Genomic DNA, 135,322 nt, shown 5'->3' on the forward strand with positions numbered 1-135,322 from the left:
GCTGTTATTAAATTTCAAATAATGAGAGATATTTAAACCCAGGCCTTTCTGACTCCAGTGTCCCTGCTCTTTCCTTTACAGTGAACTACTTCACACACCCAAAAGCGTGCAAATGAAATAAATTCCAAAATTATTCCTTCCAACTTATGTATAAGGTTGTGCTTATTCTGATATAATCAGGGATGTATTCTATGAACAGAAACTTTAGAAAAAAATGATACTACAAAAGAGTGCATGGTAACTCCAAGAACTTTGAAACCTAATGGAAAAAACGTTATGAATTACCTGAACATATATCTCACAATAATAGGAGTTTATGTGATTTGCCTGTCAAGAAAGCATGCTTCAGATGTTGTAAAGAAAATAACACTCAGTGGGGGTACATGAGACACCCCTGAAGAACCTTAGTAAGCCCCCTTTGTTCTTGGATATGAACAATTGGTTTTCCCCCAGTCTTAAATGCAATGAAATGCAACCGTGAGCTCCTCAGATCAGATTGCTGCCTGGCCCTATTACACACCAGTTGGCTGAAATGCAAGGAGGAGTTTTAAAAGCCACATATATTATACTATGCCATGGCCCTAGAAATAATCAATAAAGTACTATAACTTCATATAGGAATATTTAACTTTATAGTAGCATATTTCTTATCACCATAGCTTCAGATTCAATCTCACTAATCTAAGCTTCCTGGAGGGCAAAGAGGAAAGTTTTGAATCAGCTCCCCTTCATGAGGCTGTTTAGCAATAACAATGGTCCAGTCCACATGTCCAGGATGAAGGGAGCTCAGTAGGATGGGGCACACACTAATGACCTGGGGTCAGAAGGTCATTACTCATTCTAAGGGGCCTTTAGCCACACTCTGCTCTTGGCAACAGATGGGGCCCTTACCTCAGTCACTTTTCATCTCACACCTGGGGGTACTTGGCCACAGAAGGATCAATTCAAAATAATCTTCAGTGACTTGGTGAATATACTCTTCCATTGGAGATAATATTGCGTTGCTAGACATATTTTGAACTGCGAATCTTCCTTGGAGAGGTTTGTATAAATTGAGGATCATTTGACTGATTCTCATTAAAGTCCTATATGCCTCCTATAAACATCCAGGGGAACTTTAAGAATCCTAAATCAGTCCCTCACCTATTTCTATTGATATTGAACTCTATCAAGACATTAGAATTTACTTTCTTATGCAAATAACCTTACAGAGCATCTACCCTGTTTCCCCGAAAATAAGACATTGTCTTATATTAATTTTTGCTCCCAAAGATGCACTAGGTCTTATTTTCAGGGGATGTCTTATTTTTCCATGAAGAAGAATACGGTACACATTTATTGTTAAATGAAAATAAAGGAAATTTATTACCTGTATACGGTATGGTAGTACGGTAGTTGTCAACACAAACCAGACAAACTATGAATCCTACAGTATCAAGAATTTATTCATTTATTCAATGACAATCATGTCATCATCTTCTGGAACATCATCATAACAATCCAGTTCCTGAATTTCCTGGTGAATTTCTTGTGACTCCATTTCTTTCAGAATCAGTGGACCAAATCTCTCATGTTTAGCCTAAGGGGGGCCTTATTTTCAGGGGGATGCCTTATATTTCACTCAGAAGAAAACCTGTAAGTAGGTCTTATTTTCAGAGGATGTCTTATTTTCGGGGAAACACGGTAGTTGTTAAACATCTATGATTTAATATGTCAGTGTATCAGAAAACTTTATTCCTGGGTGCAGTTTGATGGAGTATGGATTTCATGCTGGGCTAACTCAGAGAAGAAATTGATAAATGCCCACTTGGAAGTATTTTGTCCTTTTAAATGTATATATACTAGAGGCCTGGTACACAAAATTTGTTCACAGGGTGGTGTGTCTCTCAGCCCAGCTTGCACCCTCTTCAATCTGGGACCCCTGGAGGGGTGTCCAACTGTCTGTAGGATCAGGCCTACACAGGCAGTCGGACATCCCTCTCACAATCCAGGACTGCTGGCTCCCAATTGCTCACCTGACTGCCTTCCTGATCATCCCCTAATCACTCCCCTGCCAGCCTGAGTGATGCCTAACTGCTTCCCTGTCAGCTTGTTTGCCCCTAACTGCCCTCCCCTGAAGGCCTGGTCACCCATAACTGCCCTCTCCTGCTGGCCATCTTGTGGTGGCCATCTTGTGTCCACATGGGGGCAGCCATCTTGTGTGTTGGAATGATGGTCAATTTGCATATTATTCTTTTATTAGATAGGATAATGTTTTTGTATTAAAAGAAAATGTTATATGTGGGCTGGGTATCACAGGAGCTTTCCTAGTCTACTTTCAGGAAGTCATGGAGAACCAACCACACCTGCATTTCAAGTACTATCTAGGCTCTGGGCATCTTTGAGAAATGACATATGAGGTAGAAAAATTATAAAAGAAATCTTGAAAAATTAACATGACTAAATGTTATACTGAACTCAATAACTTTTTTTAAAAAAATATATTTTATTGATTTTTTACATAGAGGAAGGGAGAGAGATAGAGAGCCAGAAACCTTGATGAGAGAGAAACATCAACCAGTCGCCTCCTGCACACCCCCCACCGGGGATGTGCCCGCAACCAACATACATGCCCTTGACTGGAATCGAACCCAGGACCTTTCAGTCCGCAAACCGACGCTCTATCACTGAGCCAAACCAGTTTCGGCTGAACTCAGTAACTTTAAAGCAAATATTTTGCTATTAAAATTTGTTCAGGAATCATAGAAATCTGGAAATAAATACATCATGAACTACATTTTCAAATATCAAATCAGAAAAAAATTGGGCAAGGCCAATGAGAGAGGGGGGATACAGATTCTTTTTTATATAAAAATGATTAAATTCTACTGTCTTTTGTTTTGGAAAAAAATTTTTGTTTGACCTTCTAAAAGTTGGCAAGTTTCTATGACAAAACAGAAAGTTTTCCTTTATTCCATGAAAGTGGTCTGGAATTCAGAAATGCACTGTATCCTGGGTTGTAATGAAGATGAAATTTCTTATCATCTTCTATTTTGGTAAATACTAAAAATAATTCTATTTTATTGAACTGCCATTGTTAACAAACAGTAATAAAAATGCTAAATAATGTGTAATAGGTTTAATTTTAAATTATGAAGAATTAGCTCATGGTGATGATTTTTAGGGAGTTAGGAGTTAGGAGAATTAGCTGTAAAAAGGAAGGGACACAGCTCTGGAGTAAACACAGGGGTGGTACCTTTCCTGTGTTTAAATAATGCTTTTCTTTTGTAAACTTTAAAATGCTCACAGGTGTTAATGAAGTATACCCACCTAAGAACTACATGTTTTAAAATCTAATTTTCAGAATCCCAAACTAAAACCTAGACTAAGATTAAGTCTCTGCCCAAGGGCTTATGTGAGAAAGTGGCAGATATCAGTCACTGATTAATTGTTTGTTACCTGTCCATTAATTACTTTAATTAAAACATTGCTGTTTAATTGGCAGTTGATTCTAATAATTTAAGTTTCAAAGAAAAGACAGTTTATTTAAAAACCTTAAAAACTTGTCACATTGAAAACAAAAACACATTTTTAAAAATATCTTTTCCAATTGACAGTGCCGCTTGGTTTTTTTCTGGAATGATCTTAGAGTGATATTTAATTATTCTAAATATTTGACAGTCTTTGTAAAAAAAAAAAAAAAAGTGATTTTTATCTCAATTAAATTAAATGCTGCCATTTGGAACCTTGGATGGATCAGGGATCTTATCATTCTGGGATCATCCAGCAGCAATTGACTTTCCAACTAGGAAGCAGATAACAGAAATTGTCCTGCCAGAGGCACAATAGTCTAAAATCAGGCAAACTCTGACTTCTCTTGAGCTGTACTCCCCCACAGGCTGAATTATAACTCTCCTACCAGTCCCACGGCGCTGAATGATGTCATGGGATCTGCAGTTCAGCGAGATGAAAGGGATAAAGCAGAACCCGCTGGCACTAGGCAGCTTCCAGCACACAATCCACAACACAGCTTGGGAACCGAAAAGGCTATGGTAAGGATCCAGCCACTCAGCCCGAGCTTGGGAGAGCCGCGGTATTGCCTTCTTGGGGAAAAAAAAAAAAAAAAAAAAAAAAGATGGGGGGTGGGGATGGGTGGGTGGGGGGAGAAAACGACGTGATCTGTGTTAAACAAAAGAGTTTGTGGACTAAGAGGCGGGAGGGTGACTACCTGCTGAAAGTGAACTTTCTTGATATCCTTGCTTCTATATAAATTTAGCTCTGCCTTTGATGTTCTGCAACTGATCACAGATCAGATTACGGGCATTTCATCTCCCTGCTCCCTGCCTTTGATCTGCATGGTTAATTTTATTTTCCTGGATTTGAAGTTTCGTCTGGGCTTGTGCTGACACACAGCTTTGGGAAGGTAGAAGCATTTGGCACAGCAGCGCTGCCAAGGAGAAGTGAAGTTGCCGGAAGGGTGAGTACTGGAAAGAGTTCAGCACGTTGCAGGTACAGCATTTTATATTTTCTAGTAGCTTTCACTTCATCTTTTCTTTGTGTTCTAAGAAAAAAGATGGTTTTATTCAATTAAGAACAAGCGTTTCTATGTTTGACTACTACATTACGCTCTATATCTGTGTCAGAGTAAATAAGATACTGGATGCCATGTTACTAGATTATACAAAAGAATTTGCAATCTTCCATGCAAATTTACTTGGGAATGAGTTGTTCAAACCAGACAAAAAAGGAAGAGAGCTAACTTTAGCACGCAGCCCATGCTCCGGAGCCGGAGGTCTGTGAGCTGTACTTGCTCTAGGTATTTACAGGTTACTTTTCTTAGTAAACAGGCAGTGGGACATTGCTTGATGCCAATGCTTTCTTATATTAAAGAGGACAGCACATCTCTGGCAATATTGTTTCCGTAGTTTACTTATTCTCTCACCTCCAAGATGTAAACCTATCAAATACATTTCTCTATGCAGTTTGAATCCTCAAGGGAATTTGAAAAGGCATTCAAACATGATTACAGTTTTTAATGTGTAAAACTAAAGAATTTTAAAACAGTGAAGGTACATTGGGGCTAAGTTTGGTTTAAAACTCCTGTAGTGCTATTCTGTAACCTTTGAAAACAGCACATGCTGTATTTACCAGAACATTTACAAGTTTAATATTTTTAAATTAGCATTTATGTTAAGTGTATAGTGACAGCTATTATAAGTTACAATTGGCCAACTGTTTATGAAAACTATCTGAGTAATCCACAGTTATTATATTACATTGTTTTTACTTAGTTTATATTCAACATGGCAAAACCAAAATATATTGGTGTGCTAAATTTGAAAGTTAACTGTGTAAATTGGTTTTTTGGTGTTTTTTTGTTTTGTTTTGTTTTGTTTTTTTTGTCAATTCAGTAACCCACCGCCCTCCCCTCTCCTTACCCGCCCCCTCCATACACACTCTTGCACATACACACCAAGTAAAATCTTTACATTGGGATGCAAGAAATTAATACAATAAAAACATAAGAGTTCGATGTTCAGGTCAGTTTATTTTAATGTTCTAGTCCTAAATTTACTAGGGTAAAATATTTAATGATCATCACAACCAACAGTCTATTTTATGCTCTGTGAACCACAAAGAAATTATAAGTGAAAAGACCAGTCATCCTTTCATCTGAAATTCTGATGAAACAGGAAGTCTATTCTTTCTTTTTTATTTATTTATAGATTTTAGAGAGAGAGAAGAAGAAGGGAGGGAGGGAGAAAGGAAGATGGAGACACCGATTTTTGTTGTTCCACTTGTTTATGCATTCATTGGTTGTTTCCTATATGTGCCCTGACCAGATTTGAACTTTCAACCTTGGCATATTGGGATGTTCTAATCAGTTTAGCTACCGGACAGAGCAGGAAAGGTCTAATGAGGCTCATTACATATGTAATTAATTTTCAGAACCAATTAATTAAATTACTTTCTAAACTTTCCTTCTGAAATTAGGAGGTCGATTAGCACTGTTTGCCTAATTTTAAAACATTGATAGCTGTTAAGTGGAGATTATTTTAAACCATACTAAACTGACTATATTTTTTCAATGTGTCAGTAGCAATTGAATCTAAAAGACTAAACTGCTGTTTATATAGTCATGCCAAGAGAGGTATTTACGTTTTTGTTTTACTGACAGTGTAACGAAACATGTTAACAATATCCTGGATTATCATTTAGGTTGAATTTTTTTTCCATTTGTTTGCTTCAAAAGTTCTCTTTATATCACAAGAACAGTATTAATGCTCACATTCAGATAAAGAAAATTAAACTTTTAAAGTAATTAATGACTGGAGAAGATGCCTAAAGAAAGACTGTGCTTAGGAACTTGAAGATTTAATTCAGATTTGGGATCTTAATAACTTTTAAATGACTATTTATTCTTGTTATTAGGTTCATGTCAACAAATGCAGACTATACAGAGCACAAAACAAAAGCCAGAATTAGCAATTATCTGATTAATTTAGACTTTGTAGAAAGCTAACTTGGGTCAGTCAAGTCCCTGAATTAATTCAGTTAATTGTTTATTTCTTGTATCTTCTTTAAGAAATGAAACAAAATCTATTTGATTTTAAAGGAAAGATGGCTATTGCTGAATGTAAGGTACAATCTCAAAGGCATTTCTTAATTGCCACATGATGCTCTTGGTTGTAGTTTAAGTATATATACTCCATAGTATTTCTACTGAAGGAAACCCTTATGTTAAATTTTTCAAAGCACTTTCCTATCTATTGTTTCAATGACAGCTTTGTTACTGCAGAAAGTCCAACTCTTCAAAAGAATTTTATTTCTAGTCATGATTCTGTCACTGATTAGCTATGTAACCTTAAAAGAATCACTTTACCACTCAATTTTCTCATAAGTGAAATGGCATTGATCAGATCATCCTCATAAAATAAGCAGGGTGCAATATTTAAAAATATGCTTTTATTGATTTAGGAGGGGAAGGGAAAGGGAGTGAGAAATAGAAACATCAATGATGAGAGAGAATCCTTGATCAGCTGCCTCCTGCAGGCCCCCTACTGGGAATCAAGCCTGAAACCCTAACAAGTGCTTTTAAATAATAACAATAATAATAATAATAATAATAATCTTTATTGTTCAGATTATTACAGTTGTTCATCTTTTGTGCCCCCCATCTGGTTCCCACCCCACTCCATACCCTTACCTACCCCCCACTGTCCTCATCCATAGATGTATGATTTTTGTCCAATCTCTCCTGCACCCCCACACCTTTTTCCCTCCAAGAATTGTCAGTCCACTCCCTTTCTATGCCTTTGATTCTATTATATTTACCAGTTTATTCTGTTCATCAGATTTTTTATTCACTTGATTTTTAGATTTACTTGTTGATAGATATGTATTTGTTGTTACTTTGTTGTTCATAATTTTTATCTTTACCTTTTTCTTCTTCTTCCTCTTCTTAAAAAATACACTTCAGCATTTCATATAATACTGGTTTGGTGGTGATGAGCTCCTTTAGCTTTTTCTTACCTGTGAAACTTTTTTTTTTTTTAAATATATTTTATTTATTTTGTACAGAGAGGAAGAGAGAGGGATAGAGAGTTAGAAACATCAATGAGAGAGAATCATCGACCAGCTGCTTCTTGCACACCCCCTACTGGGGATGTGCCTGCAACCAAGATACATGCCCTTGACCAGAATCGAACCTGGGACCTTTCAGGCCTATCTACTGAGCCAAACTGGTTTTGGCTTATCTGTGAAGCTTTTTATCTGACCTTCAATTCTAAATGATAGCTTTGCTGAACCTACCTTGGTTGTAGGTTCTTTCTGTTCATCACTTTGAATATTTCTTGCCACTCCCTCTGGCCTGCATAGTTTCTGTTGAGAAATCAGCTGACAGTGGTATGGGTACTCCCTTGTAGTTAACTAATTGTTTTTCTCTTGCTGCTTTTAAGATTCTCTTCTTGTCTTTTGCCCTTGGCATTTTAATTATGGTGTGTCTTGGTGTGGTCCTCTTTGGATTCCTCTTGTTTGGGGTTCTCTGCATTTCCTGGACTTGTAAGTCTATTTCTTTCACCAGGTAGGGGAAGTTTTCTGTCATTATTTCTTCAAATAGGTTTTCAATATCTTGCTCTCTCTCTTCTTCTGGCACCTCCATAATTCTGATACTGGTATGCTTGAAGTTGTCCCAGAGGCTCTTTACACTATCATCATATTTTTGGATTCTTTTTTCTTTTCTGGTTGGGTGTTTTATGCTTTTTCATATTCAAATATTTGACTTGATTCTTGGGGTCCTCTTGTCTGTTGTTGGATCTCTGTATATTATTCTTAATTTCAGTCAGTGTATGCTTAATTTATGATTGGTCCTTTTTCATATCTTTGAGGGTCTCACTAAATTTCTTGGAGATTTCTAGATGATTATTGAGTAACCTTATAACCATGGTTTTGAACTCTATAGCCAATAGTTTGCTTTCCTCCATTTCTTTCAGTTGTGACATGTTTCTTTGTCTCTGCATTTTGGCCGCTTCCCTGTGTTGATAGAGTGGTCTTGTATGCTAGATGTCCTATAGAGCCCAATGGCTCAGTTTCCCCAATCACCTGAGGTGGACACTCTAGGTGCACCCCTTTGTGGTCTGGGTTCACAGTCTTGTTGTGCACCCAGGGGTTTGGAAGTGCCCAGATGAGGCCCAGCTGTGAAGCAAGGCCTCAGAAGTGCTCACAGTGATCATTATTCCTTGGGAAGTTTTAGAGCTCTCTGACCCTGCTGCAGTTTGTAAGGTTTTTAGGCTACAAAAGGACAGGCCATTCATATGCAAAATCTGCTGTGCACAGCTTGGGTGGGATTTAAATTGGGTGGGGTGGGGTCTCAGGGAATCACTAGGTCAGAGCAAACAGCAATGGCTGACAGTCAGCACTGCACTGGAGAGGTCCCTGGATCTTTGTGTCATGTGGCCCCATGCAGGAACAATGATTGCTTTGAGCACCTCTGAGAGAAAGCCACCCTCATGTTCTGGCCCAATGCCAGATAGTCCAGTTTCTCCCTGTATGAGTCTGGGTCCCCAGAGTCTAGCCTGGAACTGGAGTTCAGAGCAATCTGGAGCTTGTATCTCCCTCCCAATAGAAAAAAACAACAGCGCACCCAGTTGTCGCCGTATCGTGCTTGCTTCCACACCTCCGCACCTCTGCACCTCCTATCAGTCTCAATGAACTTTTTTTCTTTCCTTCTAGTTGTAGAACTTGCACTCAACCAGCTTTCCTATGTTTCTGGATGATATTTGTTTTGTCTTTTAGTTGTAGTTTCCATGTGGTTGTGAGAGGCAGCAAGTACAGGTGTTTACCTATGCCACCATCTTGGTTGTTCCCAACAAGTGCCCTTGACCAGAATTAAACCCAGGATCATTTAGTCTGCAGGTCAGTGCTCTATGCACTGAGCCAAACCGACTAGGGCCAGGGTGAAATATTTATAGCCATTTTACAGATGAGGAAACTGGACTAGAGAAAAGTAACTTGACTATCTTAACTAAGGTCATATGCTAGTTTTGCATAGTCCAGTGTTCTTTCTTGTTCACCATCCATAGTCCATTTTTCAACAACTGCTAAAACAAATACACTGGGTAGCTTATCAGAGAATAGTATTAGTTTGAAGCATAGAGCTAGCTACTTCCTATTACAATATTCTTTTTAGTCTATTTTTTCCATAATAGACATGTCAATCAACTGGGTTAGTCTGGTTATTTCCCAACTGCTCTTTTTGCTTATATATTTCTAAGCAGTCTAAACACAATTATTGCTGCACATAATTTACTATAATTTTTAAAATAATTTCCCCCAAAATTTAATATATCAATACAATATGGAATTATTTGTGTTAGGTTTTAGGCTACAAAAGGACAGGCCATTCATATGCAAAAGCCACTGTGCACAGCTTGGGTGGGATTTAAATTGGGTGGGGTGGGGTCTCAGGGAATCACTAGGTCAGAGCAAACAGTATACAAGTTTGGCATTATATAAGCACATTTTTTTCATGTTTCCAAGGAATTGAAGATGTCATGAAAAGTTAAATTGTGAATTAGAGGTTGTTATTCCTCAAGAGAGATCTCCAGTGGAATTTGTGAGATTTTTGGTTTGCAAATTCAACATGGGTTTGTACACGATATGTGCTCCCTGTTACTTTTGTGGTCCAGACATGAAGTTATATATGAATTTGTGATTACATTAAGAATCCTTGAATATGTTTTCATTAACTTTCTGTGTGTTTTTTTTTTTTCCTTGGGAAAAATTAATATATTTCTTGTGAATAAACTTATGTATTGGCTGTAAATTGTATATATATATATATACACTGCTTTTGAGGCCAAATATATGTCTGCCAGTCATGTTTTATCACTGTCATAAAGGTTTCATATAAAGCTTTATAGTTGATTCTTTAGTAAGGTTCATTAATATTAATTAATTCATCAGTTTTAATTAATTCAGTAATATTTATTGATTACTTGTGTGCTAGGAACTCTAACAGTATTTTTTAAAACACTATCTCATTTAAATATACAACTAGGTTTGTCATGTCCATTAGACAAATGAGGAAAGTGAATCTCAGAAGGGTCAAATAACATGTGCAAGATCACAGAGCTAATTAAATGGTAGCACTAGAATATATCTGGGTTCTTTTGTTCTAGGGCTAAGCAGTTAATTCTTTCTGTTATAAGAATTAAATAGAGCTGAATTTAATTGTTAGCAAACATTGTAGCCAAAATTTTGGCTAAAAATGGGTTCTGTGTTTTTTTCTTTCTTTTGATATATTTTAAGAGAACTATTAGAAGCTTTTGATAGAGTTTTACATCAGTTGGCCTAGGATTTTCAGCTATAAATAACTTCAAGATATAATCTATTCTTTCTCTGCCTCACAACTGGACCAAAACTCAAGCATCCACATTTGGTTTGGTCAGACACTCCTTTGATTGCTGGGCCAGTCCAAGGCACCCTGGAAAAATTAATAATTTGATGCCCCTTTAAAGAATAATTCTTAAAAATTTGTCAGCCCAATTTAGAAGAATGGGCAATGAAAGGAGAGCAAAAAGAGCCTCCCTGGTGGCTGTGCTTACTTTATCTTCTTTTGTCAAAAGTCACTCAGCTTTGACTCCAGATCTACCCGCTTGCCGAAATCACCACTCAGCAGTTACCAAGTTTCACATCCTTAGATTGAGAAGTTCTTTAACACCATTCACTTTGATTTTACTTTGCTCTTAGGTGGGGGTGTTGAACAAATTATCAAACATTATTCCAACATAAACTACCCTCTCTCTGAGATGAGTTATGATAAGTACAGCTTTCTTCATCTTGTTAAATGTCTCTAATACTTTGGTAGGTCCATGACCTCGCCTCATGGGCTGCTGCCCAGTGAGCCTGGTTTTTAATTCAGCCATATGCAGAGGAGTTAACCATATTTATCCAAAGGAGAAGCGGACAGTCAGTGGACCATTTTTTCTCTCATTAAACATATGAAAAGAGTCTGGCCAACAGAGGTGTCATAAACTTACAAAGTCAGTGCAATTGCTACAACTTACAACAACTTTGTTCTGTAAATGTCATGAGTTTAACATTAGAAAAACGAAATAAATTGCCTCCCTGGCCTCTTTATGTGTATTGTTTTATGCAATAAGAGCATAGTGAAGATTACATTAGGATTCAGGGATCCTGGATTTTTATTTTAGCTTTATTATTAACTTGGTGTATGATCTTGAGCAAGTCACTCAACATTTGGTCCCAACCCTGCACTGATAGTCTATAATTGGCAGCAAGGGAGGTATTGGAAATTATTTAAATCCTGGGTCTTGGTTAATTTTTTTCTTATTTTCTTAACTATATTTGATTTTTAAAAATTTATTGATTGAGTTTAGAGAAAAAGAGTGTGGGGAAGGCTGAGGGAAATATCAATTTGTTGTTCCACTTAATTATCATTCATTGGTTGATTCTTATATGTGCCCTGACCAGTGATTGAACCAAAATTTTGGCATGTTGGGACAAAGTTCTAATTAACTGCCAGTGTATCTCTGTGCCTGCAGGACTCACTGTGGAGCGTGGTGGGTGGAGCCTCTTAGGTGACAGGGAAGGTAGGTGTCCTGATTACCAGGGCCTTTAACTATATTTGGCAAATTTTGTTATACTTTGAGATTCCGACCCCATTCATTAATTCATTCAACAAATTGTTGAATACCTACTAGGTACAGTCACTGTGACCTAAGATACAAAATTCAGAATTTAAAAAAAGTATATTTTATTGATTTTTTTATAGAGAGGAAAGAAGAAAAAAGCAAGTTAGAAACATCTATGAGAGAGAAACATCTATCAGCTGCCTCCTGCACACTCCCTACTGGGTATGTGCCCACAACCAAGGTACATGCCCTTGATTGGAATCGAACCTGGAACCCTTGAGTCCACAGGCTGACGCTCTATCCACTGAGCGAAACCAGTTAGGGCCAAAACTCAGAATTTTTATGTAGCTTTCATTGTACTCCATTTCCCCCAGGAATAATAATTTACACCAGGAATTACTAGGAAGTCAAATTGTTTTCCATTAACTTTACTTCCAGTGAGCTAGCTTATCACTGAACTATTTTTCAAGAAGTTTTCTAGCCCTTTCTGGTTTGGCTTAGTGGCTAGAGCATCAGCCTGCAGACTTAAGAGTTCCAGGTTTGATTCTGTTCAAGGGCATGTACCTTGGTTGTGGGCAAATCCCCATTAGAAGGTGTGCAGGAGGCAGCTGATCAATGTTTCTCTCTCATCAATGTTTCTAATTCTCTATCCCTCTCCCTTCCTCTCTGTAAAAAATCAATAAAATATACTTTTTTAAAAAGGAGAAGTTTTCTACTTCATTAGTTCAACTTTTGTGGGTAAAATATTCTAAACTATAGGCCCAGTGCACAAATTTGGGCCCTTTGCCTGGCCTGCGGGATCGGTTGAAACTGGCTTTCCAACATCCTCCAGGGAGTCCCGGACTTTGAGAGAGATCAGGCCAGGCCGAGGGCCCCCATCAGTGTACGATTAGGTCCAGGAAGGGACACAGGAAGTTGGCCAGCCAGGGAGAGACTGCAGGAGGGCTCCAGGGCATATCTGGCCCTTCTCAATAGTCCAGATCTGCTGGACCCCAGCAGCAAGCTAACCTACCAGTCGGAGCACCTGCCACCTTGTGGTCAGTGCACTTTTCTCCCTTTAAAAGGAGAAAAGTGCTTGCACCCCAATTCCAACTATCAGGTTCATTCTGAATGAGCCCAGGGATCATACAGTTTTGTACCACTGCTGGTGCTTAATTGTGGGCCTGGATTCTCCTTCAGATACTATCTCCAGATCATATATACTTTCAAAATGAGGTAAAGTGGGGAGTATATATTAACTTTCTTTAGAGAATATGAACAATTTAATAGCTAGATCACAGAAGTTCAATCATCTTTGTCCCCACTGTCAAATATCATTTTTATTATCATTCATATACTCATGCTAGGCACTGTCTGCCCTACAAAAGGAATGCTGCTGCTAATATTGACTGGCAGGCATTGAGTGAGCACTTACTATGTGACAGGATCTCAATATCTTATCTTATTTAATAACCACCAATGAAACCAATCATTTTACAGTTGAAGAAATGGAAATTTAGGGAGGTTAAGTAACTTTTCCAAGGGCATGCAACTAGTGAATGGCAAATTAAGATCTAAGGCTAGATAATCTGATGCCAAAGACTGTGTATGTTCGCAATAGGGTCTCTCTCCACTGTGAACTAATAAGCTTACTGGGAAAATCAATCACATACCCAGGAAATGATGCAAGAACTACATCATGTGTTCCTGGCTCTAAGGACAAAAGGTGACCATAGAAGAAAGGACATTTGGCTAAAGTCAAAGAGGTAGTTCCTGAGCTGGCAAAATAACATTTGTTGAATATTTATGGGAATGTTTGATACTATCAGAGATACAAGTTTGAACAAATATAGCCCTTCTCTGAAAGTAGAACTCCTATTAATTCCTTGAGGAAGAAATCTCAGTCACATATGAGAGAATGCGGCAAGTACTATCATCCTAATAAAATGGCCACAAACCTTGGATACTGGTGGGAGTTGTGACTTTTAAGTTGGTTGTGAGAGTCAGATAAGTCAGGCATCAGAGAGGTGAGGGAAATAGGTGGCTATGAAGAGGAAGCTTAGAGAGCAAAGAGAAGCTCAAGTTTAGGGTACTTTGAGTCAAGGCACGCAGACCAGCTTGGCCAGAATCCTAATATATATAAAAACCCAGGTGCCGCCATGACCAGAGGGACGACTGAACACCAGGCTAGGGAACTGAGGGAGCAGGAGCTGATCAATTGGTGGCAGTGGTGACTGACAAGCGGTGACTGGCGAGCTGCTGGAAGGCAGACCTCTTGGTCCCTCTTCCAGGCCCTCAGACGCCAGTCAATCGGTGGTGGAGGTAGGATGGAAGTGGGGACTGACTCCCTTAGTAGTCCTGCAGGTTCAATCTCAAGAGGACAGGCTGGGCACCAATGGACCGGTGCTACTGGCACAATCCCAACAGTGCTGCTGGCCTCCTGGAACTCGGCCTCAGGCACTGAGGCCGCTTCACCTCCCTAGACACTCCACAAAGAAGAAAGGCCATCGCCAGCAGTGCCAGGGGTGGCCAGCAACAACTGCTCTCCCCATGCTTCCTCCGGTCACTCGAGCCTGCCCTACTCCAGATGAAGTGTGATCACTGCACAGGGAAGAAATGTAGTAAAAAAACAAAAACTGATGACCAAGGGCCTGCCTCCCCGAGCTCTCAAGAGCCTCTGAGCGCTGGGCACCCTGACTATTTCAGGGGCTTCAGGTGATCAGGAGATGCAGAGGGGTCAGGAAACCTCCCTGGAGGTGGGGCCATCAGTCTGATTGTGAATCCATCCGTCCTGCCATCTGCCAACAGCTGCCTCTGTGGAGAAGGGGAGAAAAAAGGAGGGGGCAGTTCTGCAAACTCCAGAGGGAATCCAGGGTTCCAGGTAGCCTGCCCTGCCTGCTGACACTTTTGGTTTCTCCCTGAGTCGGAGGCACTACTTGAGAGCCTCTGGGTGGGTGCCTGGCGCAGCCACCTCTCCACATATGCCTGTTTGTCTTTGTGTCTGTCTCTGTGTCTGTCAGGCTGTCCCCAACCTTGCCTCCACTTCTAGAACTAAGCTTTGGTATAGCAACAACCCGCGAGCCCTCATTCCTTTCCTATGGCAGGATACTTGCCCCCCACAAGCTGCACCCCTTCGCCCCCTCCTCCCTACCCTGTGACCGCTGGGTACCTGGGCCTGGATCAGTGGCAGTGCCTGCCCACGTGCCTGCCCCTGCGCCCAGCTTCGCTCTCTTTCCCTTCGTGGGGCCTGCTGCCTCCCTCTTCCCATTGTCCAGCGGGCCTTCTGGCCTCGAATTCTTGGTGCTGATTGATCAGATTCTGATTCGCCAGAGGGCTGCGTGAGTGGAAATGCTCCTAGTCTGGGAGACAAGTAACCGGCATGAACTGCACTCAGGGGCTGGACAGCCCTGGTCAGGCGGCTGAAGAGAACAACTGCTGTGCACGTCCGTGCTGCAGGATGGCCGGCCCCTTCGTGTCCACCTGGTGGACTCTGGGGACCGAGAGATGACAGTGCAGTTGCCACCAGCACCACCATTGACCATGTGCTGCAGACCTGGCATCCCTTCCTCCCCAAGTCCTCTATTCAAGATGCCAATCGCCATAGGATCCTGCGAGTGGTGGGGCCCTGCTGGACCTGTGCTGTGGCACAGACACCAACTTTGAGGTGAAGACTCTGGATGAGTCTCATAGTGTGGGCCACATCAGCAAGCAGTGGGCGGGGTGGGCCCGCGGGAGGCTGCTTCCAAGAAGCCCTCCCGGATGCAGATGACTTTGGCTTGCAGTTCCCGCTGGATCTGGACGCGAGAGTGAAGGCTGTACTGCTGGGAGCCACATTCCTCATTGACTACAAGTTCTTTGAGAAGCGAGGAGGCACTGGGTCCTCTGTCCTCACCAGTTAGACAGCAGCTCAGGGTGAGGACCATCACCTCAGCTATTGTAGAATTCAAGATGTTCACCTGGTCTGGCCTGGCCCCTCCTCAGAGGCAGCCCCTTTCATCCATGTACACCGCAGACGACAGACAGGGATGCCTAGGAGGCTGGGGCCATGGTGCCCATCCCTACCCTACTCCCCTGGCCTCCTTCACTTGTGGCCCCCACAGAAGGGTATGTATGAGAGCCCTTCCCCTGCTACCTCTCACACTGTCTCCACCATCCCTCAGCACACAGTCATATCAGCTTTCAAACTGGCCCTACCCACTTCCTCTCACCCCCTTCCAGGGCCTCTGCTCTGGATGGGCCTTTGGAATCCAGGGCTCCGGGGTTTTACAGCAGGGCTGGGGTAGGAAAGGGTAAATAGCAAAAGATGGTTGATATGGCCACCCACCTCTGCCTCAGCTTGACCATTTAGTTCAGCCTCAGAACGTGGCACTCAGAGGGGTTTCCTACTTCCCTAGCAATGGCTCCAGGGCCTCGGTCCCTGTGCCAACCTCCTCTCCCCCTTGGCCCTCACCACAGCTGGTGCTTGCTGCAGTTCTGTGTGCCTTCTTAACCACCCGGTCCTTCCCTGTTCCCACAAAAGAGGCTGCATCTTTGTATGTTATAGTCACATAAACTTTGTAACATTTTGAAAAAACAAAAGAAAACAAAAACAATGACCAAGAGAATGCCATAGTCAATGTCCAGAGTCTGACTCAGAAGAATGGAGAGAAGGGAGAATTCCGTAAGTTGGCCAATGCCAAGATATTTCCGAGTGACTGCCTGGCATGTGCCAGTTGTGTGACCGCAGAGGAAGGAGTTTAAGTTCTCAGCAGTGGTAAAGAGCAGCGAGCAGGTTGGCAGTAAGGAGTGGGGGGTTCCAGACTGTGAGAGGGATTTCTAACTGTTGGCTAAGCCCACAGGCGGACATCCCCTGAGGGGTCCCGGACTGAAAGACGGTGCAGGTGGAGCTGAGAGACCCCCCCCCCCCCCGCCAAGTGCATGAATTTCATGCACCAGGCCTCTAGTATTTATAATAATAATAAAGCATAATATGCTAATTAGACCAGACAGATGAACGATCTTCCAGATGAAGCTGGGGCTGTGAGGGCCCAGCCCCTTGCACAAATTTTGTGCATCAGGCCTCTAGTAAAGAATATAAAGTCTAGAAAAGAAAAGTAAGGCTGAAAATATGGGTGGAAAAATATGAAAACCTGGAAATCTCTGAATCCTAATTCAAGGATTACTCTTTATAATAAGGAATGTTAATAATTTTACTGGATAGTGACAGTAATGGCAGGGAGGTTGAAATAAGTCCACTGGACAAAACAGCAAGGAGAAAGGTCTAACAATATTCAAACCCTGTAGTGAAAGGTGGGGAGGGCCTGTACCTTGGTGGAAGTGGTAAGACCAAGAGAAAAAGAGGAAGAAGGGGTGAATGCTGGAGTCCTTATGAAGGAAGATGTGGTAATTCAGCCTAACAAATTACTGAGTATCCTACATGCTAGCTAGGCTCTGAGATATTAAGAAAAGATTTGTCCTCAGGAGACTGAAGTCTAGTTGGAGAAAGGAACCAAGACAAACAGATAACTTCAGTATAATAAGGAGCATGTTAGTGCAAGACACTGAATCTTTAGTAGTACTAGGTAACAGCTATGAGGGCAGGGAAATGTGTACTTGCTTTGAGGTTCAAATAAGCTAGTGTATATCATTTGTAAATCATTTACAAATAAGTCATTATTTGATTTCTATTCTGACCAAGTTAAAGTTTGAAGAAGACAATCTTGATGTGTATTACTTGGGATGATAATATTTTAATGTATTTTTCACAAGTAACTGGTACAGCACTACAGTGTTCTCAGTATGGATCAAGAATTGTGGTTATCAGTAATTAAGTCTAATAACATTCATTCATTCAACAAATATTTATTGAGAGACCTGTATGGGCCTTGTGGCATATAAAACATAGACTTGGCTTCATCCAAAAAGACTTGCGGTTGTATGGAAAAAACAAAACCAACACATATGTCATCCCCAGTATCTTGGGTTTGAAAGTATTGGTCTATTTATTCACTCACTGGACAGGTAAAACAATAATTACTTATATATCTATAGCTTTCTACTGCTGCAAAAGTACTTTTATTACATACATAAGTTTTTCACTCCTTCCAACAAATCTGCAAAGTGTTATCTGCTTCATATGTTATCAAATTGAAGTTCAGAAGTGTCAAAACCTTATACAAAGCACTAATGCAGACACGGAGGCCAGGCTCTGTGCTTCCCTACTTCCCCAATGGCTCTGAGTGTATTTGGTGATCCTGAGAGTTGGACTGAGCTGGCCTTGGCATGGACACAGTTAACTGGCACAAAAACCCTGAGAGGGTGTTGAGTGAACATCTGCTGGAAAAATCCATCAATGAATGAATGAGGCGGCTGTGGTGAGCTAGGCCATCGTGATCTTGATAGACCAGAGCAAATGTATCACACCGTTTTCCAGGGGCCTTTGCTCCTTGGGCCGAAGCGAAGCGGGCTTGGGTAGAATGTGACCCGCAAGGAAAAGCACAAAGGTCCTGGGAAACACGTGCAGGCTCCTTCCCTTCGCCAGGGCAGTTCGTCTAACAGTGAAGCTCTCGGTGGTCTTGGCGTCTCTCTCAGCCCCTACCCCGCTCCATCCGCGCCCCGGGTCGCACTCACCGGCTCCCCCAGCCCAGGACCGCGGGCCCGGCCAGCGAGCTGGGCTGGAAGGGAGGCTGCGAGGGGCGCGGGGCGAGCCCGGGGCGGGCCGGGGGCGGTGCGGGGCGCCGGGGGCGGGCCGTGGCGGCGGTTGCCGGGCTACAAGGGCGGTCCCTGGACGCGGTCCGCTTGCGCGGGGAGGGGACCCGGGGCCGGCCCGGACCTCGCCCCTGTGCGGCGGCCCCAGCGCGCTCCTGTGCCCCCCGGGCCGGGCCCGCGGGCTCCTGGGCGGCGGCGGAGGGCCCAGGTGGCGGTGGCGGGGAGGTAGGTGTCCCTCCCGCCGGCCCGGCTGGCAGCCCTCGCCCCGCGGACCCCTGCGAGATGGCGGCCCTCAGAGGGGCCAGCGGCCCGATGGGGGAGAGGGGCAGGGGCGGGGGCTCTGGTGCAGGGTAGGGGCCGCGGGAAGGAGTGACAGCCGGGGGCGCGGGGAAGGCGCTCCCAGACGCCGGAGCTTCGGTCGCAGTTGCTGGAGGGGCCGGAGGGGGTGCACGCACCCCGGTTTCTGTGGGCGTGCGGAATGACAGGACTGAATCTTTCTCTCCAGGGACCTTGTAAATGTGAGTCTGCTTCTAAGGCAGACGAGTGTAAGCACAGAAATCCATCTGCGTGCGCTTCACTCTGGCCTTGAATCCCCCGCGCTCGGCCCCTGCCCGAGACCCCTCCAGCCCGCGCCCCGAGCGCACTTCTCAGGAGGAAGCCGGTGCAGGCCAGACGACCCATTACCGCTGAGGAGGTAGAAAGAGAACGTTTACACCATTTGTAAGTGGTTCATAAACATGTTCATTGTGCGTGTGGGGGGGAAGTTTTGCAAATGTAAGCCTATTAGTACTGTGACGATGGGTAGAGCATAGAATAGTGAGAGAGGTCGGTCAGCATTCACAGCCTCTGATGCCATTTCATTGAATAGAAATTTAGCGACTACTCTTCAGTGGTCTGTTTTGATGGTAGAGAACTATGCATCAAACCTACATTTACCATTGTAAGAAATCCATGTCACCTTTTTTTTTGCATTTAGTAAAAGGACTCAATTTTCAAACAAAACTATAAGCATTGTTTGGTATTTCTTTAATTGAAACAATTTAACTCAAAATATTTATGAAGTTGTGGTTTTGACTCCAGTGACAATTTTTCTTTACTAGAAGTTGATTTTTTTATGTAAACAAGAAACAGTTTTCTTATGCAAACAGACAAATTTATTTTAATGTCTTTTTTTTTTTCATGATAAGACACTTTATGCAAAAGGGAGGATTATATTGCATTAGTTTGAGATTTACTCAATATGTTTTCTGTTGTGCAGCTTCCTTAGGCATTTTTGCCAATGCTACTTTCAATGTAATTTAAAAATTATTTTATTTCAAACACTGTTTATTATCTGGTTTAAAGATATAAAACTAGAGGAGGTGAGAATTGAATCCTACTGTAGAAAACAGTTTTTAACATTATTATGCACAGAGATGTGGGTACTTAAAAAGAAATTTTCTTTGCATAATATTTATCAAGTTGTTCTGGAATAATACAAAATAGAGATGCCATTTCATTTTTAAAATATTGCCTTAACATTAATGCATGGTGTGTTATCATGAGCTCTGTAAGTTCTTTACTTTTAGAGATATTTATGATATTTACTTTATTACTGAGGCCATGTTAGATTCCCCCCCCCCCCCCCCCCCCCCCCCCCCCCCATAGTTAGTGCTAATTTTGGGATGTTGTGTTAATATTTTCTGGGACATAATGGCAGTTATTTGTTTCTTTGATTGAGAGTGTCATTTTTTTTAAGTTCTTTGAAGTTCTCAATTTTTAAATTTTTAAAAAATGTATTGATTTTAGAAAGAGGAAGGGAGGGGGGAGAGAGAAAACAAACATACATTGATTTGTTGTTCCACTGATTTATGCACTTATTGGTTGATTCTTATGTGCCCTGACTGGGTATCAACCCTGCAACTTTGGCACATTGGGAGGACACTTTACTGAGCTACCAGGCCAATCGGAGTGTCTAGATCTTGAATGTGAAGTTAAGGACACAGGAAGGCTTTTTATTCACTTGAAAATGCAATGTAATGTGCTTTTCCTACCCAGAAAACTTGCTGGGAAAAGAATTGAGAGATGTAGTAGTCACATATTGTGCTTAAAGTATTATTTTAATTTACTAGTTTAATATATGAATCAAATGAAGTATTCTGATACATAAATGAGGAATTCTATTAACATTCACTGGATTCTCCTTTGTTGTTGTTGTTGTTTTATTAATTTTAGAGAGGAAGGGAGACGGGGAGAGAGAGAAAAATAGAAACATCAGTGATGAGAATCACCAATTGGCTGGCGCTTGCACGCTCCACACTGGGGATCAGATTGAGCTCGCAACCCAGGATTGTGCCTCAGTCTTGACCTAGACTGGAAATTAAACAGTTACCTCCTGATTCATAAGTCACTGCTCAACCACTGAGCCACACTGGCTGGGCTGATTCTCCTTTTTAACCTATTTCAACTTCTGAACTCACCCATAACCCAATCCCCTATGACTAATCAGTCATACCATTCAAAAATTAACACAACATGGGCCCTAACTGATTTGGCTCAGTGGATAGAGCGTCGGCCTGGCCTGCAGACCCAAGGGTCCCGGGTTCGATTCCGGTCAATGGCATGTACCTTGGTTGTGGGCACATCCCCAGTAGGAGGTGTACAGGAGGCAGCTGATTGATGTTTCTCTCTCATCGATGTTTCTGACTCTCTATCCTTCTCTCTTCCTCTCTGTAAAAAAATCAATAAAATATATTTTAAAAATCAACACAACATGGGAAGACTCAGGCATTTTAATACAGGAAAAAGGCAAATTCATTTCAATTTGATGAATCAATATGTAAAATCAAGCATTTAAAATTCTGGAGAAGGCCAACAATCTCTGTGTTGACTTCAGGTTGAGTAAGAATACTTACTTTGAGTATATGTACACCAGGAGCAGTTAAACAGTTAAATACGTTGGTCACATAGCAGCTAATTAGTAAAGATCATAGCCTTTTAAAAATAACTTTCTAGCTGAAGAAAAAGAATAATAAAGCAATATGCACACAACTTCTTTTCATGATTTACTGGTTGGGCAATGAGTCCATTCATCGTATTTTCGTATTTTATCTGTCTAAAATGTTTATATTTAAAGTAAGATGTTTAAACAGTATTGGGTTATCTTCTTGTCCACACATTACAGAGTATGTAGCCTTTAAACCAAAGTTTTAAAACCTGGGTTTTAAAAAGAGAACAACCACCTATCAGCAATTATAGAGACAAGGGAACTTGTATATCTGAAAATGAAATGTTATTTGGCCGCTCTTGAGTTGCCTTAGCTGGGTCTAATATGAGGAAATTTTAAAAAGAATGGGGGCTACTTATACTGGAGAAGAACACTACACATGTTGCAGAGAGTGGTTTTGGAATCTATCCAGACTCACTTCTAAAATAAAAATTTAAACAGCTGTGTTTCAGAAATGCTTGTGCACAATTCTCTTAGAATAGATTGGGCTGATGCTTGAGGTGCCTTTAGTCCTTAATACTTCAATTGTTCTATTTATATTTTGAGATAAACATTTATGAATTTGGGGAAAAGTACCTTAGTTACAATATGCTTTTTATTGAACATTTCAAGAACACTGTATTATGGTTATTTTACTAAGACAAAGATGATAGAGTCTGCAACTCAGAGAAATAAAAGGAATTAGTTTCAAAACTCTATCATAGTTTAAGTTTTGTTAAGAAAAAATTATCGGAGCCTGACACTGAGCAGTCCTTAATGTTTTTAAACTTTGGAGGAATTGAAGGTATTGTATTTGGCAAAAGAACATTTTAGAGCATGTAGAGATTTAGTAAAAAAATATTTCATGATTTGAAAATAAGGAAAATCATTCTCATTTCTCATCAAACAACAATATGTCTATTTTATTACAGCACACCTTTGTGAGTTTTCTAGGCTACAGAAAGGACAGCCAATAATGTAGGAAGAACAATTTTCAGAATACAGTGAAATTGCAGGCTAAGGTACAGAATAAGTAGAAGTTAGAAGGGTTATTATTCTCTTTTTTCATTCTCTTAGTATATGGTACTGACATTATTTCTTAGCCATTTATTATTATACTCCACATTAAAATATAAAATTCTGTATGTATATCACAGGCTTTATTTCAATGATGATTTTATAAATTGTAAGCCTGCTGATTTACTTTAATGTTGACTTAAAAAATATATTTTAGCTTATTGCATATTGGAAAAATGTCTGAGTTAGATATATTGTATTACATAATGTTAATATAGTTTTACTAGAAAAAACTGTTACCTATTGCATACACTACATGTTTGATAATAAATCCAATGGCTTTCAAAGAATGGAAAAATAAAGAAAATTAATTTATTCTGAAAAATTATCCAGGTTATTGGAATTATTCTGAGTCATATATTTGGGTCAATTATAAGATCAAAAATAAAAAATCTTTCTCAGAAAGGTTACTGATTTGTTTAAATTAGGAAGATAAATATCAGATTTCCCTCCTTAGTGCAATGAAAATCATTGTGATTATTATTGCACTATTTACAAGAAATGGGGTCCTGACCAAAGTTGTATTCTATCACAGTAACATATTTCAATCTCAAGTTATAGGTGCACATATTTTTCACATATATTGTTTTAGTCATTACAACGACCCTGAGGTACAATAGTAGCCCTAATTAAATACTTTTTTTTATTCATTTAACATGTATAGGGAACATTTTTGGGGTGAATTACAGTTCTAGAGCAAAATCACATTTCTTGTCATTAAGTCCTCAAACCCCAATAGTTGGCTGTAAATTCCAATGTCTTGGTTGGTGAAAAATGAAGGGAGTCCAATGCAACAATAGGAAATGGTGGAAACTGAGCCTTACAAAGTATATGTTTCTCTTTGTAAGGAATACCTGATGCTCAGCTCTAGCTCATGTTGCTTAGTCGAGGGACTCATGGTGGCCAACTTTTCTAATTTTTCAAAAACATTATTCGTTTTAATATTGAAAACTTATTCTAAAAATTAAGTGTTGCCCTCGCTGGATTTGGTTAGAGGGCAGCCTGCGGACTGAGGGTGGTGGTCGCGTTTGATTCCAGGCAAGGGCGCATGCCTCCAGTGCAGGCTAGATCCCTGCCCAGGCTGTGGCAGGCGCGGGAGGCGACCAATCGATTTGTCTCTCTCACATCAGTGTTTCTCTCTGTCTGCATCTACCCTTCCCTTCCACCGTCTCTAAAAAGTCAATGGGGAAAAAATATCCCTGGATGAGGATTAACAAACAACAACAATAATAAAAGTGTGGTGACTGCAGAAAATAATGCTGCTGCTGGCAACACAAGGGCTACAAGAGAAAGAAATAACCAGATAATTATGCTGTGAGATACGTAAGTCCAGGGTGCTATGGAAGAACAAAGGAGAAGTGCTCATTCGGGAAGGTTCCAGGAGAACTTTGATAAATTGAGAGGCAGACCTGGAGGATGAGGGTAGGTGTATAGGAAGGCACAGAGCCAAAGAGGGAGCAACAGTTGGGGGAAGTGCAAGCTGAAATAACCACAGTGGTATGAGATCCAGTGATCTGCCAGCCAATAGATGTGGCCTAGGACTGCTCCTCCTCAATGGGGTTCCCGTGAACTGCGGCTTCTGAGGCCCTGCTGCTTGCTTGGTGACATACCAGCACAGGTTTTCATGATTTGGACAAGGAAGTAGAAAAAGTGTGCATTTCAGCATCTGTTTGATTTATCTTCTTTACAGGCTGGCCAATTAGGACACAATCATGTTAGTTAACATTCATTCAAATGAGCAAGATGAGCTGTTTGATTTGATAAGCAGCTATTTTCTGTGCAGCTTATCAGAATGTTTGCCAGCTCCGGGCTTTAGGCTCTAATCTCTTCTTTTTTGCTTGCCTGGTTCTTCTGGTACTGCCACCCTGGCGGATATTGTTGAATAGCAGATAGCGAGGCAGAAAGCCCATACTCCTAGAATACAGTAAATCAAGAATTATTAGTATTCTTATTGCTTAGCTAGGGCAAGTTTCTCTGCACACATTTTGCCAAAATGGTTGCCAAGTATTTAGTAGATGTTGTCTAGTCTATGTATTTTGGCAAACTGTTGACAACTCCAGTGAACCCATTGTGCATAATATCAATAATTTGTATTTCATGTTTGATAAGTATTCCCAAATAAATAGAATATTGAAGTATATAAAAGCATTTTTCTTTTTCAGCCAAACCTTGAATTCCCAGAAATTAAAACCAATTTTAATAAATACCTTTTTATTGCCTTATTTTAATTTTAAATACTGGTACTTAAGCACTTGTTATTTCATAAAAGTTTTTTTTTTTTTTTTTTTTTTTTTTTTTTTTTTTTTTTTTTTTTTTTATGAATGCCAAAGCATTCCTTAAAGTAGTTCATTTTATTCTAAAAAATTCAAGGTCACACTCATAACACCCCACTAGATTTCACCACCTCTGCTAAGCTAGGAGTGCCCTCAAAAGTGCATCTTAGTTGCTCTAAGTTAGTTACAACTAAGGTATGTTTAGTTGCTTGGGCATCATCTCATGTATCAAAGGGTTGCTTGTTCCATTCTGATCAGGGAACATGTCCAGGCTGCAGGCTTGATCCCCAGTGGAGCATGTAGGAGGTAGCCAATCTATGTTGTGCTCTCATATCGATACTTTTCTTCCTTTCTGTCTCTCTAAAAATCAATAAACTATTCTATAAAAAAAAAAAAATCGCCGAAACCGGTTTGCCTCAGCGGTAGAGCGTCCGTCTGTGGACTGAAGGGTCCCGGGTTTGATTCTGGTCAAGGGCATGTACATTGGTTGCGGGCACATCCCCTGTGGGGGGTGTGCAGGAGGCAGCTGATCAATGTTTCTCTCTCATCGACGTTTCTAGCTCTCTATCTCTGTCCCTTCCTCTCTGTAAAAAATCAATAAAATATATATTTTTTAAAAAGTGCACATTTGTAGGTGTCCTCCCAATCTGATGCTGCCTCCTTTCAAGCACTTAATAGCTCTTTAATCGGGGTGTATTGAACAAATGGATAATTATGAAATATATTATTTTGTTAAATTGTTTTTATTGATTAGTTTTGTTGATATAGTTCTACTATGCCAAATGGAAGGAGCCATTGAATGCTGTGACACAGGATACAACAGAAAGTCAACCTGGCTCTGCCAACCCCAATCACCCCTGAGGCTTCTCCACCTCCCTCTGCTCCTGTGGTGAGATCGGCACAGCAGCTGCCACTCACACCCACTACTGGTGCTGGCCCCACTCACACCCACTGCTGGTGCTGGCCCCAATTTTTCCTCACCATCAGCGGGTGCAAACAGCACTGGTGCCATTAGCCTGTGGGAGTGGTAGAGGGAGCAAGGCAGATAGGGGACCAGGGACTGCAGCAGGAAGGGCTGGGCTGGGGCACAGGGGGCACAGAGGATGGGCCAAGATCCTCCCGTGTGCCCACCACAGCCTCGCGGCTCACAGTTCCTTTCCAGGTGCACAAGTTCGTGAACTAGGCCCCTAGTTGATAATATTTTTTTATATAAAATAAATGTATTTTATAAAGTCAAAATCATGCTTTCTAGCTTGTTGTCAATTGCCTTTATAAGAATATGCTACTGTAACTATCTACCTTCCTCAGTCATTAGTATAGGATGCCAGGAGAGCATTCTGTCTAAACTAGTTGCTCAATTATGGTATGCAATGACTCTGTCAATCTCTTTTTTCTTCATATTTTGTGTAAATGCTTTGATATATATATGTGTGTGTATATATATATATATATCCTATTTTTCATATTAGTTTGATCCAATATAATTTTTGTGTTTGTTTTTTACTTTTAAAAATTAACGTTAAAATTTTTTTGAGATCATGTCGAGAAAGATAACTTGCAGCATACCTTTCATGGAATGTGATTTTATCTTCTGACCCCAATCCTGTGTCTACACAAGCAATGAATTGCATGGTTGGATAATTGCTGGGTGATTCTGAGATATGCAAGGGGAGAAAGGAAGGCTGTGGCCAAGAAGCTGGAAAAGCAATAAAAGCTGCTTGATTTGCTAAAAATGAGTCATTCATTTGACAAACTTAAAAATGATATTTTTATTGCCCTGACAATTGGACCTGCTCAGGCTGCGGAAATGACCCTCTGGGTTGTGTTCAGGCGCACTGCGTGGCTACCAGTTGACCCATCAGCCTGCCCCACTCTGCTTCCTTTGCTATTGTTTGTTTTGTTATTGTTTTTCTTGAGCTATTTGGCCCACAGTTCTGGTTCCCTGCTATGGTTTCTTCTGAAGGAGCCAAATTATCTGCCCAGGGTCTCTGTCACTTTCGGAAGATTCAGCACGAAAGGGAAACTGAACCCTTATTTCTCTGCCTTATAGATGGAGCCACCAGATAAGTTTTCGTTTTTAAAAAGTCTTCTCCCATGCTATGCTCTGGATCTACATTTGTTTTTACATTTTAGATAATTTCTGGTGAAGATAAAGAGGCTTGGACTATCTTTTATCGAAATGTTATATTAGTGCCTCGAATTTCATCACTTGTAAATTAAGTTTAGATATCTTTAAATGAATTCATATTTTTTTCTGCTAGTATATAATTTGCACTGAACTGGTTTGGGAAACAATGCCAAATGTTAGCTGTGTCTGCTTCTTAGTGGAATTAAGGTCAAAGATCCAAACAGATTGTTTTGCAAGGTATAGTGACCCAGGGACACTGCAGCCAGCCCACCTGGGTTTGTACCCAGCTCTGCCTCTTACTAGCAGTGTGTCCATGGGCAACTGACTCAGCTTTTTCCGAGCCTGTTTCCCCTCTTTAAAATGGGAATAACAATAGTATCTATGTATCTGTCTTCTAGAGTAGTTGAAGATTAAATGAGTTAACATTGCTGAAAACAGTACCTGGCACATACGTTTAGCAGGTGTTAATTGTTTTTTAAATCACTGTTATTATCCTGTTGGTGCTGATTGAATCCATGGAATAGAAGGTTTACATTCTCACTGTTTAAATGTAATTCTCTATTGCGTGAAGTAGATTGGACACTATGGAGTCTTGGGTAGAAAATAAAGGCCTGAGAGTTCAAACCAGTAGGAGTTTTGCATATGGTGTGTATGTAGAGACAAAGTGTTAATCTAATAACTTACATTTTTAAATATTACATATTATGTGCCTATTGTACCTTTTTAAGAGATGATCCTTTTTAAAACATAAATACTGTTATCTAGTATATATAAGCAAATATCAATAATAAACATTATACAGTAAATATAGAGCACAGTCACTAATTGTTATGAATGTTATCTGTTATATTCTTATCTTTTAGAACTCTTCAACAATAAGTACATTTAATAAGAACCATGGCTTTAAAAGTGCTACTAGAACAAGAGAAAACATTTTTCACCATTGTAGCTTTACTAGCCTATTTGGTAAGTCAACTCTACTTTCATAAGAATGTGGTGAGCCCTGGGTGGTGTGGCTCAGTTGGCTGAGTGTCGTCCCATGTGCCAAAAGGCAGCTGGTTTGATTCCAGGTCAGGCACGTGCCCACGCTGCATGTTCAGTCTCTCATTGGGGCACGTGCAGGAGCTGACTGATGGTTTGCTCTCTCACTCTTCCTCCCCCTGTCTCTTTAAAATAATAATAATAATAATAATAATAATAATAATAAAAGAGTGGTGGAAAAATTTATATACATTGTACCAAAACTGTTTTCTATGTCTGATTCCATATTTTAAAATTCACTTTCAAATTGCATTTTAAAATTGTTACGTTTAACTAATAAGTCAAAGATTGCTCCTGAATCTGGACATTTGTAACAATTGTCAAAATTATATTTATTTGTTACTTGCAGCCCCATAATAGTTATTACTTTGGGGTTACAGGGATTCCCACAGCACCTAGCAGGACCATAGAATCTGACTTAGAGCCATGACTCACACAGTTTGTGAAGTATTTAGAATTGATTTTTGAAAGTTTTGTTATTTTAATATAATTATTTATATCCTAGGTTCCAAAAAGCATTAAGGACAGATGGAAGATTTTCATGTTTGAAAGCTTGACACAAAAAATCTATGAAGGTGTTCAAAAGAACTGAAACTTATTTAGTTTGAAGATATAATTATGATCTACAACTATGAAAAGAATTATTTACACTGAAGACAGTACTCAGTCTTCTTGGAAGGCAAAATAAGAGGAAATGGGGTCCATTTAGAGTCTGAGATTCAGGCAGCTATAAGGAAAGCTTCCTTTCTTTCAGTTGAGATAGTGAAACATTGGAACCAAGGAAGAGGCTGGGTAGTCTTTCTCAAAATCATTGCAGTTGCTTTGCAGTGGGAGGGAATCTCTTACCTCTCTCAAATAAAACCAAACTCCTCTAAGATGGGTAGTCAAGGACAGTTAAGAGAGGCAGGAAGAGATTATTAGACAGTTAGCCCCAAATCATGTTGTAGGCCTAAATTCCACCATGAACTCTCCCTTCTGTCTGCTCAAAGTTCTGTCTTTGCTTTTCTATAAGGAGGCTTGCAGATATCCTTACAGATTTTTCTGCTACAAAGTGGAGGTAATTTGTACTGAATAATTGCTCATTATTATAGCCATCAAAAACAATTCAATGTGCACCTGTGTGTGATAGGCTTTATCCATAACAGCAGCCACTGTTCTGCCAATACTTCCTAGAGGTAGTTAGCTTTCATTTTGGAAAACAAAATTATAGTCAGGAATGTCATTGAGGGCATTTCTGCTAATGATAAAAGGTTGAAGTGAATGTTCTCACCAATCTGATATTCTATTATTTTGGACAATTTTTTTACAAAATACTGTTAAGAAAGCAGAGTAACACAATTTTGTAGGGTTATAGTGTATAAAATGAATATACTGTTTTCAGATAAAATAAGAAACAAGGCTATATTTTGAAAATTACTTACAACCTTATGTTTTTGCCAAAATAGATAATCTTCCTATTTAAGTCCTATGCTGAGGTCCTATCATTAGGTCCTATTTAAATGGTAAAATGGTAATTAGTAAGCATATAAGTTCATATTTACATAGTACTTTTAATTTGAATCATTCAGAGTGTTTGGCTACCATTGTCATCTTCATCATCATCAAGAGTTTTACTAATTTCAAGATTGTCAGAAGTTTTTGAAAGACAATCTCTAAATAAATGCAGTTCACATGAAAAAGTTGAAATTCTTACATCAAAACTGGGTAGCAGATGTGTTTAAAGATAATAGGATAAAGGATAATAGGATATGTGTAAAGGATAAAGGATAATTCCTGTAGCTATACTAATTTCATTTATTTATTCAATTCATTATCCTTGAATATGCTTATATTTCTTGATAATCAAAAATATAGTTTTGGAAATCAGAATCTTTGAGATTGCAAAGGACCTTGGGTCTCTGCATGGCTGTCCTTTTACTAATAGACTAAACAAAGAGAGCATCTCTTAGTCATTTTTTACCTTGGGTCCTCAGAAATGTATCAGAGGAAGGCAGCAGTTGATTCCAAGAAAAAGGGAACCTTACTCAGAGAATACAGAAAAGAATCAGACATAATAATTTATTTGTTCCACTTACATATTCAAAAGTGAAAATTAAATTGGCCTCACTCTGACTTACTGTTTACATTCAGTGATTATGGAATTATACTGATGATATTGTGTCTTTATTGCAAAAAATGCAATTAATTTATTTTAATATAATGCTTTATGAAACTTTTTTTTTTCAGGTAAGTAAAGTGATTTGTGAAACGGGGGACTGTAGACAACAAGAATTCAAGGATCGGTTTGGAAATTGTGTTCTCTGCAAGCAGTGTGGACCAGGCATGGAGTTGTCTAAGGTATGGTATGCATGGCAAAGTTGTAGTACTGTGTTCTTTAAATGTAGTATTTTTAGCTAAATTCTTTTAGTTAATTACTAGTGAAGATGTGGACACCATGGCAGAATTCTTGGTTCATTGTGTCACTTTAGCTAAATAGAACACAATTTCCTCTTCAATACATTTGACTGTGCGTTTTACTGAAATAAAAGAAGTAGGTTCTAATAACCAGAATTCAATAAATGTCATTGTTTATTATTAGTGTTTATTATATTTTATTAAAAGGCTAGAATTATTAAAGCCTAGACTTTTAGTATTAATTAAAAAGAATTGATAGTTTACTAAAGATTTAAAAATAAAGCATTGATGCTCTGACTGGTTTGGCTCAGTAGAGATAGAGTGTTGGACTGAAGGGTCCCAGGTTCGATTCCGGTCAAGGGCATGTACCGTGGTTGCAGGCACATCCCCAGTGTTGGGTGTGCAGGAGGCAGCTGGTCAATGTTTCTCTCTCATTCATGTTTCTAACTCTCTATCCCTCTTTCTTTCGCTCTGTAAAAAAAAAAAAAAAAAAATCAATAAAATATATTTTAAAAATAAAGCATTGATAACAGAAAGTGGTAATGCTCACATACTTAGACTTTTCTTTCTCAAAATGAATATTATCATCTGAGAATCTCAGAGGAAAGGTGGGGGTGGCTGGGTGGGAAGAGATCAACCAAAGAACTTGTATGCATATAGAAGTTATTGGACACAGACAATAGGGTGGTGAAGGCCTGGGATGAGAGGTAGGCTAGAAGAGATCATTGTTGGAGATAGGAAAGGGACATATGTAATACTTTCAACAATAAAGATTTAAAACAAAACCAAAACAATGAAAATAAATAAATTGCAATTACGGAAAAATAAATGAATGTTACCATTGCTAGTCAAGAAGTAGAGCTCAATGGTCTCTTAAGTAATGATGCTCCAAGAGAGTAGTTCTTTTCCAAACCAGGGTTTTGAACATTTCTTGGACAATGAAAGTATTACCAGTCTCCCCAGACTGAGTGTATGTTACTCCCAGGGTCATTTTAAAATATATTCATTTTAGCCATTATTTGTTAAGAAACACTATGAGTGTATGCTAGCATATTTCCAAGTCATGGATATTCTTGGGGCTCTTCTTTTTTGAGAGCAGGTTCAGAAATATATATCTTTTTGCTTTATTTTCTGACCTTTTGAAGATATTACTAGTTGTGGAGAATTGGTGTATCATTTTTGTTGTTGTTCTAAATAAAGCATCAAAGTCTTCTTGTTAGAAAAGGAACAAAACTTTTTATTTTTATTTAAAGTTACTTTTAAAAGAGAAGTCACTTTTTGCCCCTACAGACTGCCATTATTTAAAGTTGAGTGTTGTCATTCATAGATTTTTGATCAATGATCTACAAACAGCATGACACTAAGATTTATACATTCCACAGTAATTCCTGGTGCAGGGCCTCTCTCTGGTTGTTGTGTCAAATAAGTGGTGGCTTTCCATATCCTGAGCTTTTCCTTTGGATTGAATCTGGCTGACCTTCACCCCGCCGTTGTGGCTCAATGGTTAAGTTTGACCTATGAACCAGTCGGTTACGGGTCAGGGCATATGCCCAGGTTTGTAGGCCCGATTCCCAATAGGAGGCCTGCAGGAGGCAGCTGATCAATGATTTTTGTCATTGATGTTTCTATCTCCCTCTCCCTGACCCTTCCTCGATTAAATCAATAAAAATATATTTTTTAAAAGAAAAAAACTGGCTGACCTTCAAACTCTGTATGACATCTACTTAACTATAGCATCTCAGTTGATATATTTTAATCTATGGATTTTAGTAACATGCATTTTCAAACATAGATTTTGTTCTGTTGGTTATATAAATATTCTTTATAGAAGATCTGCATATCTAGGATCAGTGAACAAAATAGTTAAAAATGCAATAGTGCCCAGGAAGAAAATAGACTATGATATTTCCATCCCTCAAAAGTTCTTCATTTCCCAAATCTCTGTGAAAATCTAAATGAAACTTTATAGTTGCCAAGTTGAATAAATGATTTCTAAGAAATACTCCCTAACTTTCATCCTTTGAACCCAGAGACTATAACCTCAATATTATTTCTGGAGATTCAAACCAGAGGTTGAAGGTATTATCAGCTCTAATATTTTTTATTATTTATTTATTTATTCATTTATTATTTTTTAATATATTTTATTGATTTTTTACAGAGAGGAAGGGAGAGGGATAGAGAGCTAGAAACTCGATGAGAGAGAAACATCGACCAGCTGCCTCTCGCACACCCCCTACTGGGGATGTGCCCCGCAATCAATGTACATGCCCTTGACTGGAATCGAACCTGGGGCCTTTCAGCAGACAACGCTCTATCCACTGAGCCAAACCAGTTTTGGCTAATATTTTTTATTTTAAAAAATCTATCCCCTACACTAGCTGGTTTGGCTCAGTGAATAGAGCATCTACCTGCAGACTGAAGGGTCCCGAGTTCAAATCTGGTCAAGGGCACATGCCTGGGTTGCAAGCTTGATCCCCAGTTGGGGGTGTGCAGAAGGCAGTGGATCAATGATTCTCTCTCATCATTGATGATTTTCTCCCTCTTTCTTCCTCTCTGAAATCAATTAAAAACTACATATAAAAAAAGTCAAGGGTAAAATTTAGTCTTTTTATTAAGACAACTTTTTATTAATTGTCAGATGACTACATTTATAAATAATGAATTGCTTTTTACCTAAAATGCTAAATAATCTTACCTAATAAAAGAGTAACATGCAAATTAACCCCAACCAAGATGGCTGCAGCCACAGAGAGCAGTTGAGAGGCTTGGGTTTCCCAGGCAATAGAGGAAGCCAAGTTTTCCACACACCCTGGCTGGCCTAGGCCTCCATTCAAGGATACAAAGTTTCAATTATAGAAGATAAATTTCAAGAAAAATATCAGCATCCACAGAGCTGGAGAGAACAGGCTAGGGTTGCCGCCGGCAATGGAGGAAGCCAAGCTTTCCACCTCTCCTGGCTGGCCTGGGCCTCCACTCAAGGCTACAGTTTCAATTATAGAAGGTAAACCAATCCAAAGAGAAATGACTGCCACCACAGAGCGAGCAGGAGGCTTGGTTCCGCTCCAGGCTACAAAGTTTCAATTGTAGAAAGTAAATATATCCCAGATACCAGGGCCTCTGCTTGGGTCCCTGGGGGGCCTGGCCAGCCTGCAAACCACCACAGGCCCCTCACTCAGGCCACCCCACACCCCAAGGGAATCCCCTCCCCGATCCAGGACACCCTTAAGGGAAAACCAGTTGGTTCCCACCCATGCACCAGGCCTCTATCCTATCTAATAAAAGAATAATCAGATTGACCATCACTCCAACACACTAGATGGCTGTCGCCATATGGTCAAAGATTCTGCCCCCTTGTGGACACATGATGGCCACCACAAGATGGGCAGCATGGAAGGGCAGTTGAGAGGGACCAGATCTGTAAGAGAAGGCAGTTGGAGGAGATCAACCCTGCAGGGGAGGGCAGGTAGGGGTGACCAGGCCGGCAGAGGAGGAAAGTTGGGGGCAAACAGGCTGATAGGGGAGCAGTTAGACATCAATCAGGCTGGCATGGGAGTGGTTAGGGAGTGATCAGTCTGGCAGGCAAAAGCAGTTAGGGCAATCAGGAAGACAGGCAGGCGAGCAGTTGGGAGCCAGCAGTCCTGATTGTGAGAGGGATGTCCGACTGCCCATTTAGACCCGATCCCACCTAAACGGGATCGGGTCTAAATGGGCAGTCGAACATCCCTCCAGGGGTCCCAGATTAGAGAGGGTACAGGCTGGGCTGAGGGACACCTCCCCACCCTGTGCTCGAATTTCATTCACTGGGCCTCTAGTATTACAGCAATACATATTATTATTCTACTTTCTATTTAAGACAGATTGAAATGTGGCTCTGTCACCAAGGACTGGATTGTTTATTTTATTTCATTTCAATTAATTAAATTTATGTTTTGCCACTTGAGGTCATGGCTGTTGTATTGGACAGTACTGTTCTAGAATCATGAACTTTCCTTCAGATGTTCTGGCTGAGAACCCACTTCTGAAACAGAGAGCTATCCAAAACGCATTTACCTGCTGTGAGTGTGTGGTGCTGGAATTGCTTCCTGGTCAGCCTCCGTCCTCTTCTTTCTGCTTCGAGCCTCCATCCTGGCCACTAGTTTCAAAGCACCCACCTGTTTCTGCTCCTCCGTAGCTCCTGTTTGGTCTTGTGAAGTGAGTGCCATCCCTGTGGCTCCTCATACTAGGTGGTGCCTACCCTTTGGGTGCCTTCTTGTGCCATCCTGAGCAGTTTCATCCCATTAACTCTTTTGGTTTCCAGTTCCCTCCCTGAAAGCCCCAAGCATCACTTCTTATTTAGGTTCTTTTTAGTAATTCAGCTTACTAATTAGTTTTCTTATATCTCTGGGAAAACCGTGCCCCATCACTGAGCCATTTGGAGTCCGTTTTGAGATTTTATCCATTGAGCCATATTTAGTTGTTCTCTCTTCCTCTACAAGGTTTAATTTTTGAAAGTTTATGAGGATAGTAATTGATAGTGTCTTTTTCCACTTCTGAGGCAAAAAAATACAAAATGTTGTTTACATTGCTCCATAAGAAGTACATGCTGGGTGTCTTGAGCAGTGCATACGGGTAGGAGTATTACACAGACATCCTTTTGGCTCATGAGAATAAGCACCATTGGTGTATGTGAGAGAGGACGAGTTTTGTTTCCTTGAGTGACTACATAGTTTTTACTTCTTACTCTAAAATTTGCTCAGCCACGGCCGCTCCTCTTTACTGAGCATTTGTGCCAACAATGTGCTTTTAACATGATTGCCTCCCAGCAGTAAATCAGGAAACGCATTTTTGGATAAACTACTTGAAACAGACTTCAAGTGTCTGGCATGATTTTCAAAGTAAGCTTTTCTAACCAATTATTGGGGTGACTTTGTTAATATGAAAAATTAATTATTGTAAACAGCAGCATACTTCTCTCCACATGGTTGCATGTCTGGCTTCATATTTTTAAAGACATCTGCTTTTGGGAAAACTATTTTCATCCATCTGAAGAAAATCACACACACAAAAATCAATGCAATTTGCAAGCATGAAAAAGATTCATTTTTGCCATTTAATTGCTATGTTGCTCACTTTATGTTTGATTGTCTTAATCGAACCCTGTGGTGTTTGGAAAATATTAACAAGCTCTAGCTTGTAATTTTCCTTATAAAAATTTAACTACAGATTTTCATAAACTGAGAGTTGTCAGGGGTTATGTCTTTGGTGTTGTTTTATGAAAGGAAATTTAAAAAGCTGATTTCTAAACACCAGCCATGTAAATCTAATTTGTCATTTTCATTTGTATGCCCTAGATTTTCTCCACAAGTAGCTTCTTCTTTGTGCAGACTTGAACTTTTAAAGTTCAAAGAACCAAATGTAATAGCTTATTGGCTGTACAAATAAATAGAGCTTTAGACCCAAGGCCCCAGAATGTGTTTTCCGGACAGTTGATGATCTGTGAGGATCCTGTGGCCTGAGGAGCTGCTCCTCGGAAATGTAGGGATAGGTGGGATCCACTTGTGTTTTTGTTCAGTGCTGTATTTGCAGAGGGAGAAAAGGGAGAAGGGGATTTGAGGACTGTTTACTTTGAGTCGTTTTGCTACTGGGAAGCCACCAAATGTGGCCTAAAAGTATCGGGCAGAGTGACAGAGCTACTCCTGCCGCCAGCTTGGGTGGAAGCAGCCCAGATGGATCCGGCCCTCTATTGCCCTGGAATCATAGCAAAAAAACACTGCTCACACCTTCACCCCCACTCCAGACAGACCCTCACCCTTATTTGTCCCCACACCCAGTCCTCCCCACCAGACCAGCAGGATCTAACCAAGTGGGAGACATTTTCATAAACTACAGTTTCGCTCCCTGGAATAAAATAAAAATAACTTTAGGAAATACTGCCTTAAACAAAATACATCGATTTGTTTATACAGCAAGCACTTATTACTCACCAGCCTATTGTGTATTATTAAAAAAAATTCAGTGATGAAAATAGTAAGGTCGACTTCGTTCAGGACCTTCGCAGTAGATGTAGGGACAGTGCAATGAGATTTACAGCAGGGAGAGAGGTTGGGCTTGACTCCAAATATAGCATGGGCAAGGGGGAACTAGAACCAAAGAGCAGGGTGAGGGTCAGGAATGACGGGATTTCTGGCTAAAGCCGACCTGACGTGATGTTCAGGCATCACCTTGGGGATGGGGAGGATAAGGAACTCTATCAGATATTGAGGGTGGGGCTCCTGGTTGAATTGACTTAGTGAAAGTCTTACCAAAATTGGATTTTGCAAGGGCTAGCACAGATGGGCCTAGGAGAAGCTTCAGGAACCTGCTAAAGTTTGATCAAGCAAAGAATCCTTGTCAGTACCAGATGCTATGATAGGCTCTTGGGAAAGAGTGGTAAAGGGAGATGTCAAGTACAAAGAATTGCTAACTTATTGCATGATTTTCAGAACTAGGAATCCTACAGCAATGTTGTTGTTGTTTTTAATTGTATTTTTAAAAATGTGTGTATCTATTTTCCCACATCAACATTTATTATTAAAAAGATTTTCTCAGGGATTCAGGGGAGGTATTTCCTTCAAGTTTTTAAGATGTCAGGTGCCTGAATATAGTCTTTATTTACTCAGAAATAAAGACTATAGGATTATTTTAAAGCCCAAGTACATACCTTCAATTGCTATTAATGGAAGACCATGTTCAAAAAAAAAAATAAAATAAAATAAAACACACATATCTTATTCTGAAGCCCAGGCCAATGACTGACTTATTCTTCCCTATCCTCCTTATCCTTCCTTGCCAAACACACACATACACACACACACACACACACACACACACACACACCATATGCACACACACCACAGAGTCCTTCTCATGAAATAATGAGGAGAACCCTAGTACAACTGGGAAAGTGTCATGATTTTGGGCCAGTGTAGAATAGACCCTCAATTTTTTGCATGACACCCTCATTCTACAAAATATGATGACATGTAAATGACACAGAGTGATCTATGGCAAAAATGCATTGGTTAAAATAGTTCTGTGTATAATGTAAACTCCAGGATACAGTCAGGATTCAAAAATTAGCATAAAGTCTCTGATCCTTTTCAAAATATAAAACTCACATTTATATTTGTTCAAGTTCATTTCTATTTGGATCATTTAATCTAGTTTCTTAGGACTGGAGAGACGAAGTGAATCCTTGGAGACAATGACACTCAGCAAGAACAGGAAATGACAGTTGACTTCCTGCCAGGGGTGTGAAAACAGCAGAACTATTCACATATACACAGAGGTCCCTAGTTTTTTGTATTATAGCATATTGCAGCAGTTGGCTCAATCAGATAAAGTTAAATTATATTTTAACTAGAAGCCCGGTGCACAAATTTGTGCACGGGTGGGGTCCCTCAGCCTGGTCAGTGATTGGGGCAATTGGGGCATTTGGGACAAGCTGGTGGGGGAGGGGAGGTGAAAGACTGTGGAAGGTTGGCTGTGGGAGCACACTGACCACCAGGGGGCAGCTCCTGCATTGAGCATCTTCCCCCTGGTGGTCAGTGCATGTCATAGCAACCGATCATTCAGGTGACCAGTTGTAATGGTTGCTTAAGCTTTTATATATATAGATTACCCTTTTTTAAAAGGCAGGCAATTGCGATTCATTTTAGAGAAATTTTTATTTAGTAAAAATGTTTTAAATGAAAAGCAATGTTTTAAGTAACCTTGAAAAAATTGGGGTCTGAAGATTCCCTGTTCCCAGTGATTCTATGTTAACCAGAAAAGTTGCCATAGGTCTCATGTATTTGATGAATGCCCACTCGATGCTTCATTTACAGTTTAGAGGCTTAATAGGTTTTGCTGCTTATTCCTCAAAACAACTTTGTAGGGCAGGTGTTATTATCTCCATGTCTCTGAGGATCAGAGAGTTTCCAAAATAACTTAGCTGACAAGTGGTAGAGTTGGCATTTAAACTCATGTGACTTTAGCTTCAATGTAGGAAAATACACACTTTCTCTCCTCTACCAACTTGGCTTGAAAAACAAAATGTCAAACTTTACTCCCAGTTAATATACCTCTTCTGTCTCTTTCTCCTTTCTCTTCCTTTGTTTTCCCTTTTACTCTCCCTTTTCCCCATCTTTGTTGTGTTTTCACTTGTATATGAGACCCTTACCATCCAAGTTGTCTGGATCAAATTATGATTTTGAAAAATTGTCTTTGTGGAGATGGTGAGCCTGTGAATGGGGAGGTCCAAGCCGTCCAGGGGCTGCCCAGGGGTTACGTGCTTGCCTTGATCCTATGAGATGGGGTGGAGCCTCCCTTCCATACTTAAAGAAAGCCTTTGGATTAGCTGAGCTTTCTCAACAGCTAAAGTTTCTCAGCACAGACACGCTTCTCTCTCCAGGCAGATCCATATTGCCCAGGGACAGAGCACACACACACACACACACACACACACACACACACACACACAAACACACACACAAAGTATTGGTCTCTCCACAAAGACCTAATACATGATCCAAGGAAATATTTGTGAATTTCTTTATATATCTTTATTTTTATTACTAGAGTAATGGATGCTTTTTGCAAAAGATACCTAAATTATTACAGAATTATAAAAATTGAGAATAGTAATTCAATTTCTCTAATTCCTGTTAATGGTTTTAAAGGAATTCTAATTTGTGAATTAGTTCAAATCAAGTGGTTGGGTTTTTACCTCCTGCCTGTGCTTTGGTTTAGAACAATTGTGTAGTAAATATTGCCTAGATAACTATGTATATAAATATGGATGAAGGAATTAAAATATATAAATTCTATTAAAAATGAGAATTTGAGCTCATTAAGATTTGCATTCTGGCATCCGTATTTACATCTGAGGAGGCTAAGCCTGAGGCATTTTGTTAAAGCCCTTACTCCCTCTGAGCAGACAGTCTTGTGTGTGGATTGGATTAGCATGCTCTTCTATACACATTCTTCTTGTAGTTCTCAGGCTGACTTTTTTTTTCTTTTTAAATGACCAACCATTTATAGCAACCATCATAAAGTATAGATAACCAGTGTTAATATTTGGTATGTAATCTTTCAGACATCTTCCTATGTATATGTCATATAAAGTAACTGGCCGACCCTAGTGTTATGAGTCTAACTCTGGAATTAAACTGTGTAGATTCAAATCCTGGTTCTAACATTAGCTATGTCACCTTGGTTAAGGTGCAGTCCTTCTGGGAAGCTCCATAATTATATCCATGAAATTGAATAATGATAGTGCTTATCTCATTGGGAAAGGAGTATGAATTAATGAGAAAATAAGTATAAAGTGCTTGGCAAAGAATAAGCACCCAATAAATGTTAGTATTCAAATGTTAGTACTCAAGAAATAGGATCATACTTCTAATTCTGTATTATGCTAAATTATTTTTTGAACAATCACAAATACACATCTGCCTCATTCTTTTTATGGTTGCATTATAATTACATTAGGTGATCTGCTGTAATTTGTTTACTAGTAGTTCCCAAACATGTGGAAAGGATCATAATGTGGGTCAAAGAGCCATTTGTTTTGCCCATTCTTGGAAGAGTACTATGTTCTAACATCAGAGTTCGGAGACACTTAAGAGCTTCAGCACCACACAGATTTATCCAAACAAGAATGTAATGTTTTTTAGAGAAATATGTAAGAATCTTCCTACTATCAGACAATGTTAAGCTGCTGAACATTTAGGGTGCTCTCTACTGGATAGACTTCTGGGTTTGTAAACTTGTGAAATTTCATATTATGGTTATCCTCATTTTCTAAAATACCATTGTTTATATCAAAGTACTTGTTTTCTGCCTTGATAAGTGAATACTGAATATTCACTGACTTTAATCTCAGTATTTCCCTGACTTTAGTCTCTGAACATTCACAAGACTGGCTTAATTAGAAAAGGGATAAGTGCCATAATTCTGCCATAACCTACAATAATGCAGCAGTGGGGGTCCTGGAGAACCATTATTATTCAAATGATGGTGGCTTCTTGAATAAAGTGGATGATTAAGTATACCTCTCAGAGTAAGAGAGATGATTAGCAGTGGGAGACACATTTGAACTTGCTTAGAGAGCTGCCTTTGTCTCCAGGAGGGCTGGCACTCAGTAATCACTAGAACAGGTCTTCCTTTCATCCCAGCCTCTTTCCTTTTTCATGCTTGCAGTGTTTGAATAGCTTTCTATTGCCTGTTAATCCCCACAGGAATGTGGCTTTGGCTACGGGGAGGATGCTCAGTGTGTGACTTGCCGGCTGCACAGGTTCAAGGAGGACTGGGGCTTTCAGAAATGCAAGCCGTGCCTGGACTGTGCGGTGGTGAACCGCTTCCAGAAGGCAAACTGTTCTGTCACCAGTGATGCTGTCTGTGGGGACTGCTTGCCAGGGTAGGTTGGATGATTTTTTCCCCTTGTAATTATTCTATTGTTCTTAAACAGGCATTTTTTGTTTCCTTTTCCAAATGTGAATGCACACTGATATTAACCCGAACACATTTGTTAGGTGTACATGAGTTTGTATCTCAACAGTAATCACTAGATTTTTGGTGCCGATGCCATGGACTGTGACAGGCGCTTGTTATAAATAAAATGAGTAAATATACTAAGAAAGGAATAATGTCACAGAATTCTAAAAAGTTTCTATAATAAAAACCTAATATGCTAATTGTCTGACCATTTGACTGTTCTACCAGTCACTATGACACTATGCTGTGCACTGACCACCAGAGGGCAGACGCTCCAACCAGTAGGTTAGCTTGTTGCTGGGGTCCAGCTAATCGGGACTGAGTGAGATGGGCCAGACACGCCCTGGAGCTCTCCTACAGTCCCTCCATGGTCCTAATTGTGCACCCGCAGGGTCCCTCGGCCTGGTCTATATCCTCTCACAACCCAGGACCCCTCAGGGGATGTCAGAGAGCCGGTTTCAGCCCAATCACCGCAGGCCAGGCCAAGGTACCCCACTGGTGTACAAATCGATGTATCCTATATGATAAAAGGCTAATATAATATGAAAATAGACTGAATGGTGGAACAACTGAACAACCAACCAACCAGTTGCTATGATGTGCGCTGACCACCAGGGGGTGCAAATGTAACATGGTGGGAATCAGCAGCAGGCAGCAGAGCATGGAACATGGTGGGTGTCGGCTGAGGCTGTTGGTGGAGCAGGTGAGCGCCAGACCAATGCAGGTCTCCAGGTCACTGTCATCAGGGTAAGCCTCTGGTGGTTACTGAAAATTCTTTGCTCCCGCATGCCATGGTCCCACCTGGCACTCGCACCTGCTGCCATCCCTGGAGCCGCCTTTAACACCCACTGCCAGCGCTTGGCACTGGTCCCAATCACTTGGCGCCTTCAGGGGATGCGAAGGGCAGCTGCCAGCCCCAGTTGCCCCTGGGGGCTTCTCCACCTCCCCCTCCTCTTGAGGGGTGATTGGAGCAGCAATACTGGCGCCAGCCCCAATAGCTCCGCGCCATCAGCAGATGCGAGCAGGGCTGACAGCATGTGGGAGTGGCATTAGCAGGAGCAGGGCTGCCAGCAGACAGGGTATTGGGGGCCATGGTGGGAGAGGCCAAGTAGGGGCATGGAGGATGGGCCAAGACCCGCCCCTGTGCCCACTGCAGCCTCACAGCCCACTGTTCTTTCAAGGTGCATGAATTCATGCCCTGGGCCCCTAGTACCAATAATAAAGAAAACATGAACAAATGTACCAAAGAATGAACAGCCAATTCACAAAAGAGGAAACACATATATTCATCCTCATTGAGGATCCAAGAAATGCAAAACATGACCATGCACTCATTTCAATGGATACAGTGGAACTTGGTTTCTCCAACTTAATTCCTTCTGGAAGGCTGTTAGAGTAGCAATTTGTTCGAAAACCAACTTGTTCTTTCCCACGGGAAATAATGTAAATTGAATTAATCTATTCCAGACCCATAACTGATTTTCTGTTTTAACCTTTATACTACTATATACAGTACATGTCTAATGTGCTGTTTAATTTGTAAATATATATTTCTTAAATTTTTCAAACCACCTTTCCCTCACCCCCAACTAAGAATTTAAAAAATATATATAATATTTTATTGATTTTTTAAAGGAAGGGAGAGAGATAGTTAGATACAGAGATGAGAGAGAAACATCAATCAATTGCCTCCTGCACACCCCCTACTGGGGATGTGCCTGCAACCAAGGTACATGCCCCTGACCAGAATCAAACCTGGGGCCTTTCAGTCCACAGGCTGACGCTCTATCCACTGATCCAAACTGGTTTAGGCCCAACTAAGAAATTTTAATCTATCACTGCCTCCAAAATTCTATCACTGGCTCACCACTTTTCCTTTATCCAGATCAACAATAGTTTCTCTACCTATTCAATTGCCTGTGATTGCTGTTTTGTGAGCACTTTCACACCCTTGGCAACATTAGCACTCTTTTTTTTTTTTTTTTAATCTATTTCTTTTATTGATTTTAGGGAGGAAGGGAGAGGGAGAGAGATAGAAACATCAGTGATGAGAGAGAATTATTCATGGGCTGCCTCCTGCATGCTCCCCACTGGGGATCGAGCCCACAACCTGGGCATGTGCCCTTGACCAGAACTGGACCCTTCAGTCCTCAAGCCGATGCTCTATCCACTGAACCAAACCAGCTAGGGCAACATTAGCACTCTTGATGGCCTCTTCAAGTTTTAAAATTGTCAGCAACTAAAGCATTCTCTCCTTTGTTTGTTACCTGAGAAATGCTTTTTGTCATTCTGAGGTATCAGCATGAAAGAGGTTTCAAGTCCAAAATGGAAGTTTGGTCTACAACTGAGACATTTTTTTCTGTGAACAACTTAGTTAAGAATCAAACTGTTCTAAGTGGGAGATGTTTGAGAACCAAGGTTTGACTGTATTTGTCCAGCAGCCATGAAGCATTGCTTTAGATAAAGCTGTTACCAGTAGAAGTGGTATTCTTGGGGTGCCTCAAGGAAAATAATTTTTTGAGGCCCCCAAAGGAGGATGGGGTTTGTGTAAAGCTTTGTTGATGATGTGAAATTAAGGGGTTCCCATCCAAGGTCCCATCTCTGTACCTCTCACCATGGAAGAAGTCCAATTTTGTATTCAACAGGGCCAGAATTAAGGCCTCTATTCAGAATTTCTATTTGACATCAAGTCCAGTCCAGTTCAGCATCTGGCTAGCTTAGCCTGTGTTTCCAGCTGCAGTCCATTGTGTGTGGGGTGGATGCTTAAGGTCACATGGCTATGAGAGAGAACAAGAAAGCACACTAGTGAGTATGGGCCATAGAGCTAGAGAGCCAAGAGCAAAAGAGAACAAGAGAGTGGGAACTCTGGGGATTATGTATTCCCAAAATTTCATGGGCTTGCTTTGGGGTCTACCCCACTGTCCAATGGACTGTTCTCCAGGTTAGACTGACAGGCAAGTATTCCCTTCTCCCCTTCACCTTACCCCCTTCTTTGTTCATCCCTTCCAACAGTAGTTCCCTGGCGAGTGTGAAGCTGTAGGTTCCTGGTGAAGATGCCTATATGACCATGCTTATAATGTCTGGGCTCCCTTTTGCTCTCTTCCTATTATTATTAATAAACTAGCTAATTATATCCTAATAAGGTTTTTTTTAAAAAAATAAACAGTAAATATTAAAGAAGTAATTATGCAGAAAGACAGAAGATGATTTCTGTGGGGGGTGGGGGGAAGAAAACCTAGAGTACTAAGGGGGATTAGGTATGCCTCATGGAATGGATCAATAAGTTGCAGTAGTAGGCCAGATTACTGAAAAGGGGAGATCTGAGCAAAGATTTGAAGCAATTAACAGAGCAGATGTGTGGGGAAGAGCACTGTAGATACAGGGAACCGCTAGAGGCAGGCCCCCAAGGTGGACATGAAACTGGTATTTTTAAGAAGCTGCAAAGAGACAAGGGTATCTTCAGGAGGAAGAAAGAGTTGAGTAGGAAAAGAGAGGGTGGAAGGGAGTGGACACATATGAATAGTGAAAACCTTAAATGTTGAAAATGAACCCAGGTCATGGAAGGAAAGGAGAACTATTCGATAGACTGGGCCAGGTGGAGAGGCAAAGCCCAGGAGGAGGCATTTTAAGTTTTTAAGTGTTCCTGGGTGAGCACTGGGTAGCTGTGCCAGATAAAATAGGCAGTTGGGGGATAAACTCCGTATAAAGAGTGGGACTTAGGGAGGCATGGGTGATGATGTGTTAGGGAATGATAGGCATTACCCACCAAGTAAAAAGGAAGAGAGACAAAGCATAATATCAGAATACTTTGATGGGAGTTGAGTGCAGCCTTGTTACCAACCAAAGATGGAAGAGAGAAAATCCAGGATTCCTGGTGCTGTGGAAAACAGGCTTGTTGCAGAGATAAAACAATCAGTAACAACAACATTACAGGAGAAGCAAACATTAATTATTTCTAATGTGCCAGTCACTTGGTTAAGTACTTTATATGAGTGATGTACTATAATGTTTGCAGTATCTTAAACATGAAGAAAGTGAGCCTTATCAAGGCTGAAGTTTATTCAGGAAAAATCACTTAGCCAGTATGTAATGAAGCTTGGAGTCACATCCAGGAATCTAATGTAATAAGCCATGCTCTAACTCACTGCAGAGGAAGGACTCTAGCTGGACTTGGCCAGAACATGCCCACAAAATTGGGATGCTTTTGATCAAATGGCATGGTGATAGTTCTGGGGCCCTTGTTGAAGCCAGAAGAGGAAAAAATGTTTTGGACCTGAAAGGCAGAAGTAGGAAATAGCCTATGGCTCAAGCATGGGCTTATGGAAAAACTCAACACTGAAACTGTTTAAAAAGTAATGGTCTAACACCAAAAGCATAAGCAACCAAATAAAAAAATACTTAATTAAATTTTAAATCTTTTGTGCTTCAATAGATACCATCAAGAAAATAAAGACAACCCATATAATTAGAGAAACTATTTGTAAATTATATATATGATAATTTCTTATCTAGAATATATAAAGAACTCTTACAACTCAATAATAAAAATGCAAATAAGCAAATTAAAGTATGGGCAAAGGATTTGGTTACACTTTCCTCCAAAGAAGATATACAAATAGTCAATAAACACATGAAAAAATGCTTAATATTATTAGCAACCAGGAACATGCAAATTAAAACTGCATACTTCACACCCAATAGGATGGCTAGTACCAAAAATACAAACTATAACAAGTGTTGGTGAGGAAACAGAGAAATTAGAACCTTCATACACTGTTGAAGGGAATGTAAAATGGTGCAGCCATTTTGCAAAAGTGTGGCAGTTCCTCAAGTTAAACATAATTACCATGTGACCCAGCAATTCTTCTCTTAGATATGTAACCAAGATAATTGAAAATACATCCATGAAAAAACATACACACAAATGTTCATAGCAGCATCCTACCTAATAAAAGACTAATATGTAAATTAACCACCACTCTGTTATACCCACAAGCCATGCCCACAAGCCACACCCACAATCCAATCAGAGCGAGTATTCAAATAAATCCAACCAAGATGAGCAGGGGGGAGGCTTGGGTTTCCCCGGCGATGGAGAAAGTCAAGCTTTCCACCTGCCCTTGCTGGCCTAGGCCTCCACTCAAGGCTACAAAGTTTCAATTATAGAAGGTAAACAAATACAAACAGAAAAGGCTGCTGCCACATAGCAAGCAGAAAGCTTGGCTCTGCCCCAGGCTTCAAAGTCTCAACTGTAGAAGATAAATATATCCCAGATACCAGGGCCTCCACTTGGGTCACCAGGGGCGTGGCCAGCCTGCAAACCACCTCAGGCCCCTTGCCCAGGCTGCCCCATGCCCCAAGGAAACCCCCACCCTGATCTGGGACACCGTTCAGGGCAAACCAGCTGTCCCCCACACATGCACCAGGCCTCTATCCTATCTAATAAAAGAGTAATATGCAGATTGACCATCACTCCCAACACACAAAATAGCTGCCTCCATGTAGTCAAAGATCCTGCCCCTATGTGGACACAAGATAGCCAGCAGGGGAAGGCAGTTGGGAGGGACCAGGCCTACAAGGGAGGGAAGTTGGGATGACCAGGTCTGCAGTGAATGGCAGTTGTGGGGGGGACCCAGGCCTTCAAGGGAGGGCAGTTAGGGGTGACCAGGCCTGCAGGGGAGGGCAGTGAGGGGCAAATAGGCTGTCAGGGGAACAGTTATGCATCAATAAGGCTGGCAGCAGAGTGGTTACAGGGTGATCAGGCTGGCTGGCAGAAGCTGTTGGGGCAATCAGGAAGGCAGGCAGATAAGCAATTAGGAGCCAGCAGTCCTGGATTGAAGAGGGATGTCTGACTACCCTCAAGGGGTCCCAGATTGGAGAGGGTGTAGGCTGGGCTGAGGGGCACCCTTCCCCATGCACAAATTTCGTGCACTGGGCCTCTAGTTATGCATAATAGTCAAAAGTGGAAACAATCCAAATGTCCCTCAACTGATGCATGGATAAGCAAAATGGAGTATATTTAAACATTTTAATTTTACTCAGCAATAAAAAGGAATGAATTACTGATACATGTCACAAAATGGATGAACCTAGAAAACAATGTTAAATGAAAGAAGCCACTTACAAAAGACCAACTATTGTATGATCCCATTGCATGAAATATCCAGAACAGGCAAATTTAAAAAGACAGAAAATAAGCTAGTAGTTATCTAGGGTTGGTGGTGATAGTTGTGGTGGTGGTGGTGGTGTGTCAGGAAAATGGGGGTGGGGTACAGAGGGTTTTTTTTGGCATGATGAAAATGTTTTAAAATGGATTGTACCTGACAGTTACACAAATCCATGAATATATTAAGACCATTTAATTATGTGTTTTAACTCCATGGATTCTATGGTTTGTAAAATATTTCAATAAATCTGTTATATAATTAAAAAGTAATGGTCTAAAATCTCAGAAACATTGATACCTATTAATATCATTACCCAAAATTTAGACCTATGCAAATCTACTTGAGGAGCACACACTAAATATCTTTATTATTTCTTTCTACAATTTTGATAAAAGCATGTCTGTGTATGTCTGCTGTCTTCTTCTGGAGGACAGGAAGAAGAAAAGGTCCACAGGAGATAATGCCCACCATATGCCTGACTTAAGGGCTGAGGGTGAGGTAGGCAGTGCCAGAGAGTTGGGGAAAGCACAGGGTACAAGGACTAGGTTTCCACGAAGCAGGAGATATGCTGCTGCAGTGTGGGAGAGGGTATGGTCTCCCCAGGCGCTCCCATCAAATGTGCTTCCCCTGCTTAACCTCTGTTGTCATCTCAGCCCATGGCTTTTAGTTTCCACAGTGTTTGCTCATTCTTTAAGTGCTTACAAGTAGATGCAGGAAAGTCAGAAATGAGTAGCTATTTTAATGATTTTTCACAGGTTACTTATAAGATTAGTCTAAAATTACATCTTTTTCTAAGTTAGCATGAATGTATGAGGCAGATAATAATCACATAGTGACTTTTACTCAAGTTTTCCAGAGTGTTTTAAAAGTGTTCATCTAATCCGGCTGGCATGCTCAGTGGTTGCGTGTTGACCTATGAACCAGGAGGTCACGGTTCAATTCCTAGTCAGGGCACATGTCTGGTTTGTGGGCTCAATCCCCAGTGTGTGGCATGCAGGAGGCAGCCTATCAATAATTCTCTCTCATCATTGATGTTTCTATTTCTCTCTCCCTCTTTCTTCCTCTCTGAAATCAATAAAAATATATTTTAAAAAATAAAAGTGCTCATTTGGCTTAAAAATATGATTTGCAAATATTTCCCCCCATATTGTAGGTTGCCCTTTACTGTTGATTGTATGTTTTATTTTTAATCTTAGAGGGAATCATTATTTTATTATAATTTAAAACTAATTTTAGTGTGACTTACTTTTTAACCATTTTATTAAGGTATTTAGTATACTAGTATACAAGTCAATGAGTTTGGGTGTAAGTATATAATACATTGATTGTATAATTTTATGCACAAGTTTTAAGTTTGAGATAGTCCTCTTGCATTTTTATTTTTGCTGCCTGTTTCATATGTGCCTTTTGATTGACTTTTGGTGTCATATCCAAGAAATTATTGCCAAATTCGATATCATTAAGCTTTTCTCCTGTTTTCTTCCATGAGTTTTATACTTTGGGATCTTTTACTTAATTTATTTTGAATTAATTTTTGTATATGAGCTAAGATAAGTAGACAGCTTTATTATTTTGCATGTAGATATCCAGTTTTCCCAGCACTATTTGTTGAAGGGACTGTCCTATCCCCATTAAGTGGTCTTTGTTCCCTGGTCAAAGGTCATTTGACTATATACATGGGGGTTTATTTTTAGGTTCTCTTTTCTGTTCATTGGTCTACGTGTCTCTCTTTATGCCAGTACCACATGGCATTGATTAGTATACTTTGTAATATTTTTATATCAGGAAGTGTGAATCTTCCAATTTTGTTCTTTGATTTTGACTTTATAAATTCCAAAATAAATATATTTAATTAACATTTGGTGAGAATTTATTACAAACATTTGGACAGATATTCATAGTCAAATGAAAATGCAATAATGAGCAAATAAGGAAGTTATTGGACATTTGAGGTAATTTACTTAGTTTCACAATGCAAATTTCATTTCAATCATAAATTATACAGGTTTGTTACTACATTATCCAATTTTACAAAATAATTGCATCTACCTGTCTTCTATATACTTGATCTGTAAATTTATTCTCTAAACCTCTGTTCTTGTAGTAGAAAAGTAGAAAGTTTTCTATAGGAAAGAAAATGGCTTGAATTCTCACCATCAACAAATAATCACTGTTAATATTCAATATATAATTTTTTTTCACTGCTAATATATACATATAAATGTAGTTAGCTGCATTTGTAAATAGTCTGAAAGAATCTATACCAAAGTGTGTTTGTATAAAATTGAATTATATTTTCACACTTCCTTTTTCACTTAATGATACTTTGTGAATTAAAAAAATTATGATGGCAGGTCTGCATCATTGTTTCTGAAGCACACCTTTTATTCTTTTACCTTGGTTCCATCGTAGTTGGTCGTGTCTAATGTTGGATATTGGGGTTGTGCCTAATTGGCTTCTTTTCTTTTATAAACAACTAGAAGCCCAGTGCACGGATTCGTGCATCAGTGGGGTCTCTCATCCTGGCCTGTGGAGATTGGGTTGAAACCGGCTCTCCCATATGCCCCGAGGGTCACGGATTGTGAGAGGGAGGTTCTCAGGTGACTCACCCTAAAACAGAGCTCCTTCCTTTCTGATTCTGGGCGCGTCTCCTGAGAGCCACAGCTTCCAAGTCACCACAGCTCGGCAGTTCTTGTGTTGAGTGGTCAGTGCTTGTCATAGTTTCTGGTTTGACAGTCAAATGTTTGCTTAGGCTTTTATATATATAGATACTATGATTGCATTCTTATACATACAATTTTACCTACCTGATTATTTCTTTTGGATACATTTCATGAAATAAAATTATTGGGTAAAGGATATAAATAAACTATTGGAATTCTGATGCTGTATTGCTAAATTGCCCTCCTGCAAGTGGCAATTTCTATTCCCACTGGCAATATATATATGTGCCTATTTGCCTAGCCTTATACCAACACTTTCTCAATTTTCTAAGTAAAAACGGTGCATTTTCATTGTAACAGTTATGAAATAGTTATTTGAATAATAGTGAGGTTAAATATTTTAGTGTTAAATTTAAAAAGCAATGGCATCATTCTTTTTAGTTTTAATTATTAAAACTAAAAATTATGAAATGTATTCTTTTGGGAATTAATGTTCTTTGCCTGCTTTTTCATTTCACCTTAATGACTTTTAAGTTTAATATTACAAACTTAAGTTATAGAAAATGCTGTGATCAGAACTATTTTTCAATTTTCTTTTGCCCATTAACTAGGTTAATGATACTTTGTTTAGCTCTTTAGTTATCTTTAATATTCTGTGTGTGTGTGTGTGTGTGTGTGTGTGTGTGTGTTTTCAAAGATTAAAGCTGTTAATTTCTTTCTTCTTGGCTCCTGGGTCATTTTCCATTTATATTAATATTAATTAATCTTGTCATACCTAGAAAGATATCCCCATATCAAAATTATATAAGCACCTCACTACATTTTTTTATTGCTTTTATGGTTTGCTGGATTCTTTGGTCTTTGATTTTCAAATGTTAAAAACTAGCACTTTATTTATAAGGCATTTTATCATTTAAATTGATTTCATATTCCCTTACCAGCACCCTCTCCGCAAATATAGAAAATGTGAGACTAAGTAAAATCTACAAAGTTATGTTTAGTGGAGATGGCCTTTCTTAAATATTCAGAGGTCTTTTTAAGGATGTCTGTCTAAGATAGTACTACATTTAAGACTTTGAGAACTTTTTTTTAAACAATAGAATTGGTAATGGAGACTGCCAGTAATTTATGTAATCTGTTCACTGCAACTGTGAGCTTAGATAAAAGAGCTAACAAGGATTATTTTCCTTTTTCCTCTAGGTTTTATAGGAAGACAAAACTTGTTGGTTTTCAAGACATGGAGTGTGTACCTTGTGGAGACCCTCCTCCTCCTTATGAACCACACTGTGAGTGAACTTCATACAAACACAGCAGAAGGGCTCTTGGCCTTTAAAAAAAAAACAAACAAAAAACACCTTTGTTCCATTGGCAAATGGAGCAAAATCTCTCTCTCCTGTGGGGCTTATAGTGTGCACTCCTTTATCAAGCTTTCAGCAGGACATAAAGCTCTTTTGTTGTGTGCCTCAGCCAGAAAACTGTCCATTGATTTGAATCTCAAAGTGAAATATAGATATTTTGTGGCTTCTGTACTCCATTCAAACTCTTATCTTTTCGTGTGTGTGTGTGTGTGTGTGTGTGTACTACTATATATACTATATATGTATATAATATGATATATATATGTACATAGATAGATAGATAGATAGATAGATAGATATAATGCAACTCCAATGAACTAGCTGGTCTAAATCCTAATGCATAATGTCTTTGTGCCATGGCCCCATTAATTCCTGTATTTTCCCATCTTAGTCCCCAGGCACTGTCATGTGGTGTCTTCCATTCCAGACACATTCTTCTCCATGAATTGTCTGCCCTAATTAATGTATTGTTAAATGGAATCTTAGTTCACTTCATTCATTTCTTTACTTTTCTCATTTAATAAATAAGAAGAGAAATTCACTGTGTCCTGGGCATATAACTGCAAATTGTGCCTTTTTTATTTATATCAATATTAATTAGTCTTTTTTACCATACTTTTCCTTTAGATATGAAAGATATTTGTTACAAGTTTTATGAGCTTGCATTGATTTTTGAATGGGAATCCTAAGTACAAATCTGGCCAATGAAAACCAACAGGTGTTGGGCCAGGAAAGAAATCAGCAGGTTTTCTGATGTGCTCAACTCAGGCTTATGTTTGCTAAGCAGGGCTTTAGTGAACTGTGTTTCATTGTACACAGAAAGAGCAGGCATAGCCAGAGGAGGCAGGAGGGCTTTTATCCCAAGCACAGGTTGCTCATGCCTTTCTGGGGAGCATTGGTGAAATCAGTGTTTATATTTAGGGGTTGTTTTGATATAATTTTTAATACATAGGATTTGTCCTCTTCTTTCTGTGACAAAAATCTCCTCTGAACTAATTGAAAGTTATTGCATTATTTGGTAAGGTCACATAGTACTTATATTTCCCACCAATTCATGGACTTTTATAGTCCATATTATTATGCCCTTTATCAAATGCATTACTTTTTATTCTTCCTTTGAAGTGATAAGAAAAGAAAATTCAGACTCTAACTTTTAAAGAAATGTATTTGACCTTCATTTTTATAATATCCAAATATTCACCAAATGATTCATTGCAATTAATGAGTGTAATCGTGAATGTCTGTTATGTATTAGTCATCATTGAGAAACAATTTGTTTTACTCAATACCACACCATCAGCCAACATTTGGAAGACACCAGGTCCAGAGATGTTAATAACTTTTCATTGCTGCCTGGTAATTGGCAGAGATAGTATTCAAACCTAAGTCTGTCTAACTCTAAGTAGTATGTTTTCCACCACACTCTGCTGTCTCTCTAAGAAAAACCAAACTAAGCTGTCCTCTGCTGGCTGATGTAACTGCTTCATGTTGAATTCTTCTTATATAGTTTGCTTCATAATTAATGAAAACTCTAAAAATCTAACATAGAAAAGATCTTGAAAGAGCCTCTTTATGCTACACAACCTATAAATGACATGTTCTCTTGCCATTTAAAATGAGGTAGCAACTTGGTCTTGCTGAGTGGTTCATCTCAGTCATTATTTTGTCCAGAAGGCAAAGATTATGATCTTCATCCAAAACTACCATGAAAAGATTTAGTAAAGAAATTGGTATTAATCAATTTAAAATTGGAAAGTTCTGGGGTAATTTTTTCTATTTAATAATCTACTCATAAGTTTGAGGCACTGGAAATTTTTGCTTTCGGGGATCTGACTATGTTTGACATCATATATTAGTCTTCAAATGTAGTTTTCACATTTAACTTTTAATGTCTTGTAAATCCCTACTTAAGTTATAATTTGAAAAGAAAATGAAGTAGCTTAAATTATATTATAGACATATTTCTCCATATATGAAACTTTTTAGAAAGCAAAATAACATAGATTATTTTTCAAAATCAGAGATATAGTGTGCACAGCTAATACTTTTTTAAATCATGAAACAAGAGTCTGGTGGTCTTTAGTGAGAGTTAATCCTTATTAAGTTCTGTAAAGGAAAGTTTGCTGCTTTTGGCACAGTTCTTAGGAATCATTCCAGAACACAACTAATCTCCTCAAAAGAGATTTTCACGTTTTGGGGGGAAATTATGTAAGGCGCCTTATGTTTTCATTTCTCCTACTTTGGGCTTTTCAACTTATTCACAAAAAAACTGCTTCTATGTGTTTTTTGTTTGTTTTTTTTACCCCCATGAAAAGCTCTTATATTATTTCGACTCCTAGTTAGCTACAAGACAGTTATGGCACTCAAGGTACCTCAAGTAAAGGACACGGGCAGTATTGAGAGAAGCAGGAACTTTCTAGAACCCAGGGGTAGCCCTTGCTTGAAACCTCAGGCAGCCATAGAGTCTGGAGACGATGGTCCCCTGCAGCCTGAGACTCTGAGCCCTGCATTAGCGCCACACAGCTACTTGCTCAGGCTACAGCCTCTCCTTATACCTCCTGGTTTTCCTTCATACTTTTACTAGACTGCATTGGTCTGGACTTCCCTCTTTCAGCTCCTGAAGGACAAAATCTGATTGGTCTAATTAGATACCACTGTGAGACAGAATCTTTTCCGTTTACCTGTTGAACAAACATTTAAGTGCCATGCACACAGTGAAGGACAGATAGACTCCAGTTCTTTTCTTCAGGGAGGGTACAGCATAGTGGAGGAGTTGTGAAATAACTACTCTGAGTTAAACAATATTGAGATACAGCACATGTAGAGGCAAAATACTGACTGTTTAATCCTTTTTTGTAAGGATCCAGGGTACTCTGAGGGTGATTAATGGGTAATGATGTAGGATATTAGGGAAGGCTTTGAGCTGTGATTTAAAAGATCAGCTAGAGGAGGAGGACTCTGAAAAGGTGACTAAACAGAGGGTCCAGAGAAGTCTGGGGAAACCAGGGGAGTACGGTGGCCTGAAGCATACTAGTGGATGCTGTATGCAAGCTGAGTCTGTTGACACTGGAAATGCCCTTTTCACCTTGGAGGTCTTTGATGACATTGACGAGAACCATTTTAATGAATAATGAAAATGGAGTCACATTAAAATGAAACAAAAAGTTAATGTAAGCAGAGAATGGAGACCATTATAGACAACTCTGAGATGTTTGCCTGTGAAGGTGACAATGGAATATGCAGACAAGGGAGGGATTTTGTTTTAGTTAGTTTTCTAGTGTAGACACATTTGCATGTTTTCATATTGAGAGAACAAAATAATAACTAGGCACCATAATGTTTGTTGGAGAAGGATCCTGAAGCTAAAATGTTCCCTTGGCCTTATCTGGGAGGAGGAGGAGATCTCTGCCATAATCTGGGAGGAAAGAAGGGGGGAAGATAAGCATTAGCTTGTCATTCAGTGATGAGGTTGAGAGGTTCACATGCCCTGCTTCCGTGTAGGACAGAGAAGACGCCCTGTTCCTCTGAGGCAAGGAACTCGGAGGCTGGAAGAGCACAGGTGTTTGAAGTTCTCATTACAGATAGTGGGAGGCCGGTTAGAGAAAATAGCGAGTTTCCTGGTAACAAGGGTCCAGCTGAAGTGTGTGGTCATAGCAGTACATTGTTTGATCCTCATAGGATATCTGAAGGGGCTTCTGTGGGGATGACTCAGGCACCTCTGAAACAGCCCCAGCATATGCGTAAGTTGCTTCCTAAATATATAGTAAGCTACATACAACTTTTTAAAAGGGATGACTGTGCTAATAACACAAGAATAATTTTAAATTAATGTAATTTTTTTTTTTTTTTGGTATTGCTATAATACCTGAAGCAAACCAAAGTAACACAAGATTGAAAACTTCTCATGTATTTGTCAACTTTTCAAGGTGCCATCCAAGTCCATACTTGTCTACGACGGGTGTACCTTTGGCCAAGTGACTTACTTAACTCTCCAAGGGCTAGGTTTTGTCCCTGTAAAATGGGGTTACCTACCTATGAAGGTTGTTGTAAGTACTGAGTAGTCAGTATATGTAAGTCACCTGACAATGTCTGGCAATGAGCAGGGTCTCCAATCTGTTGGCTCCCTTCCTTGCTCCCTCTACCCTTAATGCTTCTTGGTTTTTGAGATCTTATTCCTAGCATTTGGGGGACTTGTTGTCTTGAAAAAGAACCAAGTAATTGCCTGGAGATTTGTTATTCAGCAGAGGTAGTGGTTCAAAGAAGACCAGTTAGCTAGCACTGTCTGTATAACTGCCCCACTCAATAGGAAATGGTATAATAGGAGACTGCCAGGATTCAGCCATCAGATAACTAATAGGTTCTCTACAGCTGAAATTTGTAATAAAGTGTCTAAATGTAAGTTTCTCTCTTTGCAGAGCACACCTGTATTCCTTGTAAAGTGATTTTGAAAACAAGAAAGAAATTTCTTTCCATCATGATTTATATTGCCCCAGGCTTAAGAAGGCCTCAAAATGTGGCATCTATCAGAGTCAGTAGAGTAGAGCAGAACACAGTATGAGACCTGTTGCTGGAGGTTTTGGATTCACATTTAGGCTCAGCCTTCTACGGATGGTGTAACCTTGAGCAAATCATCTCACCACTTTGAACTTCCATTTACTCTTTGTTAGCAGATCTTAGAATGAACTATATGAGACAGTGTCCAGAGGCATACCTGCCACAGAGAGAACTCCTTAACAACTATTTGCCTGCTGGCCTGCTCTTTTACAAATAATGGCTGCACCTGTCTCTTGGCCTGCCCTGACCAGGGACGCTCTGTGGAAGGTATGACAGTTGAGATTGGTCCCATACGGGGAGGATCTCATGATGTAGTTGTTTTGATGTTTGTCTTGCTGGTCTTTCACCTCCAGAAGTGGGTGAGCAATGGAAAATACCTGGGAAGAGGCTGCAGTGGATTTTTGTGTTTGTCACTTGAATGGCTAGACTACTTAGGCTGGTCCCTTTTCTCTTTGCCCCATTGCCCAAGGCCTCATGCCCCATGCCCAAACGGCATGGGATTTAAGCTCCCAACCTTGCAGATAATGATGGATGTATGTGTTTAATTGATTAGGCCACCCATAACCTCTTTGCCAGTCACTAATAGTGTTAGTTTATGAGAATGACTGGTTGGTCATGGAGCCCAGGGTCGATCAGTGACCTCACTGTAATTTGTAAGTGAATAAAAGGACCCTTTCCATAGAAACCCTTGCTTTATTATTCCTCTTTGAGCCTCACTTCCTAGCGTGCTCATTTAGAGCATTAAGAAGAAATGAAGAGCCGAAACTGGTTTGGCTCAATGGATAGAGCGTCAGCCTGCGGACTGAAGGTTCCCAGATTCCATTCCGGTCAAGGGCATGTACCTTGGTTGCGGGCACATCCTCAGAAGGGGGTGTGCAGGAGGCAGCTGATAGATATTTCTCTCTCATCAATGTTTCTAACTATCTCTCTCCCTTCCTCTCTGTAAAAAAATCAATAAAATCTATTTTTTTAAAAAGAAGAAGAAATGGAGAAAAACACACACAAAATTTTAGAACTACATTCTGCCCTGTGTCTGATAAGAAATGCAGATTTTGTCTGATTTCTTTTAGCAGTATTTACTTAATGTGGAACAAACACTGGTTGGAACAAATGGTTTTGAAAAAATTCAAAGCTGTTTTCACCGAAGTCCAGCTTTATTTAAGTGTGTTTAACCTAGATGTTTGCTTTGTTCTTGGGGGGCTTTGTAAAACAAGCCATGTGATTACAAAGAGATAAGCGATCAGATAAGTGGTCCTTGTGTGTGGTGGGGTGGGGCGGGGGGAAGGAAAGCAACTCTGTTGACCTGAAACTATTTAGGAACTTTACATGGTTTAAAACTCAAGAAACAGCAGGTCGCTGTATCAACAAGTAATAAACCACATTACTTAAAGTATTAAAATATTTTATATTTTAAAGTATTTAATAATTACTTATTGAGTAAAGTACCATGTAGGTATTTGGATGACAGGGGTTTTAAGCTCCTGTTACCCACATTGCTGCTCTTCACATCTGTGTAGGTGCCTTTCCTACTTACTCACTAATGAATTGATACAATGTGTTTATGTGTAGAGAGGTATCACTGTTTTTGTCTCTTGACAGGCAATGTTAAATAATTTTACAGTAAAGGTATCTTGTAAATGCCTCTTAAAAAAAAAATCTAAAAGGAAATAAATTGGGAGTGTTTGAAATCAATACCAATATGAGTTTTCCAGTTTTAAAGGAGGGGTAGAGGAGGTGAGAAGGAGCAGGAAGAGAAGGGGGAGGTGAATTACAAGCTGACTTAAGCTTCACCTGAATGATTTAACCAACTAGACGCCTAAAGTGAAGAAACCAATTCCTGGTATCCTCCCAGCAGGTAGTACTCTGCATTCTGAGGTATTTAAACAATGAATGTAATCACAGCGAATGCCTATATAATGGCATGCATAAGAGATGCATGAAATTCAAAAATATTTACATTTGTTTTGGAAAAATTATGTGATTTTTATTGTATCTATGTATGTTCTTTTGCTTCTGCAGCAGAGTTCTGAGTTTGCGATATTTAGGGGCCTGGCTTTCCAGAAGACTTATTAGATCCTCTGCAGGATAAAGATAGGTCCACAAAGCCACTGAACTAATTAAGGGTTCAGTTTACTGAAGGTTTTCAATAGTCTGTGGTCCTCGGGCCAAGACTCCTCAGTGTCTGGCTAGGGGATTGCTGCCAAGTCTTGCTTTGGGGGTGGTTTGGGGAACAAGATGAGTGCTGCTGTGTGACATGAGCAAATGGTCAGGCAGTAGAGATAGGGAGCTTCCTAAAGTGAAGTCTTAACAATGGAGTTCTTTCCTGTTAGACTTTCAGGGTGGGGAATAGGAGGACAATGAGATCAAAGAGAACTTGGTAAAACAGCCAAAACAGCGCAAGGTTTATGGCAGACAAATTGAAAAGCCAGCCCTCCCAGCTAACATTTGAAGGAAAGATTCCCTTTGTTTTCACTAATTTATTTGTTGGTTTAGGGTACTGTTGTTCTTCTCTTTTTCCCACTGCCCTTTGCTCCCTGCATGTCTTTTATATCATCCTTTCTTTTTGTCAATAATATGTAATTTCATTATTTTATTGAAAAACAAATTTAAAGTAATACTGGTAGTAATCAGAGGTAGCTTCTGTGGAAAAAAAGAAACAGATCTTGCAGAATCCAGGCACTGGAGCACTCTACTGAGAGGAATGCCATTGAGCCCTCCCATGGAATCCTTTTATTTTTATTGCAAGCCTTGTTCTGCCAAACCAAACAACCCTGGTGAAGGAAAGGAGAAGAGTGGGAAGAAGCTAATAAAGGCAGAGAAATGAATGGAGCAAGAAGTGAAAAGCTAGACTGCAGTACATCAGGGAGGAGTCAAAACACAACAAAAAGCAAGCCATAAGAACTTCAACTACACTATAATTTTGTGACATTGAGTGTGGAGCAAATAGACCCATACAGCCTAATGATCAACTCCTAAAGTTTTCTCTTTGATACCACTCAATACAATAATTATAGTTCTCATTATTATTCTGGACATGAAAACAAGTTGGGGGATGATCATATTACAAATTTGTTAAGAAAACTATTTATTTTAGAATGATTTACTTCAAACATGATCCTTTTAAAAGTTTATTTGCTTATTAAGGTCAACAACTATTGTCTGAAAATTTATTACAGCAAGGTCCTCAATTTACAAGGATGTTTAAAAACATATATATGTTTAAAAACATATATATTTGCTATAAATACAACTGTGTTGGATGATTACTGATTTCAAATATTTATCTTTACTTAGCACTAATTTCATTAAAGTTATAGAAATAAAAAATTCTTATTAGTTTCTTAAACTCTTATTTTCTACATTCATCCTTTTCTCCCAATATAAAACTGTTAAATATGGGTAAGCCATTAACTTTGTTCCAAGTGAAGAAAAGTATAAGTGCCTGACTGAATCAGATGGCCCTGTGCCTTGAATCTGGGATGCTTTGGAGAGTTCTAGTTGGTTTGTGATGGTCTGGGAGGCAGGGGCGTCCTGAGTTGCAAATGACCAGGCCAGAGGCTTTGAGAATAGCAGTAGTTGATTATTATCTAGTCAGCTATAAATCTAGCTTCTCTGCCTTTATCTGCAGTCTCTTTTAGACATTTAAAGTCAATGTGCTGGCCGAAACCGGTTTGGCTCAGTGGATAGAGCATCGGTCTGCGGACTGAGAGGTCCCAGGTTCGATTCCGGTCAAGGGCATGTACATTAGTTGCAGGCACAACCCCAGTAGGGGGTGTGCAGGAGGCAGCTGGTCGATGTTCCTCTCTCATCGATGTTTCTAGCTCTCTATCCCTCTCCCTTCCTCTCTGTAAAAAATCAATAAGATATATTTAAAAATATATAAAAAAGTCAATGTGCTGATTTAAATATTTACTCATGAAGAAACAGGTTGTGGTTCATTACCACAACCTGTTTCTTCATGAGTAAATATTAAATTAAATGAATGTTAGATTAATTACAATTTATTTAAAAATATGTAATCCAGCAGGCCTGTATCATTAAGTTGTGGACTTTTACAAATGAACAGTGATACGTGTGTGTACCCATTAAATGCTGAATTTTGTCTTTTTTTTTAAGTTAAAATTTTATTATGCATTTGTTTCAGGTGTACAGCTTAGTGGCTAGACATCATATAGTTGACATAGTGTTCCAGCACCCCAACTGCACCGTACAGAGTTATCACGATTATTATTGAATTATTTTTCCTATGCTTTACTGGCCATGCCTAATTTTTAAGTAATGTTTTCTACATTGTGAGATGTCACAATCTTTCAGCCAACTCTCAGGCCTTCAGAAAAATTCTTTTATACCCCAAACTGTGTTTGAAGACTGAAGTAGTTGTATTTTATACATGGTGAAGCTACACATATAGAAGGCAGCAATTACAAGAAACAAAATGAGTGCAGATCATAGAGATGGATGGCAGGTGAATTTTGTCTTTAGATTATTTTCTGCAAGATCTTCAGTATCAAACTTAAGAAAATGTAATAGAAAAGAAGTCATTTCTGGGAAGGTTTTTAGTGTTCATAGGAAGCATGCTTTTCTTCAAAATGAGAAAAATTACTTTTTAAGTTTGTATTGGGCTGTTTAACTCAGGAGACATGTCAGGGAATATGTTCGGAATGTCTAACGTTAACTTAGATCTCAGCAAAATGTATCATAGAGACATTTCTCCCGTGTTGTAAATTACCTGCATATGCGTTTGTTCTCTCGTTCGTTGATCAGTATATTGAATTGGAGGCTCAGCACTGGTGGGTCCTTTCGGCCGGGACTGTGTTCTCTTGCAATCTGGGACCCCTGAGTGGTGTCGGACTGCCGGTTCTAGCCCGATCCCGCGGCCAGGTCAAGGGATTCCCGCCAGTGCATGAATGCATGCACCAGGCCTATAATATGCATATAAGATCTTTGGTTAATCTGTTCCTTCTCTTCCTGCTCTCCCTCCTACCCTCTTCCCTCTGAGATTCATCAGTTTGTTCCATGTTTTCATGCCTGTGCATTGAGCATCTGCCTTCTGGTGGTCAGTGTGCATCATAGCTACCAGTTGAACAGTCAAACGGTCACTTAGGCATATATATGGAGAGAGAGAGAGAGAGAGAGAGAGAGAGAGAGAGAGAGAGAGAGAGAGAGAGAAAGACCTATTGTGAGCACTGATGTGAGCACTGAGGAACCCATAGTGACAAACACAGACTAAATTCCCAGTCCTCAAGGAGCTGACATTCTAATGGTTCAGAATAGGGGTTTATTTAAAACAAGGTGGTCAGAGAAGGCCTAAATAAGGTGAACCTAGGACAGGGCCCTAAAGGAAGGGAAGAGGGAGCAACACACTTAGCAGAGGCTGGAGAACAGTGAATGGAGAGGATGGACTTGTAGGGAGGGTGTAGACTGAGTAGAGTTTGTAGGCCACTGTAAAGACCTGAATTTTACTCATAAGGAGATGGAGTTACATGACTGACTGAAGTTTTAAAAAAATCTTCTGGCTGCTACTGAGCATAAACTTCAGGGGAGCAAGGGACAAAGCAAGGTGGTTACTTAAACACAATTATGTTTCGCTGATACAATAAATACACACTTCGAAGAACCAGGCTTTCCACCCTTTTCTCAATAATTATTAGTTTAATTAATTTAATTTAATTGAAATACATTTAACTTATTTAATTATTCATTATATTAATGATATAATATTTATTAATTTAATTTAGCTGAAATACATTTAACTTATTTAATTATTCATTATATTAATGATATAATATTTATTAATTTAATTTAGCTGAAATACATTTAACTTATTTAATTATTCATTATATTAATAATATAATATTTATGTTTGTTTGCTCTGTGTGATGTCAAAGAAGATTGCAGAATAGCATCTGGTTACTTTTTTTTTTTCCCCTTAAACTCAGGCAAAACACAGATTTAGAAAAGGTTAACTTAAGATTTTACATTGTACCATAAATTTTACTTCATCATAAATGATTTCTGTTCTTTTTAGGACATGGAGACACAGATAAAGATATGAAAAATAAAATCAGGGGGAGCTTCTAACTTTTAATACAAATTATCACTGAAAGGACACTTTCTCATAACTACCTCATTTGATCTTCCCAAGATTAATGAAAACCAATATCAACTTGATGTTTTTTCTGGGACTCGCTAATTTAATTTTCACTGTGAAGAGGGCTAGATTTTGAGTCCTGGTCTTAACACCTAACTTTCAGACAAGTTATTTAACTTTCCCATGCCCTAGTTTTTTCATGTGCAAATAAGAATCTAATATATAAAAAGCCAGGGTTGTAATGACCCATCACAACCAAAAGATGACCAACCTGGAAGTCCTTCAGCCAGCGCTGGGTTGCTGGGCAGACCCAGCACTGACTGCCCAGCTACAGCCTGGCGACCCAGCATTGACTGCCCAGGGGACTGAGACCCAGAGAGAGAGGCTGGGTGTGATCCACAGCCTCAGTGGCAGCTGTTGATCAGTACTTGCCTCTCTTTCTCCTTCTTTCTTTCTGAGCTTTACCAGAAGCCAGGTTTTTCTTTCTCTCCCAGCCTCCATGGGGGCTGCTGTTAAGCCCTGCCTCTCTGATCAGGCCCAGAGATAGGCCTGGAGATGCTGACTGGCATAGGAACTGACCAATCAGAACTAAATGTGGGTGCTGTGAAGAACCAATGGCTGTCTAAGAGGTGAAACTTTTGATGCTGACTGGCATAGAAACCTGACCAATTGAAACCAAATATGGGTGCTGTGAAGAACCAATGGCTACCTAGGAGCCGGAGCCTTTGACGTTGATTAGCATAGGAACCAACCAATCAGAACCAAATGTAAGTGCTGTGAAGAACCAATGTCTACTTAGAAGGCAGAGCTTCTGACACTGTCATAAACACTGACTGATCAGAACCAAATCTGAGTGCTATGGAGAGCCAATGGCTGCCTAGGAGGCAGAGCTTTTGACACTGGCATAGAAACTGGCCAATCAGAACCAAATTGGCCAGCAGAAGAGGGCAGTTGGAGGCAAGATCAGGCCAGCAGTGTAGGGCAGTTGGGGACAACCAGGCCAGCAGGGGAGGTCAATTAGGGGTGATCAGGCAGACAGGCAGGTGAGCAGTTAGGAGCCAGCAGTCCCAGGTTGTGAGAGGGATGTCCAACTGCCTGTTTAGGCCCCACAGGGATCAGGCCTAAACTAGCAGTCAGTCGGACATCCCCCAAGAGGTCCTAAATTGGAGAGGATGCAGGCTGGGCTGAGAGAACACCCCCCTTCTGTGCATGAATTTCATGCACTGGGCCTCTAGTTATAATGTTAAAAGAGGAATGAAGCTTTAGTTGAATTCCTGAATCTTCTTCATGTTCCAAACCTCCAGAAAAGTGTGTTCTTTCCAACCTAACCCAGAGTTCTGTTTTTTATCATAAGTTATGCCAACTGTAAAATTATAAGTAAATTAAGCAATATAAGTCTTTTGGAATAGGAAATAGCAAGATCACAATGTAAATAAAGATTTTCTTTTCAATTTAGACCCAGTCATATTAAATCATGCATACACACACACGTGTCCCATCCCCATCCCCCCCTCCCCCACACACACACACTTAAGAGGAAGCTAACAGGTGGAAATAATTTGAGTTTCATAATCTTAGAATAATTTCACAGAACATTGCTTCTTTTAATACTGCAGAGAGATAAATAAGAGTTATCCACTTTACTAATAACAGGAAACCTGAGAATTACAGGATGTAGAGTCCCTAGATGAAAGTGTGCCTGTCTTGACTGTGCCTTCTCCACTGTGAGATAAAGTGAACAAGACCATGCTTTTATGTGGACATAGAGTCCAGGCCTTTAAATGGAGCCTGGCACCCAAAGGGTTAAGCAAAGTCTCTGCAGGAACAGGGAGGGCAGCAGCCCAAGTTTCATATCTTTGTTTCAATTCCCAGATGGCAACCTTGTCTGTTAGTCCCAAATGAAGCAAAACTATTTTTGAGCTTGTGTATCCTTCAGCACAGATGTTCAAGGCCATAATAATGTGTTTCTTTTATGGTGTCTTTTCTGTTTCTTGGTGTAGAAGTTTAAAAGCTTCATTGTTTCATCAGTCAAATAAACACAGCGGAAACCTTATAGGAATGTGGGATAATAAAAAGAAGAAAAACACCCTTGGATGCAGGAAAGCATTATTTTACTTGCTCTTGTTTGCAGACAAATTCTGTGGGCAATCTGCTACCATTTTGTGGCTTATAATTATTTTAGTGTTAATTATGGTGTTTACCTTAATTAACAAACCAAACAGTTATACTTAGGATCCACCAAATGCCAAAGGGAAATCTTAAAGTAATGTGCTTGCTCTGGCATAACAGACTTTCTCTGAACAGCACATGGCAATAAAAGTCTTTAGTCAATCCCATGGTCCCAACTGTGGCAGTGGTGGCCTGCTGTTCACCTTCTGCCTTACCAGCCATTGTCTGTGGTAGCTGCCTTCTCTTCTTTCTCTTTCTTGCTTTCTTTCTATCTTCTATTGTTAACAACATGCTTGGTAACATTTGAACTACATGGTTCTGGTGGCAAACAGCAGTAGGTCACTTGCTTCAAGTGACCTGGAAGCAAGATTAAGAACAGCAGAAACTGGAGGGGGAAAATCTCCTCCCAGTGCCAGACTGGAAATACAACTAAATTGGGGAACATTCATCCTGAAATACCAGCTGAGGTCCAGCTGAGGAGGGGACTTACGTAAAGGAAGGACAGAAGGCACCTGGAAACTAGTAGGAAGAGGGAAGTTGCTAGAGGGGCTGACCTAGCTTCCACAGTGGCAGGCTGAGGGTGAAGAGGAATCTCTCAGCTTTGGGAGGGTTATTTCCCTGAGGAGATCAAGGCCCAGACCCAAGGTGGGCTCCACAGCCCGGAGCACCAGAGCTGAAACCAGTGGCCCACGTAACATCCAACTATGAAAGGCTACCCAGAAGACCAGAGCTGGTAGACTGGAACTGGTTTCAGAGAAAACCTCAGTTTTGTTTTTTGTTGTTATTTATTTATTTATTTATTTATTTATTTATTTATTTATTTATTTATTTTTAAAATATATTTAATTGATTTTTTTATAGGGAGGAAGGAAGAGAGATAGATAGAAACATCAATGAGAGAGAAACATTGACCAGCTGCCTCCTGCACACCCCCCACCGGGGATGTGCCCGCAACCACTGTACATGCCCTTGACCGGAATCAAACCCGGGACCTTTCAGTCCGCAGACCGACGCTCTACCATTGAGCCAAACTGGTTTTGGCTGTTGTTATTTATTTTTTAAACCCAGAGCACAGGTGTTTGTTTGCAGCTACTCACCCAAGGCTTTGGTGGAGGGAGGGTGGTGTGGACTCTAGGTACCTAAGGAGAAGCTATGGTGGGAAGCATTGGAGAGAGCTGTGGAAAAGCAACAACCTGGATTCCAGCATTTGGTCATTATACCCTCCCCTAACCAAAATGCCCATTTCTCCTGAGAGGCACCAGCCCCTCTCAGTAGCTCAAGAAAAGGAAGAAAAAAAAAGAAGAAAAAAAAGAAAGAAAAACTTGCCCTAGGTGATACAGCCCACCACACCCTTAGGAGCCCTGCCTGCCACACTCTGCATCTTAACCTTTGCAGAGGAGACAGCAACAGAGGCCAAGCAGTCTCAGTGACTGAATTAGGGGTATGGCTGTTCCAGGAACCTCACTGGTGCTTCCTCCCTCACACAGGAGAGCTAATCAGAACTCCCAGGATCCAGCTCATCCCACTGAACTGCATACAAGGCTCTCCACCCAGCTGAGGGCAGAATAATATTCTGGGCCACTCACAGAGTAGCGCTGGGTCAGGGAAACACACACATCACTTTCCCTGAAATCTGAACAGCACCTTGCCCCTAACAGGAGGCCCAGAGGTCTATACTCCCGATTCTACCTAAAGCCCTTTCAAAACAGACTTTTGAAAGATTAAGATTGATAGTTGGCTGGCAGGTGAAGGTGGACCGAGGCAGAGCCTGGGGAACCTGAGGAAGTTTGTTGGCCCAGCCCTGGGCCTGGTGTTTCTTAAAACCTGTTAACTGGGGAGTTCCCTTTTTAATTACACAACCTATAATGAGCGCATACTCTTTCACTAGGACTTGTCAGTACGTCACGCCTGGAGGACGTAATTTCATATTATTATTTTTTATTTTTTTATACTTAATTAAAATAAATTATATATATATTTTCATTTATTTATATATAAAGCACAAAGGAAAATACAAAATTACAAAAAAAATAGAAAAGAATACAACAAAAAAATGGAAACATCGAATTAAAAAATTATAAATTTTACAAACAATTATAAAGATTACAAAAAATATATACCCGTATTTTCCGGCATATAAGACGACTTTTGAAAAGAAAAAAAGTCAACCGGAAATCGGGGGCAAAAGACCAAAATTGCACAAAAATTACCTGCAGATCTTGACGGCAAAGTAAGTCTTTTCTTTTAAGTGGGGGGTAGTCTTATACAGCAAATATAGGCCCAAACCTATGTTTTAACTGTAAAATTAGGGGGTGGTCTTATACGCCGGAAAATACGGTACAGTCCCTCTCAGGGCACAACATATATTTCCAGGACGTATTCATACGTCCTGCCCATTCCCAAAATTGTTTACCTTTGATGTATTTATACGTCCCGATCGGTTAACAGGTTAAAGTGCACCTGGGCCCCTCCCACTCAGCAGCCACATCCTGTGGAGACATTCAGAAACTGCAGATTGCTTGCTTAGAGCTTCAAACAGGTTGCTGAAAGCCAAAGGAGGACAGTTCCTGACAATTAGTACCTCCCTGGGGACCGAAAATTAGCAGACAGAACAGTTAGCCATAATCATCAGTAGAGCAGGATCCAAAGGGAGTTTACAGGAGGCACTAAACTGCTGAGACAAACACCACTTCACTTTTTTTTTTCCTTTTTTCTTCCCTTTTTTCTCTTTTAAAAATATATCTTATTTATCTGTTTTATTGATTTTCTATTATTTTAGTCTCTATTGTTTCTTCTATATATCTAATTTTTCTCTTCCCATTTCCTATTCTAGTTTTCCTTTTTCTCCTGATTTCTCATCTATTTTCCTTTTCAAAATTTTTCCTCTTTTCTATTATACCATTTTTCTTCCCCTAGTCGTTATTCTTGTTTTCTTTATTCATTATCTTCCATTTCATATTCCTTTTTCTTATCCCCTTTTTTTCTCCTCATAATTTTTCTTTCTTTTCTTCTCTCATTCTTGCTCTCTTTTCTCTTTCCTAAGTCTCTTTTCTTTTGTGGTTTTGTTGTTGTAGAGCACATGTGTCAAACACAAGGCCCGCGGGCCAAATCCGTCCCGCCAGGCCTTGCAATGTGGCCCGCACCACGCTGTCATCACTGCACTCCACTGCGTTTCCATCACAATGACAGTTTATGACTGTTCAGTAAACCATTCGGCCCGCGATTTAGGCTGGATTTTAGATTTTGGCCCCTTCTCTGATTGAGTTCGACACCCCTATTGTAGAGGGTCGTGTGTATGTTTCTGTTCTGTTTCTTTTCTTTCTTATTTTATTTTATTTTGTTCTATTCTAATGTGGTCACAGTCAGCCAGCCTTAGAGGATATTGCATCCACGACTCAAATACAAGAGAAGTGAAATAATCCAAACAAGCAGCATTCCTAGTGCACCCAGTTCAGGAGATCTAAGAGACAGCACCTACTACATAAGACCACTCCACAAAACATCTACTATCGATATATAAGACCACACTGTAAAGACTAGGAGATATAGCAGTTTGATGTAAGACATAGAAACAATACAAAGGAACAGCAAAAATGGGGAGACAAAGAAACAATGCCAAAATGAAGGGGGAATCACCAGAAAAGGAACTAAATGAAATGGAGGCAAGCAATTTGTCAGATAAAAAATTCAAAGTAATGGTTATAAGGGTGCTCAAACAACTTAGTGAGAACTGCAAACAACGTAATGAGAACTTTATAGAACTTACTGAGAACTATACCAGCATAAAAATATAAAGAAGTAGAAACCATATATAAGAATCAGGAGGAAATAAAGAATGACATAGCTGAAATAAAAATACCATGGAAGGAATTAAACATACATTGGAAGAAGCAAAGGGCCCAATCAGTAAGTTAGAAGACAAGGTGGAAGAAAACACCCAGTTGGAGCAGCCATTTGGAAAAAAAGTAAAATATAGAGAGTTTAAGTGAGCTTTGGAACAACATGGAACATAACAACATGCACATTGTAGAGATAACAGAAGGAGAAGAATCTGAGAAAGCAATAGAGAACCTATTTGAAGAAATAATGACACACAATTTCCCTAACCTGGTTAAGGAAAAAGTCACTAAAGTTCAGGAACCACAGAGTGCCAATCAAGCTGAACCCCAAAAGGCACACACCAATACACATTATACTTAAATAGCAAACATTAAAGTAAAAAAAAAAAAAAAAAGAATCTCAAAGACTGCAAGAGAGAGACAGAAAGTTACCTACAAAGGAGCTACCATTAGACTGTCAGCTGAGTTCTTAGTAGAAACACTTCAGCTCAGAAGGAAGAGGCATGAAGTATATAAAATGATGAAAACCTAGGTCCTGAATCCAAGACTACTCAAGGCTATCATTCAGGATTTAAGGTGAAATAAAGAGCTTTGCAGACAAAAACAAAACAAACAAACAAACAAAAACTAAAAGTGTTTATTATCACCAAAACAGAAATGCAAGAAATTATAAAGGGACTATTTTAAGAAGAAGAAAGAGAGAGAGAGAAACACAGGCATAATGGTTTAAAATGGCAAGAAATAAATACCTATCAATAGTACCCTTAAATCTAAAAGGTTTAAATGCTCCAGCCAATAGACATAGAGTAGCTGAATGGATAAGAAAACATGACCCATGTATATGCTATCTACAAAAGATGCACCTCAGAACAAAAGACACACAGGATAAAAGTGAAAAAATGGAAAAATTTTTCCCCATGCAAATGAAAATTAAAAAACAAAACAAAAACCTGGGCTAGTAATACCGATACCTGAATTGGTGACCAGGAATTCTTCCTAGAATGTGTCTCACAGAATAGAAGAATGAAGCCATGAACCAGAGGAGATCAAATAAAGCAGGAGTTTATTACAAGCAAACATGGCTCCCCACTCGGGGATGGAATCCAAATTGGTTGCCCTGGGAGCATTCTGCTCTTCCCCTTATATCTGCTAAAGGCCCACTCTTTGTCTATCTGTGCCACTCTCTGATTGGTTCCTGGACTTTTTGCAACATTTTATTTTGCACTTGCAAGAAAAACATCCTTGTTTTAAAATACCCTACTTTTCAGCTATCCATCCTGTTTTTCTGCTACCCTTTCTTCTGCAAAACATTTTGTGGTTTCAGCTAGCTCCACAATTCCCCCTTCTTATTTTTTTTTTCTTGTCTCACACAGCACACTTTATTTAAGCATTTCCTCCATCCTTACATTAACTTTAGCACATTATGTCTTTGCTTTTTTCCCATAATTACATTATCTTGAAGGCACTACATAAATGTGGTTTTTTATTAAGCTGGTCTATTGGGAGTGGATAAAAAAAAATGTCTTCAAATGAACTCAGATCCCAGATGAGTTCAGAAAAATAATTCAAGGCCCCTTTGGTGGCAGAGATATTAAGTAGGGGTGTGTGGACACATGGTTGGCAAGAAATGAATTTAGGTTTAGTTCTACAACAGCTTCTCACTGCTGTGATATTTGTTTTCCAATTCTCAAAATAATATATGCTCATTGTAAAAATAAATAAATAAATAAAATAAAATTCAGAGAAAAAGTAAACAACTTGCAACCAGTGTGATTTTTGGAAGTAAACTGTTTGCTTTGGGAAAGTGATGGAGAGGAGAGGACGCATTAGGTCTCTGGCCCAGAACACTCGGCAGCAGGGTAACCCTGATTGATGGATTCAATTGGGGTTCAAAAGGCCAGCTACCCAGAGCCTGGGGCGCAGGGCCATCTCCTTTTCCGCCAGCTGTATGGTGACTGGCACCTCCCTAGAGGGGCTGTCAGACTCTGTCACCCGGTTCCTACAGTCCCCTACGTGGAGACCCTACCTGGGGGGTCTTCCCTGTAAGTGTCTACTGACTGAAAATAGATCCCGAGTTCGTCCACACCCCCCTTCACATTTTCCCCTTTGTGATTCTTTCTTCTTCCATCTCTTTCTCTGTCTACCTAATTCTGCTTGAACTCCTTTCAATACTGATATCTGAAAATATGAAGGCCATAAAAATAGACAATGAAGGCCACGTTACTAAAGGGATCGATACAACAAGAGGATATAACCTTGGAAAACATATGCACCCAATATAGGAAAACAAAATATATTTAAAAAAGAAAACCTCTGGAGGATTTTTTAAGGAGAGATCGACAGCAATACAATCATATAATAGTATAGGACTTTAACACCCAACTGACATCACTGGATTGATCTTTTAGACAAAAAGTGAACAAGGAAACAGCAACCCTTAATAACACACTAGATCAAATGAATTTAATAGATATTTATAGAACATTTTATCCCAAAGCTGTAGAATGTACATTCTTCTTACGTGTATGGTCTCAAAGACAGACCACATTTTAGGACACAAATAAAGTCTCTATAACTTCAAGAAGATTGAAACCGTATCAAGCATCTTCTCAGATCTCCGAGGCATGAAACTACAAATGAACTACAATAAAAACATTCAAATACATGGAGACTAAATAGGGTTATATTAAACAATGAATGGGTTACCAATGAAGTCAAGGAAGAAATCAAAAACTTCCTGGAAACAAATGAATATGAACACATAACAACCCAAAATCATGGGACACAGTGAAAGCAGTCTTGAGAAAGAAGTTCATAGCACTACAGGCCTACCTCAAGCAATAAGAAAATTTTCTAATAAACTATGAAACACTACATTTTAGAGAATTAGAGAACAACAAGAAAAGTTTAGAGTAAATAGGAGGAAGGAAATACTAGAGATAAGAGTAAAAATAAATGACAGAGACTAAAAAATCAATACAAAAAAGTCAATAAAACCAAGAGCTTGTTCTTTGAAAAAATAAGCAAGATTGATGAACCTTTAGCCAGACTCATCAAGAAACAAAGAGAGGACCCAAATAAATAGAAACAAAAGAGGTAATGTAACAACTGATACTACAGAAATACAAAGGATTGTAAGAAGATACTGTGAATAACTATATGCCAACAAGCTGGACAAATGGAAAAATTTCTAGGAAAGTATAGTCTTCAAAAACTGAATCAGGAAGAAATAGGAAACTTGAATAGGCCAATAACAACTATTGAAATTGAAACAGGAATGAAAATAACTCACAGCAAACAAAAGGCTTGGTCTGCTCAGCTTCTTTCCAAGGGAGTTTTACCAAACTTTCAAAGAAAAACTAACACCTATCTTCTGCAAACTATTCCAAAATTTCAAGAAAAAGGAACACTTCCAAGACCTTTTTACAAGACCAGCTTAAACTAATTCCAAAACCAGACAAAGGCACAACAAAGAAAGTGAATTAAAGGCCAATATCTCTGTTGAACAAAGAGGCTAAAATCCTCTACAAAATATTAGCAAATGGGATCCAGCAATATATTAAAAAGATCATACACCATGACCAAGTGGGATTTTTTTCTGGGGATGTAAGGCTGGTACAATATTTACAAATTAACAAATGTGATACATCACATAAACAAAATGAAAGACAAAAAAACACATGATCATATTAATATTGTAGATGCAGAAAAAGCATTTGACAAAATTCAGTACCCATTTTTGATAAAAACTCCCAGCAAAGCAGAAATAGAGTGCTCAGACCTCAACATAATATAGACCATCTATGACAAACCTGCAGCCAAAATCATACTCAATGGGTAAAAACTCAAACCATTCCCCTAAGAACAGGAACAACACAAGGCTGTCCATTTTCACCACTCTTACTCAACATAGTACTGGAGCCATGCTATGTTCAACCATATCCCCACCCTGCGTACATTTGTCCTTTCCTTGCCCCTGGTGTCTCTTTTTTAGTGTGGGGAGCAAACCATGAAAGAATGAGGCTCTCAGAGTCCACACTTTGTCTTTATTTCATAGATATCTCCTAAACCAATAATAATAATAATAAAAAGGCTCCTGTAGCCGATATGGGTAGCAGAGTAGCAATCAGCATGGCCTGACCTGGCAGGACCCAGGTCTGTTAGGAGGCCTTGCAGTTGAGATAAATAAGCCAGAACCAAGGTATTGCTGAAGGGAAGGAAAAGAGGAGAAAGACCCAAGTATTAGGGAAGCCGGTTTTCACAGCAGTATGCACTGCTGGATATGAAAGGATATTCTAAAAACAGCATGGTTCTGGATTTTGAAATACAAAATACTATTGCAGGCAGAATGATCCTGTGGGTTTTCCACCAAACGAAATTTTATTGATAGGATAACAATGCTTTGTACTTAAGTTGTTATGTGCCATTAATGTACTATATAGTCAGTGTTTACAGTAGTCTAATACACCAGTGCAGTCTAGTCCAAATCTGGCCACCATTGCTGTGCCAGTGTCTTCTCTGTTGGTGAACAGTGAGTCTCCCTGGGTGCTAGGTATGTAGAGAACCACTGGCTCAGGGTGGGTGCAGGCAGGAACTGTCTTAAATTTATTGAGTGTTTTTATCATGAAAAGATATTGAATTTTATCAAGTGCTTTTCAGCATAGTTTAGGTGATCATGTGATTCCCCCCTCCCCCCTCTCGTTTTATTATTGTACTAGAGGTCCAAAGCACAAAATTCATTTAAAAGTAGTCTTTCCTTCCCCCAGCTGCTGGCACTAGTTTCCCTCTGGCAGCTGGGATCCAGGCTTCCCTCCAGCTGCTGACTTCCCTTGCGGCTCCAGCTTTGTCTGGAAGGTCATTTGTTCTAATTAGCATATTATGCATTTATTACTATATATATTATATATATTACAGTGGTAGATTTTTGTATGATCAATCATCATTGCCTTCCTAGGATAGATCCCATTTATCATAGAGTATCCTATATTATAATAGAGGAATATGCAAATTATCCGGGGCACTATACCATCACGACTGCTCAACAAGATACATGCATAGCAGGAGCAGGTGAGCAAGGACTGCCATCACCAGGAGGACTTCCACGCAGCCCAGCCTGCAGTGGCCTCCGGAAAGGCCCCCATGCAGCCCAGCCCAGAGGCCACCCAGCCCAGGGGCAGTCCCCAGTGGAGGTGTGCACAGGCCTGTCCAGTGCTAACGTGACGCTGCCTATGTGCGTCCACTTTATCAGTCATTATTTGCATCAATGTTGTTTTTATATCATATTTTTGTATAATCTATTTGTTGTTGTTATGTCGTTTGTTATTGTTTATTTATTAATAAATTTATATAATATTTTCATATACATTTTACTAATTTCTTTTCATCTCTGACACTTCTATTATAAAGAAAGGGCAAATAGCAATATTAAAATATTTCCTTTAATTCCCTTTTAATGTGCATGAATTTTGTGCACTGGGCCAATAGTCTATATAAACAGATGGCAGAGAAATATATATATATATATATATATATATATATATATATATATATATATATATATATATAGTAGAGAAATATGCTAATTAACCAGGATGCCATATAGGGTCGACTGGACAGGAGGAGGTTGCACATGCAGCGTCTGGGGCAGGGCAGCAGGGGCCTCTGCATACCTGTGCTGGGGGAGGGCCTGATCAGCAGCTGTTGAGGCTGCTTCAAGGGCCAGAGAGGGAGGCAGGGCCAGACCCACAGTGGCTATGGCTGCTGAAGGGCCCGGGAAGCCAGGCAGGGTCAGACCAGTGACTCCAGGATGGACAGACAGCCAGACCTGCCTGCAGGCAGGCCATCCATGCAGCTTGACAGCAGACAGCAGGGCTTGCTTGGATGTAGATGCAGCAACCCATAAGGAGGCAAGCGGACTCACAGGTGGCACCCAGCAGGGCCTGCTTACCCATAATTGCAGTATGGAGCAGGCAGGCCCTGTGGAGAGCAGAGAACCCTAGGGAGCAGGCCCAAGCCATCAGTAGGACATCCCCTGAGGGATCTCGGATTGAAGAAGAGGCAGGTCGGGCTAAGGGACCCTTTCCCCCCGGCCCCCTCCCCATGCACAAATTTTGTGCACCAGGCCTCTATTAATCATATATGCTATGAATTGGATTTAATACTACTTTGTTGAGGATAATTTTTTTTATCTATATTTATAAGAAATCTTGATCTGTAGTTTTCTTCTTGTGTAGTGTCTTTATCTGACTTTGGTGTCAGAGTAATGTTGGCCTCATACAATGAGTTAAGAAGTGTTCTTTCTTCATTTTCTGGAAGAGTTTGAGAAGGATTGGTGTTAATTTTTAAAAATATATTTGGTGGTATTCACCAGTGAAGCCATCTAATCTTGGGCTTTTCTTTGTCAGGAGCTTTTTGGTTACTGATTCTATCTCTTTGTTGTTGTTTTTTTTTTTAAATAAAGTCCAATGCAGGAAGCAGAGTTTCTTTTTTTTTTCTTCTTTTTTTTAAAATATATTTTATTGATATTGTACAGAGAGGAAGGGACAGAGATAGAGAGTTAGAGACATCGATGAGAGAGTCATCAATCAGCTGCCTCTTGCACACCCCCCACTGGGGATGTGCCCGCAATCAAGGTACATGCCCTTGACCGGAAACAAACCCGGGACCTTTCAGTCCCCAAGCCAATGCTCTATCCACTGAGACAAACCGATCTCGGCTGATTCTCTCTTTGTTATTGTCTATTTTCATTTTTTATTTCTTCTTGTGTCAGTCTTGTTAGTTCATATATTTCTAAGAATTTTTCCATCTCTTGTAGATTACCCAATTTGTTGGTGCACAGTTTGAATAGTATTTTTATAATCCTTTTTATTTTTGTAAAATCAGTAGCAGTGTCATTTCTTTTATTTCTGATATTTAGAACTTTGAATATTGTTTTTTCTTAGTCAATCTGAAATTGTGTCAGTTTTTATTTTTTCAAAGAACCAACTTTTGGCTTTATTAGTTCTATTGTGTTTCTATTCTCTGCTTTATTTATTTCTGCTTCAATCCTTATTATTTATTTTCATCTGATAGATTTGGTTTAGTTTGCTCTTTTTCTAATGTCTTGAAGTTGAAGGGTTAGGTTGCTGATTTTATATTCTTTTTAACGTAGGCATCTACTGCTATAGTAGTAAATTTTCTTCTAAACACTACTTTTGCTGTTTCCCATGAGTTTTGGTTTATATGTTTGTTTTCATTCATCTCAAAATATTTTCTATTTTTTTATTTTATTTTTTGTAATTTTGTCTTAGACTCATTTTGGTATTTAAAAGTGATTATCTAATTTCAGCACATTTGTGAATTTTCCAGTTCTTTCTGTTAGTGATTTCTGGTTTAATTCTATTGTGATTAGAAAAGATAATGTGTCTGATTTCAGTCTTCTTAAATTTGTTGAAACTTGTTTGTGACCTAAAATATGGAGACAATTCCCCATGCACTTGAGAAGAATGTGTACTGTGCTATCATTGAGTACTTCCTATTGTTCATTGAACAGATACCAAACTAATCACTACCATTTATATATCCCTCCATGAACTTACCCTGACCAGCTTCTCTGACATCATCCCCCTGCACTCTTCTCTTAGTTCTTGCTCAGGAAATAGACTTATTTCCTGACATTAATTAATATTTTAGTGTAATAACATTAAATATATGATTGACTTATTAACTTAATGCTATATTGTAATAACAATAATGTATCTTTTGATAGCATGTGGAACAATTCCTATGTATTTCTGTGAAAAGTTTTAAAATATACTGAAAAAGCTTAAACAAGAATGTTCATAGAAGCACTACGCATAATAACCAAAAGTTGAAGACAACCCAAATGTCCTTCATCTGAATGGATAAACAAAATGAAGTACAAGTTCCCCTCAATACACAAAAGGAGAGCTTTCCTATGAAATCCTTTGTAAACCAAATGGCATAAAGCTAAGAAGCAATTACTTTAGGAACACATCTTGCTAACAGATGCACAAAATAAACTGAGATAAAGCACAGAAGCTCACACAGTTTAAAGCCCTGACCGCGCAATGTTGAGATTCTAAGTGTGGTTCCCAGGAAAGAGCTCTTTAAAAAAATTATTTTTATTTTTTTAAAATATGTTTTTATTGATTTTAGAGAGAAAAAAGAAAAGAAGAGAGAAAAACATCGATGAGGGAGAACCATCAACTGGCTCCCTTCTACATAACCCATAGTGGGGATCAAACCCATAACCTGGGCATATGCCCTGACTGCTAATTGAACCTGTGACCTCTTCATACATGGGGTGATACTCAACCAACTGAGCCACACCAGCCAGAGCAGGTGCCACTCTTAGTGATTTGAGTTCTGCTGCCTCTATGAGGCACTGCAAAACAAATGCTGAATGCTATTTTTCCCTTTCACCTTCTTTCATAAAAGCCAAAATGCTCTTTGGATTTCTTTTGGTTTCCAAAAACATATACTAACACAGGTCTTCAGTAAAAACAAGATAACAAAGGACAAATTTTCCAAAAGTGGGGGATACACGTATACCAGCCATAAAAGAAAAGAGTTCTGACACGTGCTACAGCATGGATGAACCTTGAAAACATGATGCTAAGAGAAAAACGCTGGGCACAAGGTGCCACATAACATTGCATGATTTTATTTATATGAATTATCTAGAATAAGCAAAATCCATAGGCAAAAAGCAGATTAGTGGTTGCCAGGAGTGGGAGAAGGAGGGATGGGTAATGACTGCTTAATGGATATGGGGTTTCTTCGGGGGTGCGGGAGGGGGGGCAGTGATGAAACTGCTCTGGAATTTAGTGGTGATGGTTCACAATATTCTGAATATACTCAATGTCATTAGTGATAAATTTTATGTTTCATATTTTAACTACAATTTTGCAACTCTGTCCAATTTATTACTTATTTTATTTATTTACTTACTTATTAGCTGTATAAATAGGAAAGTCTTATTTAGAAATAATATTTCTATCAGTTATTGAAAAACAGACCACATAGTTTTAAGACCAAAGTCTTTAGAATGAAAAAAAGTAAATGATACAGACTTAATCTTATATGTTCATCCAGTATCAGTGTGCTTAGTATAAAGTGGATTTAAAAAATTAAACTATGTTGTTTATTGGCAGACTCTTCTGTGGTACATCTGGAATTCATATGTTGAGTATTACCATAGGTATTTTTGTTTAACCAGTTTAGATTAACAAGATAAAGCTTACACGATAGAACTATATGCTTCCCTCAGAAGGAAGGAGTTCTTTGTTAATAATTGTTTTTAATTAAAGAACATGGCTAGAGATAAATTCATCAGGTTTTAATTTTGTTAAACCTTTATTCAACATGGCCTTTTTGATGGTGATGGTAGTAAAGCACAGAAAGCAATGGGTTGAATTGTAGTTTTCTTGAAACAAATATAAAAGTCAAAGATAAAACATTTTACTGAAAATTATTAGAAAATGTCTCAATCATATGCTTTTAGTCCAGAACAAATTGTTAATGGAATTCCATATGCCAAAATATGGAATTTTAACTCATCAATGAGTCAAAATGCTCATATTTCCAATTTTGTTGGTATTTCTAGACTCTAGAATCTAGAGGGATATGTGATACAGTAAGATACCTGATATATTGTCTTCATGTGTTAAACACTGATGAAAACACAAGGCATTGGTGAAATAATCTCAGAAATGGAAGTCCAGACGGAAAGCATAATTAGTTCATTTACAACTTGTGCTTCTCTACTATGTTTCAATACTCATCTAATTATACTACATTGTGTGTTTACCACTCAAAGTCAAATTACATAATCACATCTGATTGTTTGAACAGCTCGCAATTAAATAAATTTGTTGGTATATTTGGGGCTTTTCAGTTTTTTTCACAAACATTAATTTATTTCATCATTTATCAAATATTTGTCAGATATCAACTGTTTGCCAGGAAATCTTGTAATTATTAGAAGTACAGTAGTGAATAAAACTGGCCCAAATCCTTGCCCTTGTGGAACCTATATTTTAGGTAGGGATTTAATTGGTTAGGGCAAAGACTAGGCTATTGTAATAAGGACATACCACAATATTATAGCCTCAGTAACATAGAAGTTCCTCGTTCCATTCAGACAGTCCAGCCCATTCAGCCTGGTGGAGCAGCTCTGCTGAAACACTTCATTCAGAGGCCACATTTCTTGCTCCTGTGGCTTTGCAGCCTTTTGATATCTTTCTCATCTGTAGAATCAAGATCATACAGCTGCCGCATCCAGTTTCCATCCCACAGTGAAGGGGAAGTCTTGGGCAGGTAATTTGTACCTAAATTGGCGATGACACAGGTGCTATATACATCACTTCTGTTTACCACCCTGTGAATATCCATCCATTTGTGGCGAGGGTTCACGGTCTGGAGAAGGGGCTGTGCACAAATGGATACACTGGTCAAAAAATGTAAGTTTAGAAGGCATGGGGGAGCCAGGTGGAGACTTCACTCTAGCAGAGAAGCTCTCCGACTTTTTGGTCCTCTTTGCTTTTATTTACTAAAATACACATTTGCCCTTTAGCAAAGCAAACAGCATATCAATAATAAAGTTTGGTAAACAATAAAAGGATTATCAGGTTAGGGAATTGCCTTCAGTCATTCAGCCAATAGCAATATTATGCTGATTTTCAGCCCTGCTGAATATCGAAGTCCATTAGCCTTCTAGGACTTTTTGCATAATTATGCTAACTACTTGTTGGTTTAGCCTCAAGCACCACCCCTCCCCCATCATTCTCTATTGACTCTAATTTAGAGATATAATCACACCTAGCTGCAAAGGAGGCTGGAAAATGTGAGCTCTTGCTGGGCCCAGCTTAAACACAAACCAGGTGGTTGTGTTAGGGAAGTAAGATAGATTCTATTATTCCCACCATAGTGGAGAATGACAAGAAGCAAACAAGTTAAATATATAAGTCTCATATGATGATAAATGCAGGGAAGTGAGTAAAAAGCACTAGAGAGAGACGGTGATTTTAGAGTTTGGTGGGGAAGCCTCACTGAATAGGTGACATTTGAAGAAGGACATACGACCGTTGAAGCAGCAGCAGCCCGGAGAAGAATGTAGCACAAAGAGATGACAGGTAGCAAAGATTTGTGGGAGAGCCATGGGGAATTGGAGGGATAGAAAGAGAGTGGGTCATGATTACAATGAAGAGCTCATTTTTGGATATGTTGAGTTTAAGACACATCTCCGTCCAAGTGAAATGTCCAATGGACTTGTTACACCCATACTTCATGATCCCCAAGGACCACCAGGGAGCAGAGTCCGATGCAATTGCAGAAAGCCTGAATTCCATGCTAGCATGGACTCTGTCCCACACACGCCAACAGCGTGGCAGAAGAGAGGCCGAACTTCGACAGGTCAAGGGGTTTTTTAGGGGTGGTGATGTCACTGCTTTGGCTGACCCTGATTGGTTGGGTGAGGGCTAGGCTCCAGTTACACAAAATGGAAGATAGCTCCACCCTGCCCCACAGTACAAAATGGAGTCAGGAGTTAGCCTCGCCCTGCCCTGCCCTCTCAGACTATTGGATATATGAATCTACTGTTACGGAAAGCAGCTCAAACTGGAAATATAAATTGCTGAGTAGTGAAATACACATCCTACTTCATCTTATTCTTTAATATGAAGGTCATGATTATTTCTGTAGGAAGAAATCAGAAGTCCCATGGAGAGATCATGGGACTTCTCAATAGCTGTCCTGTCCAAGTGTATATGGAAGCTAATTTCACACTGTGTTTATCAGTCCTAAGAGAAATTTTCAGTGATTCCCATGGTGGATCTTAGTGTCTGCATAATGAGGCACTGTTTAATCTTCCCTGTAAGGAAACTGAGATTCAGAGGCACAAAGTCTTGTTCATGGCCAGGGGAGAAAGGGGCGAGAGCCTCATTTTGGAGACCCATTCCCTTCCTCCCAAACCTGAACAGAGCCCTTTGTTAGAAGTATAGTCTGGGAAGAAGGACCTTTTGTTTAGCATGTTTTTAAACATAGTCTGCTAGGTTGCCCAGCCAGCTCAGTCAGTAGAGCATGAGACTCTTAAACATAGCCTGTTAGAAAGCTGGAATGGTTAAACATGTAGGGAAATTAATAAAAGCAGAGCTATGGTTACCCAAAGGAGGTGGCCCTGGAAACCCAGGCAGAGTGCACTGACCAGTCTGACACTTCCAGCAGACAACTTTGCAAGCCCTTTCCATCTCTTTCTCTCTAACCAGCCCTTTCCAGATTCAGTTACCTCCATAAAATTTCCTCTCCTCCCACTTCGGTAGTACTCCATCATTCCTGGCATCCCCACATGGAAGCAGAGGGGGACAGAACCAGCTCTGAAGCACAGGTGAACAGGTCTGCTGTCCTGTGATCTTTCTGTGGCTGGCTGGTTTCTCCACACAGAGCCACAGATTTGAGCATGTTCTTCACAGAAACAGACTTGAGCCACATTTTGCTTATTGTTATCTCACAGAATATTTTACTCTGTTAGAAGCTACATCATCCATGGAACACTGATCCACTGGAAAAGATCAGAAGGCCTGATTCCAATTCTCAAGCAGTGTCCACTTTGCTGTGTAACTTTGAGCAAGTCACTAAAAGTCTTGGTTTTCTCATCCACCCAATGAGAGTGAGCAATAACTGTCAGCACTTTGCCTCACTGGTAGGAAAGGTTAAATCACTGAAAGTGTGTGAGCAGTGTACAGGTGTATGAAAGAACTCGGATGTTCAGTCAACCATGTGGTCTGAAAACTTCCTCTTCCATAACTTTTCCATGACTAGTCAGTCCAATAACACAGATCTCTTCAGCATACGCTTCCCTCCAGTTACTTCCAGAGGGGTGAAGTGTGAAGAGAGCATCTCTGCTATTAGGATTGTGTGCCTCAGTATTCCAAAGGGTAAAAATGGACTTTATAACTTGCCAAACTTTGCTGGTGACCTCTGTTTTCTTCTATTCAGATTCTCATTCAATGTATTGAATGACTTGTAGAATGTCTTATGTATAGTATAATAGATTCTCAGTACCTCATTGTTCAGTTGAGCTGAACTCCTAAGGAAATGTATAATATAAAAATGAACCTATGTCATGTATGTAATGTGATGTAAAATATAAGCTAAGAAAACAGTTCTCACTGAAGTAAATTGCCAAAGGATAATGATAAGATTACAGTGGAATTTAATAACTTAATTGGTTAGGGTAAGAGATGGCTTTGTATTTCAGAAAAGTTAAAACTTTCCAAAAGTGTATTTCTAGTCCCAATTCTTCAGAAGTATGGTCCGCATTCTAATAAGGTTTGGGGAAAATTCCTTACTAACATTTAGTATGCTTGGTGAACTATGGACATAGACTTTGATCAAAGCATGTGAGTAGGAAGAATCTTTAATCTCAGTATAATTACAGCAGCCACAGGTCAGCAAAGCATTATTTCTTAGTTTATAGAAGATAGACCTTTTTCTGAGGACAGAAACATCTCAATTAACCAGAACTTAATAGAGTGTAGACACTACTTCATATAATTAGTACCAACCTCCCTTTCCCCCCCCCCCTTTTTTTTCTCTTTCTCTGCTTAACTCAAAGAGAAAATGGGCTTTTAACAGAAATTTATGTAAATGAGTTTCTGGGGTTGTGCCAAAATCAAATGATAGATTGGTCTCCGATAGCTTTCATTTAAGTCTCTACTAGAGGCCCTGTGCATGAAATTTGTGCATGGGGGGAGGGGTGCCTCAGCCCGACCTGCACCCTCTCCAATCTGGGAGCTCTCGGGATGGCCAACTGCCAGTTTAGGCCCGACCCCATTCGGGCCTAAACTGGCGGTTGGACATCCCTCTCACAATCCCTGACCTCTGGCTCCTAACCACTCACTTGCCTGCCTGCCCTAACCACTCTGTATGCCTGCCTGATCCCCCTAACTGCCCTGCCCTGTCTGCCTGAACCCCTTAACTTCCCTGCCCTGCTGGCCATATCCCCCTAATTGCCCTCTTCTGCTGGCCCCAATCCCCTTAACTGCTTTCCCCTGCCAGCTTGGTCACCCCTATTAACTTTATTTTTTTAATCTTACCCCCTTCACACACAATTGTATTTGACTTCTTTATTGGCTTCTCCTTGTCACACATTTTTTTCTCTCTCCTTTATGTAACACTTTTTCTTACTTATTCATCATTCATAAACTTTTCTTTCCTCCTTATTTCCTACTTCTGTTCCATCATCCTACTTCTCATCTTTCTTCTACCCTCCTTTCCTTCCCACATTCTTTCTTTCCTTTATCTTTACCTTTCCCTCCCTCCCCTTTTCCTTTCTTACCACCTTAATTTTTTTCTTCACGTCCTCCCTCAGACCGGCTTTGCTCCCTCCCCCATTTCTTCCTTCTTCCCATTTTCCTTTTAAGCTCTACCAGCTCCCCTTTAAAACTTTTCTTCCCTCCCCCTTTCTCTCTCATCCTACCTTTCCCATATATTTTTCTCTACTTACTTCCACTGTTTTAATATCTATCTACCTGCCTAATTATTCACTATCATTTATCTATTTTCTTTTCTGACTCCCACTTTTAAAATCTGTCCCCCGTACATGACTATACTTGATTTTCATTATAGTTCCTACCGTTTACTCACACGTCCTCTTTCCTTCGTTAACTCTGCTCTCTACTGACTCCTTTATAACTCTGCTCTCTCCTTCCTTCCCTTCTCAAAGTTTCTGTTGAGGGCAGGGGCACATTAACTCCCAACTCAGAGCTCAGCCTCAGCCAGGTGTTCACCACCCGCCTCCCTGCCACTGTCCTGCTCCTATTCCCTGCGGAGAAGCAGAAGTACCTCTGCCCAGACCCATTGCGCCTCCCAGCCAATGATCACCACTACCCTCCTCCTGTGTCTGGACAGGGCTCCCTGCTCCATGCTGCCTGCACCCCACCCTTCACTGGGTGCACCTACTCCGCATTCCCCCCCCCCTCCAAGGTAACCACCCCTTTCCGAATGCAGTTTCCTTCCCCTCCTATTGTATCCTATCCTTCCCCAGGCTTGCAGCTGCCTGCTGATCCAGTCATGACCCATGACGCTGTAATGGACAAATTTGCATATTTCCCTAATAGATTAGATTGTTATATGTGACAATTGAACCTAATAATGATGAACCCATCCTACCTAATAATAGAGTAATATGCAAATTAACCACCACTCCACTACACCCACCAGCCACGCCTACCAGCCAATTAGAGCAAGTATGCAAATTAACCCAACAAAGATGGCAGTTAATTTGCATACGTGGAGGGAGGGAGGAGTGAACTGAAGACTGCATAAAAGGAAGAGAGAGGGAAAGTGGAAAACAAGGTGGCTGCCGCTGCTGGAGGGAAAGCACTGGCAGCGTGTTCAGGGCGGGGTGAGGTGGGGCGAGGCGCACAGTGGCCCGAGGCAGGAGGCATAGGGGGACAGCGGGCACGGCGGGTCGGATGGGCGCTGCCTCAGAGGCAGCTGCGGCAGTGGGTGCAGCGAGTCCCGCATGCGGGGTGAGGCACACAGCGCGGTGGTGGCAGCACGCAGAGCCGTGGAGATGGTGATAGTGGTGGCCGCAGGCACTGTGGGGAGGGCAGGGCGGGCGGAGCCAGCGGGAGAGGTAGGGAGGTGAGAGAGGTGGCAGTGGCGGGAGGGAAGCCCACCAGAAGTCTTGCAGAAATCTTTCTGCAACAGGTCACTAGTTTCCAATAAAAAAGATTATGTTTGCTATAAGTGTCATACATGTATACATATAAACAAGAGTGTGCATTCCAGAACTTGACTTCCCACAGGAACTTTCTGAGGGGTGTCTGAGTTAACAAGGTGCCTTTTCTTATATAGGTGTCAAAAATTGAGTGGTAAACTACTGCATTTTTCATTTTCAGATGCCCAGGAAAGGTATAGAGAGAAGGGAATTGTTTCCTTTAAAATTGCAATTATAGTTGTAGTTTTCAATCATGGAAAAGTATATATTAGCAAGACTTTTATGATTGGCTTGGGGAAATAAATTCTGAATCCCAACCATCAAGTTAAAAATAAAACTTGTTGTCCAGGTGTGGATCAATAGTTGAGCATTGAACTAGACCAGGAGGTTATGGTTGGATTCCTGGTTGGAGCATGTGCTGGGGTTGTTGGCTCGATCCCGAGTAAGGGGCGAGCAGGAGGCAGTGGATCGATGTCTTGCTCTCATTGATGTTTCTATCTTTCTATCACTTTTGCTTCCTTTCTAAAAATCAATAAAAACATATTTAAAAAATAAAAATAATTTGTTTTCCATTTTGGGGCATTTCAGTTTGTTTATAAGTCAGAAAGAGTTCCTTTTATATCAAGATAAATAAGTTGACTAATATGTTTTAGGAAGATTTTAAACAAGAAACTTACAGGACTCAGACTCTAATCATTAAATTAAAATCCCTATTTTAGTAGGGTTTTTTGAATACCCAACACTATGTTAATTGATTACCTTAATAGTTACAAAATAAGTAGAAGCTTTGATATCTTCAACTCACATCATGTATTATACTTCATTTTTTATGACCACTAGAGCCAGGTGGTTTAATGGAAAGTGTAAGCTAAGAGACCTGATCGCACACCTGTAAACTGCCTTGCTCATAAACATAAATGAGATGGCAATTTGCCACAACTTTCCAATTTGGTCCACATAATACTTCTATTTTCCAAATAATTTCCCCTTCAATTAAGTCTACTACTTTACTTACATAGGATATAAATCCCTTGTCAGTTATCTATTTGTTAGTATTTGTGATTAAAGATATTAACCATGTTCATAAGGAATATTCTTTAAAATGTGTGATTTGATTATGATTCCTGTTTATCCAAGGAATATAGCTTATATAAATTCTGAACAATTTTCTTTCCAGGTAGCAATAAAACTTTTAGCAGTGGGGTTCAGAATCATTGAGCCTAGAAATACCAAGATTCAATGTTCTAAGACAGTCATTCCTATTATATTTTTGATTCAATAATATTAACCCAAAACATTCTCTCTGGTTCTAGCCTCAGGGTCATGTGTAGCCAGGGATGGGGAGAAAGATATCAGCTATTGAGTTGGCTTGCCTGTTACCAGCCTTGAATATCTAGAGTTTCAATTTCCATTATGATTGCCTTAGACACATGTGACCAGTGAGCACTTGAAATATGGTTAGTCCAAATGGAGATGTGCTGTCAATGTGAAATCACACCCGACTTTGACATTTTTGTATAAAATAGAGAATGCAAAAGATGTCAATAAGTTTTACATTGAATGCACATTGAAATGATAATATTTTAAGATAATTAGCTTAAGAAAAATAGATTAATTTCACCTGTTTATTTTTCCTTTTTTAATGTGGATTCTAGACAACTTAAAATTACATGAGCAGCACATGCTACTATGAGGCAGGTGGGAGCCTCTGCTGGGTATTGCTAAGGAGCTGAAAGCAACTGAAGGGAGCAAAATGGAGTCCCATCTCAGCTCAAGGGCAGTTACTTGGAGCCAGAGAAAGCATAGCTGTCCTTCTGTTTAGGTTTTCATCTCTCAAATTCTTTTGAGGCTAGTTAAATGGGACTTCACTGAATATAGATTTCTAAACTGAGTTTGTCCATCCCAGTACCCAAAGATTAAGTGCCAACTGTGATCTTCATTGCTACAATGCTAATGTTTTATAGCAGTGGTCACCAAACTCATTAGTCAACAGAGCCAAATATCAGCAGTACAACGATTAAACTTTCTTTTGAGAGCCAACATTTTTAAACTTAAACTTATAATGCCACTTCTTCAAAATAGACTCACCCAGGCCATGGTATTTTGTGGAAGAGCCACACTCAAGGGGCCAAAGAACACATGTGGCTTGCTAGCCACAGTTTGCCGACCATGGTTCTATAGTACTGGGTCCAAGGCTTGCTTTTATGATCACCCATTTCATCCTCTCACCAGCCAGGTGAGGCAGGTATTATTTCTACCTCTGATGAACAGATATATACATAAGACTCTGAGACATTAATTTGCTCAAGGTCACACACCTACAGGTTAACCTGGACAGTAGGATACTCCAATTCTCGGCCCTTAGCCACAAAGCAATGTCATCCTCAAAGACAGAATCTCTTCTTGACGCTTAACACATCAGTATGAATGCCTCTCCATCGGATAACAATAGTGTCAGTCTTTTCTCTACAAATAGATGTTGTTCAGTAATGTAACAGCTAAGATTTAAAAATGTTTACTGTGTCAGAAATTGGGGACCTCGTGTTAGGTCCTGAATGACCCAACTTCTGGTTTTTCCCTAAAGTTGCCCTTAAAAGCAGACCATAGTTCAGTCTATTTTAAAATGTAGGTTACTTAATTCCAATGAAATAAATGTGAAGTACCTACTATGTGCCAAACACATTGCCAAGTACTGGGGACACAGAGATAAAGATGATAAATTCCCAAATTCACAAATGGTTCTGGTCTAGGGGACCTAAAAGCACCTTCCTGCAGCAGTGTTGAGGGTGTGTGTCATGGGAATGAAGGAGCAGCACATTACACAATTTCCAGTTCAGGGTGGAGCTGTAGTATTCAAGATATCTTCTAAGAGGAGGGAGTGCTTGAGCCATCTTTACGTACCTCCAACTGGTTTCCTGGGGTTTGATTTATATTGCATGAAGGCCATTGTTAATAATGACAGCCGAGGTCAGTGTAAGTGTCTGAGTCTTTTGGGTAGTTGAGAATGCTGATTCCATTTGTCTGGTTTTCAGGTACCAGCAAGGTCAACCTCGTGAAGATCCCGTCCACAGCCTCCAGCCCGAGAGACACAGCCCTGGCTGCCGTGATTTGCAGTGCCTTGGCTACTGTCCTGCTGGCTCTGCTCATTCTCTGCATCATCTATTGTAAGAGACAATTTATGGAGAAAAAACCCAGCTGTAAGTTTTGAGCTCTTTCTATTTCTCAGCATTGGTGAAGTGCAATTATCATCATTGTCGTTTTTGTGTTCCACAAGAGACTTGAGTAAGATGAGAATCAAGGAGCTACTTAAGGGGCAGAGAGCACATGAAAAGAAATCTCACAGTCTTTTGTCCCAAAGAGGCATTGAGGGAGCAGACTGATGGATGGCAGGGATGTCCCTGTGCCACTAGGCAAAAATAAAAATTGCTCTAAGTGCTGGCAACATAAGTACTCTCCATTTTGAGCTTTCTTAACAAATTATTTAATATTTGTGCCTTTGTGTAAGAAGAAATATTTTAAAATGTGAATGATAGCCTTTAAAAAAAAATACAAATGCTAAGATGGTACTCGTCTATAATATGATATGAAGGAAGTCCTTTAAAGAGGAAATTGTCTTTACTGACAGAATTCTCACCCCCTCCTTTAGGGTCTCTGAGAGCCCAGGACATTCAGTACAATGGTTCTGAACTGTCCTGTTTTGACAGACCTCAGCTCAATAACTCTGCTCCCAGAGCCTGCTGTCAGTGCCACCGGGACTTAGCCCAGACCTGCGGTAAGTCAGACAGTTATGAATCCTTTAAGGAAACCAGATAAATGACACTGAAGCTGCAAGGAACTGTTCTGTTCGTTTGTCCCAAGGATAGGTTGCTCCGCTTGGTTTCTACTTAAAGCTAATCTTGTTAAATAATTATTCTCTACGGTTATTCAAATGTTTGGTGTATGTTGTATCACTTAAATATTAAGAATAGTGATCAAATTCTAAAAGTTTTCAGCAATTTTGAGCAAACGTGTATTTGTTGTTTTGAGTCATTTGATCTAAAACACTATCAACTTTTTGTAGAAGAGGATTTTGTATCCCTTCCTTTCTACTGGGTTCACACCTAAAGTTCATGTATTCACCTTAAGGTCTTGGATTTCTTCAGGAAGGTGGAGGAAAAAGCTCTATGACAGGATTTTCCACAAACCATATTGTCTGATAAGTTATTGACAGAAATGAAAGTTCAGGGAAGTAATTCAAATGGGCATTGGTTTCTGATGTGGACAAAAAGGGCAAAGGTAGTACCAATTTTCTTTACCAGTTATTTAAATCATTAACTCAAGGTTTCTACACTTACACTCACCACTCTTTTCCCCATTATAGTGACCTCATCTCCTCTGCAGAGTAAAATTTTATGTGGCCAACAACCCTTTCTAGAAACCTGCCCTAGCTGTTAGCCTCCCTCCTCTCCTCACTTTCCAATTCTCTTAGCACCTTTGAAGCAATACTGATATCACCCTTTGTCTCATTCTTTAAGTGAAATGTATCCCAATGAGATGGATTATTCTCTTGGCACTGTTCAATCTTTCTTTTCAAGAAATTGCAGGATTGAGCTTTTCGATCTACTGTGTTTCCCCTAAATAAGACATCCTCCGAAAATAAGACTTAGCGCCTGGAAAAATAAGACATCCCCTAAAAATAAGACCTAGCACAACTTTGGGAGAAAAAAATTAATATAAGACACTGTCTTATTTTCGGGGAAACAGGATAATATCTCATATATGGAATGAGGAGTTTACAACATAATTCTTTTTCTACTGATCATGACTATATTCTATTTTAGGAATATATTTAAGAATGGAATGTAAGACTGTGTTATGTAAGGATCTATTTTTGTCTCTGCCTACACTGATGGTAGACTCTTAGACAGCTACCAATAGCTACTAGATCCTCAAAATGCCCCAAGTATTGTTTCCTAGATACTGTACCATGACACTGACACAGAATCAGAGTGAGGGATAATTTCTTAAGATAGAAATTCAAATTGTAATTGTAATAAAATACAGCATTGTATAAATTCTGTCTCACCTGAACTTCTGTATGAAAAGGAAAATTAAATATATAGATAGCCTTGTTTTATGTCCTCTTAGAATGCTGAGCTTAATCCCCCCCATGCTAATGCCTAGTTTTTCATTTAAATTGCTTCCTCCTTATTAATGTGCCTTTTCTCTTTTAACTTTTTATTTTAACACTAGGGGCCCAGTGCACGAATTCATGCATCTTGAAAGGAACTGTGGGCTGCAAGGCTGCAGTAGGCACAGGGGTGGATCTTGGCCCATCCTCCGTGACCCTGCCTGGCCCCTCCTGCCTCGGCCCCAGATCCTCTGTCTGCTGGCAGCCCCACTCCCACCCCTGCCACTCGCATGTGCTGATAATGCAGAACCACTGGGGCTGTCGCCAGCAGCGGGTGTGAGCGGTGGTTGCTGCCCTGATCACCTCTCAGGAGCAGGGGGAGGTGAAGAAGCCCTCAGGGCGATCAGGGCTGGCAGCTGCTGCTCACACCCACTGATGATACTGAGTGATCTGGACTGGCACTGGGCTCTGGCAGCAGGTGCGAGCAGTGGCTCTGGCACTAGCTGTGGATGTGAGTGGGGCTGGCACTGGCAGTGGGTACAAATGGCAGCTCCGGTGCTGGCAGTGGGTGTGATTACTGGGAGGGACCATGGTGCACAAGAGCAAAGAATTTTCAAGTAACCATCAGAGGCTCACCCCAATGACAGAAACCAGTGCCTTGGTCTGGCACCGCTGCTCACCTGCTCCACCATTCTGCCTTGGCCAAGGCAGAATGGTGGAGCAGGTGGTCATAGGGACCACCTGGTGGTCATAGGGACCAATTTGTTCAGTTGTTCCACCATTTGGTCTATTTGCATATTAGCCTTTTATTATATAGGATTATATAGGACTAGAGGATCAGTGCACAATTTGTGCACAAGTGGGGTCCCTTGGGTGGTCTATGGAGATCAGGCCCCAGCCTCACAGCTCTGCAGCCCTGCTTGGCACCCCGCCATATATATATATGTGTGTGTGTGTGTGTGTGTGTGTGTGTGTGTGTGTGTATACACACACACACACACTAATAAAAGAGAAAAATGCTAATTGACCGTACATCTCTACGCCCAGAGCCAATCAGAGCAAGTATGCAAATTAACCCAACAAAGATGACAATTAATTTGCATACACTGAGGGAGGGAGGAGTGAAGACTGAAGACAGCATAGAAGGAAGAGGGAAGGAAAGTGGAAAGCAAGGTGGCAGCTGCAGGGAAAGTGCAGCTTCAGTGGCGGGTTGTGCCACCTGCATGCCCAGTCTCGCTAGCCTGCCCCATCCACGACCACCACCGCTGCCACTGCAGCAGGAGAGGTGGGGGGGGCGGGAGGGAAGCATTGCAGGGAATCTTCCTGCAATGGCCCCTAATATATATATTCATACATGTTTTGTATATTTTGCATATACGCACCCATTTTTACATGTGTATATATACACATTTTTTTTCACTTGCCATTTAAAAATTATCTTCAGATATGATGTCCCTTTACCCCTTATTAGTTTGGTGTTTGTTTTCTAAGAACAAGATTAGTCTCTTTCATAAAGCATGATTATTAAATCAGGAAAGTAACATTGAATCTATTGCTATTATATAATATACAGAATATATTCAGATTTTCTTAATTATCTCAATAATGTCCTGAGTAGCAAAAGAAAACCCAGATAACACTTATTTACTTGTTCTGTCTCTTTACTCTCATTTAATCTGGAATATTTCTTTAATCTTTGTGTTTTATGACAATATTTTTGACAAACATAGGCCAATAATTTTGTAGAATGACCCTCAGTTTGGGTTTTCTGATTTTTTTTCTTTTAGATTAGATTCAGAAATACCACAGAGATGATGTTGTGTATTTCTCAGTGCTCCATATCAGGAGGTACATCTATCCAATTTCTGGTCAGATTAACTAGGGTCACTTGGTTAAGGTGGTATCTGCAAGCTTTCTCTGCTGCAAAAATAATCATTGTTCCTGGTAATTAATGGAGCTTTGTCGGAGGTTATTTGAGATTATGTAAACATCCTATTGCTTCCAAACTTTGGCCCAGTACTTTAGCGTCCTCTGATGATTCTTACCTGAGTCAGTCATCAGTATAATGGTTAACAATTGCTGGTTTTCTAATTGCATCATTCTTTCTACATTTATTAGTTGGCTTACTATGGTCAGAAAGAATGTCCCCTTCTTTCCATTTATTTACTTTAATTAGTGTGAACTAATGGACCTAATTCAATGGATTACAACCCTTTGCAATAATTTATTTTGATGCTCAAATTTTCCTAGATTTGGCAAGTGGAAGTCCCTTTAGGCTGTTTTATGCTCATTTTATACTTTCACTGATTGAGCCCTTGAACCAACCTTTTCTATACGGAATGGGAGTGCCTTTTGCTTTCAAATAATTTTAAGAAATTCCACAGAGAGTATGACACATTTGTTGAGTTAATTGGTAGTGAATCCAAGTGAGTTGCTCATGGTCATAATAACACCTATTCAGACAGGACAAGTTTGGGCCTTTTTGAGAGAGATTCAAATGAAAATAAGTTGGGTGTCCATCCTGCTTAACACTGGTTTTCAATTGCATCTCAATATTTATTTCCAAAAGGGAAATATTAGTTTTATATTATTCTCCTGTTTATAAAAGTAAAGAGATGATTCTCATGTTAAATTTGAATATACAAAAACATATATGTACATGTATACATATAATTACTTCAAGCCTTTTTCTCTACATATATATGTGTGTCTTTGTATTTGCCTGGATGCTTTAGTATGTTTATGGTTTTATAAAATTAGAGTTATATGTGTGTATACATAGAGAGAAATCTAGCTGTTTATCAAATTGATTGTTTATTTCAAGTTTATAGGGCTAAGGAAGATTTATTTTTAAGTGTATCTAGTCTCTCTTTATATCTAAATTTTTTTCTTCAATAAATTTAAGTGTACAGTTTAGTGTATTAACTACATGCACATTATTGTGCAAGCATCACCACCATCCATTTTTTAGAACTTATCCATTTTTCCAAATTGAATCTCTGTACCCATTATATACTAACTTCCCATTTTTCCTCCTCCAGCACCTGGCAATCGCCATTATACTTTATATCTCTACTAGAGGCCTAGTGCATGAAAATTTATGCGTTGGAGCAGGGGTCCCTCAGCCCGACCTGCCCCTCTCAGAGTCCAGGAGCCCTCAGGGACAGGAGGTGACTTGGTGATCAGGGGAAGGTGATGCCCCCATCACATCTCTGCTGCTGCCACTGCCGGCAGCACAAGCCTCAGCTGGCCCTGGTTACTTGGGGAACTCTGAAGGCAGGCACACGAGCAGCTGGACACCTGCCACCCCATCGGGGCTGAGGGGACTGGGTGCTGCCATCTGTGTCTGTGAGTGCCACCATCTTTGAGGGAGTGGTTGTCAATTAGCATATTCTCTCCTTCTTGGCTGTGGGCACCACCATCTTTGTGATGCCGTGAGGGTCAATTAGCACATTTCCTCTTTATTAGAAAGGATGATTTTGACTACTCTAGGTATAGTGTATAAATAGTTCATCATTTTTATTAAAAGATAAAAACAGAGAAAAAAATTAAGACTCATATTCTCTTTCCCCAAAAAGTTACCCAAAAGGGAATAGTTAGTTTCAAGAACAATGTTGAACTGGTATTAAAGAGAATATTCCCAGGAAAGGCATTATGCTTCATAACTCTGCTATCTTTCCTAGGGCCTGTTCACTTGATCCCATCCTTGTGCTGTGATGACTCCTGCAGCATCGACCAGGTGACTCTTGCTTGCAGGGTGCATTCCCAGGCCACACTTCAGGAGAGGTAACTGGGTATTTTTTAAGCAATATAATTTCATAATCCTTGTGCAAATATGCATTACATTCATTTACCAATTTTCATTTGAAAAATTTAAAAATATTTCATGGGCCATCACTTTTTAATATCATTAATGCCATTCTGGTCATTGGAGGGGGCATGTGTTTGGCAAGAATTAGGCCACTCTCTCAAGGTTACTAATATCCAATACAACATTTTTTATATTTTACCATCAATTTTATTGTTTTATTTTGTTTTTATTGATTTCAGAGAAAAAGGGAGAGGGAGAGAGAGATAGAAACATCAATGATGAGATAGAATCATCTATCGGTTGCCTCCTGCATGTCCCCTACTGGGTATCAAGCCCACAAATCCTGGCATGTACCCTTGACTGGAATCAAACCTGGGACCCTTCAGGCTACAGGCTGATGCTCTATCCACTGAGCAAAACCAGCTAGGGCCTCTCAATTTTTATTTTTGTTTTATATCTATTATTTGTGACACTTCTGCCATCGCAAGTAATTTTTAACATGTCATGTACTCATAGAATTTTTTTTTTTACTCATAGAATTTTAGAACAGCCTTCAAACTCAGTTAAAACCCAAGAAACTGCATGTTTTAGACATTTTATTATGTATAACTACATTGATTAAAACTAAGTATATTAAATTTTAAAGTAATTGGAGGAATTAAGCTTATTGTATTAAAGCAAATTTATAACAACTGGAATTCTGATAATAAATTGCTATTTCATCTAGAAAACTTGGAAGTATTATTGGAATGTTGTGTTGTAGTCATGTATTTTCTCCCTATAGAACACTTAAAAGCCTTTTGAACATGTGTTCAGAAATGCAGGTCCTGTGGAAGAGACCATGCCATCTTTCTTCGGGTCCCTTTCTCAGTCCATCTGTGGCGAGTTTTCGGATGCCTGGCCTCTGATGCAAAATCCCATTTTTGGTGATGATATCTCTTTTTGTGACTCTTATCCTGAACTCACTGGAGAAGATATTTATTCTCTCAACCCAGAAAATGAATCCTTGGATTCAAACAGTAGTCAGAATTTGGTTGGTGGCACTGTTCCAATTCAAGCTTCTTCTGAAAACTTTACAGAAACTACTGATTTATTTAGATACAACCCACTGACAGAACCAGTGCGAACTCAGGATGCACTAATTACTAGAAGCCAGCTAGGTCAAACGAGTGGAGATTTCAATAACCGAACCACTCAAACTCAGACATCCCTCCAGGTAAGGCAATGACTGATTTTACTGTGGACAAAGCATTGACTTTTGGAAGACCATAGGGAATGAATTCTGTTCCTACAACAATATGTGAGGGAACCTGATAAGAAGGTTTGCCATCTTTCATAACTTCTTATGTGTTAAAGAAGAATATATACTTTTAGGTTTTTTTAATTCATCTTTATTGTCTAAAGTATTACAGATGTCCCTCCCCGCCGCCCCACATCGACCTCTTCACCTTGTTCCTGCCTCTCCCCAGATCTTCCCCACATTATTGTCTGTCCATGGGCTATGCATATATGCATAAAAGTTCATTGGATAATCTCTTCCAGCCCTCCCCACTTCCATCTCAAATACCTCATTCTGTGGCATGCTTCACTGTCTCTGGATGTTTTTCATTCATCAGTTTATCGTGTTCATTAGATTCCACATATGAGTGATATCATGTGATGCTTGTCTTTTTCTGACTGGCTTATTTCACTTAGCATAATATTCTCCATGCTCCTCCATGCTGTCTCAAATGGTAAGGTCCTTCTTCTTCTTCTTCTTCTTCTTCTTCTTCTTCTTCTTCTTCTTCTTCTTCTTCCTCCTCCTCCTCCTCCTCCTCCTCCTCCTCCTCCTCCTCCTCCTTCTTCTTCTTCTTCTTCTTCTTCTCCTTCTCCTTCTCCTTCTCCTTCTTCTTCTTTACAGCTGTATAGTATTCCATTTGTGTAAATGTATGACAGTTGGGTTTTTTTTAGCACTGCTATGAATATAAGAGTGTATATATTCTTTCTGATTGGTGCTTCTAGCTTCTTAGGATATTCTTAGAAGTGGGACCTCTAGGTCAAATGGTAGTTTCATTTTTCAAAATTTTTTAAGAAAACTCCACACTGTTTTCCATAGTGGCTGCACAGTCTGCATTCTCATCAGCAGTGTACTAAAGTCCCTTTTTTCCTACATCTTCGCCAACATTTCTTGTTTGTTGATTTATTGATTGTAGCCATTCTGGCAGCCTTGAGGTGGTACCACATTGTGGTTTTAATTTGCATCTAATAATTAGTGCTGTAAATTTCTTTTTTTAAATGCATACCTCTGTAGTTGGGAAAGACTTTTACTGACCTTATTCCCTTGAGCCATCCCTAATTTTTATAACTTTCATGATAGAGCGTCGACCTGTAGACCAAAGGGTCTGGGATTTGATTCTGGTCAAACGCACATACCTCGGTTGCAGGCTCCTCCCAGGCCTGGGCCCTGTTGGGACTCATGCAGGAGGCAAACAATTGATGTGTTTCTCTCACATTGATGTTTCTCTCTGTCTTTTCTTGTCTCCTCTTCTCTCCCTAAAAATCATTGGAAAAATATCCTCGGGTGAGGAATAACAATAACAACAAAAAAAGAGTTAGCTTAGCTGAGGGTAGGTCTCAAGGATGGCTTGTGGCCCACAAACCTTCGGGGCTGAGGACTCCCAGCAGTCCAGAGCAGGTAGCTGGCCTTACAGCAGATTAGAGATGCATGGAGAGGACTGCACCCCCTTTAAAACTAATCTCACTATCCCAATGGGAGGCCTTGGCAGGTACTCCAAAATAAAAGTCATAGAACTCTTAGAGTTTCATGAGTTCTGTTTTCAGTACAAGATGTTGAAGTTTGTTTGTTTTTTTTATCAATCCAATTGGCATTGATAACAAACTTGCTTGTGTTCCCTTCACAAATATCTATTACATCTTCCCATACATCGTTAGGGGAAAGTCTGAGTAACTAAAATGATTGTGCTACTGGTATTTCAGGTTATTGTCAGTAAATAGAATTACCACTCATCTTAATTTTGTAGCTTGTCCTCAATTTTGTGATGTAAATACTAAGGAATGAAACATCTGGATACCAAGTTATGTAAAAACCAACTCATTCTCTACCTTTTTCTGTTTATGTTGGTGAGGTGGACATAGGGTTGGTAGGTACTATTATCAAAGTTATATTAATGTAAAATTTTAGAAATGTAGTTTAGTTTATAAGTGAATATAATGATATTAATTCCTTTTCAAAGAGTGTTCTTAAGGTGATTATGATCTGCATAAAGTTATTTTCAACACAAATTATTATGGAAAGTTATAATTACACATAAAATGAATGAGGAAGTGTTACATTCAAGTTGCACAATGTAATTTATTAATGAAAGGTTTTTATTAGCTTTACAAGGATGTGTTATAATTATTACATAATTTTAGTAAATCTAAATAAGACATTCTGAACTCAAAAAATGAATCCTTTTCATTTTTATTCTAAAATTAAAAATAGCAAATAATATATTTTTAAAAATATTTTTATTGATTTCAGAAAGAAAGGGAGAGAAAGATAGAAACATCAGTGATGTGAGAGAATCATTGATTGGCTGTCTCCTGCATGCCCTTACTGGGGATTGAGCCCGAAACCGGGCATGTGCCCTTGACTGGAACCTAACCTCCAACCCTTTAGTCTGCAGACTGATGCTCTATCCACTGAGCCAAACTAACTAGGGTGAAGAATAGCTAATAATATTTTGAGCCCATTCTAAAAGATAACATTTTCCAGATTCTGAAAAGTACTTCTTGGGATGCATTTACTTAATGTGGAAAACTTGGTGAAAGAAGCTTAATCTTCAAAATAAAATAGGAGATAGTGGCGACTGTATCTCTTTGGGAAATTGATCCTTTTTATTTCAAGGGTCAGCTACATATTTAACTGGAATCCAATCCATTAGACTCCAAAAAGCAATTCAGACTTCCCTCAATTGGCTAATTTTCTAAGGTAGAGAATATACTTATTTAAAAATTTGATTTCAGGAGCTTACTATTATGAACCAAGTATAGGACTTTTAGTTCCTCGAGGTCATCTTTAGTCAGCTGGGCTCCTTGGCATGGGCTCATTCATAATTCAGGAAAGCACTGGATTTCCATTTAGGAGATGTGTAAGGGCAAAAATAGCCAAAACAGACCTTTTTTTTTTTTTTTTTTAAGTGATTAAAAATTTATTTTATTTTATTTCAAATAAAACTTTAAATTCCTCCCTAGGCATTCACTTATATTTTCAGTTTGTTAATATCTATTCACTCTTTTTTCAAGATTTATTGAGATACAGTTGACATATAATATTGTATATATTAAAGATGTACAATATGATTTGCTACACGTGTATATAAAGACAGCATGTTTGTCTTTATATGGTGTAAAGTTCAGATTTCTAATACATGAAGCATTTGTTTCCAAATGCAATGCTTTCTTGTGGGTGGTTTAATACCACCCAGAATCTGGTGATGAGAGTTATGGTTCAGAATAAAGCCAACAGGTGTCAGAGCCTTCCTAGGTCTGTATGATTTAATTTTCCTCCCTCCCCAGACCTAAGATATTTGGGACATCATTTGCTTTGATGTTTGGGAGAAGGAGGCCAGCCTCTTTACTTATAGGAAAAGCTTTTATGGTGATGTTTTTTTTAACTAACATTTTAAGTGTCAATGGTAAGGAAGATTTTTAACCCGTTAAAATCTCTATATCCTTATTTACAAAATGAATATAATGTGACTCCCACAATAATGTTAATGTGGTTATTATTATATCTATTGATTGATATATTTGACTAAACTATCTCTGATTATCAAGAGTATTTCAGGAGTTTCTATTTTCAGATAATCTCCTTAGGCCTCGGGAAGAATTTTTTTCATAAATGTATCCAATATGTCACTAGTGCCAAATTAGTGGTACACAAGTTAATGAAGAGTCAGTGCATAAAATGAAGATTTTACATATATACAGTATTGTCCGGTTGGCCAGTGCCTCGTCCCTTATGAGGTGAGGTCACTGCCCTCTTGTGATAAGGACAAATCTAAGGGATATACTTTCCAGAGTACATCAGCCCTATGAAGAGTGCGAGTGTACCCAGGAGAGCATTATAAGGGGAATTTCATTCCCAAACTATTTCTAAATTTTCTCCACAAGTTTAGTGTAAGTTTTAAATGCAAGGATGAAAAATGGCACTGTTCATTAATCATCTTTGCTCTTTTAAATAAGGGTCAAAAGGCTCCTAAGATCTTTCTACTTTAAAGGAGTACAACACAGAAATAGGTTTTCTATGTTGAAATGAGTTTGTAATCAGCATTGTTTGCTAATACACTTTGTTTGCTATGATTTGCATCAAGCACGTCAAACTCAAAGGCTAACATGGGCCAAATAAACAAGGTTTAAGTTTATGTGGGCTGCAAAAAAACCCCAAAAGCTTTAATTTTCATAAAAACGTGGGTTTATTTCCATAGAGACATGCCAAAAACAAAGGACTGGAATAAACGAGTCATTGTTAACAAAAAGTAATAAAACATTTTAATAAAAATTAATATTTTTTCTTGAACATTAACTTACCAGACACTGAATAACTGCACAAATTAATAAGCGTAACACAAATAAACCTATTTTTCTTGTTCTCTGAAATCAAAATATTTCCTGTTGCGCACACTAAACAAGTCAATATAAGACTGATGACATGACAATCGACTGCTAAAACATTCACTGCTAGTATTAGAGAAAAGAGATGGTATGCCTGTGCATAAGGTGCATAAGGGAAATGAATGCAACACAATTACAGTAATCCATCATTAGCGAACATTGTAATTCATTATTAATAACTAGTAGCCCTGCACACAAATCCGTGCACCAGTAGCTCTCTATGGGGCCTGGCCACTCCAAGCCTGCTGCCCAGAGGCTCTCCGTGACCCAGAGGCCCATCTGCAGCTGGGCACGGAACGCTTGCCTCATTGCCACACTTACAAAGCAAGCATTCCACTAGGCTGCTCATGCAGCCCGCTCTCAACGGCTGCCTCCCCCGCCCCTGCCCTCACCCCAGGGACTGGGGGACTCCAATGGAGCTGAGAGGACTAGGCGCCGCCATCTTGTGGCTATGGGCACCACCATCTTTGTGACAGAGTGACAGTTAATTTGCATATTACCATTTTATTAGGTAAGATATGTATAACAGGATATTGTAAAAATTAAGTTACAAAATTTTCATTAAAACATTTCTTAGCCGAAACCGGTTTGGCTCAGTGGTAGAACGTCGGTCTGTGGACTGAAAGGTCCCAGATTCGATTCCGGTCAAGGGCATGTACGTTGGTTGCGGGCACATCCCCGGTGGGGGGAGTGCAAGAGGCAGCTGGTTGATGTTTCTCTCTCATTGATGTTTCTGGCTCTCTATCTCTCTCCCTTCCTCTCTGTAAAAAATCAATAAAATATATTTTTTTAAAAAACACACAAAAAAACATTTCTTACATACCGTTATATTGGCTGGGCCGCAAAAATATTTGTGCATACAGCCTATGGGCTGTGAGTTTGACATGCTTGGGTTACATTATCATTTTTTAAGTTCTGTTTGCAAATATTGAGTGACTATGAGTTGTTATGGAATCTTCATTTTATTCTCGAAGTACATGGGTACTGGATATATGAACACCATTACATGAGCTTCTTGTCTGTATGTGATTAAATTCATGTGTATTACTAGTAAAAGTTTTATATATAGTTTTGGTTTTTTTTACAGTTACAGTTTCCCAGTTTTAATTTGTAAGGTATGGTTTTTAAAGCTCTCCTTCTGTTGCTGTTTTAGGGAGCTTTTTAGGACTCCATTCTTCCTGGATTAGAGGTGCACGTATGGAACCCAAGGGGCACACACGCCTCCACTTACACTTATGGACTGAGCAGTCTGGACCTTTCATGGCTTCTGGAGGGAAATTTAAATCTGAATCAAACTAATGACTTTTTAAGCCTTTCAACCAGTTGCTTCTGAGCCAGACCAGCTGTAAGCTGAAACCTCAAGGAAGAACAGAACAAGACTGCAGGCACTCATGATGCTTTGCATCTTTCCTAAACAAGAAGCTTCTATGCTACAAGTATGACTTCAAGGACTGATGCACTGAGTTGGCAGCCAGGAAGGTTATGGACCAATAACAAGAACCAGAAATGCATTTTGGTTCGTGTGTATTTTCATGGTGAATGTGATTTCACAAGACTCAAGATCCAAAGTATAAGTTTTCATCTATATTTTCTTTTAAAATAATTTTATATAGTCAATTATCCTACTAAAAGTCAATGTTAGATTAGTTACCTTAGTTTTTATGTAGAATGGGTTAAAAATGAATGTTTCTATTTGAGGAAGGTCACTTTTTGGTCATCTAAACTAATTGACTTAGAAGGCTAGAATTGACTTCATTCTGCCTGCCTAAATATTGGGTTTATTAGTTGAAGTCAATTGACCAAACTAGAAATTAGAGGAAAAGAAGTTTTTTAAAGAATCAACATTTCTAACCTCAGCCAGCAGCTCACAAACACCTACTTTCTGGAGCTAGTCATGAGAGGACTGTGTCAGGGAACAAGGTGGAGAAAGGCCACCCATCACCCTGAGTCCAAAACCACTGAACACACACATTCTAGAGACTTGCATACAAAGATGAACATATTTCTATGGAAATCAGTTGGTATGGTAGCATCTGTTACTCTGTCCCTGTGACAGAAGATGCAGAATTTCTCTTTTATAGAAAAGTATTTATTAAGATAATGATCTTTTTCTTTTTCTTTCTCTTAATCACCCACAAACCTGTTCTCTGTATCTATGAGTTTTTTGTTTTGTTGTTGTGGTGTTTTGCCTTTCATACTAAGGAATTTAGAAATGACAACATATATGGTCCCTTTACTACTGAAATATATCACCAAGTGAACAATCTTATGAGACTATACTACATATTATAACCAGGAGAAAAAGCAGTTTGACAGCGACCTCTGAGTGAACAGCCTGTAACTACTGCATTGTAGTTTAACCAGTATTACAGTTTCCCTCTGATCTCATCAGCTTAGTTAGGACAATAATGTCCCATCTTAGCCAAACAATTCTGATTTAAGTGTGAAGCTTCTGTTCAGATGCTTACCCCATCCTTTCTCACATTGGAATTTACACACTAGAAATATCTCTATAGGTAAGAGAGAAATAAATGCAGATCAGACATAAACTGGGGATGGCTCATTTCTCTGCATCTTTTATGGCCCAGAGAAGTTAATTGAACAGGATTTATTTTTTCTTTCTTAAACCTACATGATTAGATCTGGCCTTTTAACTGATTCCATTAACTTTGTCCCATTTGTACTTTAAAAAAAAGAAAGACCTTTGAACATCAGTATGTTAGTATGTACTAAAATATTTTGTTTCAGAATTATCCCATCCAAATCAGTGAATTTTGCCTAAACTAAACATTTTAAAAACCTAGACATTATTGTCTCATTTATTACCTCAAACATTTCTCTCTTTGTAAGAGATTAGTAAAACCTAATGATCTCCTTTTCTGTGGCTAGAACAGTTTCTCTATGCATAGTTTCAGGCTCTGATATGTGCATGTTAGCTTGCCTGGGTTTGTCCTTCTCATGACCTCAGTTCATTTAACTGAAATATGAAATTAGAGTGTCTCATGATAACTCACAATTTTGTTTGAGCACCCAGTCATAATCGATTCATTTCTACTACTTGTTTGTGTGTTGTATTTTTTGTTTTGTTTTGTTTAACCATAAACCAATAGTTCTTAATCTTTGGAACTCACCAACTCTTATGAGAATTGTCTTTAGGAAACTCAGGTGAAATATTTAGGAATTGATCACAAGATGTCTATAAAAATGCTCTTTAACTTCATATATGTGTTCCATTGTATGCAATTTGATCATTTTTGATATGAAAGAGGGATGATCAAGTAAGCCAAGGTTGTGCTCATTTTTGTAACCTGAATATATTTTCCATATGAGCCCTCATTAACTTTAAAGACAAACACTTGCTGGAGAAAGCTAGATTGATGAGAGTGAGACTGGCCAGAAAATATTGAAACATCACTTTTTATCAGTAGATAAATATTTAGAGTCAAAAGTCAGTTTGATTTGACATTGCATTTGAAAAATCCTGCATTATTTTTATTAATATGAAGACATTTTACCCCACTACTATAGACACATACAGTGTTATATTCTACATTCTTTGTAAACATTTGAGGAAAATCAACTTTGCATTTCATATTGTTGGAATACCATCTATCACTCAAATAAACTCAACTGCTAGAGTGCTGAAGCTGGGAACTCATTAAGTAATAACATAGCTGGGAATGCATAATTGTGACTTTAATGTTGCAAAGAGTCATCTACAAGAATGAGACAAGGATTTGAAAGACAACAATATAAAGGCATGAGTTTTCTAATTTTATGTGTACGGAATATATATTTTAAATATAAGTTTTTCTACTTTAGATAAAGTTAATGTTGCTGTCACCTAGGTTAAGCACTACTTACTGTCTATGCTAGTAAAAATATAAACCAAAAAAAGTAAAAAATATACCATTGCCTTAAGGTAGTCAGCTTGATTCAATTTAGATTTCATTATTATTTTTTTTTACTTACTGGAATTTTCTTATATGAATAGTTTTGTAATACCTTTTTTATTTGTGAATAAAATTGTTACCTGGTATTCTTATTTGCATGTCTAGAAGAAAGTGATTGATGGTGTGAATGTACACTGTATTGCTGTCCCATGTGATAGTCTCACTAAGTTCTGATCTTTCCAATATAACCCTTTTGGCCCCTCAAACTTTGAGGAAGATTTGAAATCCTTACTAGTGACTGCCTGTATTTCTCAGGCATTATCAAGGTACTGAAAATGCTTTGAGTTATTTGAGAATTTTTGGTATCAAGATTTTATTATCTCTTTCTTCCCCTTCATTTTATGACACAAAGAAGGAAGAACCTATGGAAGAAGTTTTATGTACTGGTATTAATTCTTCATAGACAGCAATAGGCTTTTCTCCTAGAGAGGCATGGACTATAAAAAGATAACTCCACAGAGAAACACTGGTCACTGTAAGAGTTTCCTTTTTCTTCCTAGCTTCTTACCTTTCTTCCGCAATCCCTTTATTTCTTCTTCCCTTCCTTCCCCTCAGTAACCTATCTATACTAATAAAAGTATTATAATATGCTTGTAATAAGTAATAAGAGGAGACCTTCCAGACAAAGCTGGAGGCTTGGCCGGCCTGCAAACCAACCCCAAACGGCCCTCAGCCCCTCGCCCAGGCTGGCCACACCCTCCAGCTGGGACCCTCACCCCAATGGGGGATGGCCAGCTGCAAACATCCCTCAGCCCCTCGCCCAAGCCAGCCCTGCCCTCCAAGGGGACCCACACTCTGATTCAGGACCCCTTCAGGCAGACCAGCCAGCCCCACCCATGCTCCAGGCCTTTATTTATACTAATAAAAGGGTAATATGCTAATTAGACTAGGAGACTGGACATCTTCCTACTGTCCGACTTCCTTCCGGACAAAGCCACACTGGTAGGAGCTGAGGCAGAGGTGGTTAGGGGTGATCAGGCCACCAGAGGAGAGCAGTTGGGGGCCATCAGGCCAGCAGGAGAGGGCAGTTGGGGGCCATTAAGCTGGCAGGGGAGTGATTAGGTGCTGATCCAGCTGGTAGGCAGGCAAGTGGTTATGAGCCAGCGGATCTGAATTGTGAGAGGGATGTCTGACCACCGGTTTAGGACCCACTCTAGGATTGGGCCTATACCGGCAGTCAGACATCCCCCAAGTGGTCCCAGAATGGAGAGAGTACAGGCTGGGCTGAAGGACCCTCCCCCAGTGCATGAATTTCCTGCACCAGGCCTCTAGTTTTATATAATAAAAGCCTAATATGCTAATTGTTTGGTCATCTAGTGACTGGTCTACTGCTCAACCAAAGAGTAATATGCTAATGATATGCTAAGGCCGCTCAACTGCTTTCTATGACATGTACTGACCACCAGGGGGCAGACAGTCAACCTGCCAACCAGTTGCTATGATGTGCACTGACAACCATGGGACAGATGCTCCGACTGGTAGGTTAGCTTGCTGTTGGGGTCCAGCCAATTGGGACTGAGCAAGATAGGCCAGACATACCCTGGAACCCTCCCACAGTCCCTCCCTGGCTCCAATCATGCACTGTGGGGTCCCTTAGCCTGGCCTGCACCCTCTCGTAATCTGTGACCCCGGGGGGGGGGGGGGATGTTGGAGAGTGAGTTTTGGCCTGATCCTGCAGGCCACTCCCCTCAGAAGGGTGCCAAACACAGGGCTCAAGGCTGGTGAGCAGTGCTGTATAAGCCTCTCCCCATTGGAGCTGACTTGGTGCAAGCCTGTAGCAGGCACAGTGGGGCCTGGATGAGCATGAGTGGCAGGTAGGAGATGCAGTCAGCTGGACTACAGGTTTCCACCTGATCCCCACAGACCACCCAGAGGGTCCCCACCATGCATGAATTTGTGTATCAGACCTTTAGTATTATCAGATTTTAAAAGGGGGCTTTTAACGTCCTGGGGGGAAAGGGGCTATTTTAAAGCGACATATTCTCTCAGCTGATTAGTCTGTGGTGTTAAAGGACACTGGCTTTCACAAGGGAAGGACTTTAGTTTCTTTCCCTTTCCACACCATGACCCATGAGCCTCTTGGCTTATGTAGATTGGTGTCTATGTAGGCTGATTTGGAAAAGTAACTCAAGCTTATGAGTTTCTAACAGGAGATCTAAAGTATTCTAAAGTTAAATAAATGACATTTTCATCATTACCACTATTATTAAGATCTCTTTGCTATTAGCTATTTATCCTGAATTTGTCTGTTTGTCCTATTTTAACTCAATAAGATATTTTCTGATTTTTAAAAACCTATTTGGCATCCAATAAGGCATATACATACAGCTTAAATGTATCATTTGGTCATTTTTAATATCTAAGAATTTTTAATAAGGCCTGGTATGTGATTCTAGACATATAATTACACTGAATCAAGTCGTCAACAGTTCACAGTAACATTGCTTATATCACATCTCAGGCAGAGGAAGGTCACAAGGTGTCTGCTGTGGAGATTAAGCAGACCAGGGTCAGGTCCTTTCTTGAACCACCAGTGGCATTTGAGTTAGTGTGATTTACAGTTGCTTTCAAATTAGCCTCTCCAAAAGACTTGAATTTTAAAGACTTAACAAGCAAAACCCCCTTTTCTGGAACCATGGGTGGTCTTCTGAAGCAGGTTTCAATTAGTGTATAACAACAGAAGATTCTTTCTTTTTATCTTAATTTCTAATGGAATTAAGGATTTGTATTTAAGACAGAAATAGCTCTGCTCTATCAGTTTTGTTGTGGGGCTGAATTTAGCCAGCAGAACACTGCAGAGGGATTTTCCTTAACTTGTCTGACTATTTACAGTAAATAGAAGATCTACAGAACACTGTTGGCAACCCTTTAATAGCTGATTAGGGAGGCAGGCTGCCTCACAGAGAGGCACTCATCACAACCTCATATTAAATTTTAATACTTTCCCTTGATGTTATCAATACAAGTCTAATTCCCATCAGAGAAGAGGCCATTCCTTCATTCATCCATACACTACTATACAGTGTATGTACATACAGTGTATGTACTTGGTTATGAATGCAATGCCAGTGTGAAGCAGACACTAAGAAGTAAGAGACAAACTTTGAAGTATTTATAAAATACACCTTATTGTAAGACAGTCCCCTATGAAACAAATGAGTGACATAGCATAAAACTCTAAAATCAAAATCTCTAGTAATTTTTTATTTTTTATTTTTTTACTGCTGCATAGTATCTCTTACCCTTTGAAACAGCTTGGAGGGACCTGGAGAGTATTACACTAAGTGAAATAAGCTAGTCAGAGAAAAACAAGTATCACATGATCTTATTCATATGTGGAATCAAATGAACAAAATAAACTTATGAACAAAACAGATCCATAAACAGAAACATGTAACAGACTGTGGAATCTTAGAGGGAAGGCAGGGGTTGGTGGGTGGGTGGGAAGAGATCAACCAAAGAATTTGTGTGCATATATGTATAACCTGTGGATACAGACAATAGGGTGGTGATTCTACCCCTGTCTCAGAGAAAGAAGCTCTATCATTTGCATTTCCCAAGCATCATTTTCATGAGTCCCGTAGAAACTTGTTCCCCAAGATTCAAATTATAAACCTTAATTTCTCCCTTCCCCAAAAGCCAGCCCCATCTATGTAATATTATCACCCAGGGGATCAATCTGTGTTCATTCTAAGCACAAATTTCTGTACTGCTCTCTAACATTGGGATTTAGGAGCCTAGGAATGGCACCTGGGACATTTCTCACATTGGTCTAAAGGCCCAGAATGCCATTTTATTAGTAAGAAAACTAATTCAATTGTAAATTTCCACATTTCTTTAAATAAACTAACAGTAGAATTTGTTTGTGTAGGCTAGGAACCTGAATTTTAGAAAAATCATACATTAAAAAGTACAGTAGAATCTACCACACAAGAAAACAAGCTCATGGCATAGACAGTATTTTTTATTTTTAAACACATTCAAGTTATCTAGGTTGATGCCCCCTATATTCATTACCTATGATGCTATGGGTTTTCACCAAAATTCACTTCGATAAAGAGTTATCACTACCAAGGATATAATAACTTTGGAGACAGCATCAAGAGATACATTTCAAAGAAATCTTAAGTAACAACAACATGGTCAGAATAACAAATTGCCTAACCAAAGAACATCTTTGAAGATAATACTTATCTGGATATTAAGGGCTTGTTTATTTAGAAAAAATTTAAGTACTTTACAGCTAGATCTTTTACACTAAAAATTTCTTTGTTGAATATACTTAAAACTGATTCTTCATTTGGTGATCTGATGATTGTAATATGTAACATTTGATAACATCTCTTATGGAACACTTTAACATCAATTATTTCATTTGATGTTTACATTTGTCCTATGAATAGTGTTACTAGCTTCATCTGACAGATGAAGAAATTGGAACACAAAGAGATTAAATAACCAGCCCTAAAGATAATAAATAGTATAAAGAGTTATAAGATTTTTTTTTTTTTTTTTAGTGCAGCAAATGGGAGAGCAGGGATTTGAAACCTGGATCTATAACTTCCTAAGCCATGATCTTTTTGCCAGGCAATGCAATTAAGAAGTGACTTTCCATACTAAAGTAAAATTAAAGGAGATCCCAGGTTTCTTGATATATTTATGCACAATGAAGGCATGGGATTGTTATAACAGGGCAAATGACTCCCTCGTTCACCTTACAACACTAGGATAGAGCTAGAAGGAACCTTAGAGATTGGTTAACAGTTTTAGCTGGTGATCCGTAGAGCCCCAGAGTTCTGAGGATGATAGACCAGGAATAAGAGAGAGGGCTGGGGTGGATAACACAGTGGCCCAACCCTAAACACAAGACCATTTTGCAAATGGATATGCTGCATGGACCTAGAGAATCCCAACTTCATCCTTAGTTTGTTGGTTCCAAATCCAGTGACCTTCCTCCTACTCCAAGCTGGGTTTCACCTTGAATGCCTTTAGTAGAGGGATCTCCACTTCCACATTACTGCTGCCCATGGCTTTCTAATATGTTAATGCTACAATTATGTACCTCCTTCTCCAGCCCTTTGATCCCTCTCCTGTCACAATGTTAAGTCTTGACTCTTTAATAGGACAATCAAGGCTCTTCATAATCTGGTGCCAATTCAGCACATCAGCTTCATCATCCAGTCTCCTATTTCATCCCAGACCCTCACTCCACTCCACCCAAATCTATACTCTAGGCTTATTGAAATGGCTGAGCTTCCCAATATACTCTATTCTCTCACATCTTCTAACCATTGTTGCTCTGCCCACTTCCTGGTCTTACCTTATGGTCTCCTTAGGGAATTCAAATTTCAAGTCCAAATCATTAATATTCATAACAAATAATTGTATATATATATATATACATAATCTCTAGATGAAGTCTTCCCTAAACTCATTGCACAGTTTAAAGTGTCCTTCTAAGGTTTCCACTGCTATACCTTTTTTATTTTAGCAATAATCATATTAGTTCTTGATTATGAGAATGTTTTTCTTCTCACTAGGCTTCAAACAAACAAACAAACAAAAAAAGCATAGAAAGTGTAGTTTTCCATAAATAAATAAACAAACAAGTGCTGGTGAAGATGTGGAGAAAAGGTAACTCTAGTATATACTATTGTTGAGAATGTAGACTGGTACAGCCACTGTGGTTTCCTTAAGAAATTAAAAATGAAACTTCCTTTTGACTCAGTGATCCAACTTCTGGGAATATATCCTAAGAATCCAGAAACACAAATTCAAAATAATATATGCACCCCTATAATTATAGCAGCATGATTTACAATAGTTAAGATCAAGAAACAGCCCAAGTGACCATCAGTAGAGGAATGGATAAAAGAGCTGTGGTGAGATCAAGATGGCAATATATTAAATGGAAACTAACTAGCTTTCTCCCAGGACCAAACTGGAATTACAACTAAATTGTTTAAAAAATCATTCTGAATAACCAACTGAAGATTAGCTAGAGAGAAGCCTTATAACCAAGGACTTATAAAAGAGGCCACATAGAGACTGGTAGTAAGAATGGAGGTGTGAGAGTGATGGTAGGCTCTCTAGCAGTCGACGTTCTGGAGAGATATCTCAGCTTTGGGAGGGTGGGTTACCCCTGAGAAGTGTGGGGTCTAAACCTCAAGCTGGGCTCCTAAGCCTAGAGCATCAGAACCTGGAAAGGCACCCACATAACATCCAGCTTTGAAAAGCAGTGGGGTTTCTGTTCAACAGGAAGAGATGGCTAGAAATGCAGGCAACTTCTTTAAAGGAAAACACACAAAATTTTGTTCACAGCCATTCATCCTGGGCTCCAGCAGAGGAAGGACAGAGACAAATGAGGAGTCTGGGTTTGGTGGCTCTGGGGAGAGAGCTGAAAGATCAGATGCCAGAATCCCTGTGCTGAGTCATTCCCCCATATTTTAGAAGCTGTCTTTCTCTGGCAGAGCACTTTCCTCCATGCTGTATTAGCTTGTGGGGAAGCAATAAGCCCACTGAAATTCCTCCTGCCCTACCTTATGGAACTTATACCCTGTTGAGTGCCACAACCAGAAGCTCTTTCAGTGACTCACTAACCCTACAGAAAATTTGCAGGTGGAGGCTAATCTCTCTGTGCTTTGAGACTTTTGCTGACTTACCTCTGGACCAGAACCTGGTGAAAGCTGGCCTTGGTGTGCAGCTTGGTGCTTTCTGCATTCACCCAAGCTTAGAAGAGGGAGTCACAGGCCGTCAATTGCCGATAGTTCCAAACAAGTTGTTCAGGACCGGTCACAGGCAACTTTTGTCTCTCTGAAGAGGCCCCAAATCAATAATACCCATTGGCAAGTTTCACACAAAAACAGAGAAGGATCCAATAAACTGCACAATGTATCACAAGGAGATGTTGGCAGGCACCAAACCCTGCAGAGGTGAATTCTGCTTCATTTCACCAGTGCCAGCACAACAGCTTGCACATTCTGTTGGTGGTCGAGCCTCATATTCAGCCAGCCTTAGGGTTGATCTCACACACAAATGAGCCAACAGCAATCAATATTCATTCACAATAGGAGAACACATATAATGTGCACAAAGAACATTCTTAGAGCACTCATCTTAGGTAATCAGACAGACTGTATCACTGGGTCCATGGGACGCATACTACATAAGGCCACCTACTAAGACTGGGAGGCATAGCAAATCTACCTAATACACAGAACCAAACACACAAAGATGCAGCCAAAATAGGGAGATAAAACAACAACAACAACAAAAACAGACCCCAATTGAAAGAACAAGAGCATTGTCCAGAAGAAGAGCTAACTGTAACGGAGGTAAGCAATGTGTCAGATACAGAGTTCAAAGTAATGATTATAAGGGTACCCAAAAGTATAAAAAAGACATAGAAACCATAGCACAGGACCAGTCAGAAATGAAGACTGCAATATCTGAAATAAAGAATACACTAGAAGAAATAAAGAGTGGATTGAATGAAATGGAGGATTGAATATGCAATTTGGAAGACCAAGTAGGAAAAAACACCCAATTGTAGCATCAAAAAGAAACAGAATTGTTTAAAAGTGAAAATAATTTAAGGGACCTTTGGACAACATGAAGCATAACTTCATCCACATCATCGGGATTATAGAAGGAGAGGAGAGAAAGTGAGTAATCAAGAACCCATTTGAGCCGAAACTGGTTTGGCTCAGTGGTGGAGCGTCGGTCGGCAGACTGAAGGGTCCTGGGTTCGATTCAGGTCAAGGGCATGTACCAGGGTTGCGGGCACATCCCCGGGGCGGGGTGTGCAAGAGGCAGCTGGTCGATGTTTCTCTCTCATCGACGTTTCTAGCTCTCTACTCTCTCCCTTCCTCTCTGTAAAAAAAATCAATAAAAATATATTTTAAAATTAAAAAATGAAAGAACCCATTTAAGAACTAATGACAGAAAAATTTCATAACCTGGTGAAGGAAAAAGACACGCAAGTCCAGAAAGCACAGAGAGTCTCAAACAAGATAGATGCAAAGAGGCTCACAACAAGACTCATCATAATTAAAATGCCAATGGTAAGACAAAAAGAGTATCTTAAAAGTATCAAGAGAAAGGCAGTTAGTTACGTACAAGAGAGCTCCCATAGACTGTAAGCTGATTTCTTAACAGAAACATTTCAGGTCAGAAGGGATTGGCATGAAATATTCAAAGTGCTGAAAAGCAAGAACCTACTCCCAAGGCTGAATTACTCAGTAAGTCTATCATTTAAAAATTGAAGGAGAAATAAAGAGCTTCCCAGACAAGAAAAACTAAAAGGTTTGTTTCCACCAAATCAGTATTACAAGAAATGATAAAGGTCTGTTTGAAGAGGAAGAAGGAGAAGAAGGAGAGGTGAAGGAGAGGGAGAGGAGAAGGAAAAGGAGTAGGAGGAAGAGGAAGAAAAAAACAGGAGGAGGAGGAGAGGAAGAAGAGAAAAAGAAGAAGAAAAAACAGGGACATAGTGCTAAAAATAAAAGCAATAAATATGTACATAGCAGAGAGAAACCAAGATGGCGGCATAGGGTAGACACCCGAATGCAGCCTGCCACAATAAACTTGAATTTAGAACTGGAAAACAAGGGAAACATTGCCCTGAAGTGGTGGACCCCTGGCTGAGAGGAGGCTGTACCATCTGGGAAGGAGAGAGAAGGCACACTGACCCTCAGGAACTGTGAAGCTGCGGAGAACTGTGTGCGCGAAAAGGCGGCCGCCAGACTTCACTGCTGGCTCCCTTGCGGAGCATGGAGAGGGCGGGCTGAGTTCGCTACTGGCTGACTCTCTGCACACGGAGAGGGCGAACAGCTAATGTGCGGCTAGCTTTCCTGTTCGGGAGGAAAACAGAACCACCCTATTGCTATGATAGACAGCCCAAGACAGGGATAGGCCAGTCTGTCAGGCAGTGGGCAGAGATCTCTCAGAGGTGTGTGAAGCCAGAGGCCATTGCTGTGGGACTCGGAAACCAGACCCTCATAGGGAGGGGCTGAATAAAGCTCGTCTGCACCATCCCGAGACTCTGCCCCATCCAAGTGGAGCACAGAAGCCCTTCCAGTGGCTAGCTTCCTCGTTCGCTGCAAATAGGACTCTCCTAGGGAGGGACAGACAGCTTTGGAGCCTGTCTGTGCCTATACCAGCATGCCTGCAACCAATCTTGAGGGATTCACCAAAGTTTGGCTGCACCACCCCGAGACTCCACCTCATCCAAGCGGAATACAGAAGCCCTCCTAGGTGAGACACTTCTGCTCCTCATAGCCAATTGGCTTGGAGATCAATGCTTCCCAGTGATACCAACAACAAGCAAGGCTTAATAACAAGACTGCACACACAGCCCACAAAGGGCTACACCGAGACTGTCCACCTCAAGTAACTGGGAGGCTGACCCATTGAACCATATAGGACACCTTAGCACACAAAGCCACCATACCAACTCAGGGAAGCTGTGAAAATGCCAGACAAGGAAACAGATCACAAACAAAAGAAATGGAGGACAAGAAACGACTGAATATAGAGTTCAAAACCACGCTTAAAAGGTTTTTCAAGAATTTCCCAGAAAAGGTCAATAAAATAAATGAGACCTATGAGGATATGAAAAGGGATCAACTAGAAATAAAGAAAACATTGTCTGAAATAAAAAATATTATACTAGTGCTAAAAACAGAATGGAAGATTGCAAGAATCAAGTCAAAGATTTGGAACACAAAGAGCCAGAGGACACTCCTCCACAGAAGCAAGAAGATAAGAGAATCCAGAAAGTTGAAGATAGTGTAAGAAACCTATGGGACAATTTCAAGCTAACCAACATCAGAATTATGGGGGTCCTAGAAGAAGAGAAAGAGCAAAATACCAAAAGAATACTGGAAGAAATAGTGACAGAAAAGTTCCCCCACCTGGTGAAAGAAATAGACTTACAAGTCCAGGAAGTGCACAGAACCCCAAACAAAAGGAATCCAAAGAGGACCACACCAAGACACATCATAATTAAAATTCCAAGAGCAAAAGACAAAGAGAGAATATTAAAAGCAGCAAGAGAAAAGCAGGTAGTTACCTATAAAGGAGCACCCATATGATTGTCAGCTGATTTCTCAACAGAAACCATGCAGGCCAGACGGGAATGGCAAGAAATATTCAAGGTGATGAATAGCAAGAACCTACAGCCAAAAATACTCTACCCAGCAAAACTATCACTCAGAATCGAAGGCCAGATGAAGAGCTTCACAAATAAAAGAAAGCTAAAGGAGTTCATCTCTGCCAAACCAGAATTATATGAATTGCTGAAAGAGGTTCTTTAAGAAGAGGAATAAGATATAGATAAAAATTATGATCAACAAATATGTAACTATCAACAAGTGAAACTAAAAGCCAAGGGAATTAAAAAACCTGATGAACAATATTAACTGGTGAATATAATAGAATCAGAGGTATGGAAGGGAAGTGGACTGATGACTCTGGGGGAAAAAGGGAAGGGGGGTTGCGGGAAGATCCTGAACAAAAACTGTGCACCTATGGATGAGGATAACGGGGGGTGGGGAAAGGGCAGAGGGCGGGGTGGGAACCTGGTGGAGGGGAAAAAATGAGGAACATTTGTAATAATATGAACAACAAAGATTTATTTTAAAAAATATGTACATATCAATAATCGCTTTAAATGTAAATGGATTAATGCTCCAATCAAATACATAGAGTAACTGAATGTATAAGAAAGCAAGACCTAGCCCTGGATGGTTTTGCTGAGTTGTTAGCGTATCAGCCTGTAGACTGAAGGTTTGCGGGTTCGATTTCCAATCAAGAGCACATTTCTCATTTTCAGGCTCAATCCCCAGCCCTGTTTAGGGTGTGAATAGGAGGCAACCAATTGATATGACTCTCTCACACTAATGCTTCTCTATCTCCCTCCCTTCCACTCCTCTATTCTCTCTAAATAAATCAATGAAAAAAATATCCTCTGGTGAGGATTAAAAAAAAAAATGAAAGAAAGAAAACAAGGCTAATATATATGCTATCTTCAAGATGAAAGATACATGCAGATTAAAAGTAAAGGTTGGAAAAGATATTTCATGCAAATGGAAAAGAAAAACAGCTGGGGTGGCAATATTTATATCTAACAAAATAGACTTTAAAACCAAGGCTATATAGTAAGAGAGAAAGAAGGACACTATAAAATGATAAAGGGAGCAATCCAATAAGAGGATATAATACTTGTAAACATTTATACACCCAATATAGTAGCACCAAATTATATAAAACAAAGGTTGATGGAGATAAAAAGAGAGATTGACAGTAATACAGTCATAGTAGGATATTTTAACACTCCATTGACATCAATGGATAGATCTTCCAGACAGAAAAATTAACAATGAGATGGCAGTCTTAAATGACACACTAGATCAGATGGATTTAATTGATATCTTCAGAGCTTTTCACCTCAAAGCAAACAAATATACATTCTATTCAAGTACACATGTAACATTTCCTAAGATAGACCACATGTTAGAACACAAAATAAGTCTCAATAAATTTAAGAAGATTGAAACCATAAATTAATCACAAATATAAAATTGAAAAACACAGACTAAAAACATGTTACTACACAATTAATACGTCAACAGTGAGATCAAGGAAGAAATCAAGAGATAACTTGAAACAAATTCTAATGAGAACACAACACCCAAAAAACAGGCAAAGCAGTACTAAGAGGGAAATTCATAGCATTCCAATAAACAATTTAACTTTACACTTAACGGAACTTGAAAAAGAACTATATCCCAACAATTTGGACAATTTGGATGAAGTAGATAAATTCCTAGAAATATACAATCTCAAAAATCAGGAAGAATCAGAGAATCTAAACAGATTACAACTAGTTAAATTGAAGCAGTAATGAAAAAACAAGACAAACAAAAAAACCAAACAAAATAAAACCAAAAAAAAAAAAACAACAAAAAAAAACAACTCCAAATCTACAGAGCCCTGGACCAGGGGAATTTTGCCAAACATTCACAGAATAACTAACATTTATCCTTCTGAGATGATTCCAAAAAATTCAAGAGAAGAGAATACTTCCAAGCTCATTTTACATTATGCTGATTCCAGAATCAGATAAGGTCACTACAAAAAAAAAGTTTATAAATCAATATCCATGATGAATACAGATGCTAAAATTTTTAACAAAATATCAGCAAACCAAGTCCAGCAATACATAAAAAGATCATACACCATGATTAACTGGGATTTATTCCCGGATCTAAGGTTGGTACAATATCCACAAACCAATAAACATGATATACCACATACAAAATGAAGGATATAAACCTCATGACCATATAAAAAGATGCAGAAAAAGCATTTGATAAAGTCCAGCACCCATTTATGATAAAAATTCTCAGCAAAGTGAGCATAGAAGGAACTTACCTCAATATAATAAAGGCCATATATGACAAACCCACAGCCAACATCATACTCAATGGGTAAAAAATATGAGTGTCCCATTTACAATCAGGAATAAGACAGGGATGTCTGCTTTCACCACTCTTACTCAACATAGTACTGGATTTCCTAGAGACAACAATCAAGAAAGAAGAAATAAAGTATCTAAATTGAAAATAAAGAAATAAAATTGTCATTATTTTCAGATGACATGATACTATATATAAAGAACCCTAAAGATTCCATAAAAAAAACAAAACAAAAAAACTACTAGAACTGATCAATGAATTCAGTAAAATAGCAGGATACAAAATAAATATCCAAAACTCAGTTGCATTTTATTCATCAACTAGTAGCCCATTGCATGATAATTGCATGCAGTAGGCTGCCCGCACTTCTGTGGGAGCCGGTGGAAACCACTGTGCGCCACCTGGAGCCGTGCCGCTTCCACAGGAGCCATACTGCTTCAGTGGGAGGAGGGCCTATCATCTCCTCTCCGGGCCTGCACTTGGCTGCAGAGGCTGTGGGCAAGCCCCCCTGTCCCCCAGAGGCCCTCCTCGGCTAGGGTGTTGCCACAGCAATGAAGCAAACATTCTGCCAGGCCACTCACACTGCCTGCTCTCAGCAGCAGACGCCCCAGGGCTGGGAGACTCTGGTGAGGCTGAGGGGACTGGGCACTGCCATCTTGTGGCTATGGGTGTCACCATCTTTGTGATGGAGTGACAGTTAATTTGCATACTACCCTTTTAATAGGATAATGAACTATCAGAAAGGAAAACTAAGAAAACTATCCCATTCACATTTGCTTCAAAAATAATAAAACACCTAGAAATATGTTTAACCAAGGATGAAAAAGAGCTGTACTTATAAGACACTGAAGAAAGGAGAAGATACAAATAAGTGGAAGCATATACAATGTTCATACATAGGAAAAATTATCATCATTAAAATGTCCATACTACCCAAAGTAATCTACAGATTCAATGCAACTCCTAGCAAGATACCAATGGTATACTTCACAGAAATAGAACAAATAAACCAAAACTTTATAAACCACAAAAGACCCTAAATAGCACAGCAATACTGAGAAAGAAAAACAAAGTAAAGGAATCATGCTACCCAATATCACACTGTACTACAAGTCCATTGTTATTAAAACAACATGGTACTGGCATACAAACAGATACACAGATCAATGGAACTGATTACAGAGTCCAGAAATAAATCTATGCCTCTATAATCAAGTGATATTTGACATAGGAGTTAAAAACATATAGTCGGATAAAGATAGTGTATTCCATAAATCACATGTGTCAAACACAAGGCCCACGGGCCAAATCCGTCCCACCAGGCCTTGCAATGTGGCCCGCACCGCGCTGTCATCACTGCACTCCGCTGCGTTTCCATCACAATGACAGTTTATGACTGTTCAGTAAACCATTCGGCCCACGATTTAGGCTGGATTTTAGATTTTGGCCCCTTCTCTGATTGAGTTCGACACCCCTACCATAAATGGTGTTGGGAAAATTTGACAGTTATGTATAAAAAATGAATCTAACTACCTTCAAAGTCCACACACAAGAATAAATTCAAAATAGTTCAATGATGTAAATGTTAGACTTGTAACAATAAAAATCCTAGAAGAAAATATAGGCAGTAAAATCTTGGACATTTCTTCTAGCAATTTTTGTTTAATATACCTCCTTGGACAAGGAAAATGAACAGATGAGAGTACATTAAACTAAAAAGGTTTTACCCAGCAAAGGAAACCATCAACAAAGTGAACAAACAACCCACTGAATGGGAGAACATATTTGTTGATACATCTCATAAGGGCTTTATATCCAAAATTTATAAAGAACTTATAAAATTCAATACTAAGAAAAGAAAAAAAAAGTTCAATTTTAAAATAAGCAAAGGGGGTATGGGAGGGAGGCAATGGAAAGATATGTACACATAAAATATCTTAATAATAAATAAATAAATATTAAAAAAAAATAAACAAAGGATGTGAAATAGACTTCTCCAAAGAGAACATACAGATGGCCAATCCTATCTAATAAAAGAGTAATATGCAAATGGATTGACACTCCAACACACAAAATGGCTACCCCCAAGTGGTCAAAGATGATTGCCCCCATGTGGACACAAGATGGCTGCCATAAGATGGCCAACAGGGGAGGGCAGTTGGGAGGGACCAGGCCTGCAGAGGAGGGAAGTTGGGAGCAACTGGGCCTGCAGGAAGGGCAGTTGGAGGAGACCCAGGCCAGTAGAGGAGGTAAGTTGGGGTGACCCAGGCTTGCAGGGAAGGGCAGTTGGGAGGGACCCAGGCCTGCAGGAGAGGGCAGTTAGGGGTGACCATGCCTGCAGGAGAGGGCAGTTAAGGGTAAACAGGCTGGCAGGGGTGCAGTTAGGCATCAATCAGGCTGGCAGGGGAGTTGTTAGGGGTTGATCATGCTGTCAGGCAGAAGTGGTTAAGGGCAATCAGAAAGGCAAGCAGGCGAGCAGTTGGAAGCCAGAAGTCCTGGATTGTGAGAGGGATGTCCATCTGCCCATTTAGATTCAATCCCTCAAGGGGTCCCATATTGGAGAGGGTACAGGCTGGGCTGAGGAACACCCCCCCCCCCCCCCACACACACACATGAATTTTGTGCAACAGGCATCTAGCTAGTAGACATATAAAAAGATACTCAATATAACTAATCATCAGAAAAATGCAAATTAAAACCACAATGAGATTTCATCTCACACCTATCAGAATGACTAAGATTAATAAATCAGCAATCAACAAGTATTGATGAGGATGTGGAGAGGGAAAACCTGTACACTTTTGGTGGAAATGCAGGTTGATGCAGTCACTTGGAAGCAGTATGGAATTATCTGAAAACATTAAAAATGGAACTGCCATATAACCCAATGATTCTACTTGTGATAATTTATCCAAAGAAACCAAAACACTAATTTGAAAGAATATATGCCCTTATGTTCATTGTAGCATTTTTGTTTACAACTAGAGGCCGACTGCACAAAATTCATTCACTTGGGGGTGGGTGGGGAGTCCTTCAGCCCAGCCTATGCCATCTCGCAATCCAGGAGCCCTTGGGGGATGTGCAACTGATGGCTTAGTGAAGAGCAGGCTTAAGCCATCAGTCGGACATTCTTAATGCTGGCAATCAGGGCTTCTGGCTGAGCTGTGCTCCCCCTGTGGAGCTCACTGACCACAAGGGGGCAGCTTCTCCCTTGAGTATCTGCCCCCTGGTGGTCATTGTGCATCATAGAGATCAGTTGTTCCGTGGTTTGGTCGATTTGCACATTACCCTTTGATTGTATAGAACAGCCAAACTTGGAAGCAGCCCAAGTGTTCATCAGTAGATGAGAGGGTAAAATAGCTATGTAATACTACTGAGCCATAAAAAGAAAGGAAACTTCACCCTTTGCAACAGCATGAATGGACCTGGATAGCATTATGCTAAATAAAATAAGCCAGTCAGAGAAAGATAAGTACCATATGATTTCACTCGTATGTGGAATCTAATGAACAAACTGAACTAACAAGCAAAATAGAGACAGAATCAGAGATAAAGAGTATACAAACACCTCTGGTGGCGGCTGGGGGTGGTGGTAGAGAGGATTAAACAAAATTTTTTTTAAAAGAGGAATAATCTATGAACATGGACAACCCATGGTTGGTAGGAGTGGGGGTGAAGTTAGGGGAAGATAGGGGGTTAAATGGTGATGGGAAAAATAAAATGAGAAAAAAAGTTGTGGCACATTTATACAATGGAATACTATACAGCCATAAAAAGAAGGAACTCTTACCTTTTGCAACAGCCTGGATGGACCTGGAGACTATTGTGCTAAGTTAAATAAAATAGTCAGAGAAAGAGAAATACCATATGATCTCATTTGTATGTGGAATCTAATGAACAAAATAGAAACAGAGGCATAGATACGTGGTACAAACTGTTAGCTGTCAGAGGGGAGTGAGTGGGAGAACTGGATGAAAGAATCTAAAGGAATTAGCCAAAGAACATATATGCATAGCCCATAGACACAGAGAACAGTGGGGTGATGGCCAGAGGGGAGGGGAGATAAATGTGAGGGTGGGGGAGGAGATGAGGGGAGAAGTGGGGACATCTGTAATAGTGTCAGAAAAAAGAAGAAGAAAAAAAGTAAAAAAAAGAAGAAGAAGAAGTAGACCTGACTGGTTTGGCTCAGTGAATAGAGCATCGGCCTGTGGACTGAAGGGTCCCAGGTTCGATTCCAGCCAAGGGCATGTACCTTGGTTGTGTGTATATCCCCAGTAGGGAGTGTGCAGGAGGTAGCTAATCGATATTTCTCATCGATGTTTCTTAATTCTCTATCCCTTTTCCTTCCTCTCTGTAAAAAATCAATAAAATATATATTTTTAAAAGGAAGTGGAATTTTATCTCTCCATTTTTATATTTTTAGCCTAGAACAATGTTTGATAGATAATGGGTATTTTTTAGCCCAATATTCATTATAGTATGTAAATATTTATTTGTTTAATTATATTTATTAATTACAAATATTAAATAAATAAAATACTTATTTCATATAAATATCCATTTATTATATATAATGGAAGTAAATGTCTTTGTTACCATTTCCTGAATGAATGAGTGACTCTCAAATGCCTTGGAGCCCATGATTCCTAGAATACATGATAAACCTTTTTTGTCTTCAAGGTTCCTCCTGACTCCATCCCTGCCCAATTCTCAGTCATTTCATGCTGCTCTCCTGCTGGCTCTCTTCTTTTTGGTGCCTGGGCATTTGCACTTGTCCTTCCCTTGGACTATAATAGCAGATTCAGTCTCATCTGTACACTTCAGCTCAGGAGAAGGTTCCCTCTAAGAACCTTCCCCTGACCAACCTTACTTAAAATACATATGCTCCCATGCACCAAAATCAAGACAGACTCTTCAATAAATGGTGTTGGGAAAATTGGACAGATATATTCCAAAAAAAAAAAAGAAAGAAGAAAGAAAGGAAAACAAACTAGACCACCGCCTTACACCATACACAAAAATAAACTCAAAATAGCTAAAGGACTTAAACATAAGACAGGAAACCATAAAAATCCATAGAAGAATCCATAGGCAGCAAAATATCAGACATATGTCATAGCAATATCTTTACCGATACAGCTCCGAGAGCAATGGAAATTAAGGAGAAAATAAGCAAATGGGACTACATCAAAATAAAAAGCTTCTGCACAGCAAAAGAAACAATCAGCAAAACAACAAGAAAGTCCATTGCATGGGAGAACATATTTGCCAAAGTTATATCTGATAAGGATCTAATCTGCAAAATTTATAGGAAACTCATACAACTTAACAAAAAGAAGATAAACAATCCAATTAAAAAAATGGGCAAAGGACCTAAATAGGGACTGTTTTTGTGTGTGATTATTTATTTTATTTATTATTTATTTATTTATTTATTTAGATGTTGATTTTTAACAAAAAATATTTTAATATAATAATGTTATATGCAATAAACATTAATATTTCAAGAAAATGATTTTTAATATATCACATGCAATAAATATTACTAGATTAAGAAAAAATATTTTTCTAAAAAAGTAATGAAGTATCTTTTCCACCTACTTTGGGGTCTTCTTGGCAGTGTAACATTGGCTTCTTGGTCTCAGTTTAGGGAGAAGTGAATTTTGTATTTTGCAGGAATCCTTTGAGAATGTGATTTCTTTGGTGGGGAGAAAGGCCAAATTATTGTAATATTTTGTATTTTCAACTTTATAAAGATGAAATATCCTTAGGGGTGGAGAAGAGTCTTTTTCATAATTTTCTGAATTTCAGGCATCTTGTGCTACGTTAGGGCCCAGGTATTTAAACCTTTTGTGAAATGAAAAAGTGTAAGGCCACTTGCAGGATTGGTCATGTGACAAAATCTCGCACTGGCACGAGGTGTTTTCATTTCCGTCACAGTGAGTGACTGTACTCCAGGAGGACAGGTAGGGCCATGTCAGCCGAAGCGAGGGAATGAGGCAGTACATGGTAGTCATGCCACACCCGGGATTGTCTCCTCTCTAAAGACAATGAATGCAAGGCCTCATCTCCTTGGTGTGCAGTTCAAATCCTCACAGCCCACTGCAGGGTGAATTTTGTCAGTGTGTTGGATTGTACATGCTAGTGTGATTTCCTCCAGCGTGCTGCTCTGCATACCTTTCCATCCAGGTCTCTGCAGGTGTTAGGAGCTGAGTGGCCTGGGGCAGGGCTCCTGTGTCTAAGAATAATGCTCCCATCTCCTGTCTTCTCAGAGTGGAACTCAGAAGAGAGAATGAGGGAAACTGCTATTTTATTTGTACTCATGAACTTGGCTATAATCATATAGGATGTCATACAATACCACTTATCAAACCCTATTTTTCAAATTTAAACAAAAAAAAAAGAAGAAAAAAAATCATACATAATAATAGAGAAACATGTAAATTGACTATACCTTACACCCACAGAGTATGCAAATTAACCCAACAAAGATGGGGATTAATTTGCATATACACCTGGGTCTGGGGAACTAAATTACAGTTTTCCCCATGTACAAAAGTTAACTCAAAATGGATCAAAGATCAAAATAAAGGACCGAAAACAATAAGTTACAAATTAGAAAATATATGTATTAAGCTTATGTACCTTTGAGAACATAAATGAGAACATTTTATGATTTTGACCTCAAAGACAAGGGAAGTAAAGGCAAAAATCGATGAGTGGGACTATATCAAACTAAAAAGCATCTGTACAGCAAAAGAAACCAGCAGCTAAACAAAAGAACAACCAAATGAGAATTGATATTTGCAAATACCAGCTCCTACAAGAAGTTAATATCTAAAATATATAAAGAACTTATAAAACCCAGCACTAAACACATAATCCAATCTTAAAAAATGGGCAGAGGACCTGAACAGACAGACACCTCTCCTAAGAAGACATACAAATGGCCAACAGATACATGAAAAGATGTTCAACTTCAATAGCTATTAGGGGAAATGAAAACAAAAACTACAATAGGATACCATCTCACACTTGTTAAAATGGTTATTATTAACAAGATAGGCAATAACAAATGCTGGAAAGGTTGGAGAGGAAGAGGAACCCTCATTCACTGCTGGGGAATGTAAACTGGTACATCCATTATGAAAAACAGTGTGGAGGTTCCTCAAAAAATAAAGAATAGTTACCATATGATCCAGTAATCCCTCTTCTGGGTATCTATCAGAAAAATTCGAATACATTTATTCTCAAAGATATAGGCACCTCTATGTTCATTGCAGTCTTATTCACGGTGGCCAAGACATGGAGATGACCAAAGTGCCCTATGATAGAGGACTGGATAAAAAAGATATGCCACATATATACTGTAGAATACTACTTGGCCATAAGAAAAGATGAAATACTGTCATTTACAACAACATGAATGGACCTTGAGAATATTATGCTAAGCAAAATAAGTCAGCCAGAAAAAGCTAAGAACCATATGATTTCACTCATATGTGGGATATACTGAAGCTCATAGATGCATATTGTTGTATGGTGGTTACTAGAATGGGGGGTGGGAGGTATTAAAGGGTAAAAGAGGACAAATATATGATGAGAGAAGATGACTTTGTGGGGTGGGCTACAATGCAATATACAGATCAAGTAGCATAGAAATGTACATTTGAAACCTATATAATCTTATTGACTAGTGTCACCCCAACAAATTTAAAAAAGGACCAAATGAATTTTAAGGCAAAAAATATTTTTGTTAGGGTTGTTAAAGAAGATCATTGTGAAAACTGTATTTTTTTTTTTTTTTAAGACCTCTGAAGCAACTACAGAACTGCAGGTCACCCTTCTTGGGAAGAGTTGTTCAAATGCTTGCAAGTAAGAAAAGTTGCTGGGTTAGCTGGTTGGTTCTGGTTTTCATTTGCTGCTTATTGTGGAAGGAAAACCTGGGGAGCATTCAGAAAAGCCAGCACAGTTCCTGATGTGGCCTTATGAGGTTCTGGGCAAAAATTCCCCTTTCCTCATCACCTCTGGTGTTCCCACCCTACAGGGAATCAGACCCATCTCTTGGCAGGAGGGTGTTAGACTGTGGTGCAGCTTCTCAGAGGTAGTGACCAGTGTGCCTTGGAAGTCCTCTGAATTGCTTATAGATGACCCTGAGTGCTATCACTCCAGACACCTTGTGTCATGGGGCTGCTTGGGTTCTGAGTGCACCGGAGACCCCCTGGGGAAGCTATTAAACAGCATTGCACTGCTTTTCAGCAGGTAAACTGAGACAATTGGTCTGATACCAGTCATCTTGGTGCGAGGTGGGAAGGAGAAGAATTTCTTCTTTGTTGCGGCTTCTTTGAGGGCTGTAGGCTCACGTTCCCATGAAGTCCCTCTAAGCAACAAACTGTGTATTCCACTCACCCTCCCTTTGCATGATTCTGCTGGCTGAAGTTGAGATTTCTATCTATTGCACATTCTACCTCAGACACCACTGCATTTTCTCATTAGAACAAAGGGCACTCAGAGCAGGTGCTGTGCACACAGAGCCTCAGAGGAGAGGAACAGGTCTGCACACCCCGAAGCCAAGCTTCACGTGGTACTCTGTCCCAGCAGGAGGCAATGTCTTCCAGATTTACTTTAGGCCTCAGTATTGAAAAACCTGCCTTGTCCTTTCCAGAGCCATGCAGCAGTTTTGATGATATCCTGCTTCACTGTTGTGCAACCCAGGACTCACCTGTGGCCCTGCGCTGAGAAACTTTTAGTCATTTTTATCTTGAATTGGATCCCCAACTGGGTTAGAAACATTGGGCCTGAACTATAGCATTTTAATTTAATTGGCAAGATAAGGGGGATGGCCAAATAAGGAGAGACTGAAAGGAAGAGTATGATGAAGGTGAAATGAAAGGGGTGCTCTGCTATGATGAGCTGAAACATCATTTCCCTTATCACATCTCTGTCCTTTTGCATCAACTCTGCCTGCATTTCTCATTTCAGATTGCCTGTTGTGCCTACTAGAACCAAGTGCCTGGAAGGGTATTAGACAACTCCGTGACTCGGAGCTGAGTAACCTCCTGCTCAGGAACAAGGAATGGATACCACCGTCTCTGGTTTTCCTGTGTTCAAAGCATCTCAAATCACTGTAATCTGAAAATGAAGATGAACCCTCTTTTGGAATTCCTAATACAACCTATTCAGAGAAAAACCAAATTCCATTCTAAGTACAGCCAAAGCAACCAGTGATGGCTTTCAAAGGGCTGGAGATTAAGAGCTGGATGGCATTTGTAAAGCTCTCTCAGGTCCGTGGCCCAGGTTATCTTGAGAAAGCCTAACTGGCAAGTCCACTTTCTCTGATTGTGGATTTTGGGAAGAGATTGGGCTCAGTCTCTACTTCCCATACTTTAGAAACAAAGGGGCCCTGGTGACTAATGTGGGGAGAGCAATGGTGATAGAAGGAAGGTGTGGAAATCTGAGGAACTTTTAAAGATTGGGGGTTCAGTGGAACACTAGAATGTTATCTATCAGACCTTACAATATCTCAGCTGATTCTTTCTCAAACATAAAAATGTCAGAAAAGTAGCACATTATGGAAAATACAGGATTTTGAAAACCCCAACCAATTCTATGAGCCTCAGCCCAAGTGGGAATGAAGTGAGGCACTCTATCTTGCCAACCTAGAGCTATAGACTAAATCAGAGAGCTGGAAAAGACCTTACATATAATGAAGTCTGGAATATAAATAGGTTAGTATGGGGAAAAGTGAGACCTCAAGAAGGAAAACAACTGACTTATGATCTATCTGTCATCACGTTATAACCATAAACCACCAACATATTCATTGGCTACTTATTCTGTTTCAAATACCTCATCTACCACTTCTACTTCATAGGTAGCAGGTAGCTGAGGGCAGCCAGGAAGGGTCAGTAGTACAGAAATTCAGTTCACATTGTCCCACAGTTGAGATCTGTCCTCAGATGATTCTGAAACTGTCTATTTAAGGTAGGAGATGAGCTTCTGAGTTGAGGGCACATGCAAAACCTGAGATAAGAAGTGTGGAGATCAAATAAGTTTCCAGGATTAAGCATGTCTGTTGTAAACCTGCTCATTTGCTATTTATGGCATGCTCCTAATCCAAAATAACTCTAAAGATGCTGAGATAAGTGGTTATCGTTGACTAGAAGAAAATAAGATTGTTGAGAATAATGTCCAAAAGGCTGGAATTAAAGCCAGAACATGTTGATAGAGTCTAAATGCATTAAGGATCTCATTTTACATGAGTTGGACTTGAGCCCTTCTGTCCCATAGAACAATCCTTGTTTCATTTTTAAAGACCAAAAAGACAATCTCCCTCCCCCTCTTGCACCCAGAAAATCTTTCTTTGTCCCACATTCCAAGCCTCAGGACTAACTATGGAGAAGTTTTATCTTAAAGCTAAATTAATTCCTTTTTCTAGCACTAACCCTTTTACATCATGTGAAATAAATATCAAATAGAGCTCATCTCTGTCCTTGATACAATAATCCTCACCCACAAAAAGAGCACAGATAGGTCGTTGTGTCTATTTCCCAGTTAAACAGTTAGTTGTTCTTTCATCAGAGGTCATATATCTGAGTCTTTCCAGCAGCTTCTATTCTGGGCCTTGTTGGCAGGAGTAACTGAATCAGCAGCACTCTATGAAGCAAGAGGAGGTGCGTGCCATTGCTGTACCATAAAGATTTTCCTCTGTGACACGCCTCCCTGACAGGGGTGGGCAGCTGTCCATTAACCGAAACTAAATAAGCCTCCCACTGAAGGATGAGAATAGGACACAAATCAAAAGAGGCAATAATTAAGGGCAGTAAATAAAGGGAGGTCCAATGTGGAAAAAACTCAGGGAGGACAAGAATCTCAAACATGGTTATTAATGGCAAGGAGATAAAGTCTTTGGAAAATACAAACACCGAACAAGACCTCAGGAGAATGAAAAAAAGCCAACAAATTATATGTGAGCTTGCAATGTGATACAGCTGAAACAACCACATGGAACACAAGCAATTCTGAATTGCATAGTTGAGGGATCAAGTATAGACCAAGGACCAGAGAGATTTCTCTCTACGCTCACAGAGACCACATCCAGGGCCCTGGAACAGCAGAGAGACTCAGATGAGATGGAGGGAACTGAAAGGGAAGCAACCACCAAGGGAAAGGAGTGGGATGCACTGGTTTTAGAAGAGAATAACCACCTAAGCTTGTGCAAGTGGTGACTAGAACAGTGAAAGCTGAGCACCAGGGCAATGTGGAGGCCTGCTGAAGGAGACCTGCAGCTGCACATGGTAAATCAACTACGTGATGTGACTATAGTGTGCTGGGAGACATCAAGAGGCCACAGACTCATTGGCTGGAATGGCCCTTTGAAGCATGGTGGAGACCAGGTAACATGGCAACCGTGATGGAGTCTGCACAGCTGCTAATGCAGGGGAGCCCCTGAGTCTTGGATGTGCTCAATGGGAAAGGGACTGCGGGATTTCTTCCAGCCTTTCCAGATACTCACGGTGGAGATGCCATCAAAGGCCAAAGCTCTCAAGGACTAGGCTGCCTATTCCTACCTTTGCTCAAGACCCTGACTTTGGTGAGAGGCTTCACAATAAAGATTATTCCATCGCCCTGCCGCCATGCTTGATCTTTCTGTAATTTCTTGTGAGCTGTTCTCTACCCATATTTTCACAAAAAGCCAACACAAGAGATGAAAGCAGTGGAAGACAGGAGACAACAGAGTGGCAGAGAAAGTGGGGAAGGCTCTTGGGCAGGAGGATGGGGTGGTAGAAAGCTGAGTGGAGAGGCGTGTGGGGTGGCCCTGTGGTTAGTGGCCTGTGGGTCTGAAAGGCTTGGGCAAAGAGCCAGTGGTCCTCAGAAGCTTCCAAGAGCACCAGACAGTGGGCTAAGGCAGGTAACAACCTCCGGAGTCTGTTCCCAATTTCAGGCACAAGCAAGCCACATCAGCTGTATGATACACTTGAGTTTTTCAACTTTGTGCAAATATGTATTGAGCCCAATAGGCCCATCAGAGCACTACATGCTTACAGTGCAAAAATGAATAGCATGAACCTCAGCAGGGACATAATCTGAGGATTTTATATGTTAATGTGTGTAAAGCCTTCAGGACGCTGCATGACAATGCTCTTTTCTGTCATGTAGTCAGAGAACTTGGAGGAATTCTGTGATGGGCGAAGGGCATGAAGAGACGGCGAGCTCAGCAGCAGAGCGGCTGGAAGGACTGACAGGGAGGATGGGGCAGGGAAGTGCACTGCCAAGCACCACAGGCCGTATGCTTAGAACAAACAAGGAATACTTTTCCACTTCTTATTTTTTTAAATTTAAGAATATGTAACTTTTGCCGAGACCGGTTTGGCTCAATGGATAGACCGTTGGCTTGGGGACTGAAGGGTACCAGGTTCGATTCCGGTCAATGGCATGTACCTTGGTTGCGGGCATATCCCCAGTAGGAAGTGTGCAAGAGGCAGCTGATCAATGACTCTCTCTCATCGATGTTTCTAACTATCTATCTCTCTCCCTTCCTCTCTGTACAAAATCAATAAAATATATTTTAAAAAAAGAATATATAACTTTTAAAACTACATTTGAAATAGTTTTTAAATTATATTACTTACAAAACTAAAATTAAAAGACTGTTAGTATTGTGCTGTTGTTAATCCTCACCTGAGGATATTTTTTCCATTGATTTTTTTTTTTTTTTTTTTTTTAAGAGAGAATGGAAGGGAGTGGAAGAGACAGAGAAAGAAACATTGATGTGAGATGTTTGGATGCTTGCCTCCTGCACAAACCTGGCCTGAGATCGAGCCTGAAACCCAGATACATGCCTTTGACCAAAATCAAACCTGTGATCCTTCAATCTATGGGCCAACACTCTAAACATTGAGCCAAAAACTGGATAGAGCAATACTCTAGTATTTTTATATTGTATAATCCAAGAGTTGTATGAAGTTGTTGCTTAAACATGTATTTACTTCTGACCAAAAGAATAAACAGAAAACAAATGTCAGAGTTTAATCATGTGGCTCAAAATAGATAATGCTAGGGAAGCATAAAAAGAAAAGATTAGCTCTACAAAATAAGGTTACTGAAAATGGTAAAATTAGTAATCAAAGCAAAAATAGTTAGCATTTTAATCCTTCACCTGAATGAAAGGCTTCAGCATCTAGCCAGGCTCATGGCCTGAGGAGAGGGCACTAGGGTCTCTGGGAGAAGACATGTGGATCAGAAGTACCTGAATATAGAGAAATCTCTCAAACAATGAAAAAGACACTGATAATGCATTGACCCATAATCATCCTTTCCCCAAAAGCTACATGTCTGCTATGGGCTCTGGGTCTCAGTAGAGGGGACAGGGCCCTCTCTCCTCTGACTCCTGCAGAAGGAGCAGGAGAGCAGGTAGGAATAGGCCTCGATTGGCCTACATGTCCTATAGAACAGACAGGGCCATCAGTTCAAAGTCCCTCATCTTCCTCTGATGCTCTGCCTCAGGTGAAGAACCCTAAGTGGGCCTGGCCAGTCTCTCTCTTCCACTTTCTAATACTTGAGACCCTCAGCTCTTCAGTTCATTTGTGTAGCTAAGATTTGGTATAAGGTATAATTGTGTAGCTAAGATTTGGTATAAGGCTTGGAAAGAGGAGGCCCTGTTGGACCTCAGTCATGAGCTTCAGCCTGGTTTCCAAAGTGCTTCGCAGCCCAGTACAAAACGATATGTTGCTTTGATTTAAATGGCCATCATATTTTGGGCAGAGGCCTCCTCAGGTTGCCCAGAAATGGCTGGGTGAAGCCCAGAGATGGCTGGTTAAGAATAGGGTATTCTAGTGGCCATGGCTATAATGACCTTTTAATACTATCAGAACTACTCAAGCCAAAGCACACCTAAGTCCCCATTCACAGCTGGTCCCTGCAGCACTGAACGGAGTCCCTCCTCCATCACCTAAGTGCTAATGGGCACAAGAGCAGTGGGGTATGATGGATTCTGGAGAACCGACTCTACCACTGCCAAGCGCCCTGACTCCACCAGCCTCACTCCACATCCCCACTACAGTCTGTCTTGGCAAACCAAATGCTTCCTGTATTGACCCCGATAACTTAGTCCTGCTCTCAGATAACCATGACGCCCACAGGCCTTTCATAACTTGGAAGCCACTGCACAAGCACTTTGTATTGGCAGAGTCTATGATTAAGATGAATAAAGTGTTTTAAACACGAGATGAGGAATAGAATGGACATTGTCAAGGCCTAAGAAGGAGCACTCTCACCACAGGCTTATGATGGCCTTTGGCCAAATCTAGCTAAGTCTCCAGGAAGTGAATAAATAGGAAGCAGGACCCAGTCAGATGAATGCCTACTTGACCTCTTACATGATTTATGTGGCCTCCCTTAGGTTTCTCCTGTACCACTTTCCACACAGACTTCATAAAAATTATAAACCACTTTAAAAGGGTGCTTAGAAATTCTTGAGGCCTCTTAAAATGCTGAGGTTTGGAAATGTGGCCCCAGAAGGGCAGGAGGTATCGGAATGATGATCAGATTGGCAATCTCCAGGCAAAATGCCAGATGTCCTCACACCTTCAAGGTATGATGACAACTGAGAAGAGTCCACTCCCCTTTTTCAAAGCAGCTGAAATGTAAAGAGTTTTTAAAAATGCTCAAAGGTCAGGAAATTCGACACTTGGTTTCAACAGCCGCATTGTCTCTGCCCACACATTCTCACTAACCAGCCAGTGACAAGAAGAAGGCCTTGCCAGATGCCACTTGAAAGAGAGTGAGATTTGCTCTGTGCTCCTTAGAATGTCAAGTCTACAAGTCAAATGCCTTTCATAAATACATATTTGAAATCGCAACTCCGCTTACCCCTTCAAACCTCTTGGCCTGGATAAATGCATTTTCTGGGCTGGAAGGGGCAGTTCATGTTCACCAAGGCTTCCACATATGCCAGCTGTACCTCTAGCCAGAGACCCCACCCATTTATAGCCACAAGATTGCAAAGGAGTGGGAGATACTTCTCAACACACGTGCTGCTGCTGTGTTGAGAACTTACCATGAGCTAGCTCTGTGCTGAGAACTTAATGTAAATTGGCCATTTGTGAACAGCTTTTTGCTGTAGGCTTATTATGGCTGATGCTATTATAAGTACTGTGATACAGTGATAAATAAAACAGTGCTTTGCCATCTAAGGGCTTACATTGGAAGTGAGGAAGATGTTATCGAGTCATGAACTAAACAAATAGGCTAGATGATATTTGATACAGATGAGTGCTTGTTACGAAGCAAGTTCCCCAAGAGATGAACCACCAGAGCCAATTTGATTAAGCATGCTAGAGTTTATTACAGATTCGAATTCAGGCTCAAACCTTGGCTGACGCAGCAGCCGGCAAACACCCAGGTGAGAGCCCCGATGGAGGGGCAGTCCCTCCTCTTATACCTCTTTTTCTCCACCTCTCCCACCATTGGTATGTCACTCCCAGATTGGCCCCTCATGACAAAGACCTGGCCTTCCTGAGCTATTTCTCAGGTAGTTTACACAACCTGACCTGTTTTTGCCTCAAGCAGAATGTCTGTTCTGACTTCAAACAGAAGTGCAGGATGCTGCTGTTTTGATGGCCAATCTCCTAGCCAGGTCTGGAGGGAGGTCTACATATCTTACTACAAAGGAATTCTCAGCACTGAGTTACAACTGACTTTATTTATTTATTTATTTTTTAACTTTTCCCCCTGGCCAGGTCTGTCTCCAGAGTCCTTATCTCTTGGGCAGACTGGCCAACTGTCACAGTGCTATGAAGGACAAATCTAGAGACATATAGACATATGAAAGAGAGAACAATGTATAGACAGTTTGGTTCTTCCCTCACTTTGGGTCCCCACCATGAAGCTTCAGAGTAGATGTGAATTATTGCACCTCATTTTATGAATGAGGAGGCGGCTGGATAGAGATAGCAAGTGAATACTGAAGGCTGTCCACCTACTAGAGCTGAGCCAGAATTCAAAATCAGGTCTCTGTCACACACAAAAAAAAAAAATAAAAAAAAAATAATTCATGTTCCTACCACTGTACTGTACTCAAAAGACCCAAGATAACATTGACTTCTGGTCAAATAAATCCAGTAGAATTTAGTCACATTGTGATGTAACACAGCTCACTAGTGGGAGAGAAGGTACCCCTCTCAGAGGCTGTGTGGTATAGAGGATAGAACATGTATTCTAAAGCTGGTCAGACTGGTTCAAATCACAGCTTTGGTGTTTATTAGCTGTTAATTTAACCTCTCTGTTTATCTTGGTTTACCTCCCTGTAAAATGAGAACAATAACACCTATCTCAAGATTGGAATGAGGATTAAGTGACTTTACATTTATAAAGTATTGAGAAAACACCTAGTATGTAGTAAGTGATATTTAAATGCTTTCCAAATAAAATACAGAAAAAAAGAGTTGCACGGAATTCCTATTTCATCATGACATGTTTCTAAGTTCAAGGGCCCACCACAAACAGGTGCTTATGTTATAAAGGCAACAGAATATCAGACAAAAGTAATTGTAAAAGGCCCAACCTTTCACAAGGTGTGGCTCAGTGGTTGAATGTCCATCTATGAACCAGGAGGTCATGATTCAATTCCCGATCAGGGCACATGCCCAGGTTGCAGGCTTGATCCCCAGAAAGGGTGTGCAGAAGACAGCCAATCAATGATTCTTTCATCATTGATGTTCCTATCTCTCTCTTCCTCTTCCTTCCTCTCTCTGAAATCAATTAAAAATAGTTTTTTAAATAGCGTTAAAGGAAACCACCCTCTGCCCCATTTCTTTGCTTTTAAAAATATATTATTTAGCAAAGTTTAGTGCTTTAAGGTAGACATCTACAGCTTTCAAGTGTCAGGCTCATTTTCATCTCAGGGCTTCTGCCCATGCTGTTTCCTCTGCTCTTCCCCCAGATGTCTCATGGCTCATCACAGTACTCTTCTAAGTTATGTTTTCAGTGAGGCTGCCTATGACCATCCGGTTTAAAGTTGCCTACCTTCCCCCAACTCCATATTCCCTTCCCTCTATTTCCCATAGAAGCTGTTGATTTTATTCTCATTTCCTACTAGGATGTAAGTGCCAGGACAGTACAGAGTTTTGACTGTTTTGTTCCCTCTGTATACCTAATGCCTAATAAGTGCCAAATGCAGAGTAAGCACTTATGTATTTGTGACATGAATAGAGGAATATGTCTTTTTGGGCTCAACTAAATTCTCAAGAGTTATTAACTTCATAACAATTGTGCTAAATTGCACTTGGGCTTTAGTTGTAATTTTAACAGTCTGAATTTTAACTCAAATATCAAGTGGTTCAATAAGACTCATCAGAAAGATTGCCATCATATAATATGCCCTTACCTCAACTCAGATAACCATCCATTGTGCAGTTACTTCTTTGAAAATTTATCTTACACAATTCTTTCATGCTTATCCATCCAAAGCAACCTGAATATGAATTGTCAAGTACAGGACACTGAGCAAATATATTTTTCTTCAACCTATATAGTTTAAAATTCTAGTTTTCCAAACAAAGAACCTGAATGCATCCAAGGTGGCAAGCTAGAAATGGCTGATCCAGGAATCTGCCTGGATCTATCAAACTCTAAACCTGTGTTTCCTCTGCTGTCAAGTGCCCTCCAAGAATGATTTCTAGCTTACTCATTTGATTATTGATTTTACTTTCTTTTCTTACACAACAAAGTTGAGTTGATATATTCAAAACCCAATGTAGTTTTCCTGCCAGAAATGATACATTTTAGGCACTCATATCAGTAAATGAATTAGATAAATGTTACATTCCACACTTCTCCCATTTTCACAGATATCAAAGTATTTTGGTCTTAGTGTTTTTTCAAATTATCTATTTCTCTTGATGATAAGTTTATCTCTATTTGCCATTTATTTAGCATTAATAAGTATGAAGCTTTCTTCTAGGAACTAGATATGCAATGATGAGCATAAAGGTTCTCACAGATCTTTCATCTAAAGCAGGGGTGGGGAATGTCTGGCTTGCAGGCCATATAAAGCCCATGAAATCATTTGCTCTGAACCTGCTAAGGCATTAGTGAGTTAATTAAATGTTTGACCAAATACAGCGGGCTAATTTTTAAGCTGATAATGTTTATGGCTTGTTTATAAATGATGTTTATAAATATCTAATGGCCCTTGGCAGAAAAAGGTTCCCCACCCCTGATCTAAACTTAAGTAAAATTACCTTTAATATTCATTCATCCACTTATTCAGCAAAATTTTATTGTCAGCTGTGTGCCAGGCATTGTGTTAAATAAAAAAAAACAACACAAAGCAACAAAGATTCAATTCTTACTCTCAGGATAATGCGAGATGTATGTGTAAAGCATTTAATAGCTTATTGTAGAAAATTCTGCAGCTTCTCCAAATCAGCAAATTAGTAACAAATGGTAATTACCAATTAAGAAACCTAGCTTGCCTGTAGCAGAATCTTCAGCAATCAGAGTCTTTGCATCTGAGATACCAGGAACACACACACACACACAGGCCCACACTTTAGCAATAATAGATCAAGTAAGGATTCCATTAATCTATCAAATGAATAATGTACACATTTTATTTATCTGTACAGACCCTTTCTATTAACATTCTTAAAACAATAACATTGTCTATAAACACTATGGTTATTACCATCACACATATATAAGCTATAATAAACTCTCCCAGTCATAACCATAATTAATCCATAATCATTTTAACTCATTCAGGATTTCTAGGAAAGTCAGGCTCCCTCTCTATGGTTCATTTCAGAAGTTCTTGCAAGATACTACCATAATACCACACGATAGACAAATGTAAAACCCATGACCCGACTGGAAAGTATACCTGACTGTTAACATTTTTAGGAAACTCTTTTCCCAAAGTATTTGTCCTGGATACATTTGAGCACCAGTTGGATCTCGGCATTGTTTGGGAAGCTGACCACATGACCTCAAATATCCCAAACACTTCAAGAGTTTTAAAAATATGTCTTGGTGGTCATATTTTGAAAGTAGGCAGGAAGACACTACAGGGTAAATCCATCCTCTTCCTTTCCCTAGAATGTCTAGGGGCCACTGTCATCACCACCATCAATCTCAGCTACAAATGGCCCTAAGTCCTTTACAGCCCTTTAATTTAGAAAACCACCTCTTTTGTCCTTGACAAGCCAACAAGGTTTTTTTTTTTGTTTGTTTGTTTGATTGATTGTTTAAGAATTATTTAGAAATTAAGTAAATTTAAAAAAGTAATAAAATTGCCATAGGTGACAACATTATATATGATGGAGAAAAAACTACACCATAACAGAGTTTAGCAAGGGGCTAAAATGTGTCTCCACAAAGATATGGCCTGAAATAGTCCTACCACATGCAGAGCTGGTAGAATCTTTAACACTCTTCAGAAAATTTGGAGTTCACTTTCTAGGTATGGAGGACTTCATAATCCCATTGATCTTCTGGAATTTTACCTTGCCCAGAGCTTCTTGGCCCTTCCCCCCCCCCCCCCCCCGTTTCCCCCCTCCCCAGAACTTGGGCCTCTTCTGTCTCTGATTGGTTCCTATAACCTGCCCCCCCTTCCATCATCGAGTTCCCTCTCATTTTAGCAGTCAAGCTGATCAAAACTGTTATCCCTTCATCAGTAGCTCATGTCTGGTCTGGATATCTCAAAAACATTGGAAAGGGCCTTAGTCTTACTTAGACCTCGTCAGCTTTCAGAAGTCCCTCACTTTAAACCAAATCTCTCATTCCTCAGGTCCACCACTAAGTTATGACATTATCAGTGACCCAAATGCGTTGCCATGGGAGAGGAAAGCAACTGCCTGTCTGAGCTGTGTCCTCCTGCCCCAACTGTCAGCTTTCTTCCCTCTCCCCTGCCATCTTCCCATTGGCTCAATACACAGGGAGAAGTTTCATCTTAGTATGTCATGATAGTTTAATACACTCTAGAATAATTTTGTTTATATTTGTCTCACTTTATATACAAAAAGAGGATAAGTATTTCCTCAAAAAAAGATTTCTGAAAGTACTAGATCATATATGATTTTATTTAAAACTAGAGGCCCAGCGCACAAATTTCATGCATTGGAGGAGGGGGTCCCTCAGCCCAGCCTGTGCCCTCTCTCAGTCTGAGACCTGATATCCCTCTTGCAGTCCAGGACCCCTTGCTCTTTACCACTCACCTGCTGCGGAGGTGGGAGAGGCTCTCACCACTGCCTCTGTGCTTGCCAGCCGTGAGCCTGTGGGGGGCCAATCAGGGGTCAGGTTGGCCAGGGTAGGGGCTGTGGGAGATTAAGGCACCATGGTCACACCCCATCCTGGCTCTGCAAAGGGGCTTGGACCATGCCACTGCCTTTCCTGCTGCCTCTGCAGGAGGAGGGGTTTGGGGAGGGGGACTGCCATGGCTGCCTAGCAGTGTAGGCTCGCTGGCCCGCCTCCCACCCATTGGATGTTCAGGAAGGTTGCTCTGCCATCTAATCTAATTTGCATATTAGCTCTTTATTATATAGGATAATCAGGTTGTCTGGGTGGTAAAGGTAT

The 135,322-nt window shown here is 39.8% G+C and overlaps 1 protein-coding gene and 1 pseudogene across 10 annotated transcripts; both read left to right on the plus strand.

Moving 5' to 3' along the window:
* The first annotated feature begins 3,962 nt into the window (after positions 1-3,962).
* TNFRSF19 (TNF receptor superfamily member 19) lies at positions 3,963-102,364 on the plus strand. Of its 10 annotated transcripts, none has more exons than XM_045588615.1 (11): positions 3,963-4,031; positions 4,365-4,456; positions 28,107-28,209; positions 30,511-30,621; positions 40,920-41,098; positions 51,206-51,291; positions 86,773-86,937; positions 87,387-87,512; positions 92,534-92,636; positions 93,478-93,877; positions 99,473-102,364. In XM_045588615.1, exons 3-11 carry the CDS (start codon positions 28,141-28,143, stop codon positions 99,482-99,484), a joined length of 1,251 nt encoding a protein of 416 aa, XP_045444571.1. In that variant the 5' UTR covers positions 3,963-4,031; positions 4,365-4,456; positions 28,107-28,140; the 3' UTR covers positions 99,485-102,364. The 10 variants fall into 10 exon arrangements, with proteins under 10 accessions (XP_045444571.1, XP_036312128.1, XP_036312127.1 ...); XM_045588614.1 differs by lacking the exons at positions 3,963-4,031; positions 4,365-4,456 and adding exons at positions 18,891-19,025; positions 19,306-19,520; XM_036456235.2 differs by lacking the exon at positions 3,963-4,031 and having other exon boundaries at positions 4,179-4,488.
* On the plus strand, positions 15,369-16,039 carry LOC118729014 (annotated as a pseudogene).
* Positions 102,365-135,322: the final 32,958 nt, after the last annotated feature.

Source organism: Pipistrellus kuhlii, unplaced genomic scaffold (assembly GCF_014108245.1).
Source record: "Pipistrellus kuhlii isolate mPipKuh1 unplaced genomic scaffold, mPipKuh1.p scaffold_m20_p_3, whole genome shotgun sequence".
Taxonomy (NCBI): domain Eukaryota; kingdom Metazoa; phylum Chordata; class Mammalia; order Chiroptera; family Vespertilionidae; genus Pipistrellus; species Pipistrellus kuhlii.

Coding starts and splice junctions, on each gene's coding strand:
- TNFRSF19 (XM_045588615.1), top strand. CDS start 28,141: ATGGCTTTAAAAGTGCTACTAGAACAAGAGAAAACATTTTTCACCATT. Junction 86,938..87,386: donor TATGGAGAAAAAACCCAGCT/GTAAGTTTTGAG, acceptor CCCCTCCTTTAG/GGTCTCTGAGAGCCCAGGAC. Junction 92,637..93,477: donor CAGGCCACACTTCAGGAGAG/GTAACTGGGTAT, acceptor ACATGTGTTCAG/AAATGCAGGTCCTGTGGAAG.